The 144,179-nt window shown below is 42.9% G+C and overlaps 1 protein-coding gene across 1 annotated transcript; it reads right to left on the bottom strand.

The window, feature by feature from the left end:
• Positions 1–276: 276 nt before the first annotated feature.
• On the bottom strand, positions 277–87,331 carry fndc5b (fibronectin type III domain containing 5b). Its single transcript, XM_086192938.1, has 7 exons — positions 86,929–87,331; positions 81,151–81,269; positions 78,137–78,335; positions 14,006–14,095; positions 10,350–10,542; positions 8,148–8,504; positions 277–858 (listed from the first exon to the last, which is right to left on the bottom strand). Exons 1-5 carry the CDS (start codon positions 87,002–87,004, stop codon positions 10,403–10,405), a joined length of 624 nt encoding a protein of 207 aa, XP_086049064.1. The 5' UTR covers positions 87,005–87,331; the 3' UTR covers positions 277–858; positions 8,148–8,504; positions 10,350–10,402.
• Positions 87,332–144,179: the final 56,848 nt, after the last annotated feature.

Below are 144,179 nucleotides of genomic sequence, written 5' to 3' on the forward strand. Positions count from 1 at the left end.
AGTCTGTTTCTAATGGAGGAGGAACACCAGCCGTGTGTAGTCCATGCTCCACAAATACTGGAGGTCCAAGGGGGCTCACGCCGCAGGTCTACATCTAACAACAAGTTTTTTGATCCAAAAACAAAGACTAACACAGCACCACTACTACCTTCACACCCTGATGGAAGGCAAGTGCGCCAAATCTTTGGCGTGATCTGACTGGCGGTCAGTTTGTCCTGAAATGATAGATTTTCTTTCAGATCATCAAAGCGCCATTTGTTTCTCCTTCCTCTCTCCAATGCAGGAGAAAACACAATAAACAGCAACTCAAATAACTGGCGCATTGAAAATATTTATTTTTCTGTTAATACATAATTAGACATTTACATTTTCATAGAAATAGTATATATCTGTCCCATGGGTGTGAACATGCTAGCCCTCATCAACAGGTTTGATCCCAGGAACATCAGAACACAGACGGCATGATTACACATAAAACACTGACTCCATATTCATCTGAAGATCCATGCTTCTTGGTTATTTGCTCACAGAAAGTACAAATATATAAGTCATGGCCTTATTCTTGACTATGTGAAGGGTGGTTAAGTTCTTATTCACTCATCGGGACATCAGGAGTGCAGCAAACTAGCGGGAATGACCATCATGTTGTTGCCTTCCCATGATGCAAAGGGAATTTTTCGAGTTTTAAGGAGCTCATGGTGTTGTAAAGGGACGCACTGCTCTACCGGAATATGTGTTATACTGAGATGACTTTTTTTTTAATTAGTTTGACTACCAATGAGGGCTTAAACATTCACACAAACAGATGACGTCCGATTGTGAAAGCAGGTAACTTATTTCCAGAGTCCTGGAGGAGACCTGGAGAGGGCGAGAAAGGAAAGAAACAAGGTCTACTTTTGCTACATCTGAGGAGAGTTTTCATTTTCAATGCACTTCTGGACAGGTAAAATCAGAAATTCAAACAATGCAGAGCCTGTGGGAGAGATGAGTTGGTTGTTATTTTGAGATTGGCCTGAAAAATAAAGACATTCTGCTGGCTGGTGGGAATGGTTTTCAGATCGATGTGAAAACATTTGAAGACTTTGTTCTCGGGGACACATTAGTGGTAAGAACTCTGACTTTACAGCTCGGCTTGGGTTTATTAGCAAAAGGACAGAGGGTAAATAGATGAGGAATTGATAAGAGGTGACTCGAAATCCAAAATCTTTGTAGGTTCTTTCAAAAGATTTCTCAAGTGATTATTTTTCTCCTGTCCATGTCCCCCCTGAGGCTCCGTAGGTTGCCAAACTGACCTGGAGGTACACGGCACATGAAGGCTTTGAGGGGATCTTACATGAAAGTTGTTTTTCTATCATTGAACCCCCCCAAATATCAAATATCAACCAATCCAAATCTGCATTCTTTAAAAAAAAGAATACATTTCAGTCAATATTTCTTACTTCTTCTCTACACTCAGGAGGTCACATTCAAACGTGGAGGTTTGAGACGCTGCAGCAACCTCTCCTGTGTGCAATGATCTTCTCTCTCTCTTTCCCTCTGTGTCTGTCACTCCTGATTTTATTCGCTCTGATTGTCCGACTCATCTTCCCCCTCTCTCTCCTGATCCAAGGCTCCGTACTCACACATGCCTCATTGAATGTTCACCTTGAGCATCCGCTCGGTCGCCTCCTGCAGCCTCCGATAGACAGAGACTGAGCTGTCTGAGCCAGACCTGCCTTCTGCTGCCTCCCCAGTGTGTCGCTTTGGACTGCAGCCAGCCAGAGAACGGACTTGGCGCATGACTGAGTGTTTAAGTGTGTGTGTGTGTGTGTGTGTCTGGATTAGACTGATACAGCAACAGTACCACCTCCAGTTCAATAGTATTACAGTTACAAGCACACTTCTATCAGCCGCGATATCAGATTCATGCTCAGTGATCCCGATTATGTTCACCTCCAGGAAACTCATTTAGAAGTTAATTTTCTCTTCTCACATTAATAGAAGCACAAGATCAAATGTGTTTGTTTCTTTTGATCAAAGAGAAGGGAGGGAACATTTCGAGAGGACGGAAGAGCCTCGCTTAGCACACAGAGCACAGGGACGCGACCTCGGAGGCAAGCAAGCACATCGTCACGGTGGGCTGGTCCTCCACGCAGCAACTGTGGGAGGATGAAAATAGCAGCAGACTTTTTTGAGTAAAGGCTATAAATAATGTGGAAGATGAATGGAAGGCAGAATATATGAAGATAAGTCTTCATTTCATCAAAACAATTTTTTTTTAGAAACTCGCAAAAATGAATTAAAAAGATTAAATAAAATCAAAGAGTTTGGCGAACATATTCATATTTTCTGAAAGGCTTTCATCTGTTTTTGATCAAATGAATAAGATAAGTACCTTTTTTAAGTTTAAGTTGAGGGGCAAACAACAGGAATAGGAATGATAAAATGAAGTATCAATTCATCATTAAATACTTCAACTAGAATATGCATTGATCAAAAATGCACGCTAATCAGTACGTAACAAAACACATGAAATGATTTAGGAAAAAAATTTGAATCAATTACAGTTTTACAAATAAGTAACTTTGCAAAGTGAAATAAAAATACAGGTTCTCACCGGCTACATTTTTAGCGAAGAGTGACAAGGAAGAGAAATCATTCAAAGGTGGAAATCGTGTTATTTTTCTGTCTTTCCAACTGCTTTTTCAAATAGACATTCAAATTCCATCATTTCTTCAAAATGCATTGAACCGTGTGTAATTATCAACTGTTTCATGTTATATTTTGCAAATTCCTCATTTTAAAATGTTTATTGAGACATTAATATTTCATTTGTAAACTGGTAAATTAAGGAATGAATGAATAAGTGAGCGAGCAGCAATTTAGAATATTTGTTTATGTATAATAAATATATTTGTGAACATATTTATGATTACTCTTAATTGCACAATTAAAATGAAATCCTTTATCACTATTTCTGTGACATTTGTGGTCTTTAATAACATGCTAGACTAATGCAACAACATTTGAACCTCTGTGCTGGCTGCCGACATGTCGACAGGCCACGACTAGCAGCTCTGCAAAGTAGCAATCACTGCCTGCCAGCAGCTGTCAGTCAAACAGGATACTGACTCCCCCTCCAGGTGGTTGGGAAAAAATGGAGCACAAACATATTTTTTTTAAATACGTTGACATTATTTGTCACTGCAAAGACGTGTGAATAAATGTGATTCAGCCTTTGTCTCCACCGGGTCGTGGTATTGGACTAAATGGTCACGTGATGCCCCGAGCAGAAAGGTAAACGCTACAAGCTACGAGCTCGCCTGCTTAACCTACACATGTGCTTATAGTATCAAACAGTATATTTACACTTCAAACAGAACAGAAGAAAGATTTATGAACCGATTGCTTCATGAAGGTGACGCTGGAAAGGGTTATTTATTAAGTTAACATCACCATGTGTTCCCTTGGATTTTGTGTTATTGCTGAAAACAAATGAACGGTGAAATTGACATGCTTTGTTTAACAAGATCGTCTTCAGAAATATGGACCCTTTTTAGGATTTTGGAGGTGTAAATACAACTGCCAGAAGTACAAAGCTAATGTTGCTGAGAACGCTAGCCCACGGATGGACTCCAACATCACCACAATTAGCGTCACGCTTCTGTTTTCAGAACGATTTAACGTCCTCAGAAACCTGTATCATCTTATTTAGCCACAGATAAAAACCTAACCATGTCTCAAACTAGTGCTATGTTAACCACAGTCCTTATTTCAGGCATTGCACTCTCAAAATCCAGTCAGAAATCCCATTGACTTTGAGACTAGAGAACAGGATGTTCAGCAATGCTAATTCTTCCGCCCTGTGCACAGCTGGCACGAAGATCAGTCCTGATGTGATCTGATCACAAGTACACAGCTCCACTGAGCGCGCACACTTGGCTTTGTGATGCGTCTGCATGCATCTCCTGTATTTATTACGAGCAGCACACTGCGTTGCTCAAATCGCGCAGTGATGAAAAACGTTGATTGCTGTTGATCAGCACAAACTGCCATGTCAGTTACTGACAAGGTACTGCCTTGATTTGGATGATGTGTCTGGTTTATCATTTTTTGGAGAGACAGAGAATGAGAGAGAGATCAGGATTAAGAGAGGTCCACTTGCCCAACCGATGGATGATACTTTCCTTTAGGAAAAACACAACGATCCAAACTGGGTCTGTTCCTTCGCATGCTCCTGACAAACCACACCACCGAAGACGTTTGATGCAGCAGTACTAGCAAGTATTCTCTCTCTATGAGGTTTCCACGTGATACAAGACATCTTCATAATATGCCTCCATCCATGTGCTACTCAGTCTGCACTTCCTCTTAAAGGACATCAGCTGATGAGGCGTTCCTTCAGAGTGGGCCTGGATACAAACTGGGTTCTTTGAAAGTGGTTCAGTGATCGGATGTCAGGACGCACACGTCTGGTATTAGAGCTGACCGCTTGTGGGCAGATCTCTCAGGACAGATCTTAATTCCAGGTGTGCACAGGGCCTATGAAGAGCAGGTCAGAATGCTAATGTTAGCTTAAACTCTGATAGCATCCAATAGGGATTAGGGAAATACATCCATATGAATGTACAGGTTGTGCAGGTTAGTCAAAGAAACAGTCACAATGATAGCTGAGGCTTGGTGTCTTTGGGTCAGCTTTGTGTTAGCTGCACCTGCCAAGCGCTAGCACCTGCAGCTAGCGCTAGCACCTGCAGCTAGCGCTAGCACCTGCAGCTAGCGCTAGGGCAGACAACACACGTCACAGCTCCATGCTTAAGCTTGTGTTTTTGATTTTGGAACAGCTCCAACAGGCACTGCTCTGAGCACAGAAGAAACCTGCAGAAACCTACATATTTGTTGTTCAGAAGAGAGCTTTCAGTAGTCGTCAATGAAGGGTCCTTGTTTATCTAAAAGCACTTTCAAAGCTCAACCTTTGCATTTGTGTGCTTATGTAAAAGAAAAAGTGCTCCCTCTTCCACTCCTGTCTTATCTCTGCACGGAGTCTTTATCGCCTCTTTCACTATCCTCGTTTATTTCACCTGACTTGTTTACCAGGTAAAATGCCCATGCAGGCCAGTCTGAGACGAAAAGGTGATAAACGATCAGAGGAGTGAGGGGTGGGCAATGGGCTGGGGCCAAATGAAAGAGAGGAGAACTGATTCAAACAGCTAACGGGAGTCTGAGACTGGATATAATGAGAAACAGGGGAGAGGGAAGCTGGGGGGAGGATGGAGGATGGTTCTGGTGAAGAGGAGAAACGAGGATGGGTGGAGTGATATATGAGGAAGAGAACGGTACAACGGAGGGATGGAAAAAGAGGAAGAAGTCATAAATGGGTGGCTGGAGATAGGAGAGGAAAGAGAGGCTGATAAAGGAGAGAGTGGGTGAAAAATGGGTAGCAGTGTGAGGGCAGAAAAGAGGATTGAGATGAGAAAGTAATGACTGTCTCTCTGCACAGAGCCGCATTTAAATACACACGATAGTGTTTAAATCCTGCACGTGTGTGTGTGTGTGTGTTGCTGATTAGCAGTCCTCTCAAGCAGCAGGGCATTCAGACATTCACTCATTATCTCTAATATGGCTGCAACTCTGCTTCAGCTTCGTCTGACTTTTAAGTGAACTCAGCAGCAGTATCCAGGAGCTGTGATCCAATATATTTGAAATTATACAGATAACTCATCATAATTGAACAGGAAGTCCTGAAGAAGATAAAGAAGCTTCAGCTGGATGGCTCCTGCTCCTTCACATAAAATCAGCCGCGAAGCAATAAATTCATGCATCGATTCGTGCGTATTCTCTGATTTACTGATCAATTTGTTTTTGCTTTCAGCAATCTGGCTGTTATATTTCCTGAGTGTCAACAAACCCCGTACTTTAGGACGTGAGTTAGCATTAGCACGTCGGGGTCCCTCATCTCAAAGTCAGAGGGCTCTTTGGTTGAATAGCTGAAGTAATATCTGTGGTTTGCTCAAGTCAAGACCTTTCAACAGCATCAACTTCATCCATAAACACCTCACATCAATTTAAAAGTTATTCTGATGTTGTTTTAAGTTTACCATCGAAGTCTTTAGTGTAGTTTTTTTTTTTTAGCATTGCATTTCGAATAGTGACATTTAAAATGCAAAAAGTTGCGGTCATTGGTGAATATCATCTTGCAGAACAAAATGCTTCTCTTTGACTTTTGCTTGCTCCAGAGCTCTCCTGCATTCGTCCAAAATCCAATCTTAAAGTCTAGCTTTTGGACGACAGAACCCATGATGATGCCACATGATCCCTGCACTCTGTTGATAACGAGGAAACACATTGTAGCGGTTAAAGGGTCCTCCCGACTCTGATGCTGGTTGTCCTCATACTTAGTAGAGGGGTGAAGCATAGAATAGCAAAACTCCATCACATTTTGGGCAAGATCCGTTCAACATGGCAAAATTACATCTTTTTAAATTGGCTTTGGCCGAGGTTGCCTTTGCAGACGTATGTGCTCTCCCAGTACTCTTTAGTCGCTTGATATTTTAAGACTGAAAATAGTGAATCATTTCTTCAGAAAAAAGGAGAAAAGCAAAGTCCCAGGTACTGTAGTTCTGACACTGTTGCTCCAGCAGAGGTAAGTCATGCCTTTATTGGGGACCATAGAGCTGTAGGTTAATGGACTGCTCGAGGGAGCACATGGCAACAGGAAGATTTATCAGGATTTGCCCTAAATCCTGTTCAACCCTAAAAACTACGATGGCACCGACGGAACAATTCATATCCATGTGATAAGGTCCCTCAACATGATGACGAGGCTCACTCTTGAACCTCTATGGGAAATGAGCACACGAGGGGCTGAGTAAGCAGGTATGCAAATTAAAAGTGGTATTAGTCTTTTTAGGGTGTTTTGTTTTTGTTTTGTTTTCCGACAGGAAGCCATGGAACATCACCACCCTTGATTTTAGCTATCAAGTTCAATTCACCAGATTTAAAGGGCTTCTATTTCGGACCAACACATTCCAAAGCTGTGGGGCAGCGCAAAGCAAAAGTGTCAACACGTTAATTAACATTTTCTAAAAACATTATTTGACCCTCGTTATGAATTTGCACCGGTGGACTGCCAGACTACTTTTGAAAGTTGCAAAATGTATTCATATATTTATGTTCAAGCGTGTTCCTCAGTGCACCTGGAGCTCATTCTTGACAGCGTGCTTGACAAGACAAGAGTCTCATCTCCGCTCACGTCACACACAACAGTGCGAGCAAGCAACACTACATTGCGCTGGGAGCTGTTGTCAGCAATCCTTTTCTGCATTCACATCTACATTTAAAGCTTTTCTCCTTCTACCCTTTTACTGCCACCATCATCACATTTGCTGATAGAGAAAATGGTTTGCATGTCGAAACAGTGTCACAACCTTGCATCATCAGAGGGGGATTTCAGCTCGGCATCCCTGCTGGCCTTCAGCCAGAGCTCAGTGGAGGCCCAGCCAAACTTTACCCAGTGGTAGGAACGATGCCCTGCGTGCCTCCATCCGTATTCCCTGCACATCCCGCTGCAGAACGCAGACAGCATATGGTGCTGAATATGCAACGATGAACAATGAACCTCCATTTGAACTTATATCAGTCATTTTCTAGCCAAGCCACCCTTTCAAAAACAAAGTTAACTTCAGGATTTCAAACATGCAAGTTGCTTTCAAATTTAGATTGGGAGTGAGTCATCATTTTGATGAGAGTTTGCCTGGACAAACCTTGAACTTGAATCGTGAGCGTAATCTGTCTCATACCAGGAAAATAGGCTGTGCAGTAAAAACTGTTTCAGTTCAGAGAACCAAGAGGAGAGCAGACGCATCATTGAACTGAGGACAGGAGGAGTGTCAGAGACAGAGGACTCAACGTGACAGTGCTATCAGCAATGGGATCGTGAGGGCTCAGACATTCATGATGGGAGGAGCACCACATGACTCTGTGCTTATTGAGACATCGACTCAATCAACTCCCTCAAGACAGGGAGGGAGATGAACTATAACAAAGACAGAAAGGAAGAAATGACAGATGGAGAGGCAGAGAAAACGTTTTCTGGAGTGACCCGGACCTAAAGGACCAACTATTCTCGGAGCCAGTGCATACTGCTGCCAGCTCTGATCGGTGATACAAACCTGGAACACAAATCAAGCATATTTGATGATCCACTCCTGGGATTCCTCTGATGAAAAGTAACCAGAATGAATAAATCGAGCAGTTCTTGTCAGGAATAAAAGATGCTTCCACTGGTGCATTCGCCGGCAGCCATTTTCTTGTGTCTGCGTCAGCTGTCCACACAGAAAGGGCTACATCCAGTTTTGGTCACAACAAATGTGAATGCAGTTTTATTCTTCGCTGTTTCCAGCTTTTGATTCTGCGAGTAAGGTTGTGCGTCCTTATGTTTTTGAGGAGTTCTTCTTTGTCACGAGGAAAATTCCATACGTTCATCAGGATGACGGTTTCTGAGAATGGCTTTCTGTTGGTCTCAGGATCTGAAAGAGAAGACGTTACTGCACGTGAGAGACAGGACAGTTCATAGATAGTTGGGAGTGGGACCAACCGTTGAGTCACGTTCTTCTGTTTTCAGGTGATCTGTTTATGTATTTATTTCTATTTTTTACTTCAAAATGAATTTGTCTAGCTGCCAGTGATTGCTGTGCCAAATTAGAAATTTAATATTTATAATGTGTCGTAATTTGAGTAACAGAGGTAAGTGTTTCTCAGCAAAGTTTGTCAAATTGAGGGCAGTAAGGATGAGCTCAGCAAATGGATTTGATCGGCTGTAACAGTTGATATAAAGTTGACTTATTTTTAGGTTTTCACTAACTTGAAGCAATACCCAGGAAGAGTATTTATCCTTTCAAGTATTCACAAAAAGCCTTGAGCTCATTAAGATGGGTTTCCCTGCTGCTGCATCACTTCTTCGTGACTCCAGAATGCAGAAAGAGGCAGCCATGTATGTTTAGCTTTAAGCTAATAGTGACAAATGAGGGCGGCACGGTGGAGCAGTGGTCCTCACTGTGGCCCCCCAGCAAGAAGGTTCCAGGTTCGAGCCCCGGCTGGAGAACAGGGTCTTTCTAGGTGGAGTCTCCATGTTCTCCCTGTTCCTGCTGGGTTCTCTCTGGTACTCCAGCTTCCTCCACAGTCCAAAGACATCAAGAGGGACCAGGTTAATCCAGACTCTAAATTGACCGTAGGTGTGACTGGGAGAGCCAATGGTTGTCTGTCTCTATGTGTTGGCCCTGTCATGGACTGGTGACCTGTCCAGGGTGAACCCCGCCTCTCACCTGAAGGCTGCTGGGATAGGCTCCACCCCCACCACTCTTAACAGGATAAGCAGAAGAAAATCAATGGATGGATGGGCGGTGACTGATGAGCTAACAAAAGCTGTAGGAAAAACCCCAACAGCAAAACTGCCAAAAATGTTTGATTAAAAAACTCTCAAGTGCATCATCCAGTAGAATCAATGTCCCTTTTTTATCCACCAACACTTTAATTGCTTCAAGCAAAATACACATGGCTGGCTCTTCCTGTATTCTAGAGACTCAAAGGAGTCATCCAGGTTGAAAAAAACAAAAACAAAACATCTGTATGGGCTCAGGCCATAAATTTGTGGGTTCTTGGGGGAAAAAAACTGAGAGAGTGCTTCAAAAAACTAAAAATGTATTGTCCAACTCAGTTTTTTTAATGTTTGACTTGTTTAAAAACCAGAAGCTCTTTTGATGGCTACGTACATGCTAAATATTCTGAGGTCCAAGCTACACCTCTCAGAAACAGAACATCATCATCAGTATGCGCACTGTAGACACAGGTTCTCCCTCTACTACTTGTGAAGTGTACTCTGAATAATACACCATCAGTACGTCAAATAGTCATCGTTTGTGCCTCATCACGGACAAAAAGCAGAGTTAGACAGCAGGAACCTCTGCCTATTTCAAATTACACTGTGGGATTATTAGCAAAAATCTACTGGAAACGACTCCTTCATTCATTGTGGCATTTTAGAGGGCACAGTTTCGTGGAGACATTTTCACACTTTCTCAAACTGAATGGCATTGTTAGCGCTGTCTATTTACCATAAAAATCCAATGAAGTTCAGCATTGACAACACTCACTGTCAGTGAGGCCACGGTGCTATCAGTTCAAATCAGTTCAGTTTTGGAACGCCATTGAGCCTGTCAGTGCCATGTCTTCCCCGCTGACCAATCAAAATCAAGAAGGGGCGGGGCTTAGGCTATCAACATCTCCACACAGGGGGAGAATTTAAGTTATAGTAAAACAGGGCAAAGAAAATAAGTATGGAAGTACAAATAGTTTTTTGTGAGTTAGGATGGTACCTGTCCTGAGGTTCGAGGAGTTAGTTATTGCGGAAGGCGATGCAGGGCCGGTCTCAGACGTTGCTGCGCAGTAGCCCCCCCTGTGGGTGCTCAGGGGTGCTGCACTCTGAGGAGTTCTTGGCTTTGTCCTTGTTGTTGTTGGGCTCGTTGTCTTTGATGATGTCATACTGACGACAAAACAGGGCGATCACCCCTGGGAGACAAAAGGAGGTGTAGCGATTATTTGATAGAAGAATAACACCTGGTGCTAACAGGCTAATTCATTCACGTATGGAGTGGCTATCGCTATGGCTAGCACCCCCCATGTTCACCGCGAACCACATTCTTGCATGCACATTCATCTCATTATTTTGTGTACTTGTATGAAAGAGTGGTGTCAATCCCCTCAGTCCTCTCTTACGAGTGTTCTGTCGACAATTAGTAACATCAAAGTGTAAAATAACATAAAATTCTTCTTTTTTTAACATCTTACATTTCCATTTTTCAAAAACATCTTTGCACAGGTGAGTATGTGACGGGTGTGTCGGAGAAAAACACACTTTTAAAGTAGAGGGTAGCTCCCACACACGGTTTGTTGGTACAAAGTAATTGAGCGAGACAGTTTGCAGGAGCTTCCCTCTGCTTGCGTGGTCCATGTACGTCGACGGCATCAGACTGAGGCCTGCGAGGGGCCAACCGAGCCTGCAGCGGTCGTCCAGGACATTAAACGGCATCATGCAGAACACGAAAAAACAATAAACAAAAACTTTGCCGTTCACGTCGCTTACGACTTCTAGTGATTGCATTTCAAAAGTTGCAATTATTGGTAAGGATCACAAACTTTTGTTTTTTCCCCCCACAGTTTATTTTCTGTAACATCCCAAAAACCAATGCAAAAATCTCATTGGCTCTTGGCTGAGGGAACCAATGCCGACTTCCCGGTTGGACTGCAAATATATGTCATCCCTGAGGCAATTTATGAGCTAGTGTATAAGCAGAATAAGACTGTAACATCTCATAGCAAGGTTATTGTAATTATAATGAATTAATAGGTAATTACGCCACGACAAGATCTATTCTTACTTTGTGTTAACAACGCTTCATAAGAGTTAATGTTAGCGTCATAAACACATTTCTTGTTAGCTTATAGGACACAATATGGCATTGTTTAACCTTTATCATGCATTTATTAGCAAGTAACTGTGCAATTAATAAATGAGCCCTTTGCAGCAACCAGATGTAAAGCGAGAGCAATGCCTTATTAAAGTTATTAAGTCCTTCATTACACAGTTGGAACATTCAACTAAACAGGATATCGATGCAGGCTCAGGGGGATCGTAGAAAGCAGTAAGTGGAAAACGAGTGGGGATAATTTGGTCAACATCAGCACAGTTTAATTACTGGAAACTGGTGAATTTGCTGTCAGGCTTTGTTAAACCCTCCTGAAATCACATTGTGTTGACCTGAGTTCAGCCAGAAAGAGGTAATTAAATCAACCGAGCTGCTGTTATACTTTTTGTTTTTCACTTCCTGAATTAATTGTATCCACTGACTGATTACCTCCTAACACGCACGGCGTCATTCCAATGAATTATGCAGTACTTCTTCAGTTCTATCCAGCCTCTCATGTGTCATTAAACTTGTCTGAGTAGAACTGAAAAATTAAAAAAAAGAGACATACACATGCAGAAAGGCGGCGATAAGAACTACGATGTGTGTGAAGTCGGCCTTCAGTCACAAAGATTAAAAACGCGGCAGCAGAGATGTGGAGAGAAAGAGAATAATTCATGACGGTGGAGGAGAGTGTGGAGATTTAAAGCAGGAAGAATGTTGGCGTGAACAAGCTTCAGTTGCAGCGTTCTGCTTATGTCAGCCTCGGCTCATCTGATCACTGCAGCAATACTGACGGGGTAACATGAGATCTCTCTGTGATACCCCCCCAGCATGCCTCATAGGCCCAATTAAAGCTGAAAAACACAATCCACCTCCCTCACTAATTCTCCCACCAGCCTGCCCTCCTTATTTCTATTCTTGAAACTCCATCTTTTCCCCTCGCCGCTCCCTCTCAGACTCTCTTTGAACCTTTTTTTCCCCCCTCAGACTTGTCTTTTTGTGGATAATTGTTGAGGGAGATCAAGGTCGATTGCTGCTACTGTACATGTGATACCGAGTGGATGAGTCATATGAGTGTCTCAGGATGGTATATTTATTGTAATAATTACTGAGATCTGTGCGCATCTGTTTGGAGAAGCACAACAGCAGCAGCTCAGAGCCGAGCTGATGACTGGGAGGTTCAAATGTGCAGTCGGCTTGATGGTAGCAGATCCTTCTGTTGGCGGACAAAGAAGGGATGATCTCGAAATGATGGGGTTTATTGACATCAATATGTCGGAGGGACGCCTGATGATCTGACCGTAAAATGAATTCATTTCTAACTGATGCTAAACAGTGCGATGGATCCTCAAGTCGTGTGCTCCCCAGAGGAGCTGATTATCGGAATATCCTGTACAACATCAACTCCTTCTCTAGCTTCTATTGGCCGAGATCTCACAGAGAAATACTACACTACCCAAAATCCTCAAGCGCCAGATCAGCCACATCTCTGATTGGTGGATTATTGCTGTTACCGGGGAAGAGTTTACTGAACTAATTACTCCCAATGGTTTGCAATGGCTTAGTGGTTCAGTAGTTCCTGAGCGCTAAAGATAATTACGGAAACAATCTGGTACTTTAGCCCTTTCCTTTATTCCCCGTGATCTTTTTATAGCACGTCAGATCTTTTCTGGTCACGTTTCATCTGCATACTGGTTGGCTTGTTTGCTGGTATAAAAAAGGGCACATAAATAATGCTTAGATAAGGCTTAATTAACCATTAGTTAGTGTTAGCTAATGTGTCTAGTAATCATGTAGTAATGGGGGTTATGTTAAAGTAGAGATGGATGGAGAAACTGAGGCAGGGGTTGAGGGTTACCTTTGGGAAACACCTTGCTCATTTTACAATAAGGCTTTCAAAAACCATTAATTGATAGTCAATTAAGTTATTCTTAAGTAATACTTAATACACCTTTAGCAGGTGGGATAGGCTCCAGCCCCCCCCCCCCCCCCCCCCGGTGACCCTTAACAGGATAAGCAGAAGAAAATGGATGGATGGAAATGTGCCTTTATCATAGAGTGTCACCCAGTATTCTATCAGAACCTGAACACACAATTAAAAAAATGAAATATTCAATATACTGCTAATATTCACAGAGAAATGAATTATGAACTAATTTAGTGTACATTTCCAATCATTTCTAAGGAAAAGAAACCTTGGCTGAACCTCGGTGGAGGTCTGTACTCCTTCTTTTTATCTGGCTGCAAGGAACGCATTTCCTTGGGTATGGTGAATTTAAGAATAACCAGCTGCTATATTTGGTCCACTTTGAGGTAAAGAACTATTTATGTCACTTATGAATACATTAGCAAACATGATCTCTCACACTTCTGTTGTGAGAAACATGTGTAGCTGCTTTTTCTCAACAGCTCCAGAGACTGGGCGGGGTGGTTTGACGTGTCACCGGGGGAGACCAGAGAGACGTCACCTCTCCCAGGCCGTTTGTCTCCTAGTAGGACTGTTGGAGCTTCTGTGCTCTGCGATGCGATGTGATGAATGGGTGTCGCCGGGGAAGGAATGTTACCTGCCCACATGATGAGCACCACGACAATGATGATGAGTTCTCCAGCCCTCAGCTGGGCGTCCTGACCCACCTCCTCCATTGTCACTTTGTCTGGTGAGAGAACACAAACACAGTCAGCACGGACCTGCAGAGTAAATGTGCCATCACTCTGAAACTGCAGGGAGAGATAAAGGAATCAAAGAAGGGTGGCAGGAGAGCAGAGAGACACTCAGGTCAGTGTAAGTAAAGCGAAATGAGAGCAGAGGTCTTCAGAAATAGAGCCGGCTCACAATCACGGGTTTCTCTTGCTGACAAGTTTCTGGCAGCGACAGTACGACACCAATCAAAGGGTTAAAGGTTTGAATGGTCCTCCTCCTCCCTGGTGCAACCCTCACTGCCCAACCAACCAAGCCTCTTGTGATATCCTACAATAATGGAGGCAGAAATACAACCAACGCGTCTGAGGTCTTGACCACAGGTCGGCTGAAGGTTGAAGTTATAATACAGATTTTATTGTGTTACTTACTGCTGCAGATAATTGAATTGCCACATCCAATAACATCTCAGAGCAGTAAAATGGCCACTCCAATGTAGCCATATACAAAATGAAGAACTGACTGTTTAATAGGACACCATTTTTAACGATACTTGCAAAGGGCAGATTTGCCTTTTCACACAGTTTTAACCACAAAACTACAAACTACTGTAAAAAAAATGAACCACTGAAGCATCACAATCAGGCTGAATGCCTTTATTTTGTTGTATGATCAGTTTCCACTGTCTAGGCTGACTTGAATATGTGAGTCTAGGATGATGGTGCTTCGCTGGTCCGGCTTGCTCGCCGGTATCTTGTTGCCATGGTGATCCCTGAGCTGAACCGAAGGCCTGGGGCTCGACAGAGGAGAGTTTAAACTCTAATAAATCAGTGAGAGCCTATTATACATGCTTGTGTTGGGGAGCTGGATCGATAAGCCTGGATCAGGCATGCTTCTGCTTCAGCCCGCTCCTCTTCCCTGGCCCTGTAAAGCTTTTTTTCCCCCAAGATTATCAGTGATGTTCACAACTTCAGGACAAGACAAGCCAAATGGGTTCTGGGTTCGAGCCCCGGCTGGAGCACGGGGTCTTTCTGGGCGAGTCTCCATGTTCTCCCTGTTCCTGCTGGGTTCTCTCTGGTACTCCAGCTTCCTCCACTGTCCAAAGACATCAAGAGGGACCAGGTTAATCCAGACTCTAAATTGACCGTAGGCGTGGCTGGGAGAGCCAATGGTTGTCTGTCTCTATGTGTTGGCCCTGCCATGGACTGGTGACCTGTCCAGGGGGAAGGCTGCTGGGATAGCCTGCATGCTCAAACTGCATCTCAGTCCTCTTCATTCAGTTGTTTCATGAGGGCTTATGATTTATTCTTCCTCATGTTATCTTAAGTATTTCATGTCAATGTTGTATTCATCCCTCTATCGCTCCTTCTTGATTTGATCCTAGCTTGATTATTTGATCACGTCTGTAATTATACTGCATCTGCCAGGTAAGGTGAGAGTAACTCACGAAGCCCTGAGGGTTCTCTAACCTCTCCTGCACTCTTTGCTTCTTATTGCAGTCACGTCTATTATTTAATATTGTGGTGCTGAAGAAAAAAAAAAGATGGAAGTGGAGGGTTCACACGGTGAGTAACTGAAAAGTTACTCTTGACAAGTTTAAATAACAGTATTAATAATAATAATGAAGACGATAAAAGATAACGATATATTGTATTTGTTTGTATTTGATTATTTTACAAAAGACACTTTTCAACTCAGATGCATTTTACATGAAGAAAGAACTCAGTGTCTCTTAGTGATGCATGAATTGCATATAATTATAGCAAAATGATTAATGGTGGATGGGACACGGGTGGGTGACATCGTACATCCTTAATGAGGAAAACATTAATTATATCCTCTGAAATGTGGAGAAGCATATTTTTCATCAGGCGTGTGTGTGTGTGTGTGTGTGTGCCTGTGTGCCTGTGTGTGTGTGTGTGAGAGCCACAGCAGTAATGCTACATGTATGGAAGTCACCTGCTGAGAAACTCCAGAGAAGAAGAATGTTCATCTGTTACACACACATTCACACACTCAGAGAAATGGGATCAAAAAGAAGATATTCTTCATCAGAGCTTTCTAAAAATGTAATTCAGCACCTAAACGTTGGACTCTGTTTCCTCTGGACAGAACGCTTCATCATCTGTCCCGTCTACTTTTTGCTCTTAAATTCATCAAGAAGAACGTCTTCCTCTGTTGGAGCTCTGCTCCGCTTCCTAAGCGGGTGAGTTCTCCCGAAAGCCAAAGTGAAAAGGATCGTTATCATTATGTAGTCACCAACACACCGATGGAAGTTTTTAATTCACAAATCACTGCTGGAGTTTTACAGCAAAGAGGGTTGCAGGAAGCTCCTATACAACTGAAGGGAACACAGGTCAATTTTCCTTTGTTAAAGAAATACAAATTAAAAGCATGAACCGCGTTCATTCTGCTCATCTGGAGTCATCCAAGTGTGACGTTTTTACTGATGCCACGCTGACGACATGGCTGCATTAGACACGACTGGTTAGCAGTTCCAGCGCCACCAGCACTCACATAAACTCAAAACCGGTCATTTTCCACCACTCCCACAGCAGAGACAGGTGCTGGTGGACAATCACGGCGCCTACACAAGCTTGTCATGGCAGCCCGGAACGTTGGGGAATTCCTGCCACGAACTCAACCCATCTGCATTCAAGCAGCTGCACTCTAACATCCAACAACCGAACGTCTGCGTTGAGACTGAAAAACAGATGGGAACAAAAGATATAAAATTGTGACCACATTTTGTACTTTGCTTACTGTTTTCTGGTAGAAAGCACCTGAACAAACAAACCTCCAGAGGCATCTCCTGGTCCTGCAACGGGTGTGTAGCGTGCAGGTGCGTTCAGAGGCAGAGGGTTATGATGTCGTGCAAATAAGGATAATCATCTGAACAAAGTTTGGACCGAATCAAACAAAAGCACAGAGAAATTCCAAGAATCTGAGCTGATATTGTAAATTTGAATTGTTATGTCCCAAAAAAATACCGTAAAAGCTTAAAACATCCAGGTGCAGTGATGTGCACCAGAGGAAAGCATCACACCACCACACAGAAAAGCGAGTAAATATCTGGTATTTTCACTGGAAAAATGACAAATCCATCGACTAAAACAATCAATCGACTTGTCTCATGTACTCCTACCTGTGCTTCTCCAGGCAGCATCTCAGCTGCAGGAACTGACGTGAACTCATCGTGTCAAACACAGAGCTCACACTGAAAGAGAGTTTTGGAAGCCCCAGGTTACAGCCATTAATTAAATACTTGCTATTAGTCTTTGGTGCACATGACAGCTGCTTTAATTAAGTTACAGTAAAATGATTATCAGGCTACTAGACACTGTGGGACACGCTCCGACCCACTAGAGAGTGTGTGTGTGTGTGTGTGTGTGTGCGCAGTAATTATTACCTGTGATTGTAGAGTAAATATATTCTCTTCAGCCTGGACCGGCTCGTTCACAAAAATGCCTTCAAACCAAAAAAAAACCAAAACTTCTCAAAACTGCAAAATGTCTTTCAAACAACTTTTAGCTGTGGTTTCCACTTTTATTTCTTCCTTTCAGCGCAGCTCTGCGTACATCTTCTGTTTTTGAGCGAGAGAGATAAAAACAAATGCGGTTGGCTCTTGCCAGTCACGTGGTCATTAGAGCGGCAGAGTGCCTTTTCAAAATAAAAAATCACGCTCTATTTAATCTTTTTAATTTATTTAACTTAAATGAAATTACATAACATGTTTATTTATTACCTATTTACTCTATTTTATTAACTATTTGTGCATTTTGGACTATTTGTTGCCTGTATATGCAATAACATTTCATTGATTGAGGCTATGTTAACCTGGGTTACTACGAACTGTAGCTTCTGTGTCAAATATGGTCAAAAACATGCAGGAAAACCAAAACCTGCAGAGGCAATCGGCACTGAACAGTTTAAACATGACAAACTCAAGAAGCACACTGGCGGCTTGAGGCACAAAATGTGCGTAGACAGAAACATTAACAAAACTGAACTGCCACTTCCATCGGCCTTCTGCTGACAGGAAACTTCCATTCAGTAACCAAAAGAGACCAAAACCATCTTGAAACTCATGACCAGAGTCTCTCAGACATCGATTGTATTTGAGCGGCCTGCACAGGTGAATTGAGACCAGGAAGATGAAATCCCAATTCCCCTCTTTTCCCATGCAATTTTGCAGTGCTATGACCCTCAACCATCCACCTCCACCCACCTCCCCACACAAGAGTAATTAAATCCTAGGTTGAGGAATTTAAACACCTGCTACCATTAGCACACATGGAAATAAAGACTCAACTGACCGCACAGTCTTCTTAAGCTAGCACAGCTAACAATACTGTTGTTTACTTGCTAGCTAATAACTGAGCAGCTGATGTTTGCAATAACATTGAAGTAAACTAAGAATAGAGTCGATAGCTCAAATCCTATTACCAACAAAGGACCCACATCTTTAACACTCAATCACATAGCTACTCCTCATGACTTCTTTATCTGTCATTGCATTTTGTAGCAGGCTAATGCTGGTCCACACTGCCGCTCCCCCTGAAAGGTCCAGCTACTCTGAGACAAAAGGGAATTAGTGAGCTAAATAATTTGAATCACTTTTTGCTTATAGATATAATTAAGAGTCCCATCCAGTAATGATGATCTCTCTCCAGCATTTATGTTGACGGTAAATGAAAAAGCCTGACATGGTTAATTGACATGCATTGCACATTGCTCATTTGCATCAAAGTTACTTAATATTTATTGAAAACTAAATAGGCACAAAGCTGTACCCTCAAACGAACACTTGAAGTCTAAATTTCAGCTGCATGTGAAGAAATCAGCATAAAGTTCTTCTGCTGGCATTTAAAAGTGGACTCATACGACCAGGTTAAGAGGTGTTTGTCTCTTAGCTGCGAAGCCAACTGAAATCCATACAGGCCTTTGACAGGGGAGGGGCCAAGGACCACACAAAGAAAGATTCAGTGCCCTGACAAGAACTGCCAACTTTGTCAAAAAAAAGAATTACAAATCTGAGTTGATTTCTTCATCAGTATCTTAATTAGGCAATTAACTCTAGAGGACTAAAGTTATAATTAGTAACACCATCACTAATGAGGGATAGATTTGACCCAATACAGTATTCCTGATAAAATATGGTTTGCATTCAAATATATTAATGTCACATAAAACAAAAAAATGGGGGACCCTATAGAAAAATGACATAACAAGAACCATTTGGTGGAAAATCAGCTGCCGTTAGTGTTCTAGGGTTTAGTAGTTTTTGTCATCATGAGAGTTCATGCACCTTTTTTGCCTCGTGTATTCTGAACTAGCAAATCATGTGTTGTTTCCACGCCGTTCCATGTCACCACCTCAAGAAAATTATCAACCTGTGGGAAAAAAGAAATGCTGCCTAATTCATAACTTTGCAGGTCAACTGAATGTGTGGGACCTACATTTTCCGATTGCACTCCAAAAAATTAATTCCCAAATGGAAAATTATTTTTATCATGTTTTATTTAGTGCAGGGGTCAGCGCTGTCGTCTCACAGCAAGAAGGTTCCAGGTTCGAGCCCCGGCTGGAGCACGGGGTCTTTCTGGGTGAGTCTCCATGTTCTCCCTGTTCCTGCTGGGTTCTCTCTGGTACTCCAGCTTCCTCCACAGTCCAAAGACATCAAAAGGGACCAGGTTAATCCAGACTCTAAATTGACTGTAGGTGTGACTGGGAGAGCCAATGGTTGTCTGTCTCTATGTGTTGGCCCTGCCATGGACTGGTGACCTGTCCAGGGTGAACCCCGCCTCTCACCTGAAGGCTGCTGGGATAGGCTCCACCCCCCACCACTCTTAACAGGATAAACAGAAGAAAATGGATGGATGGATGGAAATTATAAATCATCACCCCATTAAAATAAAGGCCTAAGTCATGATTTCAAGTTTTTGGGAGAACACAAAACATGTACCCAAATGCAGGGCACCCTCCTGACATAGGCCATTGTCCACAGGGCATAAAGAGCGTGATCCTTTCAACGAAGGATTTAGGTGATTTTACCAGAGAGGCTTGGTGAATTGGATCCTCTAAATTATCATTTTTATGAATCAAACCTGGAACCTTCTTGCTGTGAGGCCACAGTGCTGACCACTGCGCCACCGTGCCGCCCTCAACTCGAGAAGAAGGTTTCAATTCTGACCCTCATGAGAACACAGCCTGCTAAGTCTAGTACAAGACATCACAGAAAGACAATGTGACTGTGATCCTGACAGGATAGCAGAAGACTTGACTGAATTTAGTCTTTGTGAAAGAATATATAAATAAAGAAAGAGTACATCTAGAAATGTGAGAGCAAGTTCAGACCAGACAGAGCAGAAAGAAACTGAAAGGAACTAAAAGACTATTCAGCACCAGCACAGAAGCTCCATCATGAACTCTTTTGCGGAGTATCTGGTCCGTTCCCAGCTTCAACATTACTACGGTACCAGTGATGACGTGATGGACATGATCTGGGAGCCATCAGCTGCCCCAGGCAACTACGGTGCCGAGGAACATCCATTCTGGAGACTGAACACTGCCCCAAGCGTTACTCTGGAAAACAATTATTTTGCCAAGCGGGGCTTACACTATGATGCCATGGAGGACTCAGTCTGCACACTAAACCCTGCTGCAAGAGTCAAGCTTGAAGACAATTATTTTGCCAAGCGGGGCTTACACTATGATGCCATGGAGGACTCAGTCTGCACACTAAACCCTGCTGCAAGAGTCAGGCTTGAAGACAATTATTTTGCCAAGCGGGGCTTACACTATGATGCCATGGAGGACTCAGTCTGCACACTAAACCCTGCTGCAAGAGTCAGGCTTGAAGACAACTATTTTGCCAAGCGGGGCTTACACTATGATGCCATGGAGGACTCAGTCTGCACACTAAACCCTGCTGCAAGAGTCAGGCTTGAAGACAACTATTTTGCCAAGCGGGGCTTACACTATGGTGAAGAGGAAGATGAAGTCTGGAAGCCAGCCCCTGCCCCAAGCGTTGCTCTGGAAAACAATTATTTTGCCAAGCGGGGCTCAAACTATGGTGCTGAGGAAAATCAAGTCTGGAAGCCAACCCCTGCCCCAAGCGTTGCTCTGGAAAACAATTATTTTTCCAGGCAGGGCTTAAACTACGGTGCTGAGGAAAATCAATACTGGAAGCCAACCCCTGCCCCAAGCGTTGCTCTGGAAAACAATTATTTTTCCAGGCAGGGCTTAAACTACGGTGCTGAGGAAAATCAATACTGGAAGCCAACCCCTGCCCCAAGCGTGACTCTGGAAAACAATAATTTTGCCAGACGGTGTTTGAACTACAGTGCTCGACACAATCCATACCAGAGACTAAACCCTGCCCCAACAGTCAGTCTTGAAAACAATTATTTTGCCAGGCGGTGCTTGAACTACAGTGCTGGAGAAAATCCATACCGGAGACTAAACCCTGCCCCAACAGTCAGGCTGGAAGATAATTATTTTGCCAGGCGGTTCTAAATCTATGATGCCGAAGAAGATCTAGTCTGAAGACCAACCCCTGCCCCAAGAATCAGGCTTGAAGACAATTATTTTGCCAGGCGGGGCTTAAACTATGATGCCATGGAGGACTCATTCTGGGGACTAAACCCTGCTGCAAGAGTCAGGCTTGAAGACAATTATTTTGCCAGGCAGGGCTTAAACCAAGGCGGTGCCGAGGAAGATCAAGTCTGGAAGCCAACCCCTGCCCCAATCGTTACTCTGCAACTGTGATTTATTTGAAATAAAAACTGTCTGCTGGATTTAAATTGACTGTGATTCTCTTTCTGCATGCAAGTTGAAAGTGATGCCAATAAAAAACACAAGTATTTATTCAAATAACAACTGATCATTGGATGCTAATTTTGCTATGAACAGGCAATGCAATGTTTTTGACAAAACTTTGGCTACAATTTATTGATGTGGTGGACACAATTGTTTCCAATCTCAAAAAGCAGCTATTGGCTGTCTGAATTGTAGCCAGACATCGCTAGATGACATCAGCAATGAATTTGCATAATAATGAATTACATACAATGGACTTTAAGTGGCTTATATACCTTTAGACCTACAAATGAACTTTTTCTGTTGGGGGTTTGGGGGGGTGGGGGTTGACCAGGGACACTCTAATGGACCCTGCTGCTCATTCATCTACTTTCTAAGGTTCAAATGGAGTCATAGTTCTGGGCTTCCTACTGCAGCAGCCGCCAGAAATTTCCACAAAAACTACGATGGCACCTTGGCCAATCACTGCTGGGATCGTGCCTGGACTGAGTTCCCTTGCAGTGACCAAGTGAATGACTCATAACGCCACTGTGTCCTCATGTGTAAACTCAGTTGCAGTACCTTTTCAATCCAATAGGAGGACCAGCCAATGGTAGCTAAGTAGGTTGTGCCCGTTTTGATGAGGGAGAGTGACTTCCACACAGAGCAGATTCTTTGGTCAGCATCTCAAATTGGTGTTGTCAAAAATATCGATTTATCGATATCAATTTTGAAAAGTAAAAACGGTACAAAATGACCTTTCAATAGTATCGATACTCTAGCTGCCTCCTTGGTTTACACATGCGCCACCGCCAACACACACACACACACACACATATACACAAACAGACGAGCAAGCGAGCCATCGTGCAGCAGCCCCTCCCCTCCTGCCTCGCTGGCTATATTTTTGTTTTCATGTCATCGCTCTATGTGTGTAAGCTGCCATGAGATGGTGTCTGCAGGACCTTCACAACCAGTTTTAATAAATAAACAATACAGCACAAGTGCTGTTTGGAGGTTCCTTTGATTTGAGTTGGATGAACAAGGAAAGCCAAAGGACAGCAGCAAGCCCATATGCAAGAGATGGAACAGAACTGTGCCGACAAAAGGAGTGAACACAACGAATGTAGCAAAGCTCCTCCAAGACAGACACCGGACCTGTATAGAGTTAGAGGTACAGAGGTTGGTAACAGTAGAACTTGAAGTACGTGTTGCCTGGAGTTATCACATCTGTCTGTGTTTACTTTGACGTGTTGTCTTGTTAGCGAGCGCTAGCTAAAGCTAATCGACGGTAAGTTACATATATTAAAACTTATTTGCATACTGTTACTGTGTAAAGAATAACTTTAAAAAGTTCTCTACCTTAAGAATAAAGTTCTTTATTTTTCCTTAAATGAAACACATTTTTGCACTAAATTCTGAGTGGTAGCTTAGTCTCGAAAATTGAATCGATTATCAATGCTTTTCAAAATATCTTATCAAAGTGTTAAATCCAGTATCGTGACAACACTAATCCCTAGTGCCGGAATTAAAATGTTTGTGTGTAAATAGTTGTTAGAAGATTAATAGTTGTAATTAGTTGTAAGCTGTTTGTGTAAATATTTGTAAATGGTATAAGTTAATAATTTGCTCATAATTGTAAATAGTGTGTAAGTACTTGTAAATGGGCGTAAATGTGATAATAGTTGCAAAAAAAATCCATTAAAGTAGTTTTAAAAAAATGTAAATAGGTTGTGTAAATATTTGGAAGTGTGTGTGTTAACACTTTGTTTTCTTAGAATTCTTTGTTTGCTTTTTTTCCTTCATGGGAGTCTATGGCTGCCCCTCCAACCCTTTGGAGGAAAGTTCTGATATATTGAACACACGTAACTGTATTCACACCGTTCATACCCTTAAATTTCCGTCAGTTTATCATTCTGTGCTTTAATAAAAAAAAATGCAATGCTTCTTACAAGCTTCAGTGGCCATTTCAATTGCAATGTGCTATTTCTGCATGACGTAAAGCTTCAATTGACAGGTTGTGGGTGCTGTAAAGTTTCAACGTTATAATTGCAGAAGTGATTCACAGTTTTGTACCTGGCCATTTTTTTATTCAACTTTTTCCCAGTTTGATTTTTTTTCACTTATTGTCAATCAAGCTTTCTGTAAATATTCCAGGGCTTGCATTCTTAAAGCTGATGGAAGGTTTACTCAAAATGGCAGTTTTTTTTCGGACAATGTTGAAGGTCTGACTCACATGACTATCTTTCACTACTTGTAATTTCGGTACATATTCCACACCGTCTCCTCACTAATTTAAGATGTTATCAAACAGTAAACCTTAAGTAAAACTCACGAAAGGAAGAAACACAAGTTTCTGTTACATTTAGTCACAAATTGTGCCAGTTTGGACTTGTACTGTTTCCGTCTTTCAGCAGATGGAACCGTCTACAACCATACCCACAGCCACATGGGATTGGCGGTGTCCACAACAGTCAAGCCCCACCCATTTTGCAACCATTACTTGATTCTGTCTACTTTTTTCCAACAATCTAACTGCTTCTGTTAAATATTAGACACAGTTGGACAACGTCAGTTTAATGATGAATATGTGCAGGTTAGTGGACAATAAATTATAGCCTGCACTTCCTTTATCTCATAGTTTACTCGAATACAATCGTGTCGTAGGACTGCAATCAAGTCATTGAAAAAAACGTTATTCATGTTTAAGGTGTATGTTACTGTCTCTGATGGGTTGCATGAAGTTTTGATTCATGATGAATCTAATGGTTAATGATTCTTGTCTTGTTTAATAATAAACGATACACCTGGTTACTGACGTCCTGAGTGGAAATGGCCAGTTTCACCTTAAGTGAACAATTCAGTCTCCAGGCATTGTTGTAGGATGCAAGATTAATTATTTTTGTGAATGAACATTTTTATTTCAGATATCCAAAGAGCAAGAAATGGTAGGACAAGAAATAATAGTAATAAAACAATGAATAACCTATATAACAATTACATTAATCATGATAATAATAATTACACTGAAAAACATGAAGCAAAGGCAACTGTGACACACTTAACTTGTTATAAATATTCAAAAAGTGTGGGAAAAATAAACATATTCAATCCCACCCTGCTCCCATAAATCAATTAGTTAATAATCCACCCATTTCATAGCTTAAACATACAAGCCTGCCCCCTTTAAACCACAAGTGTATGTATGTAAGAAACCTTTATATAAATATTTTCTCTTGCTATCCCGGGACCTGAGTTCATATCACCAACGTGGAAATGTGAGTGGTATGACAATAAAGATCCTTGAATCCTTGAATAACGATCCTTGAATAATATTGAAATTCAATGTTGGTTATTCCTGACGACTGTCTTTCATCACTGTTTACTCCAAGATATTCATTCATTCATTGTCTTCCGCTTATTCCTTTCTATTAAGGGTCACAGGGGGCTGGAGCCTATGGGCGAGAGGCGGGGTTCACCCTGGACAGGTCGCCAGTCCATCGCAGGGCCAACATACAGAGACGAACAACCATTCACACTCACATTCACACCTACAGTCAATTTAGAGTATCAGTCAGCCTAGTCCCCAAATTGATGTCTTTGGACTGTGGAGGAAGCTGGAGTACCAGAGAGAACCCACACAGGCACGGGGAGAACATGCAAACTCCACACAGAAAGATCCCGCGCCCGAGCCGGGACTCGAACCCGGAACCTTCTTGCTGTGAGGCCACAGTGCTGACCACTGCACCACCGTGCTGCCCTACCCCAAGATATTGTTTTTGTAAACTTTTTCCATTTCATCCACATTCATTCAAAATAATTCAAATAAGCCTGAAATTTTGTCTGTTTTCTAACCACACAGTGCAGTTTATGCTTATCATTGGGGACTCAAATCTACAAGACATTCTAGATGGATTCATGAAGATGCCAGAGGGAGGACTCCCCTTTGCACGTCTGTCCCTCCTGGGTGAGGGATCCTCCTCTGTTGCTCACCCTGAGGTTTCTCAGATTTTTCCCTGTTAAAGGTTTTCTATGGAGTTTTTCCTCAGTGGATGTGAGGGTCTGAGGACAGAGGATGTTGTTATGATGCCATGTGAAGCCCTTTGAGACAAACTGGTGGTGAAAACGGGCTCTACAAATAAAATCGCCTTGCCTTGCCTTGCCCTTTGGTGCGATGTCAGCACCAGGGGCCAGTGCAGCTGAGCTGAGGACTGAGGTCCTGAATGCTGCTGTACCCCGCTAATCAGAGGCAGTTCCTTCACGCTAAGATAAACCTTTATTCGTCCTACAGTGGGGAAATTGGCACTGTTACAGCAGCAGAAACAGAGAAGTAGCAGCAGAAAAAGTACAGAGGAATAAGCCAGCAACAGCTTAACTCATAGACTAAGGCAGGAACAGACTTCCACATGCTCCTGACTAGTGCCTGCCATCACTTGGGGACTGTACAGTAGGTCTGTGGTCCACAGGGCCACAACAAACCCACTTCCTCAACTCTCCATTTAATACAGAGGTACCCCCAAGTATGGATGAGTGAGGATAAATTTGAATAGTGGAGAAGTCATTTTGTTACTCAACTGGTACAACTTGTAAACTTCATGGTAAGTCTCCTTTTATATAGGATTACTAAATGGTTGTGTTATTTATTGCATTGTAAACACTTAATAAACTGCTAATTAAGAGTTGTAAATAAACTTTGACCTATTTTCCCCATACATCAAAGTGTGGCCACTAACTGGCAAAATGTAACTATGCTGTGCGACTATATTTTGAGGAGGTAAAGTATCAAGTTCAGAGAGTGATATTTAACCTAAATGTGTTAGTCCCCCATACTTTAATATCAGCGTCCCAACGTTGAGCTCTGACAACCTCGAGCTTTTTGTTCCTATTTATGCTTCAGTCAACAGGGAACTCAAATCTGCAACAGAATCAAAAACAATGTCACAGTTATCATACTTAAAATACATATGAAGGAATTTAAAAATAACAAAACGTATGAAGCTGAGAAATAATTTTAATGAGAATAAAACACACACATTATGATTGAGGCCAAAAAAAATAAGACTACACACAAAATGTGTTCAGACCAGACAAAGCAGAAAGCAACTGAAAGACTATTCAGCACCAGCAGAGACTTTTGAAGCTCCATCATGAACTCCTTTGTGGGGTTTCTGGTCCGATCCCAGCTTCAGAAGTACTACAGTGCAAGTGATGAAGTGATGGACATGATCTGGGAGCCATCCGCTCCCCCAAGCACCAGTACCCTCCCAGCAATCCCTTTGCCCAGCATAGCATTAACTACGGTGCCATGGAGAACTTGGTCTGGAGGCCAACTCCTGCCCCGAGCACCGATGTTTCTTTACTAGGGATCTGATGAGATCTCGTGCTATGAGACCTTACGAGATTAAACTCGGCGATATTTCTCGTCATGTTAAATATCTGTCTTGCGAGATTTGTGAACTCATATTTGTGACCCGTGGGAGTGGTAAAGCACCTTTGCTACGTCGAGCCTGCCAGAGCCTAAAGAAAGAGAAGGAGGAGCTGAAGCTGAGGAGAAGGAGGGAAGGATCGCTTCAACAATGACGTCCGAAAAGACCGGTCGTATTACCACTGAAGAAGCCCCCGACCAAAGTCTGTTGGTCAAGTCATACACTTTGACATTGTAGTTTTCTTCAAGTCTTGTCTCATCTCGTGAGCTGAGTGTATCGTCACATCCCTATTGTTACAAAATAATTATTTTGCGAGGCATGTCTTGAACTTTGGTGCCAGACAAGATCCGGTCTGAAGGCCAACCCCTGCCCCACGCACCAATAACGTTAGCCTTGAACACAATTATTTTGCCAAGCGTTGCTTGAACTGCGGTGCCAGGGAGAATAAGATCTGGGGGGCAACCCCTGCCCCGAGCACCAGTGTTGCTCTTGAAAATAACTACTTTGCCAAGCTTGGTAAGAAGTATTGTGGGTACTATGGTTCAAGTGATGACGATATTGACATGATCTGGGAGCCATCCCCTGCCCCGAGCACCAATTACGCTCCCAACAATCCCTTTGCCCGGCATAGCGGCAACTATTATTTTGCTTGGCGTGGCTTGACCTGCAGTGCCAGGCAGAATAAGATCTGGAGGCCAACCCCTGTCCCTGAATTCTCCTACTACTGGAGAGTTTGCCCCATCTTTTCAAGGACAGATCCTGAAGCTCTGTGCAGGAAACACAGAGCAAAGCTTTACAAGAAAGCTCATGCTGTTCCCTACATGAAAAATTGTGGCACTGATGTGAAGAAGGATCACAGCGTCCTCGGTGGGATACATCGTCGCACCATAAAAGGATGATCGGGTCCTCTACCTGAAGTCATGCGGCACCACAAGAAACCCTTTTGTCACCAATGCCAGGGAAGGTGGAGTCCTGAAGAGGCTGTATTGTGGCATCTTAAAGAAGAAATTTCTTGGAGCCTAAAAGCAAACATCATGCCGCCCATTATCAGAAGAACCACAGCACCAAGGAAACAATCATGGCAGTGATGACAGGGAGGATCAGGGTGTCCTCCTCACCACCACCACCTTTAAACCTTGAAATATACTTTAAAAAATTTTAGAGTGTAGAATGTTTTTTTAAACTATTTTTTCCCTTTAATTTACATGATTCATTACAACAAAAAGCTGTTAAAAATTTTGTCAGAACTCAAATGGTTTGGATTTTATAAAGCCTCTAAGTCCAGGACCCACTTTTCACCTTACAATGTAAACCAATAGGGAGGCTGTCTCCTCAGACACACATAGCCTCTAACAGATGCTTCTCACCTCTTCCTTCTCTGCTTCTCTGAGGCAGGAGGCTTGACGTGACGAGACAAAAAACAAGGACAACGACTACTGTGACAACGAAAGACGACAAATGATGACAATGACCCCACAAGGAACTAAGGAGACACACAGGTTAAATACAAGAAGGGAAACGAGACACAGGTGGTGCAATCACCCAGGTGAGACACATGAGGTAATCTCAGGAGGGAGGTCAGGAAGACAGGACATGACTACAAAATAAAACAGGAAACACGAGACAGGGATCGTGACAGTATTTCATTCTACTTTTGACCAACATCTGGGGATTTATGAGCCTTTTTATAACCAAAAACTCTCAAAAAACCCTCCTCTCCACTCTGGGTGCCAGAGAGCAGCGGGGGGAGGGCTCTTAAAGGCATAGCTCTCAGGTCTGGACTCAAACTTTGTGCCACACTGAGGCCTCTCTCTTCTAAACTGCAAATCCTACCGCTTCACAAAATACATCCTTGGATTTGGGACAACTCCTGCGACTCGGCCGCAGCCGGTGCAAGGAGGCTCAGGCCCAAACACAATACCAGCAGTCTACTTAAGCTAGCACAGCTAACAATACTGTTGTTTACTTGCTAGCTAATAACTGAGCAGCTGAAAACTAAATAGGCACAAAGCTGTACCCTCAAACGAACACTTGAAGTCTAAATTTCAGCTGCATGTGAAGAAATCAGCATAAAGTTCTTCTGCTGGCATTTAAAAGTGGACTCATACGACCAGGTTAAGAGGTGTTTGTCTCTTAGCTGCGAAGCCAACTGAAATCCATACAGGCCTTTGACAGGGGAGGGGCCAAGGACCACACAAAGAAAGATTCAGTGCCCTGACAAGAACTGCCAACTTTGTCAAAAAAAAGAATTACAAATCTGAGTTGATTTCTTCATCAGTATCTTAATTAGGCAATTAACTCTAGAGGACTAAAGTTATAATTAGTAACACCATCACTAATGAGGGATAGATTTGACCCAATACAGTATTCCTGATAAAATATGGTTTGCATTCAAATACATTAATGTCACATAAAACAAAAAAATGGGGGACCCTATAGAAAAATGACATAACAAGAACCATTTGGTGGAAAATCAGCTGCCGTTAGTGTTCTAGGGTTTAGTAGTTTTTGTCATCATGAGAGTTCATGCACCTTTTTTGCCTCGTGTATTCTGAACTAGCAAATCATGTGTTGTTTCCACGCCGTTCCATGTCACCACCTCAAGAAAATTATCAACCTGTGGGAAAAAAGAAATGCTGCCTAATTCATAACTTTGCAGGTCAACTGAATGTGTGGGACCTACATTTTCTGATTGCACTCCAAAAAATTAATTCCCAAATGGAAAATTATTTTTATCATGTTTTATTTAGTGCAGGGGTCAGCGCTGTCGTCTCACAGCAAGAAGGTTCCAGGTTCGAGCCCCGGCTGCAGCACGGGGTCTTTCTGGGTGAGTCTGAATGTTCTCCCTGTTCCTGCTGGGTTCTCTCTGGTACTCCAGCTTCCTCCACAGTTCAAAGACATCAAGAGGGGACCAGGTTAATCCAGACTCTAAATTGACTGTAGGTGTGACTGGGAGAGCCAATGGTTGTCTGTCTATATGTGTTGGCCCTGCCATGGACTGGTGACCTGTCCAGGGTGAACCCCGCCTCTCACCTGAAGGCTGCTGGGATAGGCTCCACCCCCCACCACTCTTAACAGGATAAACAGAAGAAAATGGATGGATGGATGGAAGTTATAAATCATCACCCCATTAAAATAAAGGCCTAAGTCATGATTTCAAGTTTTTGGGAGAACACAAAACATGTACCCAAATGCAGGGCACCCTCCTGACATAGGCCATTGTCCACAGGGCATAAAGAGCGTGATCCTTTCAACGAAGGATTTAGGTGATTTTACCAGAGAGGCTTGGTGAATTGGATCCTCTAAATTATCATTTTTATGAATCAAACCTGGAACCTTCTTGCTGTGAGGCCACAGTGCTGACCACTGCGCCACCGTGCCGCCCTCAACTCGAGAAGAAGGTTTCAACTCTGACCCTCATGAGAACACAGCCTGCTAAGTCTAGTACAAGACATCACAGAAAGACAATGTGACTGTGATCCTGACAGGATAGCAGAAGACTTGACTGAATTTAGTCTTTGTGAAAGAATATATAAATAAAGAAAGAGTACATCTAGAAATGTGAGAGCAAGTTCAGACCAGACAGAGCAGAAAGAAACTGAAAGGAACTAAAAGACTATTCAGCACCAGCACAGAAGCTCCATCATGAACTCTTTTGCGGAGTATCTGGTCCGTTCCCAGCTTCAACATTACTACGGTACCAGTGATGACGTGATGGACATGATCTGGGAGCCATCAGCTGCCCCAGGCAACTACGGTGCCGAGGAACATCCATTCTGGAGACTGAACACTGCCCCAAGCGTTACTCTGGAAAACAATTATTTTGCCAAGCGGGGCTTACACTATGATGCCATGGAGGACTCAGTCTGCACACTAAACCCTGCTGCAAGAGTCAAGCTTGAAGACAATTATTTTGCCAAGCGGGGCTTACACTATGATGCCATGGAGGACTCAGTCTGCACACTAAACCCTGCGGCAAGAGTCAAGCTTGAAGACAATTATTTTGCCAAGCGGGGCTTACACTATGATGCCATGGAGGACTCAGTCTGCACACTAAACCCTGCTGCAAGAGTCAGGCTTGAAGACAATTATTTTGCCAAGCGGGGCTTACACTATGATGCCATGGAGGACTCAGTCTGCACACTAAACCCTGCTGCAAGAGTCAGGCTTGAAGACAACTATTTTGCCAAGCGGGGCTTACACTATGGTGAAGAGGAAGATGAAGTCTGGAAGCCAGCCCCTGCCCCAAGCGTTGCTCTGGAAAACAATTATTTTGCCAAGCGGGGCTCAAACTATGGTGCTGAGGAAAATCAAGTCTGGAAGCCAACCCCTGCCCCAAGCGTTGCTCTGGAAAACAATATTTTTGCCAGACGGTGCTTGAACTACAGTGCTCGACACAATCCATACCAGAGACTAAACCCTGCCCCAACAGTCAGTCTTGAAAACAATAATTTTGCCAGACGGTGCTTGAACTACAGTGCTCGACACAATCCATACCAGAGACTAAACCCTGCCCCAACAGTCAGTCTTGAAAACAATTATTTTGCCAGGCGGTGCTTGAACTACAGTGCTGGAGAAAATCCATACCGGAGACTAAACCCTGCCCCAACAGTCAGGCTGGAAGATAATTATTTTGCCAGGCGGTTCTAAATCTATGATGCCGAAGAAGATCTAGTCTGAAGACCAACCCCTGCCCCAAGAATCAGGCTTGAAGACAATTATTTTGCCAGGCGGGGCTTAAACTATGATGCCATGGAGGACTCATTCTGGGGACTAAACCCTGCTGCAAGAGTCAGGCTTGAAGACAATTATTTTGCCAGGCGGGGCTTAAACCAAGGCGGTGCCGAGGAAGATCAAGTCTGGAAGCCAACCCCTGCCCCAATCGTTACTCTGCAACTGTGATTTATTTGAAATAAAAACTGTCTGCTGGATTTAAATTGACTGTGATTCTCTTTCTGCATGCAAGTTGAAAGTGATGCCAATAAAAAACACAAGTATTTATTCAAATAACAACTGATCATTGGATGCTAATTTTGCTATGAACAGGCAATGCAATGTTTTTGACAAAACTTTGGCTACAATTTATTGATGTGGTGGACACAATTGTTTCCAATCTCAAAAAGCAGCTATTGGCTGTCTGAATTGTAGCCAGACATCGCTAGATGACATCAGCAATGAATTTGCATAATAATGAATTACATACAATGGACTTTAAGTGGCTTATATACCTTTAGACCTACAAATGAACTTTTTCTGTTGGGGGTTTGGGGGGGTGGGGGTTGACCAGGGACACTCTAATGGACCCTGCTGCTCATTCATCTACTTTCTAAGGTTCAAATGGAGTCATAGTTCTGGGCTTCCTACTGCAGCAGCCGCCAGAAATTTCCACAAAAACTACGATGGCACCTTGGCCAATCACTGCTGGGATCGTGCCTGGAATGAGTTCCCTTGCAGTGACCAAGTGAATGACTCATAACGCCACTGTGTCCTCATGTGTAAACTCAGTTGCAGTACCTTTTCAATCCAATAGGAGGACCAGCCAATGGTAGCTAAGTAGGTTGTGCCCGTTTTGATGAGGGAGAGTGACTTCCACACAGAGCAGATTCTTTGGTCAGCATCTCAAATTGGTGTTGTCAAAAATATCGATTTATCGATATCAATTTTGAAAAGTAAAAACGGTACAAAATGACCTTTCAATAGTATCGATACTCTAGCTGCCTCCTTGGTTTACACATGCGCCACCGCCAACACACACACACACACACACATATACACAAACAGACGAGCAAGCGAGCCATCGTGCAGCAGCCCCTCCCCTCCTGCCTCGCTGGCTATATTTTTGTTTTCATGTCATCGCTCTATGTGTGTAAGCTGCCATGAGATGGTGTCTGCAGGACCTTCACAACCAGTTTTAATAAATAAACAATACAGCACAAGTGCTGTTTGGAGGTTCCTTTGATTTGAGTTGGATGAACAAGGAAAGCCAAAGGACAGCAGCAAGCCCATATGCAAGAGATGGAACAGAACTGTGCCGACAAAAGGAGTGAACACAACGAATGTAGCAAAGCTCCTCCAAGACAGACACCGGACCTGTATAGAGTTAGAGGTACAGAGGTTGGTAACAGTAGAACTTGAAGTACGTGTTGCCTGGAGTTATCACATCTGTCTGTGTTTACTTTGACGTGTTGTCTTGTTAGCGAGCGCTAGCTAAAGCTAATCGACGGTAAGTTACATATATTAAAACTTATTTGCATACTGTTACTGTGTAAAGAATAACTTTAAAAAGTTCTCTACCTTAAGAATAAAGTTCTTTATTTTTCCTTAAATGAAACACATTTTTGCACTAAATTCTGAGTGGTAGCTTAGTCTCGAAAATTGAATCGATTATCAATGCTTTTCAAAATATCTTATCAAAGTGTTAAATCCAGTATCGTGACAACACTAATCCCTAGTGCCGGAATTAAAATGTTTGTGTGTAAATAGTTGTTAGAAGATTAATAGTTGTAATTAGTTGTAAGTTGTTTGTGTAAATATTTGTAAATGGTATAAGTTAATAATTTGCTCATAATTGTAAATAGTGTGTAAGTACTTGTAAATGGGCGTAAATGTGATAATAGTTGCAAAAAAAATCCATTAAAGTAGTTTTAAAAAAACGTAAATAGGTTGTGTAAATATTTGGAAGTGTGTGTGTTAACACTTTGTTTTCTTAGAATTCTTTGTTTGCTTTTTTTCCTTCATGGGAGTCTATGGCTGCCCCTCCAACCCTTTGGAGGAAAGTTCTGATATATTGAACACATGTAACTGTATTCACACCGTTCATACCCTTAAATTTCCGTCAGTTTATCATTCTGTGCTTTAATAAAAAAAAATGCAATGCTTCTTACAAGCTTCAGTGGCCATTTCAATTGCAATGTGCTATTTCTGCATGACGTAAAGCTTCAATTGACAGGTTGTGGGTGCTGTAAAGTTTCAACGTTATAATTGCAGAAGTGACTCACAGTTTTGTACCTGGCCATTTTTTTATTCAACTTTTTCCCAGTTTGATTTTTTTTCGCTTATTGTCAATCAAGCTTTCTGTAAATATTCCAGGGCTTGCATTCTTAAAGCTGATGGAAGGTTTACTCAAAATGGCAGTTTTTTTTCGGACAATGTTGAAGGTCTGACTCACATGACTATCTTTCACTACTTGTAATTTCGGTACATATTCCACACCGTCTCCTCACTAATTTAAGATGTTATCAAACAGTAAACCTTAAGTAAAACTCACGAAAGGAAGAAACACAAGTTTCTGTTACATTTAGTCACAAATTGTGCCAGTTTGGACTTGTACTGTTTCCGTCTTTCAGCAGATGGAACCGTCTACAACCATACCCACAGCCACATGGGATTGGCGGTGTCCACAACAGTCAAGCCCCACCCATTTTGCAACCATTACTTGATTCTGTCTACTTTTTTCCAACAATCTAACTGCTTCTGTTAAATATTAGACACAGTTGGACAACGTCAGTTTAATGATGAATATGTGCAGGTTAGTGGACAATAAATTATAGCCTGCACTTCCTTTATCTCATAGTTTACTCGAATACAATCGTGTCGTAGGACTGCAATCAAGTCATTGAAAAAAACGTTATTCATGTTTAAGGTGTATGTTACTGTCTCTGATGGGTTGCATGAAGTTTTGATTCATGATGAATCTAATGGTTAATGATTCTTGTCTTGTTTAATAATAAACGATACACCTGGTTACTGACATCCTGAGTGGAAATGGCCAGTTTCACCTTAAGTGAACAATTCAGTCTCCAGGCATTGTTGTAGGATGCAAGATTAATTATTTTTGTGAATGAACATTTTTATTTCAGATATCCAAAGAGCAAGAAATGGTAGGACAAGAAATAATAGTAATAAAACAATGAATAACTTATATAACAAGTACATTAATCATGATAATAATAATTACACTGAAAAACATGAAGCAAAGGCAACTGTGACACACTTAACTTGTTATAAATATTCAAAAAGGAGTGGGAAAAATAAACATATTCAATCCCACCCTGCTCCCATAAATCAATTAGTTAATAATCCACCCATTTCATAGCTTAAACATACAAGCCTGCCCCCTTTAAACCACAAGTGTATGTATGTAAGAAACCTTTATATAAATATTTTCTCTTGCTATCCCGGGACCTGAGTTCATATCACCAACGTGGAAATGTGAGTGGTATGACAATAAAGATCCTTGAATCCTTGAATAACGATCCTTGAATAATATTGAAATTCAATGTTGGTTATTCCTGACGACTGTCTTTCATCACTATTTACTCCAAGATATTCATTCATTCATTGTCTTCCGCTTATTCCTTTCTATTAAGGGTCACAGGGGGCTGGAGCCTATGGGCGAGAGGCGGGGTTCACCCTGGACAGGTCGCCAGTCCATCGCAGGGCCAACATACAGAGACGAACAACCATTCACACTCACATTCACACCTACAGTCAATTTAGAGTATCAGTCAGCCTAGTCCCCAAATTGATGTCTTTGGACTGTGGAGGAAGCTGGAGTACCAGAGAGAACCCACACAGGCACGGGGAGAACATGCAAACTCCACACAGAAAGATCCCGCGCCCGAGCCGGGACTCGAACCCGGAACCTTCTTGCTGTGAGGCCACAGTGCTGACCACTGCACCACCGTGCTGCCCTACCCCAAGATATTGTTTTTGTAAACTTTTTCCATTTCATCCACATTCATTCAAAATAATTCAAATAAGCCTGAAATTTTGTCTGTTTTCTAACCACACAGTGCAGTTTATGCTTATCATTGGGGACTCAAATCTACAAGACATTCTAGATGGATTCATGAAGATGCCAGAGGGAGGACTCCCCTTTGCACGTCTGTCCCTCCTGGGTGAGGGATCCTCCTCTGTTGCTCACCCTGAGGTTTCTCAGATTTTTCCCTGTTAAAGGTTTTCTATGGAGTTTTTCCTCAGTGGATGTGAGGGTCTGAGGACAGAGGATGTTGTTATGATGCCATGTGAAGCCCTTTGAGACAAACTGGTGGTGAAAACGGGCTCTACAAATAAAATCGCCTTGCCTTGCCTTGCCCTTTGGTGCGATGTCAGCACCAGGGGCCAGTGCAGCTGAGCTGAGGACTGAGGTCCTGAATGCTGCTGTACCCCGCTAATCAGAGGCAGTTCCTTCACGCTAAGATAAACCTTTATTCGTCCTACAGTGGGGAAATTGGCACTGTTACAGCAGCAGAAACAGAGAAGTAGCAGCAGAAAAAGTACAGAGGAATAAGCCAGCAACAGCTTAACTCATAGACTAAGGCAGGAACAGACTTCCACATGCTCCTGACTAGTGCCTGCCATCACTTGGGGACTGTACAGTAGGTCTGTGGTCCACAGAGCCACAACAAACCCACTTCCTCAACTCTCCATTTAATACAGAGGTACCCCCAAGTATGGATGAGTGAGGATAAATTTGAATAGTGGAGAAGTCATTTTGTTACTCAACTGGTACAACTTGTAAACTTCATGGTAAGTCTCCTTTTATATAGGATTACTAAATGGTTGTGTTATTTATTGCATTGTAAACACTTAATAAACTGCTAATTAAGAGTTGTAAATAAACTTTGACCTATTTTCCCCATACATCAAAGTGTGGCCACTAACTGGCAAAATGTAACTATGCTGTGCGACTATATTTTGAGGAGGTAAAGTATCAAGTTCAGAGAGTGATATTTAACCTAAATGTGTTAGTCCCCCATACTTTAATATCAGCGTCCCAACGTTGAGCTCTGACAACCTCGAGCTTTTTGTTCCTATTTATGCTTCAGTCAACAGGGAACTCAAATCTGCAACAGAATCAAAAACAATGTCACAGTTATCATACTTAAAATACATATGAAGGAATTTAAAAATAACAAAACGTATGAAGCTGAGAAATAATTTTAATGAGAATAAAACACACACATTATGATTGAGGCCAAAAAAAATAAGACTACACACAAAATGTGTTCAGACCAGACAAAGCAGAAAGCAACTGAAAGACTATTCAGCACCAGCAGAGACTTTTGAAGCTCCATCATGAACTCCTTTGTGGGGTTTCTGGTCCGATCCCAGCTTCAGAAGTACTACAGTGCAAGTGATGAAGTGATGGACATGATCTGGGAGCCATCCGCTCCCCCAAGCACCAGTACCCTCCCAGCAATCCCTTTGCCCAGCATAGCATTAACTACGGTGCCATGGAGAACTTGGTCTGGAGGCCAACTCCTGCCCCGAGCACCGATGTTTCTTTACTAGGGATCTGATGAGATCTCGTGCTATGAGACCTTACGAGATTAAACTCGGCGATATTTCTCGTCATGTTAAATATCTGTCTTGCGAGATTTGTGAACTCATATTTGTGACCCGTGGGAGTGGTAAAGCACCTTTGCTACGTCGAGCCTGCCAGAGCCTAAAGAAAGAGAAGGAGGAGCTGAAGCTGAGGAGAAGGAGGGAAGGATCGCTTCAACAATGACGTCCGAAAAGACCGCCGAAAAGACCGGTCGTATTACCACTGAAGAAGCCCCCGACCAAAGTCTGTTGGTCAAGTCATACACTTTGACATTGTAGTTTTCTTCAAGTCTTGTCTCATCTCGTGAGCTGAGTGTATCGTCACATCCCTATTGTTACAAAATAATTATTTTGCCAGGCATGTCTTGAACTTCGGTGCCAGACAAGATCCGGTCTGAAGGCCAACCCCTGCCCCACGCACCAATAACGTTAGCCTTGAACACAATTATTTTGCCAAGCGTTGCTTGAACTGCGGTGCCAGGGAGAATAAGATCTGGGGGGCAACCCCTGCCCCGAGCACCAGTGTTGCTCTTGAAAATAACTACTTTGCCAAGCTTGGTAGGAAGTATTGTGGGTACTATGGTTCAAGTGATGACGATATTGACATGATCTGGGAGCCATCCCCTGCCCCGAGCACCAATTACGCTCCCAACAATCCCTTTGCCCGGCATAGCGGCAACTATTATTTTGCTCGGCGTGGCTTGACCTGCAGTGCCAGGCAGAATAAGATCTGGAGGCCAACCCCTGTCCCTGAATTCTCCTACTACTGGAGAGTTTGCCGCATCTTTTCAAGGACAGATCCTGAAGCTCTGTGCAGGAAACACAGAGCAAAGCTTTACAAGAAAGCTCATGCTGTTCCCTACATGAAAAATTGTGGCACTGATGTGAAGAAGGATCACAGCGTCCTCGGTGGGATACAACGTCGCACCATAAAAGGATGATCGGGTCCTCTACCTGAAGTCATGCGGCACCACAAGAAACCCTTTTGTCACCAATGCCAGGGAAGGTGGAGTCCTGAAGAGGCTGTATTGTGGCATCTTAAAGAAGAAATTTCTTGGAGCCTAAAAGCAAACATCATGCCGCCCATTATCAGAAGAACCACAGCACCAAGGAAACAATCATGGCAGTGATGACAGGGAGGATCAGGGTGTCCTCCTCACCACCACCACCTTTAAACCTTGAAATATACTTTAAAAAATTTTAGAGTGTAGAATGTTTTTTTAAACTATTTTTTCCCTTTAATTTACATGATTCATTACAACAAAAAGCTGTTAAAAATTTTGTCAGAACTCAAATGGTTTGGATTTTATAAAGCCTCTAAGTCCAGGACCCACTTTTCACCTTACAATGTAAACCAATAGGGAGGCTGTCTCCTCAGACACACATAGCCTCTAACAGATGCTTCTCACCTCTTCCTTCTCTGCTTCTCTGAGGCAGGAGGCTTGACGTGACGAGACAAAAAACAAGGACAACGACTACTGTGACAGTGAAAGACGACAAATGATGACAATGACCCCACAAGGAACTAAGGAGACACACAGGTTAAATACAAGAAGGGAAACGAGACACAGGTGGTGCAATCACCCAGGTGAGACACATGAGGTAATCTCAGGAGGGAGGTCAGGAAGACAGGACATGACTACAAAATAAAACAGGAAACACGAGACAGGGATCGTGACAGTATTTCATTCTACTTTTGACCAACATCTGGGGATTTATGAGCCTTTTTATAACCAAAAACTCTCAAAAAACCCTCCTCTCCACTCTGGGTGCCAGAGAGCAGCGGGGGGAGGGCTCTTAAAGGCATAGCTCTCAGGTCTGGACTCAAACTTTGTGCCACACTGAGGCCTCTCTCTTCTAAACTGCAAATCCTACCGCTTCACAAAATACATCCTTGGATTTGGGACAACTCCTGCGACTCGGCCGCAGCCGGTGCAAGGAGGCTCAGGCCCAAACACAATACCAGCAGTCTACTTAAGCTAGCACAGCTAACAATACTGTTGTTTACTTGCTAGCTAATAACCAAGCAGCTGAAAACTAAATAGGCACAAAGCTGTACCCTCAAACGAACACTTGAAGTCTAAATTTCAGCTGCATGTGAAGAAATCAGCATAAAGTTCTTCTGCTGGCATTTAAAAGTGGACTCATACGACCAGGTTAAGAGGTGTTTGTCTCTTAGCTGCGAAGCCAACTGAAATCCATACAGGCCTTTGACAGGGGAGGGGCCAAGGACCACACAAAGAAAGATTCAGTGCCCTGACAAGAACTGCCAACTTTGTCAAAAAAAAGAATTACAAATCTGAGTTGATTTCTTCATCAGTATCTTAATTAGGCAATTAACTCTAGAGGACTAAAGTTATAATTAGTAACACCATCACTAATGAGGGATAGATTTGACCCAATACAGTATTCCTGATAAAATATGGTTTGCATTCAAATACATTAATGTCACATAAAACAAAAAAATGGGGGACCCTATAGAAAAATGACATAACAAGAACCATTTGGTGGAAAATCAGCTGCCGTTAGTGTTCTAGGGTTTAGTAGTTTTTGTCATCATGAGAGTTCATGCACCTTTTTTGCCTCGTGTATTCTGAACTAGCAAATCATGTGTTGTTTCCACGCCGTTCCATGTCACCACCTCAAGAAAATTATCAACCTGTGGGAAAAAAGAAATGCTGCCTAATTCATAACTTTGCAGGTCAACTGAATGTGTGGGACCTACATTTTCTGATTGCACTCCAAAAAATTAATTCCCAAATGGAAAATTATTTTTATCATGTTTTATTTATTGCAGGGGTCAGCGCTGTCGTCTCACAGCAAGAAGGTTCCAGGTTCGAGCCCCGGCTGCAGCACGGGGTCTTTCTGGGTGAGTCTGAATGTTCTCCCTGTTCCTGCTGGGTTCTCTCTGGTACTCCAGCTTCCTCCACAGTTCAAAGACATCAAGAGGGGACCAGGTTAATCCAGACTCTAAATTGACTGTAGGTGTGACTGGGAGAGCCAATGGTTGTCTGTCTATATGTGTTGGCCCTGCCATGGCCTGGTGACCTGTCCAGGGTGAACCCCGCCTCTCACCTGAAGGCTGCTGGGATAGGCTCCACCCCCCACCACTCTTAACAGGATAAACAGAAGAAAATGGATGGATGGATGGAAGTTATAAATCATCACCCCATTAAAATAAAGGCCTAAGTCATGATTTCAAGTTTTTGGGAGAACACAAAACATGTACCCAAATGCAGGGCACCCTCCTGACATAGGCCATTGTCCACAGGGCATAAAGAGCGTGATCCTTTCAACGAAGGATTTAGGTGATTTTACCAGAGAGGCTTGGTGAATTGGATCCTCTAAATTATCATTTTTATGAATCAAACCTGGAACCTTCTTGCTGTGAGGCCACAGTGCTGACCACTGCGCCACCGTGCCGCCCTCAACTCGAGAAGAAGGTTTCAACTCTGACCCTCATGAGAACACAGCCTGCTAAGTCTAGTACAAGACATCACAGAAAGACAATGTGACTGTGATCCTGACAGGATAGCAGAAGACTTGACTGAATTTAGTCTTTGTGAAAGAATATATAAATAAAGAAAGAGTACATCTAGAAATGTGAGAGCAAGTTCAGACCAGACAGAGCAGAAAGAAACTGAAAGGAACTAAAAGACTATTCAGCACCAGCACAGAAGCTCCATCATGAACTCTTTTGCGGAGTATCTGGTCCGTTCCCAGCTTCAACATTACTACGGTACCAGTGATGACGTGATGGACATGATCTGGGAGCCATCAGCTGCCCCAGGCAACTACGGTGCCGAGGAACATCCATTCTGGAGACTGAACACTGCCCCAAGCGTTACTCTGGAAAACAATTATTTTGCCAAGCGGGGCTTACACTATGATGCCATGGAGGACTCAGTCTGCACACTAAACCCTGCTGCAAGAGTCAAGCTTGAAGACAATTATTTTGCCAAGCGGGGCTTACACTATGATGCCATGGAGGACTCAGTCTGCACACTAAACCCTGCTGCAAGAGTCAGGCTTGAAGACAATTATTTTGCCAAGCGGGGCTTACACTATGATGCCATGGAGGACTCAGTCTGCACACTAAACCCTGCTGCAAGAGTCAGGCTTGAAGACAATTATTTTGCCAAGCGGGGCTTACACTATGATGCCATGGAGGACTCAGTCTGCACACTAAACCCTGCTGCAAGAGTCAGGCTTGAAGACAACTATTTTGCCAAGCGGGGCTTACACTATGGTGAAGAGGAAGATGAAGTCTGGAAGCCAGCCCCTGCCCCAAGCGTTGCTCTGGAAAACAATTATTTTGCCAAGCGGGGCTCAAACTATGGTGCTGAGGAAAATCAAGTCTGGAAGCCAACCCCTGCCCCAAGCGTTGCTCTGGAAAACAATTATTTTTCCAGGCAGGGCTTAAACTACGGTGCTGAGGAAAATCAAGTCTGGAAGCCAACCCCTGCCCCAAGCGTGACTCTGGAAAACAATAATTTTGCCAGACGGTGCTTGAACTACAGTGCTCGACACAATCCATACCAGAGACTAAACCCTGCCCCAAAAGTCAGTCTTGAAAACAATAATTTTGCCAGACGGTGCTTGAACTACAGTGCTCGACACAATCCATACCAGAGACTAAACCCTGCCCCAACAGTCAGTCTTGAAAACAATTATTTTGCCAGGCGGTGCTTGAACTACAGTGCTGGAGAAAATCCATACCGGAGACTAAACCCTGCCCCAACAGTCAGGCTGGAAGATAATTATTTTGCCAGGCGGTTCTAAATCTATGATGCCGAAGAAGATCTAGTCTGAAGACCAACCCCTGCCCCAAGAATCAGGCTTGAAGACAATTATTTTGCCAGGCGGGGCTTAAACTGTGATGCCATGGAGGACTCATTCTGGGGACTAAACCCTGCTGCAAGAGTCAGGCTTGAAGACAATTATTTTGCCAGGCAGGGCTTAAACCAAGGCGGTGCCGAGGAAGATCAAGTCTGGAAGCCAACCCCTGCCCCAATCGTTACTCTGCAACTGTGATTTATTTGAAATAAAAACTGTCTGCTGGATTTAAATTGACTGTGATTCTCTTTCTGCATGCAAGTTGAAAGTGATGCCAATAAAAAACACAAGTATTTATTCAAATAACAACTGATCATTGGATGCTAATTTTGCTATGAACAGGCAATGCAATGTTTTTGACAAAACTTTGGCTACAATTTATTGATGTGGTGGACACAATTGTTTCCAAATCTCAAAAAGCAGCTATTGGCTGTCTGAATTGTAGCCAGACATCGCTAGATGACATCAGCAATGAATTTGCATAATAATGAATTACATACAATGGACTTTAAGTGGCTGATATACCTTTAGACCTACAAATGAACTTTTTCTGTTGGGGGTTTGGGGGGGTGGGGGTTGACCAGGGACACTCTAATGGACCCTGCTGCTCATTCATCTACTTTCTAAGGTTCAAATGGAGTCATAGTTCTGGGCTTCCTACTGCAGCAGCCGCCAGAAATTTCCACAAAAACTACGATGGCACCTTGGCCAATCACTGCTGGGATCGTGCCTGGACTGAGTTCCCTTGCAGTGACCAAGTGAATGACTCATAACGCCACTGTGTCCTCATGTGTAAACTCAGTTGCAGTACCTTTTCAATCCAATAGGAGGACCAGCCAATGGTAGCTAAGTAGGTTGTGCCCGTTTTGATGAGGGAGAGTGACTTCCACACAGAGCAGATTCTTTGGTCAGCATCTCAAATTGGTGTTGTCAAAAATATCGATTTATCGATATCAATTTTGAAAAGTAAAAACGGTACAAAATGACCTTTCAATAGTATCGATACTCTAGCTGCCTCCTTGGTTTACACATGCGCCACCGCCAACACACACACACACACACACACACACACACACACACACACACACAGACGAACAAGCGAGCCATCGTGCAGCAGCCCCTCCCCTCCTGCCTCGCTGGCTATATTTTTGTTTTCATGTCGTCGCTCTATGTGTGTGTAAGCTGCCATGAGATGGTGTCTGCAGGACCTTCACAACCAGTTTTAATAAATAAACAATACAGCACAAGTGCTGTTTGGAGGTTCCTTTGATTTGAGTTGGATGAACAAGGAAAGCCAAAGGACAGCAGCAAGCCCATATGCAAGAGATGGAACAGAACTGTGCCGACAAAAGGAGTGAACACAACGAATGTAGCAAAGCTCCTCCAAGACAGACACCGGACCTGTATAGAGTTAGAGGTACAGAGGTTGGTAACAGTAGAACTTGAAGTACGTGTTGCCTGGAGTTATCACATCTGTCTGTGTTTACTTTGACGTGTTGTCTTGTTAGCGAGCGCTAGCTAAAGCTAATCGACGGTAAGTTACATATATTAAAACTTATTTGCATACTGTTACTGTGTAAAGAATAACTTTAAAAAGTTCTCTACCTTAAGAATAAAGTTCTTTATTTTTCCTTAAATGAAACACATTTTTGCACTAAATTCTGAGTGGTAGCTTAGTCTCGAAAATTGAATCGATTATCAATGCTTTTCAAAATATCTTATCAAAGTGTTAAATCCAGTATCGTGACAACACTAATCCCTAGTGCCGGAATTAAAATGTTTGTGTGTAAATAGTTGTTAGAAGATTAATAGTTGTAATTAGTTGTAAGCTGTTTGTGTAAATATTTGTAAATGGTATAAGTTAATAATTTGCTCATAATTGTAAATAGTGTGTAAGTACTTGTAAATGGGCGTAAATGTGATAATAGTTGCAAAAAAAATCCATTAAAGTAGTTTTAAAAAAACGTAAATAGGTTGTGTAAATATTTGGAAGTGTGTGTGTTAACACTTTGTTTTCTTAGAATTCTTTGTTTGCTTTTTTTCCTTCATGGGAGTCTATGGCTGCCCCTCCAACCCTTTGGAGGAAAGTTCTGATATATTGAACACATGTAACTGTATTCACACCGTTCATACCCTTAAATTTCCGTCAGTTTATCATTCTGTGCTTTAATAAAAAAAAATGCAATGCTTCTTACAAGCTTCAGTGGCCATTTCAATTGCAATGTGCTATTTCTGCATGACGTAAAGCTTCAATTGACAGGTTGTGGGTGCTGTAAAGTTTCAACGTTATAATTGCAGAAGTGACTCACAGTTTTGTACCTGGCCATTTTTTTATTCAACTTTTTCCCAGTTTGATTTTTTTTCGCTTATTGTCAATCAAGCTTTCTGTAAATATTCCAGGGCTTGCATTCTTAAAGCTGATGGAAGGTTTACTCAAAATGGCAGTTTTTTTTCGGACAATGTTGAAGGTCTGACTCACATGACTATCTTTCACTACTTGTAATTTCGGTACATATTCCACACCGTCTCCTCACTAATTTAAGATGTTATCAAACAGTAAACCTTAAGTAAAACTCACGAAAGGAAGAAACACAAGTTTCTGTTACATTTAGTCACAAATTGTGCCAGTTTGGACTTGTACTGTTTCCGTCTTTCAGCAGATGGAACCGTCTACAACCATACCCACAGCCACATGGGATTGGCGGTGTCCACAACAGTCAAGCCCCACCCATTTTGCAACCATTACTTGATTCTGTCTACTTTTTTCCAACAATCTAACTGCTTCTGTTAAATATTAGACACAGTTGGACAACGTCAGTTTAATGATGAATATGTGCAGGTTAGTGGACAATAAATTATAGCCTGCACTTCCTTTATCTCATAGTTTACTCGAATACAATCGTGTCGTAGGACTGCAATCAAGTCATTGAAAAAAACGTTATTCATGTTTAAGGTGTATGTTACTGTCTCTGATGGGTTGCATGAAGTTTTGATTCATGATGAATCTAATGGTTAATGATTCTTGTCTTGTTTAATAATAAACGATACACCTGGTTACTGACATCCTGAGTGGAAATGGCCAGTTTCACCTTAAGTGAACAATTCAGTCTCCAGGCATTGTTGTAGGATGCAAGATTAATTATTTTTGTGAATGAACATTTTTATTTCAGATATCCAAAGAGCAAGAAATGGTAGGACAAGAAATAATAGTAATAAAACAATGAATAACCTATATAACAATTACATTAATCATGATAATAATAATTACACTGAAAAACATGAAGCAAAGGCAACTGTGACACACTTAACTTGTTATAAATATTCAAAAAGTGTGGGAAAAATAAACATATTCAATCCCACCCTGCTCCCATAAATCAATTAGTTAATAATCCACCCATTTCATAGCTTAAACATACAAGCCTGCCCCCTTTAAACCACAAGTGTATGTATGTAAGAAACCTTTATATAAATATTTTCTCTTGCTATCCCGGGACCTGAGTTCATATCACCAACGTGGAAATGTGAGTGGTATGACAATAAAGATCCTTGAATCCTTGAATAACGATCCTTGAATAATATTGAAATTCAATGTTGGTTATTCCTGACGACTGTCTTTCATCACTATTTACTCCAAGATATTCATTCATTCATTGTCTTCCGCTTATTCCTTTCTATTAAGGGTCACAGGGGGCTGGAGCCTATGGGCGAGAGGCGGGGTTCACCCTGGACAGGTCGCCAGTCCATCGCAGGGCCAACATACAGAGACGAACAACCATTCACACTCACATTCACACCTACAGTCAATTTAGAGTATCAGTCAGCCTAGTCCCCAAATTGATGTCTTTGGACTGTGGAGGAAGCTGGAGTACCAGAGAGAACCCACACAGGCACGGGGAGAACATGCAAACTCCACACAGAAAGATCCCGCGCCCGAGCCGGGACTCGAACCCGGAACCTTCTTGCTGTGAGGCCACAGTGCTGACCACTGCACCACCGTGCTGCCCTACCCCAAGATATTGTTTTTGTAAACTTTTTCCATTTCATCCACATTCATTCAAAATAATTCAAATAAGCCTGAAATTTTGTCTGTTTTCTAACCACACAGTGCAGTTTATGCTTATCATTGGGGACTCAAATCTACAAGACATTCTAGATGGATTCATGAAGATGCCAGAGGGAGGACTCCCCTTTGCACGTCTGTCCCTCCTGGGTGAGGGATCCTCCTCTGTTGCTCACCCTGAGGTTTCTCAGATTTTTCCCTGTTAAAGGTTTTCTATGGAGTTTTTCCTCAGTGGATGTGAGGGTCTGAGGACAGAGGATGTTGTTATGATGCCATGTGAAGCCCTTTGAGACAAACTGGTGGTGAAAACGGGCTCTACAAATAAAATCGCCTTGCCTTGCCTTGCCCTTTGGTGCGATGTCAGCACCAGGGGCCAGTGCAGCTGAGCTGAGGACTGAGGTCCTGAATGCTGCTGTACCCCGCTAATCAGAGGCAGTTCCTTCACGCTAAGATAAACCTTTATTCGTCCTACAGTGGGGAAATTGGCACTGTTACAGCAGCAGAAACAGAGAAGTAGCAGCAGAAAAAGTACAGAGGAATAAGCCAGCAACAGCTTAACTCATAGACTAAGGCAGGAACAGACTTCCACATGCTCCTGACTAGTGCCTGCCATCACTTGGGGACTGTACAGTAGGTCTGTGGTCCACAGGGCCACAACAAACCCACTTCCTCAACTCTCCATTTAATACAGAGGTACCCCCAAGTATGGATGAGTGAGGATAAATTTGAATAGTGGAGAAGTCATTTTGTTACTCAACTGGTACAACTTGTAAACTTCATGGTAAGTCTCCTTTTATATAGGATTACTAAATGGTTGTGTTATTTATTGCATTGTAAACACTTAATAAACTGCTAATTAAGAGTTGTAAATAAACTTTGACCTATTTTCCCCATACATCAAAGTGTGGCCACTAACTGGCAAAATGTAACTATGCTGTGCGACTATATTTTGAGGAGGTAAAGTATCAAGTTCAGAGAGTGATATTTAACCTAAATGTGTTAGTCCCCCATACTTTAATATCAGCGTCCCAACGTTGAGCTCTGACAACCTCGAGCTTTTTGTTCCTATTTATGCTTCAGTCAACAGGGAACTCAAATCTGCAACAGAATCAAAAACAATGTCACAGTTATCATACTTAAAATACATATGAAGGAATTTAAAAATAACAAAACGTATGAAGCTGAGAAATAATTTTAATGAGAATAAAACACACACATTATGATTGAGGCCAAAAAAAATAAGACTACACACAAAATGTGTTCAGACCAGACAAAGCAGAAAGCAACTGAAAGACTATTCAGCACCAGCAGAGACTTTTGAAGCTCCATCATGAACTCCTTTGTGGGGTTTCTGGTCCGATCCCAGCTTCAGAAGTACTACAGTGCAAGTGATGAAGTGATGGACATGATCTGGGAGCCATCCGCTCCCCCAAGCACCAGTACCCTCCCAGCAATCCCTTTGCCCAGCATAGCATTAACTACGGTGCCATGGAGAACTTGGTCTGGAGGCCAACTCCTGCCCCGAGCACCGATGTTTCTTTACTAGGGATCTGATGAGATCTCGTGCTATGAGACCTTACGAGATTAAACTCGGCGATATTTCTCGTCATGTTAAATATCTGTCTTGCGAGATTTGTGAACTCATATTTGTGACCCGTGGGAGTGGTAAAGCACCTTTGCTACGTCGAGCCTGCCAGAGCCTAAAGAAAGAGAAGGAGGAGCTGAAGCTGAGGAGAAGGAGGGAAGGATCGCTTCAACAATGACGTCCGAAAAGACCGCCGAAAAGACCGGTCGTATTACCACTGAAGAAGCCCCCGACCAAAGTCTGTTGGTCAAGTCATACACTTTGACATTGTAGTTTTCTTCAAGTCTTGTCTCATCTCGTGAGCTGAGTGTATCGTCACATCCCTATTGTTACAAAATAATTATTTTGCCAGGCATGTCTTGAACTTCGGTGCCAGACAAGATCCGGTCTGAAGGCCAACCCCTGCCCCACGCACCAATAACGTTAGCCTTGAACACAATTATTTTGCCAAGCGTTGCTTGAACTGCGGTGCCAGGGAGAATAAGATCTGGGGGGCAACCCCTGCCCCGAGCACCAGTGTTGCTCTTGAAAATAACTACTTTGCCAAGCTTGGTAGGAAGTATTGTGGGTACTATGGTTCAAGTGATGACGATATTGACATGATCTGGGAGCCATCCCCTGCCCCGAGCACCAATTACGCTCCCAACAATCCCTTTGCCCGGCATAGCGGCAACTATTATTTTGCTCGGCGTGGCTTGACCTGCAGTGCCAGGCAGAATAAGATCTGGAGGCCAACCCCTGTCCCTGAATTCTCCTACTACTGGAGAGTTTGCCGCATCTTTTCAAGGACAGATCCTGAAGCTCTGTGCAGGAAACACAGAGCAAAGCTTTACAAGAAAGCTCATGCTGTTCCCTACATGAAAAATTGTGGCACTGATGTGAAGAAGGATCACAGCGTCCTCGGTGGGATACAACGTCGCACCATAAAAGGATGATCGGGTCCTCTACCTGAAGTCATGCGGCACCACAAGAAACCCTTTTGTCACCAATGCCAGGGAAGGTGGAGTCCTGAAGAGGCTGTATTGTGGCATCTTAAAGAAGAAATTTCTTGGAGCCTAAAAGCAAACATCATGCCGCCCATTATCAGAAGAACCACAGCACCAAGGAAACAATCATGGCAGTGATGACAGGGAGGATCAGGGTGTCCTCCTCACCACCACCACCTTTAAACCTTGAAATATACTTTAAAAAATTTTAGAGTGTAGAATGTTTTTTTAAACTATTTTTTCCCTTTAATTTACATGATTCATTACAACAAAAAGCTGTTAAAAATTTTGTCAGAACTCAAATGGTTTGGATTTTATAAAGCCTCTAAGTCCAGGACCCACTTTTCACCTTACAATGTAAACCAATAGGGAGGCTGTCGCCTCAGACACACATAGCCTCTAACAGATGCTTCTCACCTCTTCCTTCTCTGCTTCTCTGAGGCAGGAGGCTTGACGTGACGAGACAAAAAACAAGGACAATGACTACTGTGACAGCGAAAGACGACAAATGATGACAATGACCCCACAAGGAACTAAGGAGACACACAGGTTAAATACAAGAAGGGAAACGAGACACAGGTGGTGCAATCACCCAGGTGAGACACATGAGGTAATCTCAGGAGGGAGGTCAGGAAGACAGGACATGACTACAAAATAAAACAGGAAACACGAGACAGGGATCGTGACAGTATTTCATTCTACTTTTGACCAACATCTGGGGATTTATGAGCCTTTTTATAACCAAAAACTCTCAAAAAACCCTCCTCTCCACTCTGGGTGCCAGAGAGCAGCGGGGGGAGGGCTCTTAAAGGCATAGCTCTCAGGTCTGGACTCAAACTTTGTGCCACACTGAGGCCTCTCTCTTCTAAACTGCAAATCCTACCGCTTCACAAAATACATCCTTGGATTTGGGACAACTCCTGCGACTCGGCCGCAGCCGGTGCAAGGAGGCTCAGGCCCAAACACAATACCAGCAGTCTACTTAAGCTAGCACAGCTAACAATACTGTTGTTTACTTGCTAGCTAATAACCGAGCAGCTGAAAACTAAATAGGCACAAAGCTGTACCCTCAAACGAACACTTGAAGTCTAAATTTCAGCTGCATGTGAAGAAATCAGCATAAAGTTCTTCTGCTGGCATTTAAAAGTGGACTCATACGACCAGGTTAAGAGGTGTTTGTCTCTTAGCTGCGAAGCCAACTGAAATCCATACAGGCCTTTGACAGGGGAGGGGCCAAGGACCACACAAAGAAAGATTCAGTGCCCTGACAAGAACTGCCAACTTTGTCAAAAAAAAGAATTACAAATCTGAGTTGATTTCTTCATCAGTATCTTAATTAGGCAATTAACTCTAGAGGACTAAAGTTATAATTAGTAACACCATCACTAATGAGGGATAGATTTGACCCAATACAGTATTCCTGATAAAATATGGTTTGCATTCAAATACATTAATGTCACATAAAACAAAAAAATGGGGGACCCTATAGAAAAATGACATAACAAGAACCATTTGGTGGAAAATCAGCTGCCGTTAGTGTTCTAGGGTTTAGTAGTTTTTGTCATCATGAGAGTTCATGCACCTTTTTTGCCTCGTGTATTCTGAACTAGCAAATCATGTGTTGTTTCCACGCCGTTCCATGTCACCACCTCAAGAAAATTATCAACCTGTGGGAAAAAAGAAATGCTGCCTAATTCATAACTTTGCAGGTCAACTGAATGTGTGGGACCTACATTTTCTGATTGCACTCCAAAAAATTAATTCCCAAATGGAAAATTATTTTTATCATGTTTTATTTATTGCAGGGGTCAGCGCTGTCGTCTCACAGCAAGAAGGTTCCAGGTTCGAGCCCCGGCTGCAGCACGGGGTCTTTCTGGGTGAGTCTGAATGTTCTCCCTGTTCCTGCTGGGTTCTCTCTGGTACTCCAGCTTCCTCCACAGTTCAAAGACATCAAGAGGGGACCAGGTTAATCCAGACTCTAAATTGACCGTAGGTGTGACTGGGAGAGCCAATGGTTGTCTGTCTATATGTGTTGGCCCTGCCATGGCCTGGTGACCTGTCAAGGGTGAACCCCGCCTCTCACCTGAAGGCTGCTGGGATAGGCTCCACCCCCCACCACTCTTAACAGGATAAACAGAAGAAAATGGATGGATGGATGGAAGTTATAAATCATCACCCCATTAAAATAAAGGCCTAAGTCATGATTTCAAGTTTTTGGGAGAACACAAAACATGTACCCAAATGCAGGGCACCCTCCTGACATAGGCCATTGTCCACAGGGCATAAAGAGCGTGATCCTTTCAACGAAGGATTTAGGTGATTTTACCAGAGAGGCTTGGTGAATTGGATCCTCTAAATTATCATTTTTATGAATCAAACCTGGAACCTTCTTGCTGTGAGGCCACAGTGCTGACCACTGCGCCACCGTGCCGCCCTCAACTCGAGAAGAAGGTTTCAACTCTGACCCTCATGAGAACACAGCCTGCTAAGTCTAGTACAAGACATCACAGAAAGACAATGTGACTGTGATCCTGACAGGATAGCAGAAGACTTGACTGAATTTAGTCTTTGTGAAAGAATATATAAATAAAGAAAGAGTACATCTAGAAATGTGAGAGCAAGTTCAGACCAGACAGAGCAGAAAGAAACTGAAAGGAACTAAAAGACTATTCAGCACCAGCACAGAAGCTCCATCATGAACTCTTTTGCGGAGTATCTGGTCCGTTCCCAGCTTCAACATTACTACGGTACCAGTGATGACGTGATGGACATGATCTGGGAGCCATCAGCTGCCCCAGGCAACTACGGTGCCGAGGAACATCCATTCTGGAGACTGAACACTGCCCCAAGCGTTACTCTGGAAAACAATTATTTTGCCAAGCGGGGCTTACACTATGATGCCATGGAGGACTCAGTCTGCACACTAAACCCTGCTGCAAGAGTCAAGCTTGAAGACAATTATTTTGCCAAGCGGGGCTTACACTATGATGCCATGGAGGACTCAGTCTGCACACTAAACCCTGCTGCAAGAGTCAGGCTTGAAGACAATTATTTTGCCAAGCGGGGCTTACACTATGATGCCATGGAGGACTCAGTCTGCACACTAAACCCTGCTGCAAGAGTCAGGCTTGAAGACAATTATTTTGCCAAGCGGGGCTTACACTATGATGCCATGGAGGACTCAGTCTGCACACTAAACCCTGCTGCAAGAGTCAGGCTTGAAGACAACTATTTTGCCAAGCGGGGCTTACACTATGGTGAAGAGGAAGATGAAGTCTGGAAGCCAGCCCCTGCCCCAAGCGTTGCTCTGGAAAACAATTATTTTGCCAAGCGGGGCTCAAACTATGGTGCTGAGGAAAATCAAGTCTGGAAGCCAACCCCTGCCCCAAGCGTTGCTCTGGAAAACAATTATTTTTCCAGGCAGGGCTTAAACTACGGTGCTGAGGAAAATCAAGTCTGGAAGCCAACCCCTGCCCCAAGCGTGACTCTGGAAAACAATAATTTTGCCAGACGGTGCTTGAACTACAGTGCTCGACACAATCCATACCAGAGACTAAACCCTGCCCCAAAAGTCAGTCTTGAAAACAATAATTTTGCCAGACGGTGCTTGAACTACAGTGCTCGACACAATCCATACCAGAGACTAAACCCTGCCCCAACAGTCAGTCTTGAAAACAATTATTTTGCCAGGCGGTGCTTGAACTACAGTGCTGGAGAAAATCCATACCGGAGACTAAACCCTGCCCCAACAGTCAGGCTGGAAGATAATTATTTTGCCAGGCGGTTCTAAATCTATGATGCCGAAGAAGATCTAGTCTGAAGACCAACCCCTGCCCCAAGAATCAGGCTTGAAGACAATTATTTTGCCAGGCGGGGCTTAAACTGTGATGCCATGGAGGACTCATTCTGGGGACTAAACCCTGCTGCAAGAGTCAGGCTTGAAGACAATTATTTTGCCAGGCAGGGCTTAAACCAAGGCGGTGCCGAGGAAGATCAAGTCTGGAAGCCAACCCCTGCCCCAATCGTTACTCTGCAACTGTGATTTATTTGAAATAAAAACTGTCTGCTGGATTTAAATTGACTGTGATTCTCTTTCTGCATGCAAGTTGAAAGTGATGCCAATAAAAAACACAAGTATTTATTCAAATAACAACTGATCATTGGATGCTAATTTTGCTATGAACAGGCAATGCAATGTTTTTGACAAAACTTTGGCTACAATTTATTGATGTGGTGGACACAATTGTTTCCAAATCTCAAAAAGCAGCTATTGGCTGTCTGAATTGTAGCCAGACATCGCTAGATGACATCAGCAATGAATTTGCATAATAATGAATTACATACAATGGACTTTAAGTGGCTGATATACCTTTAGACCTACAAATGAACTTTTTCTGTTGGGGGTTTGGGGGGGTGGGGGTTGACCAGGGACACTCTAATGGACCCTGCTGCTCATTCATCTACTTTCTAAGGTTCAAATGGAGTCATAGTTCTGGGCTTCCTACTGCAGCAGCCGCCAGAAATTTCCACAAAAACTACGATGGCACCTTGGCCAATCACTGCTGGGATCGTGCCTGGACTGAGTTCCCTTGCAGTGACCAAGTGAATGACTCATAACGCCACTGTGTCCTCATGTGTAAACTCAGTTGCAGTACCTTTTCAATCCAATAGGAGGACCAGCCAATGGTAGCTAAGTAGGTTGTGCCCGTTTTGATGAGGGAGAGTGACTTCCACACAGAGCAGATTCTTTGGTCAGCATCTCAAATTGGTGTTGTCAAAAATATCGATTTATCGATATCAATTTTGAAAAGTAAAAACGGTACAAAATGACCTTTCAATAGTATCGATACTCTAGCTGCCTCCTTGGTTTACACATGCGCCACCGCCAACACACACACACACACACACACACACACACACACACACACACACACACACACACACACACACACACACACAGACGAACAAGCGAGCCATCGTGCAGCAGCCCCTCCCCTCCTGCCTCGCTGGCTATATTTTTGTTTTCATGTCGTCGCTCTATGTGTGTGTAAGCTGCCATGAGATGGTGTCTGCAGGACCTTCACAACCAGTTTTAATAAATAAACAATACAGCACAAGTGCTGTTTGGAGGTTCCTTTGATTTGAGTTGGATGAACAAGGAAAGCCAAAGGACAGCAGCAAGCCCATATGCAAGAGATGGAACAGAACTGTGCCGACAAAAGGAGTGAACACAACGAATGTAGCAAAGCTCCTCCAAGACAGACACCGGACCTGTATAGAGTTAGAGGTACAGAGGTTGGTAACAGTAGAACTTGAAGTACGTGTTGCCTGGAGTTATCACATCTGTCTGTGTTTACTTTGACGTGTTGTCTTGTTAGCGAGCGCTAGCTAAAGCTAATCGACGGTAAGTTACATATATTAAAACTTATTTGCATACTGTTACTGTGTAAAGAATAACTTTAAAAAGTTCTCTACCTTAAGAATAAAGTTCTTTATTTTTCCTTAAATGAAACACATTTTTGCACTAAATTCTGAGTGGTAGCTTAGTCTCGAAAATTGAATCGATTATCAATGCTTTTCAAAATATCTTATCAAAGTGTTAAATCCAGTATCGTGACAACACTAATCCCTAGTGCCGGAATTAAAATGTTTGTGTGTAAATAGTTGTTAGAAGATTAATAGTTGTAATTAGTTGTAAGCTGTTTGTGTAAATATTTGTAAATGGTATAAGTTAATAATTTGCTCATAATTGTAAATAGTGTGTAAGTACTTGTAAATGGGCGTAAATGTGATAATAGTTGCAAAAAAAATCCATTAAAGTAGTTTTAAAAAAACGTAAATAGGTTGTGTAAATATTTGGAAGTGTGTGTGTTAACACTTTGTTTTCTTAGAATTCTTTGTTTGCTTTTTTTCCTTCATGGGAGTCTATGGCTGCCCCTCCAACCCTTTGGAGGAAAGTTCTGATATATTGAACACATGTAACTGTATTCACACCGTTCATACCCTTAAATTTCCGTCAGTTTATCATTCTGTGCTTTAATAAAAAAAAATGCAATGCTTCTTACAAGCTTCAGTGGCCATTTCAATTGCAATGTGCTATTTCTGCATGACGTAAAGCTTCAATTGACAGGTTGTGGGTGCTGTAAAGTTTCAACGTTATAATTGCAGAAGTGATTCACAGTTTTGTACCTGGCCATTTTTTTATTCAACTTTTTCCCAGTTTGATTTTTTTTCACTTATTGTCAATCAAGCTTTCTGTAAATATTCCAGGGCTTGCATTCTTAAAGCTGATGGAAGGTTTACTCAAAATGGCAGTTTTTTTTCGGACAATGTTGAAGGTCTGACTCACATGACTATCTTTCACTACTTGTAATTTCGGTACATATTCCACACCGTCTCCTCACTAATTTAAGATGTTATCAAACAGTAAACCTTAAGTAAAACTCACGAAAGGAAGAAACACAAGTTTCTGTTACATTTAGTCACAAATTGTGCCAGTTTGGACTTGTACTGTTTCCGTCTTTCAGCAGATGGAACCGTCTACAACCATACCCACAGCCACATGGGATTGGCGGTGTCCACAACAGTCAAGCCCCACCCATTTTGCAACCATTACTTGATTCTGTCTACTTTTTTCCAACAATCTAACTGCTTCTGTTAAATATTAGACACAGTTGGACAACGTCAGTTTAATGATGAATATGTGCAGGTTAGTGGACAATAAATTATAGCCTGCACTTCCTTTATCTCATAGTTTACTCGAATACAATCGTGTCGTAGGACTGCAATCAAGTCATTGAAAAAAACGTTATTCATGTTTAAGGTGTATGTTACTGTCTCTGATGGGTTGCATGAAGTTTTGATTCATGATGAATCTAATGGTTAATGATTCTTGTCTTGTTTAATAATAAACGATACACCTGGTTACTGACATCCTGAGTGGAAATGGCCAGTTTCACCTTAAGTGAACAATTCAGTCTCCAGGCATTGTTGTAGGATGCAAGATTAATTATTTTTGTGAATGAACATTTTTATTTCAGATATCCAAAGAGCAAGAAATGGTAGGACAAGAAATAATAGTAATAAAACAATGAATAACCTATATAACAATTACATTAATCATGATAATAATAATTACACTGAAAAACATGAAGCAAAGGCAACTGTGACACACTTAACTTGTTATAAATATTCAAAAAGTGTGGGAAAAATAAACATATTCAATCCCACCCTGCTCCCATAAATCAATTAGTTAATAATCCACCCATTTCATAGCTTAAACATACAAGCCTGCCCCCTTTAAACCACAAGTGTATATATGTAAGAAACCTTTATATAAATATTTTCTCTTGCTATCCCGGGACCTGAGTTCATATCACCAACGTGGAAATGTGAGTGGTATGACAATAAAGATCCTTGAATCCTTGAATAACGATCCTTGAATAATATTGAAATTCAATGTTGGTTATTCCTGACGACTGTCTTTCATCACTATTTACTCCAAGATATTCATTCATTCATTGTCTTCCGCTTATTCCTTTCTATTAAGGGTCACAGGGGGCTGGAGCCTATGGGCGAGAGGCGGGGTTCACCCTGGACAGGTCGCCAGTCCATCGCAGGGCCAACATACAGAGACGAACAACCATTCACACTCACATTCACACCTACAGTCAATTTAGAGTATCAGTCAGCCTAGTCCCCAAATTGATGTCTTTGGACTGTGGAGGAAGCTGGAGTACCAGAGAGAACCCACACAGGCACGGGGAGAACATGCAAACTCCACACAGAAAGATCCCGCGCCCGAGCCGGGACTCGAACCCGGAACCTTCTTGCTGTGAGGCCACAGTGCTGACCACTGCACCACCGTGCTGCCCTACCCCAAGATATTGTTTTTGTAAACTTTTTCCATTTCATCCACATTCATTCAAAATAATTCAAATAAGCCTGAAATTTTGTCTGTTTTCTAACCACACAGTGCAGTTTATGCTTATCATTGGGGACTCAAATCTACAAGACATTCTAGATGGATTCATGAAGATGCCAGAGGGAGGACTCCCCTTTGCACGTCTGTCCCTCCTGGGTGAGGGATCCTCCTCTGTTGCTCACCCTGAGGTTTCTCAGATTTTTCCCTGTTAAAGGTTTTCTATGGAGTTTTTCCTCAGTGGATGTGAGGGTCTGAGGACAGAGGATGTTGTTATGATGCCATGTGAAGCCCTTTGAGACAAACTGGTGGTGAAAACGGGCTCTACAAATAAAATCGCCTTGCCTTGCCTTGCCCTTTGGTGCGATGTCAGCACCAGGGGCCAGTGCAGCAGAGCTGAGGACTGAGGTCCTGAATGCTACTGTACCCCGCTAATCAGAGGCAGTTCCTTCAAGCTAAGATAAACCTTTATTCGTCCTACAGTGGGGAAATTGGCACTGTTACAGCAGCAGAAACAGAGAAGTAGCAGCAGAAAAAGTACAGAGGAATAAGCCAGCAACAGCTTAACTCATAGACTAAGGCAGGAACAGACTTCCACATGCTCCTGACTAGTGCCTGCCATCACTTGGGGACTGTACAGTAGGTCTGTGGTCCACAGGGCCACAACAAACCCACTTCCTCAACTCTCCATTTAATACAGAGGTACCTCCAAGTATGGACGAGTGAGGATAAATTTGAATAGTGGAGAAGTCATTTTGTTACTCAACTGGTACAACTTGTAAACTTCATGGTAAGTCTCCTTTTATATAGGATTACTAAATGGTTGTGTTATTTATTGCATTGTAAACACTTAATAAACTGCTAATTAAGAGTTGTAAATAAACTTTGACCTATTTTCCCCATACATCAAAGTGTGGCCACTAACTGGCAAAATGTAACTATGCTGTGCGACTATATTTTGAGGAGGTAAAGTATCAAGTTCAGAGAGTGATATTTAACCTAAATGTGTTAGTCCCCCATACTTTAATATCAGCGTCCCAACGTTGAGCTCTGACAACCTCGAGCTTTTTGTTCCTATTTATGCTTCAGTCAACAGGGAACTCAAATCTGCAACAGAATCAAAAACAATGTCACAGTTATCATACTTAAAATACATATGAAGGAATTTAAAAATAACAAAACGTATGAAGCTGAGAAATAATTTTAATGAGAATAAAACACACACATTATGATTGAGGCCAAAAAAAATAAGACTACACACAAAATGTGTTCAGACCAGACAAAGCAGAAAGCAACTGAAAGACTATTCAGCACCAGCAGAGACTTTTGAAGCTCCATCATGAACTCCTTTGTGGGGTTTCTGGTCCGATCCCAGCCTCAGAAGTACTACAGTGCAAGTGATGAAGTGATGGACATGATCTGGGAGCCATCCGCTCCCCCAAGCACCAGTACCCTCCCAGCAATCCCTTTGCCCAGCATAGCATTAACTACGGTGCCATGGAGAACTTGGTCTGGAGGCCAACTCCTGCCCCGAGCACCGATGTTTCTTTACTAGGGATCTGATGAGATCTCGTGCTATGAGACCTTACGAGATTAAACTCGGCGATATTTCTCGTCATGTTAAATATCTGTCTTGCGAGATTTGTGAACTCATATTTGTGACCCGTGGGAGTGGTAAAGCACCTTTGCTACGTCGAGCCTGCCAGAGCCTAAAGAAAGAGAAGGAGGAGCTGAAGCTGAGGAGAAGGAGGGAAGGATCGCTTCAACAATGACGTCCGAAAAGACCGGTCGTATTACCATTGAAGAAGCCCCCGACCAAAGTCTGTTGGTCAAGTCATACACTTTGACATTGTAGTTTTCTTCAAGTCTTGTCTCATCTCGTGAGCTGAGTGTATCGTCACATCCCGATTGTTACAAAATAATTATTTTGCGAGGCATGTCTTGAACTTTGGTGCCAGACAAGATCCGGTCTGAAGGCCAACCCCTGCCCCGAGCACCAGTGTTGCTCTTGAAAATAACTACTTTGCCAAGCTTGGTAAGAAGTATTGTGGGTACTATGGTTCAAGTGATGACGTTATTGACATGATCTGGGAGCCATCCCCTGCCCCGAGCACCAATTACGCTCCCAACAATCCCTTTGCCCGGCATAGCGGCAACTATTATTTTGCTCGGCGTGGCTTGACCTGCAGTGCCAGGCAGAATAAGATCTGGAGGCCAACCCCTGTCCCTGAATTCTCCTACTACTGGAGAGTTTGCCGCATCTTTTCAAGGACAGATCCTGAAGCTCTGTGCAGGAAACACAGAGCAAAGCTTTACAAGAAAGCTCATGCTGTTCCCTACATGAAAAATTGTGGCACTGATGTGAAGAAGGATCACAGCGTCCTCGGTGGGATACATCGTCGCACCATAAAAGGATGATCGGGTCCTCTACCTGAAGTCATGCGGCACCACAAGAAACCCTTTTGTCACCAATGCCAGGGAAGGTGGAGTCCTGAAGAGGCTGTATTGTGGCATCTTAAAGAAGAAATTTCTTGGAGCCTAAAAGCAAACATCATGCCGCCCATTATCAGAAGAACCACAGCACCAAGGAAACAATCATGGCAGTGATGACAGGGAGGATCAGGGTGTCCTCCTCACCACCACCACCTTTAAACCTTGAAATATACTTTAAAAAATTTTAGAGTGTAGAATGTTTTTTTAAACTATTTTTTCCCTTTAATTTACATGATTCATTACAACAAAAAGCTGTTAAAAATTTTGTCAGAACTCAAATGGTTTGGATTTTATAAAGCCTCTAAGTCCAGGACCCACTTTTCACCTTACAATGTAAACCAATAGGGAGGCTGTCTCCTCAGACACACATAGCCTCTAACAGATGCTTCTCACCTCTTCCTTCTCTGCTTCTCTGAGGCAGGAGGCTTGACGTGACGAGACAAAAAACAAGGACAACGACTACTGTGACAGCGAAAGACGACAAATGATGACAATGACCCCACAAGGAACTAAGGAGACACACAGGTTAAATACAAGAAGGGAAACGAGACACAGGTGGTGCAATCACCCAGGTGAGACACATGAGGTAATCTCAGGAGGGAGGTCAGGAAGACAGGACATGACTACAAAATAAAACAGGAAACACGAGACAGGGATCGTGACAGTATTTCATTCTACTTTTGACCAACATCTGGGGATTTATGAGCCTTTTTATAACCAAAAACTCTCAAAAAACCCTCCTCTCCACTCTGGGTGCCAGAGAGCAGCGGGGGGAGGGCTCTTAAAGGCATAGCTCTCAGGTCTGGACTCAAACTTTGTGCCACACTGAGGCCTCTCTCTTCTAAACTGCAAATCCTACCGCTTCACAAAATACATCCTTGGATTTGGGACAACTCCTGCGACTCGGCCGCAGCCGGTGCAAGGAGGCTCAGGCCCAAACACAATACCAGCAGTCTACTTAAGCTAGCACAGCTAACAATACTGTTGTTTACTTGCTAGCTAATAACTGAGCAGCTGAAAACTAAATAGGCACAAAGCTGTACCCTCAAACGAACACTTGAAGTCTAAATTTCAGCCGCATGTGAAGAAATCAGCATAAAGTTCTTCTGCTGGCATTTAAAAGTGGACTCATACGACCAGGTTCAGAGGTGTTTGTCTCTTAGCTGCGAAGCCAACTGAAATCCATACAGGCCTTTGACAGGGGAGGGGCCAAGGACCACACAAAGAAAGATTCAGTGCCCTGACAAGAACTGCCAACTTTGTCAAAAAAAAGAATTACAAATCTGAGTTGATTTCTTCATCAGTATCTTAATTAGGCAATTAACTCTAGAGGACTAAAGTTATAATTAGTAACACCATCACTAATGAGGGATAGATTTGACCCAATACAGTATTCCTGATAAAATATGGTTTGCATTCAAATACATTAATGTCACATAAAACAAAAAAATGGGGGACCCTATAGAAAAATGACATAACAAGAACCATTTGGTGGAAAATCAGCTGCCGTTAGTGTTCTAGGGTTTAGTAGTTTTTGTCATCATGAGAGTTCATGCACCTTTTTTGCCTCGTGTATTCTGAACTAGCAAATCATGTGTTGTTTCCACGCCGTTCCATGTCACCACCTCAAGAAAATTATCAACCTGTGGGAAAAAAGAAATGCTGCCTAATTCATAACTTTGCAGGTCAACTGAATGTGTGGGACCTACATTTTCTGATTGCACTCCAAAAAATTAATTCCCAAATGGAAAATTATTTTTATCATGTTTTATTTATTGCAGGGGTCAGCGCTGTCGTCTCACAGCAAGAAGGTTCCAGGTTCGAGCCCCGGCTGCAGCACGGGGTCTTTCTGGGTGAGTCTGAATGTTCTCCCTGTTCCTGCTGGGTTCTCTCTGGTACTCCAGCTTCCTCCACAGTTCAAAGACATCAAGAGGGGACCAGGTTAATCCAGACTCTAAATTGACTGTAGGTGTGACTGGGAGAGCCAATGGTTGTCTGTCTATATGTGTTGGCCCTGCCATGGCCTGGTGACCTGTCAAGGGTGAACCCCGCCTCTCACCTGAAGGCTGCTGGGATAGGCTCCACCCCCCACCACTCTTAACAGGATAAACAGAAGAAAATGGATGGATGGATGGAAGTTATAAATCATCACCCCATTAAAATAAAGGCCTAAGTCATGATTTCAAGTTTTTGGGAGAACACAAAACATGTACCCAAATGCAGGGCACCCTCCTGACATAGGCCATTGTCCACAGGGCATAAAGAGCGTGATCCTTTCAACGAAGGATTTAGGTGATTTTACCAGAGAGGCTTGGTGAATTGGATCCTCTAAATTATCATTTTTATGAATCAAACCTGGAACCTTCTTGCTGTGAGGCCACAGTGCTGACCACTGCGCCACCGTGCCGCCCTCAACTCGAGAAGAAGGTTTCAACTCTGACCCTCATGAGAACACAGCCTGCTAAGTCTAGTACAAGACATCACAGAAAGACAATGTGACTGTGATCCTGACAGGATAGCAGAAGACTTGACTGAATTTAGTCTTTGTGAAAGAATATATAAATAAAGAAAGAGTACATCTAGAAATGTGAGAGCAAGTTCAGACCAGACAGAGCAGAAAGAAACTGAAAGGAACTAAAAGACTATTCAGCACCAGCACAGAAGCTCCATCATGAACTCTTTTGCGGAGTATCTGGTCCGTTCCCAGCTTCAACATTACTACGGTACCAGTGATGACGTGATGGACATGATCTGGGAGCCATCAGCTGCCCCAGGCAACTACGGTGCCGAGGAACATCCATTCTGGAGACTGAACACTGCCCCAAGCGTTACTCTGGAAAACAATTATTTTGCCAAGCGGGGCTTACACTATGATGCCATGGAGGACTCAGTCTGCACACTAAACCCTGCTGCAAGAGTCAAGCTTGAAGACAATTATTTTGCCAAGCGGGGCTTACACTATGATGCCATGGAGGACTCAGTCTGCACACTAAACCCTGCTGCAAGAGTCAGGCTTGAAGACAATTATTTTGCCAAGCGGGGCTTACACTATGATGCCATGGAGGACTCAGTCTGCACACTAAACCCTGCTGCAAGAGTCAGGCTTGAAGACAATTATTTTGCCAAGCGGGGCTTACACTATGATGCCATGGAGGACTCAGTCTGCACACTAAACCCTGCTGCAAGAGTCAGGCTTGAAGACAACTATTTTGCCAAGCGGGGCTTACACTATGGTGAAGAGGAAGATGAAGTCTGGAAGCCAGCCCCTGCCCCAAGCGTTGCTCTGGAAAACAATTATTTTGCCAAGCGGGGCTCAAACTATGGTGCTGAGGAAAATCAAGTCTGGAAGCCAACCCCTGCCCCAAGCGTTGCTCTGGAAAACAATTATTTTTCCAGGCAGGGCTTAAACTACGGTGCTGAGGAAAATCAAGTCTGGAAGCCAACCCCTGCCCCAAGCGTGACTCTGGAAAACAATAATTTTGCCAGACGGTGCTTGAACTACAGTGCTCGACACAATCCATACCAGAGACTAAACCCTGCCCCAAAAGTCAGTCTTGAAAACAATAATTTTGCCAGACGGTGCTTGAACTACAGTGCTCGACACAATCCATACCAGAGACTAAACCCTGCCCCAACAGTCAGTCTTGAAAACAATTATTTTGCCAGGCGGTGCTTGAACTACAGTGCTGGAGAAAATCCATACCGGAGACTAAACCCTGCCCCAACAGTCAGGCTGGAAGATAATTATTTTGCCAGGCGGTTCTAAATCTATGATGCCGAAGAAGATCTAGTCTGAAGACCAACCCCTGCCCCAAGAATCAGGCTTGAAGACAATTATTTTGCCAGGCGGGGCTTAAACTGTGATGCCATGGAGGACTCATTCTGGGGACTAAACCCTGCTGCAAGAGTCAGGCTTGAAGACAATTATTTTGCCAGGCAGGGCTTAAACCAAGGCGGTGCCGAGGAAGATCAAGTCTGGAAGCCAACCCCTGCCCCAATCGTTACTCTGCAACTGTGATTTATTTGAAATAAAAACTGTCTGCTGGATTTAAATTGACTGTGATTCTCTTTCTGCATGCAAGTTGAAAGTGATGCCAATAAAAAACACAAGTATTTATTCAAATAACAACTGATCATTGGATGCTAATTTTGCTATGAACAGGCAATGCAATGTTTTTGACAAAACTTTGGCTACAATTTATTGATGTGGTGGACACAATTGTTTCCAAATCTCAAAAAGCAGCTATTGGCTGTCTGAATTGTAGCCAGACATCGCTAGATGACATCAGCAATGAATTTGCATAATAATGAATTACATACAATGGACTTTAAGTGGCTGATATACCTTTAGACCTACAAATGAACTTTTTCTGTTGGGGGTTTGGGGGGGTGGGGGTTGACCAGGGACACTCTAATGGACCCTGCTGCTCATTCATCTACTTTCTAAGGTTCAAATGGAGTCATAGTTCTGGGCTTCCTACTGCAGCAGCCGCCAGAAATTTCCACAAAAACTACGATGGCACCTTGGCCAATCACTGCTGGGATCGTGCCTGGAATGAGTTCCCTTGCAGTGACCAAGTGAATGACTCATAACGCCACTGTGTCCTCATGTGTAAACTCAGTTGCAGTACCTTTTCAATCCAATAGGAGGACCAGCCAATGGTAGCTAAGTAGGTTGTGCCCGTTTTGATGAGGGAGAGTGACTTCCACACAGAGCAGATTCTTTGGTCAGCATCTCAAATTGGTGTTGTCAAAAATATCGATTTATCGATATCAATTTTGAAAAGTAAAAACGGTACAAAATGACCTTTCAATAGTATCGATACTCTAGCTGCCTCCTTGGTTTACACATGCGCCACCGCCAACACACACACACACACACACACACACACACACACACACACACACAGACGAACAAGCGAGCCATCGTGCAGCAGCCCCTCCCCTCCTGCCTCGCTGGCTATATTTTTGTTTTCATGTCATCGCTCTATGTGTGTAAGCTGCCATGAGATGGTGTCTGCAGGACCTTCACAACCAGTTTTAATAAATAAACAATACAGCACAAGTGCTGTTTGGAGGTTCCTTTGATTTGAGTTGGATGAACAAGGAAAGCCAACGGACAGCAGCAAGCCCATATGCAAGAGATGGAACAGAACTGTGCCGACAAAAGGAGTGAACACAACGAATGTAGCAAAGCTCCTCCAAGACAGACACCGGACCTGTATAGAGTTAGAGGTACAGAGGTTGGTAACAGTAGAACTTGAAGTACGTGTTGCCTGGAGTTATCACATCTGTCTGTGTTTACTTTGACGTGTTGTCTTGTTAGCGAGCGCTAGCTAAAGCTAATCGACGGTAAGTTACATATATTAAAACTTATTTGCATACTGTTACTGTGTAAAGAATAACTTTAAAAAGTTCTCTACCTTAAGAATAAAGTTCTTTATTTTTCCTAAAATGAAAAACATTTTTGCACCAAATTCTGAGTGGTAGCTTAGTCTCGAAAATTGAATCGATTATCAATGCTTTTCAAAATATCTTATCAAAGTGTTAAATCCAGTATCGTGACAACACTAATCCCTAGTGCCGGAATTAAAATGTTTGTGTGTAAATAGTTGTTAGAAGATTAATAGTTGTAATTAGTTGTAAGTTGTTTGTGTGAATATTTGTAAATGTATAAGTTAATAATTTGCTCATAATTGTAAATAGTGTGTAAGTACTTGTAAATGGGCGTAAATGTGTTAATAGTTGCAAAAAAAAATCCATTAAAGTAGTTTTAAAAAAATGTAAATAGGTTGTGTAAATATTTGGAAGTGTGTGTGTTAACACTTTGTTTTCTTAGAATTCTTTGTTTGCTTTTTTTCCTTCATGGGAGTCTATGGCTGCCCCTCCAACCCTTTGGAGGAAAGTTCTGATATATTGAACACATGTAACTGTATTCACACCGTTCATACCCTTAAATTTCCGTCAGTTTATCATTCTGTGCTTTAATAAAAAAAAATGCAATGTTTCTTACAAACTTCAGTGGCCATTTCAATTGCAATGTGCTATTTCTGCATGACGTAAAGCTTCAATTGACAGGTTGTGGGTGCTGTAAAGTTTCAACGTTATAATTGCAGAAGTGACTCACAGTTTTGTACCTGGCCATTTTTTTATTCAACTTTTTCCCAGTTTGATTTTTTTTCACTTATTGTCAATCAAGCTTTCTGTAAATATTCCAGGGCTTGTATTCTTAAAGCTGATGGAAGGTTTACTCAAAATGGCAGTTTTTTTTCGGACAATGTTGAAGGTCTGACTCACATGACTATTTTTCACTACTTGTAATTTCGGTACATATTCCACACCGTCTCCTCACTAATTTAAGATGTTATCAAACAGTAAACCTTAAGTAAAACTCACGAAAGGAAGAAACACAAGTTTCTGTTACATTTAGTCACAAATTGTGCCAGTTTGGACTTGTACTGTTTCCGTCTTTCAGCAGATGGAACCGTCTACAACCATACCCACAGCCACATGGGATTGGCGGTGTCCACAACAGTCAAGCCCCACCCATTTTGCAACCATTACTTGATTCTGTCTACTTTTTTCCAACAATCTAACTGCTTCTGTTAAATATTAGACACAGTTGGACAACGTCAGTTTAATGATGAATATGTGCAGGTTAGTGGACAATAAATTATAGCCTGCACTTCCTTTATCTCATAGTTTACTCGAATACAATCGTGTCGTAGGACTGCAATCAAGTCATTGAAAAAAACGTTATTCATGTTTAAGGTGTATGTTACTGTCTCTGATGGGTTGCATGAAGTTTTGATTCATGATGAATCTAATGGTTAATGATTCTTGTCTTGTTTAATAATAAACGATACACCTGGTTACTGACATCCTGAGTGGAAATGGCCAGTTTCACCTTAAGTGAACAATTCAGTCTCCAGGCATTGTTGTAGGATGCAAGATTAATTATTTTTGTGAATGAACATTTTTATTTCAGATATCCAAAGAGCAAGAAATGGTAGGACAAGAAATAATAGTAATAAAACAATGAATAACCTATATAACAATTACATTAATCATGATAATAATAATTACACTGAAAAACATGAAGCAAAGGCAACTGTGACACACTTAACTTGTTATAAATATTCAAAAAGTGTGGGAAAAATAAACATATTCAATCCCACCCTGCTCCCATAAATCAATTAGTTAATAATCCACCCATTTCATAGCTTAAACATACAAGCCTGCCCCCTTTAAACCACAAGTGTATATATGTAAGAAACCTTTATATAAATATTTTCTCTTGCTATCCCGGGACCTGAGTTCATATCACCAACGTGGAAATGTGAGTGGTATGACAATAAAGATCCTTGAATCCTTGAATAACGATCCTTGAATAATATTGAAATTCAATGTTGGTTATTCCTGACGACTGTCTTTCATCACTATTTACTCCAAGATATTCATTCATTCATTGTCTTCCGCTTATTCCTTTCTATTAAGGGTCACAGGGGGCTGGAGCCTATGGGCGAGAGGCGGGGTTCACCCTGGACAGGTCGCCAGTCCATCGCAGGGCCAACATACAGAGACGAACAACCATTCACACTCACATTCACACCTACAGTCAATTTAGAGTATCAGTCAGCCTAGTCCCCAAATTGATGTCTTTGGACTGTGGAGGAAGCTGGAGTACCAGAGAGAACCCACACAGGCACGGGGAGAACATGCAAACTCCACACAGAAAGATCCCGCGCCCGAGCCGGGACTCGAACCCGGAACCTTCTTGCTGTGAGGCCACAGTGCTGACCACTGCACCACCGTGCTGCCCTACCCCAAGATATTGTTTTTGTAAACTTTTTCCATTTCATCCACATTCATTCAAAATAATTCAAATAAGCCTGAAATTTTGTCTGTTTTCTAACCACACAGTGCAGTTTATGCTTATCATTGGGGACTCAAATCTACAAGACATTCTAGATGGATTCATGAAGATGCCAGAGGGAGGACTCCCCTTTGCACGTCTGTCCCTCCTGGGTGAGGGATCCTCCTCTGTTGCTCACCCTGAGGTTTCTCAGATTTTTCCCTGTTAAAGGTTTTCTATGGAGTTTTTCCTCAGTGGATGTGAGGGTCTGACCATGTGAAGCCCTTTGAGACAAACTGGTGGTGAAAACAGGCTCTACAAATAAAATCGCCTTGCCTTGCCTTGCCCTTTGGTGCGATGTCAGCACCAGGGGCCAGTGCAGCTGAGCTGAGGACTGAGGTCCTGAATGCTGCTGTACCCCGCTAATCAGAGGCAGTTCCTTCACGCTAAGATAAACCTTTATTCGTCCTACAGTGGGGAAATTGGCACTGTTACAGCAGCAGAAACAGAGAAGTAGCAGCAGAAAAAGTACAGAGGAATAAGCCAGCAACAGCTTAACTCATAGACTAAGGCAGGAACAGACTTCCACATGCTCCTGACTAGTGCCTGCCATCACTTGGGGACTGTACAGTAGGTCTGTGGTCCACAGGGCCACAACAAACCCACTTCCTCAACTCTCCATTTAATACAGAGGTACCCCCAAGTATGGATGAGTGAGGATAAATTTGAATAGTGGAGAAGTCATTTTGTTACTCAACTGGTACAACTTGTAAACTTCATGGTAAGTCTCCTTTTATATAGGATTACTAAATGGTTGTGTTATTTATTGCATTGTAAACACTTAATAAACTGCTAATTAAGAGTTGTAAATAAACTTTGACCTATTTTCCCCATACATCAAAGTGTGGCCACTAACTGGCAAAATGTAACTATGCTGTGCGACTATATTTTGAGGAGGTAAAGTATCAAGTTCAGAGAGTGATATTTAACCTAAATGTGTTAGTCCCCCATACTTTAATATCAGCGTCCCAACGTTGAGCTCTGACAACCTCGAGCTTTTTGTTCCTATTTATGCTTCAGTCAACAGGGAACTCAAATCTGCAACAGAATCAAAAACAATGTCACAGTTATCATACTTAAAATACATATGAAGGAATTTAAAAATAACAAAACGTATGAAGCTGAGAAATAATTTTAATGAGAATAAAACACACACATTATGATTGAGGCCAAAAAAAATAAGACTACACACAAAATGTGTTCAGACCAGACAAAGCAGAAAGCAACTGAAAGACTATTCAGCACCAGCAGAGACTTTTGAAGCTCCATCATGAACTCCTTTGTGGGGTTTCTGGTCCGATCCCAGCTTCAGAAGTACTACAGTGCAAGTGATGAAGTGATGGACATGATCTGGGAGCCATCCGCTCCCCCAAGCACCAGTACCCTCCCAGCAATCCCTTTGCCCAGCATAGCATTAACTACGGTGCCATGGAGAACTTGGTCTGGAGGCCAACTCCTGCCCCGAGCACCGATGTTTCTTTACTAGGGATCTGATGAGATCTCGTGCTATGAGACCTTACGAGATTAAACTCGGCGATATTTCTCGTCATGTTAAATATCTGTCTTGCGAGATTTGTGAACTCATATTTGTGACCCGTGGGAGTGGTAAAGCACCTTTGCTACGTCGAGCCTGCCAGAGCCTAAAGAAAGAGAAGGAGGAGCTGAAGCTGAGGAGAAGGAGGGAAGGATCGCTTCAACAATGACGTCCGAAAAGACCGGTCGTATTACCATTGAAGAAGCCCCCGACCAAAGTCTGTTGGTCAAGTCATACACTTTGACATTGTAGTTTTCTTCAAGTCTTGTCTCATCTCGTGAGCTGAGTGTATCGTCACATCCCTATTGTTACAAAATAATTATTTTGCGAGGCATGTCTTGAACTTTGGTGCCAGACAAGATCCGGTCTGAAGGCCAACCCCTGCCCCACGCACCAATAACGTTAGCCTTGAACACAATTATTTTGCCAAGCGTTGCTTGAACTGCGGTGCCAGGGAGAATAAGATCTGGGGGGCAACCCCTGCCCCGAGCACCAGTGTTGCTCTTGAAAATAACTACTTTGCCAAGCTTGGTAGGAAGTATTGTGGGTACTATGGTTCAAGTGATGACGTTATTGACATGATCTGGGAGCCATCCCCTGCCCCGAGCACCAATTACGCTCCCAACAATCCCTTTGCCCGGCATAGCGGCAACTATTATTTTGCTCGGCGTGGCTTGACCTGCAGTGCCAGGCAGAATAAGATCTGGAGGCCAACCCCTGTCCCTGAATTCTCCTACTACTGGAGAGTTTGCCGCATCTTTTCAAGGACAGATCCTGAAGCTCTGTGCAGGAAACACAGAGCAAAGCTTTACAAGAAAGCTCATGCTGTTCCCTACATGAAAAATTGTGGCACTGATGTGAAGAAGGATCACAGCGTCCTCGGTGGGATACATCGTCGCACCATAAAAGGATGATCGGGTCCTCTACCTGAAGTCATGCGGCACCACAAGAAACCCTTTTGTCACCAATGCCAGGGAAGGTGGAGTCCTGAAGAGGCTGTATTGTGGCATCTTAAAGAAGAAATTTCTTGGAGCCTAAAAGCAAACATCATGCCGCCCATTATCAGAAGAACCACAGCACCAAGGAAACAATCATGGCAGTGATGACAGGGAGGATCAGGGTGTCCTCCTCACCACCACCACCTTTAAACCTTGAAATATACTTTAAAAAATTTTAGAGTGTAGAATGTTTTTTTAAACTATTTTTTCCCTTTAATTTACATGATTCATTACAACAAAAAGCTGTTAAAAATTTTGTCAGAACTCAAATGGTTTGGATTTTATAAAGCCTCTAAGTCCAGGACCCACTTTTCACCTTACAATGTAAACCAATAGGGAGGCTGTCTCCTCAGACACACATAGCCTCTAACAGATGCTTCTCACCTCTTCCTTCTCTGCTTCTCTGAGGCAGGAGGCTTGACGTGACGAGACAAAAAACAAGGACAATGACTACTGTGACAGCGAAAGACAACAAATGATGACAATGACCCCACAAGGAACTAAGGAGACACACAGGTTAAATACAAGAAGGGAAACGAGACACAGGTGGTGCAATCACCCAGGTGAGACACATGAGGTAATTACAGGAGGGAGGTCAGGAAGACAGGACATGACTACAAAATAAAACAGGAAACACGAGACAGGGATCGTGACAGTATTTCATTCTACTTTTGACCAACATCTGGGGATTTATGAGCCTTTTTATAACCAAAAACTCTCAAAAAACCCTCCTCTCCACTCTGGGTGCCAGAGAGCAGTGGGGGGAGGGCTCTTAAAGGCATAGCTCTCAGGTCTGGACTCAAACTTTGTGCCACACTGAGGCCTCTCTCTTCTAAACTGCAAATCCTACCGCTTCACAAAATACATCCTTGGATTTGGGACAACTCCTGCGACTCGGCCGCAGCCGGTGCAAGGAGGCTCAGGCCCAAACACAATACCAGCAGTCTACTTAAGCTAGCACAGCTAACAATACTGTTGTTTACTTGCTAGCTAATAACTGAGCAGCTGATGTTTGCAATAACATTGAAGTAAACTAAGAATAGAGTCGATAGCTCAAATCCTATTACCAACAAAGGACCCACATCTTTAACACTCAATCACATAGCTACTCCTAATGACTTCTTTATCTGTCATTGCATTTTGTAGCAGGCTAATGCTGGTCCACACTGCCGCTCCCCCTGACAGGTCCAGCTACTCTGAGACAAAAGGGACTTAGTGAGCTAAATAATTTGAATCATTTTTTGCTTATAGATATAATTAAGAGTCCCATCCAGTAATGATGATCTCTCTCCAGCATTTATGTTGACGGTAAATGAAAAAGCCTGACATGGTTAATTGGCATGCATTGCACATTGCTCATTTGCATCAAAGTTACTTAATATTTATTGAAAACTAAATAGGCACAAAGCTGTACCCTCAAACCAACACTTGAAGTCTAAATTTCAGCTGCATGTGAAGAAATCAGCATAAAGTTCTTCTGCTGGCATTTAAAAGTGGACTCATACGACCAGGTTAAGAGGTGTTTGTCTCTTAGCTGTGAAGCCAACTGAAATCCATACAGGCCTTTGACAGGGGAGGGGCCCAGGACCACACAAAGAAAGATTCAGTGCCCTGACAAGAACTGCCAACTTTGTCAAAAAAAAGAATTACAAATCTGAGTTGATTTCTTCATCAATATCTTAATTAGGCAATTAACTCTAGAGGACTAAAGTTATAATTAGTAACACCATCACTAATGAGGGATAGATTTGACCCAATACAGTATTCTTGATAAAATATGGTTTGCATTCAAATATATTAATGTCACATAAAACAAAAAAATGGGGGACCCTACAGAAAAATGACATAACAAGAATCATTTGGTGGAAAATCAGCTGCCGTTAGTGTTCTAGGGTTTAGTAGTTTTTGTCATCATGAGAGTTCATGCACCTTTTTTGCCTCGTGTATTCTGAACTAGCAAATCATGTGTTGTTTCCACGCCGTTCCATGTCACCACCTCAAGAAAATTATCAACCTGTGGGAAAAAAGAAATGCTGCCTAATTCATAACTTTGCAGGTCAACTGAATGTGTGGGACCTACATTTTCCGATTGCACTCCAAAAAATTAATTCCCAAATGGAAAATTATTTTTATCATGTTTTATTTAGTGCAGGGGTCAGCGCTGTCGTCTCACAGCAAGAAGGTTCCAGGTTCGAGCCCCGGCTGGAGCACGGGGTCTTTCTGGGTGAGTCTGAATGTTCTCCCTGTTCCTGCTGGGTTCTCTCTGGTACTCCAGCTTCCTCCACAGTCCAAAGACATCAAGAGGGACCATGTTAATCCAGACTCTAAATTGACCGTAGGTGTGACTGGGAGAGCCAATGGTTGTCTGTCTCTATGTGTTGGCCCTGCCATGGACTGGTGACCTGTCCAGGGTGAACCCCGCCTCTCACCTGAAGGCTGCTGGGATAGGCTCCACCCCCCACCACTCTTAACAGGATAAGCAGAAGAAAATGGATGGATGGATGGAAATTATAAATCATCACCCCATTAAAATAAAGGCCTAAGTCATGATTTCAAGTTTTTGGGAGAACACAAAACATGTACCCAAATGCAGGGCACCCTCCTGACATAGGCCATTGTCCACAGGGCATAAAGAGCGTGATCCTTTCAACGAAGGATTTAGGTGATTTTACCAGAGAGGCTTGGTGAATTGGATCCTCTAAATTATAATTTTTATGAATCAAACCTGGAACCTTCTTGCTGTGAGGCCACAGTGCTGACCACTGCGCCACCGTGCCGCCCTCAACTCGAGAAGAAGGTTTCAATTCTGACCCTCATGAGAACACAGCCTGCTAAGTCTAGTACAAGACATCACAGAAAGACAATGTGACTGTGATCCTGACAGGATAGCAGAAGACTTGACTGAATTTAGTCTTTGTGAAAGAATATATAAATAAAGAAAGAGTACATCTAGAAATGTGAGAGCAAGTTCAGACCAGACAGAGCAGAAAGAAACTGAAAGGAACTAAAAGACTATTCAGCACCAGCACAGAAGCTCCATCATGAACTCTTTTGCGGAGTATCTGGTCCGTTCCCAGCTTCAACATTACTACGGTACCAGTGATGACATGATGGACATGATCTGGGAGCCATCAGCTGCCCCAGGCAACTACGGTGCCGAGGAACATCCATTCTGGAGACTGAACACTGCCCCAATTGTTACTCTGGAAAACAATTATTTTGCCAAGCGGGGCTTACACTATGATGCCATGGAGGACTCAGTCTGCACACTAAACCCTGCTGCAAGAGTCAAGCTTGAAGACAATTATTTTGCCAAGCGGGGCTTACACTATGATGCCATGGAGGACTCAGTCTGCACACTAAACCCTGCGGCAAGAGTCAGGCTTGAAGACAACTATTTTGCCAAGCGGGGCTTACACTATGATGCAATGGAGGACTCAGTCCGGACACTAAACCCTGCTGCAAGAGTCAGGCTTGAAGACAATTATTTTGCCAAGCGGGGCTTAAACTATGGTGAAGAGGAAGATCAAGTCTGGCAGCCAACCCCTGCCCCAAGCGTTACTCTGGTGAACAATTATTTTGCCAGGCGGGGCTTAAACCAAGGCGGTGGTGAGGAAGATCAAGTCTGGAAGCCAACCCCTGCCCCAAGCGTTGCTCTGGAGAACAATTATTTTTCCAGGCAGAGCTTAAACTACGGTGCTGAGGAAAATCAAGTCTGGAAGCCAACCCCTGCCCCAAGTGTTGCTCTGGAAAACAATTATTTTGCCAGGCGGGGCTTAAACCAAGGCGGTGGTGAGGAAGCTCAAGTCTGGAAGCCAACCCCTGCCCCAAGAGTCAGGCTTGAAAACAAAAATTTTGCCAGGCGGTGCTTGAACTACAGTGCTCGACACAATCGATACCGGAGACTAAACCCTGCCCCAAGAGTCAGGCTTGAAAACAATAATTTTGCCAGGCGGGGCTTGAACTACAGTGCTCGACACAATCCATACCAGAGACTAAACCCTGTCCCAAGAGTCAGACTTGAAAACAATTACTTTGCCAGGCGGGGCTTGAACTACAGTGCTGGAGAAAATCCATACCGGAGATTAAACCCTGTCCCAACAGTCAGGCTGGAAGATAATTATTTTGCCAGGCGGTGCTTGAACTACAGTGCTGGAGAAAATCCATACCGGAGACTAAACCCTGCCCCAACAGTCAGGCTGGAAGATAATTATTTTGCCAGGCGGTTCTAAATCTATGATGCCGAAGAAGATCTAGTCTGAAGACCAACCCCTGCCCCAGGAATCAGGCTTGAAGACAATTATTTTGCCAGGCGGGGCTTAAACCAAGGAGGTGGTGAGGAAGATCAAGTCTGGAAGCCAGCCCCTGCCCCAAGCGTTACTCTGGAAAACAATTATTTTGCCAGGCAGGGCTTAAACTACGATGCCGAGGAAGATAAAGTCTGGAGAATAAACCCTGCCCCAAGAGTCAGGCTTGAAGATAATTATTTTGCCAGGCGGGGCTTAAACTATGATGCCATGGAGGACTCAGTCTGGAGCCCAACCCCTGCCCCAATGGTCAGTCCTGAAGACAATTATTTCGCCCGTCGTGGTGTGAACTACGGTGCCAGGATGAATAAGGCCTGGAGGCCAACCCCTGTATTCTCCTACTACCGCAGAGTTTGCCGTATTTTTTCAAAGACCGCTCCTGAAGCTCTGTGCAGGAAACACAGAGCAAAGATTTACAAGAAAGCTCATGCTGTTCCCTACACAAAAGATTGTGGCACTGATGTGACAAGCGACCACAGCGGCCCCTGTGGGATCCATCGTCGCACCAATCGGTAGCAGGATGATTGGGTCCTCTACCTGAAGTCATGCGGCACCACAAGAAACCCTTTTGTCACCAATGCCAGGGAAGGTGGAGTCCTGAAGAGGCTGTATTGTGGCATCTTAAAGAAGAAATTTCTTCGAGCCTAAAAGCAAACATCATGCCGCCCATTATCAGAAGAACCACAGCTCCAAGGAAACAATCATGGCAGTGATGACAGGGAGGATCAGGGTGTCCTCCTCACCACCACCACCTTTAAACCTTGAAATAAACTTTAAAAAGCTTAAGAGTGTCGAATGTTTTTTAAGCCATTTTTTCCTTTAATTTTCATTTGTGCAACTGTGATTTATTTGAAATAAAAACTGCCTGCTGGATTTAAATTGACTGTGATTCTCTTTCTGCATGCAAGTTGAAAGTTATGCCAATAAAAAAACACAAGTATTTATTCTAATAACAACTGTTCATTGGATGCTAATGGGGAGAACTGCGGCTGTCTTGGTTGAACTGGGAATCTTTCACGTGTGTGTGCCTGTATGTGTGCCTGCATGCGTGAGTATGTTTGTGTGTGTGTGTGTGGAGCAGCTGGCTGGTGCAGCAGCTCTGTCAGAGATGAATTGAAGGTTGGAACACTTGTGACAGTAAGAAGGCTCAGTAATATTTTACTGCCTTTAAAGATTGATTTCAAAAACTGGGGATTTTGCACCCTCCTACATAATGTAATTACCAATATAAAAACATTACACATCAACACTCACCGCCCCAAATCTCACTACATTATGAAAATATAACCGTGTTTGGGACCTCTGGAGTATTTTTGCTGTCTTTTCAAATGAGCTGCTGCAGATACAGAGTAAGGTAAGCAGACAACAACCAAAACAGAGCCTCGCGACTGTATGTGTGTGTGTGTGCGTGTGTGTGTGTGTGTGTGCGTGTGTGTGTGTGAGTGTGTGTGTGCACTGCAGATACTGAATGGTGTCAGGCTGATTACTAGCCATTTAGCCATTTAGAAGGGGAGGGGAGCAGTAATGGCTGAGAGATTTAATCAGGGCAGCTAATGAATGCTTCCATGAACACACACACACAAGCTTACACACTATTTGCACAAGTGGAAGTTCCATCAACGTCACGGCAAACAAAATGAGTCTGCCCCCTCAACATGAAGACAAACTGTCCTGCTAAATGCCTACATCATGACACCAAACATGGCAAAATACAGCAAAACTAATAATTCTAGTTCTTGAAACTATGGTTTTTGACCAAAAATGGTTAACACAGGGAGAGAACTTGAAACCTTTGCTTGGACCGACGACAAGGTGGAAATCTTGGAGCATAAAGCAGTCAGGGCAGTGCAATTAGCCTGGTAATCACTGCAAAGAAGATAACACTTCAGCTGAAGTGATAGAAAAGGAGTAGACACTTAAAGAGGAAGAAACACTAAAGGATCGTACATGAGTTCATCCAACGTGGACGTAGCAGAAGTTTGTTGTTCCACGACTGTAGTGTGTCGACATCCTAAAGTTTGTTCATGATTCCTTTGGAACAACAACTCATACAAACTGCTGCTGGCAAAGACAACAAGGTCAGCAATGCCCTGGAATTCCTCATCCATGCTAAATTAACCTCTGATAATCGATGTTGGCATTGATAGTTTTCTAGGAAAGAGTCAGGTCCTCATAGGTCTGCAGTTTCACATCTCCTCCGTCTACACAGCAACACAACCCTGCAGTACGCAAACTCGCAACACAACCCTGCAGTACGCAAACTCAGACAGAGTGTGTTTTCCAGTGTCGAACTTCAGAATGGCGAGGAAGTGAGGAAGTAGCTTGCTGGACACATGTCGTTTCAGTTATGGGTTTTGAAATGAAAGCTTATTAGCGTGGATGTAGCAGACCTGAACTGCATTCACACAACATAAAACACTATTTTCCATAAATGGAGCTCCCACCCTGAAGCTGTGGTCAGTAAATAAACATAAAATAAAGATTTCAATCTACAAGGCAGTGTTAACGGCAGTTTAGAGCGTTGCGTTGTTGATCCGGGGATTTGGCGTCTCCCTGGCATCCTGCTAGCTTTCGTAGTGCTGGCTGATTTTACTGGATGTGGTGCCGGCATCCTGTAATGGGGGTGTGGTTTCACATATTTCCACAAGATGGTGTTGCGTGAGATGTGTGAGCGATGAATGACTGACAGGTTTTAACATTCTCACTCATCACACCTCCAGTACCAAAGGCAAAAGTGGAAATCAGTGTCTGGATCGACTCTAAGCGATCTCATTTTATGAAGAAGCTTTTTACTCTGCTTAAGCTAGCATTATGCTATGAGCAAACTACAACACTAACATGTGACATGACATCACCATTAGTAATTTTGCTGTAGGAATGATGTTTAATGAGCAAGACAACCTCTTTATTCTCATTTAGCAACCGACATTTCTCAGACAGACACACGGTGTGCAGTCCATGAGTTTGTTATTTCCTGGCACATTTCATAACACAGAAAAAGACATAACGATAACTTCAGCTTGTATTTTATCTCCTCGCTGCGTGCAGAAGCCACGGATGCTACGAGAGCTGATGGCTCATTGTGGACATTCCAGACTCTGGTTGGTTGCCATCCTGTGTATTCTGCATATTTCTCATCTGTCCTTGACTCCCATTAGTTGCCTCAAATGCATCTCTCCAATTAGTTTCATTCACTTGAGTCACCATTGTTTATTTCACGTGCCTACAAGAATGAGCAAACATGTTGGCTAGTGTCTATCCATGTGTAAGCGGCTTACATATTGCTGAAATCAAGAACCAACTGCGCAGAAAGGCTTAAATGACTTGTTAAAATGGACACCGTATACAGTATATTTCACACTTGAACACCTCATAGATGTTTCTTGAAAATACGCTCTCTTATCACCTTGCTGCTGATGAGCTTTTAGTATTTGCTGGGTTCCTGTGAAGCAGCTGCTCTTGGTGCTTTAACTGGGTCGGATATGATAAAATTGGAAGTACTGCATGCGGCTCCAGATAACAGCAGCCTCTGCATTTGAGAATGGGAGCAAGGCATCGTATGGGAGCCGGGGGAGTTCTCCCAGAGATGACAATTTCTGTGTTTTATGTGTAAAAAATGTCAACTACACTTCTTCTTCGTCCTGATGGAGCATGAAAACACAAAGTGAACATAAGTACTCCATTTTCCTGTAGTTCGTGGTTTGAAACAAGCACATGGATGTAAATGTAAACATTTTTTTCAGTGCACAGATTTTTCTGTTGCCACACATTAAAAGTTGTAATACTTTCTTATGTAATCACTGTAAATTAGGTCATTTATTCTTGTTTTAATAGGTAAATTATAAAAAAAAAAAAAAAAAAAACCCTTACCAGGACTCTTGGAGGCCAGCTTCTCTGATTCTTTGGGTGTTCTGAAGAGGACTGGCTCACTGGGCGGGCTGCTGCCTCCCATGCTGATGCTCTGGACGTGAATGATGTACTCTGTGTCCTCATCCAGATCCCACAATGCACAGGAGCGTGTGGTGGTGTTCACCTCCTGGATGAACCTCAGCATGCGCACATCCTTCTTCTGTAAGTGTGTATGAAAACCAAGAGCAGAAGAAAATAAATGATAGCCATGTATGGTGATACAGACCTCTGGGGGAAATTCTTTGGTCTCAGCAGAGTAGAAAAAGTTCGGGTTGAAAGTGACTGTATTTTTGTGGGGGTGAAGTAGGGCCAGTACAGTCCGATACTACCGCCAAAAGATTCAGAGGTGGTAAATAGTACTGCTAAGAGGGGAAAGGACCTGCCTGTCAAAACCCCAATTCAAAACAAGTCAAGCAAACATGTCTGCAAACGTTACGTCATCTCAAACAACACGTGATCTGCTTCTGAACCGCCCACGCTGCGTTTTGATCCGTCCTGGACGGAGCTCAGCTGCCTTTCATGACTTAAAGTTGCTGCTAGCTGACGTAAGCTTGGGCTAACTCGCTGCTGCTGACTGATGTCCACTCTTGTGGGGTTTTAGCAAGCAGGCGTTTGCTGCAAAATCTCCCAAGTAAAACATGAAGTGGAAAAAGTTGCGATGTTTCATGCTTTTCTGTTTTATTCCAGCAACACAGACAGCAGCTCAGACGAGCCGTGTGACGATCAGGGGCTCCTCTGGAACTCAGCGGCGCGCTACTGCTCACACGCAGCTTGCTGTACTTCCTGAGCGGTGCCAGTGAAAGGGTGTGTTTGATTAACTGTTCTGGTATGTTCCATGTGCAATAAGTCAGCAGAGGACAATTATTCAAATGTTCAAAACTATTTTTGAAAGTTCAAACAAAGACACTTATTAACGGTTACGGTGTTAAAATAAATTATGCTGTTATAAATCAAAAACAAAACTAGTTATGGGTGTTTTGAAAATTTTACTTCAAGCGTTAAAACAAATCTTTTGCTGTACCCAGCATCAAGCGTTTTTAATCATTTTCTACTCCATACAGATATTAAAACACTGACACATTTTTTTCAAGGACGCATTAAGCTGGGGTGAGTTGAATAATATAAAGCGATGAAGGCTGTGATAGTAGCATTGGCTAGAATTTAAATCTACTTTCATCCCTGCCAGATCCTAAATGTTGTTCCAGAAAATGATGAATGCTTTGGGTTGGAAACAAATAAATACTTGGAACTTCCCAGAAATTACAGGACAAAATTTCAAAATCATATATCACTTCAACCCAAAGTGATACTTCACCCAAAAAGTAAATTTTGCCTTTCAAGTATCCATAAATGGGTGTCTTGAGTTCACAGACACTCCCCCCCTGCATCACTTCTTTGTCGCAGCAGACTGCAGAGGGAGTCACGTGTGTTAGCTAACTGATGGATAACAATAGCTAAACTTTACAAAAATATCACTTAAACTCAAGTGCATCATCACATATCATCAACGTCAGTGGTTATTCGTGATAGTTGAACCGACGTTTGCGCTCGTTCAGGCTCGTCCACACGGAACTGGCGCAGAACTGGAAGTGTCACACTGGGTTTCGATAAAGACCACATGATGCACTTGAGAGTTTGAAAACTGACCTTTCTGGACAGCTCTTTGTTTTGTTAGCCACCTGCCACCATTAGCTTCAAGCTAATTATATATGGCTGGCTCCTTTTGTACACTGGAGTCACTCACAAGGAATGCAAGAGGGAACAGTTTTTGAGAAACCTATTTATGAGTACTTGAAAGGCAGAATAAACTATTTGGGTGTCCCCTCAAGGGGATGTACAAGAGTTTTCATGTGAGCAAAAACTCCCTCGCAGCATTAATTCTCAAATGCAGATTTATTACGGCAAACTCAACATTTTCAGTCACTTGTGAAAATCCCTACTGGTAAAGGCTGATATGGTACATATGCATACATGTCTCTTTTAGGTCATAGTAGAGAAAAAGCTTAAAGAAAGCCTCCTTAGGGTTTTCCTGCAATGTAATTATGCCTGAAAAAGGCCATCCACGCTCTGCTGGAGATGTCGCATCCAGCCAGGACTGCTCGGATCAATTGCCGAGAATAAATCAAGAATAAACCCTCTTATTGGAACTTTTAGTTGCTGGGCATGTGGGCAGAGAAATAAATGACAGCATATGGACAAATTATATGTTAAAAAAAAATCTGAGAGCGCATTTGCAACCAGGAGTTTGCTGGAGTGGAGTGTTTCTTGGGGCTGGGCCTCACTGGTTACCACAACTTTATTATTATTATTATTATTATTATTATTATTATTATTATTATTATTATTATATATTTTCATTTGCTATCCTTCAGTTGCTCTACCTCAACTCCCAGGGATTTCTAGCTTTTACCAGGCTTTTGTTTTGTTTTGTTTTGTTTTGCTAAAATGTCAGCTAATGGTGAGTTTCTGCTAGCCGTACTGGCTCAGTAGCCTCCAGCCTCCATGTGAAGTCCATCGAAGTTGGACTGAATCCAGCCTCCAAACCCAACACAGGCCAGTTTGATGAGAGGGAGTCCACTAAGGTGTCCTGTACATCTACCTGTCAACTGTGCAGCTGTGAGCTATTGGCTGATGGAGCATCAGGGTGCCCATCGACATGGATGCAGGGCTCTGTACTGTTCCAACCGCAACTATGGGGAGAATTTTAAACATCTAATCATTAATGGTCACTGGTAGCTCCCAATCGAGCAGAGTCGCACATTCAGCGTTGACTTTATGGGCTATTTCTTCTTATCTTGGGTTACTAGCAGACTGCAACAATATGGGCTGGAACAGGAACCTCCCTAAATGGTTGTTTTTGATAGGAAAAATACCAAATCCAGAGGCAGCTTCGGTTTCACCTGGACTTTAAGCCAGCATGTCCCCGGATTTCTGTCTGCACACTTTAAAAAAGGACACACAATAAACTGAGGTACCTGCTGGGTGATGGCAAATCCAATGACGGGGTCTCCCTCTAGGATTTCCCACGTGACCAAGGCGGAGTTGACCTCAATTTCTCTGATGGTCACGTTGAGCGGAGCTGACAGCATGGTGTCTGATACACAAATGACAGCCAGCGGAAACAAATCAGAAGAGACAGGTCATGAATATTCAGTCTTTACACCTTGTAGTACATATAGTAGATGCTGTGTGTAGCCCCCCCCCCCCCCCCCCATCCATCACCCTCTCACTCGTTGAAGTTCTCTCCCACGCCGCCTCCAAATTAATCTTCCTCCTTTCACTGATACCAAGCCTAATTAACCACACTCGGGTCTCTGGGCATTTCCTTTGAAAAGGCTCTGTCTTTCTTTTTCTTATTTGTGTTGGTGGAGTTTCTCTCTCTCTCTCTCTCTCTCTCTCTCTCTCTCTCTCTCTCTCTCTCTCTCTCACACACACACGCAGCCTTGACCATCTACATCTTCTCTCTTCCTACTTTCTCACTCCAATCCACAGCTCATTAAGGCCTAACCCATGAGGGTGGGTTCTGAGACAGCAACTCGAAGGGATGTATTTTTTTGGGGTGTCTCAAGAACAAATGATTTCAGTGTAAATAACTGAAGTGTATCAGCTGTTGGTCAGAGGCCTCAGCAACTGTTCCTACCAGCAACATCCAGTCTGCTCCATACTTCCATAGCTTTAGAGGACTCAGTAAAGAGAGCAGAAACCAGGTTTTTGAGACTTCGATGGAGTGCAAAGGATGAGATAAAGGATTCCGTATGTTGGCGTCACCACAATAAATTAATAATGTGCAAAATTTACACCCCTGGTGTGTTGTGTTTTCATCATGTTTGTGATCCAGGGTGGGACACCGGTGAGAGCAAACCAAGTCAAGTCATTTGGGTGTATTTCTTAAAATTAAAAACCACATCAAAATTAGGAAAGAAATAATTGAGATGATGCAGACTGCCATGAGGTTCAATGCTGCCCACCTTACCTAAAAACTTGAAGTATTTCCACTCCCACTACTACTACTACGAATAATAATGATATTCATCATCAGACCTGTCCAGGGTGTGAACCCCACCTCTCACTAAGCAACCCCCCCCCCCCCCACGCTCGCAACCCTTAATGGATAAGCAGTATAGAAAATGGATGAATAGATAATCACCATCATCATTTAAAAGATTATATAAACGACTGTTTATGGTGTTTTCTTTTTTTATTAGGTAACAGTGCTCTTTAAGTAAACAGAATCCCAAACACGAATATTTTTTTCCCCTGGATTCAGGACATCACACAAATGAAGACAGGAACAGGCCAAAGGGATTTTAACGCTGCCACTGAATGCTAGCGCTGTCAGACGAACAGATGTTTCCAGTTGTCAGGATTTCACATGTCGTACTGCGTCCACACCTGCTCACACGAGAGGGACACAACATAGGGAGCTAAACAGCGTCCTTTTTTTCCGATCCATATATTGCCCAACTCTGCCTCTGATCAGCCAGTTCTTGGTGCGTGAGGTGTGAGGCCAATGCGTTGGACTCTCATCACCTCCAGTTCCCCACCAGTGAGGGCAGGAACCTGTTCAGGCGGTAAAGAGGGAAGGAAAAGCTACACTACAGCCCTCAACCTCTCCGTGTTGTTGGTGATACGAACGTTGATCTCACGCACACATGGCTACTACAAGCCACTGCAAGGAATCTGGCAATCACCACAATTGATACGATGTCTGAAAATACAGTTGTCTTTAACTTCAGGTCGTCCTGAGAGAAAGACCAACTATTGACTAGTTGGGTGTAAAAGGAGCGTAGCGGAGGAAAAAATAAAACGTATCGGACCTTGATTTGGTATTAAAACACAACAAACAGAAACAGACAGACAGACAGACAGACAGACAGACACACACACACACACACACACACACATGGCAGTGTTGTGTGTCTTTTAAAACAAGCTCAAGGTCTGCTATGATCAGAAAGGGCTGATCCCATGAGTGTGACTTGCTAGAGCAACGTCAGGCCTTGACATGCTGGAAGGCAACATATGCCTGCTCATGTACACACACACACACACAAACACACACACACACACACACACACACACACACACACACACACACACACACACACACACAAATAGGTGCATTAATTCCATTCAGAGCTATTTGCTACCCCAAATTAGCATATTTTGCTTGAGGTGGGATGTCTGCTGCAGCCGGGACAGGGGTAACCTTCATGTTACCACCAACAATCCTAAGTTTCGTACACATGGGAAGCAACACCTGCGAGTGCCCAGGTCATCTTCAGTGGCAGATATAATAGGGATCAGGTCTCTCAGTCCCAAGAGATTTACCACCTGCGTCACTGGTAGGTCAGTCCTCATGACCAGTTCGGTGACGAGCCAGTTCCCTTGGAATATGATGTCATCATTCCTGGATGATTGTGTGACATACCAAACAAATTAATAGGCAGCATCCCTGCTGAATGGCGAGTTTGAATTGAAAGACGACTGAAAAACTGATTCCACAACTGCAGGCAGCATAGAGGTCTTATTTTTGCTGTCGTGACACCAAGCACGATTATTTCCCTGATGACTTCTCCATTGTTGCAGCAGGACAATGGAACACGAGCAGGACGCCAGACTGGTTTTAAAGTGTACACACGCTGGAGTCATTTGATTCCCAGGCTTATTATCTAGGCATGGTAGTCTGCCTCTGACAAGTACGCCTTCAGTCAGACTACTGTGTTTACATGTACTCTAAAAGTCTAGTTTTAGTTGAACTCTTCTCTTAGTGCAAATGTACTGACTCTGTGTCGCAAGAGTTTATTTTAAAATGCCATCCCTGTAAATGAATTAATACTGGAACTGACTATTAAACGTCTGGTAGTCTGACAATCCCGCAGCGGTGCAGCTGGAAGACTGACGTTAATATTGATTGCCACGCTCTTCCTGTACTACGGATTTACATTCCTCATGTCTGCTCTGAGGAGAACGGCGTGTTCTTCCTGAAGCTTCTCCAGGTTGGTGAGTAGTCACCTGCCTCAGCGACCCCCCTCACAGCCAGACTACATTCACCTGTGACCGCCCCCGTTCATCCATGATTGCGTGGTTTGGTCAAGCCAGCTAACAAGCATACCCCGGATAGGATGAGCTTGCACGGTGATACAGGTCCCTGCTGATGTTACTCTGTCTGTCTGTGTTTACTTACCAGATTACCAGCTTAAACTCCTGTGTGTCACTCTTATTATTACAAATCAGGTTGTCACATTGTCTCACACCTCCCAATACTGAGCCCCCCTCGACTTGTTTGGAAGGTCAAATAATAAGATCAGAGGCAGAACAATGTGCTCTCTCTTTCTGTGGGCTTCCCTCCTGCCTGTTCAATACTAACCCAATCACCACTATACAACAGACAGAACTGAATGGTCATCATGCTGCTGGGGGGGGGCAACCCTGTTTTCAGCCCCCCCCGGACGCTTTGAGTGTGTGTGCTGATGTGGTTCACTGTAGGTGTTGTGTGTTGAAGTATGCACGTGTTGCTTTGCTACAACTCCCTGTCTGATCTTTTAGCTGTCACACAAACACACATGAATACGCGCGCACGCGCGCGCACACACACACACACACACGCACACACACACACACACACACACTGCATTCACATCCATTCTTATGCTGTTTGCTGCCAAAGAAACTAAAATCACTCATCAGTGTATTCATCTTGAGCGTCAGGAAGCCAAATATCACATCTCTGGAGGTTGAGATAAATCTCCCAGGATCTTATCAACACAATGTGGGCTTTCAAACCACTATCTCACATTCCTCTGCTCACCATGGGGACAGAACGCAACCGAGATCTTACACCAGAGATGAGTCTAAAATATAAGCTGCTGCTGCTGCTGCTGCTGCTGCTGCAGGTTACAAACACACAGAATCATCAAAGATACATGAGGCGTGTGGCGATCAGAGCTGTGCCGTGCGTACTCTTCATAAAACACACCGATGTTGAAGGTGCAGGCACGGACACACACCCATTCAGTCTGCTGTTGTGTTTTAAACTCTTATTTGCGTGGCGCTTGCGACGAGCACTACTCCACCAACCACGCATCGTATCATCATGAGCAGTCGTATCAATAATCTAATTAGTCAAGTTTCAATTCATTAGTTGGCTAAGAAATCATCTCCTCTTGTAGAATTCTGGGAAAACCAGTATACAGAGTTGCAACTTTCCCTGTGGAATTCAGAGGAATATCTTGGTTCATTTATACTAACTGCGTTTACCTGGTCATGCACACGTAGATATGAATATTTTATATTGTTTGAAGCATATGTGCAGGCAAACGTTTCTACGACGCCTTTAAAAAGACATTTCTGCCTCAGCTACGTGCAAGTAGAACCTAAATAGAGACTTTCATTGAACAACAAAAGCCATGAAGCTTTATTATTGTAATTTGGCAAAATAAATAAATAAAACAAGTAAATAACAACAAGAAAGGTTTAAAAAAAAAGAAAGAAAAATCCACAAATTCCTGATCTTGACCTGCCATGGAAAATTCCTGGAAAGTAGTTTTTTTTTTTTAATTTACTGATAACTTTCCACCCTTTGTGACCCTGTTAACAATTAATCTCATTATCATTATTGTATTATTATTATTTGGCATTGGGCACTTGTCTTTCAAAAATAATGGTGTATGCAATTCATACTATATTATAGCCAGGGGTTATTCCATACACCTTACTAAAGCCACAACAGCGACAACGACAACAGCAGCAACAACAACAGCACCAGCAACCCTGGTGATCAGCAACTTCCTTTGGGACTTCTCGTTTTGATCTCATTCTTTCTGCTAAATATCAGATTTGCTTTCACTTCACATTCTGACTTTAAACAAGAGGATCAAACTGCCAACAAGGAAATTAGTGGACGACCTGCTCGCCTTGAGACATGAATTATTGAAACGGAAATATTTTACATTTTAGCCGCATTAATTTTGCATTTTAATGTCAAGATGGGAAGCGCAGTTGAATATATGATAGGGTAGCTTGAGTTCAGATTTCTCAATTAAATATTAAAACTTAATATAGAGAACACTCCTGTTAAGAGTAGTAGTTGTCCTGGTAGGGCACATTTATAATTTTAATCTATCTTGGAAATATTAGCAGAATCTGCAATGACAGTTTGGAGGTTGGGTTTAGATTTAAGGTTAGAATCAAGCTTAGTTTAGGTTAAGCTTGGCTATTGACTTGAGGAATGCATGATGCGAGTGGATGTTGAGATTTAAATGTATTTTTAATCGAAAGTCAACATGTGAATACTGTCTGTCTGCTGGACACAGAAAAAGCGACAGATCAACACATTTTTCTTTGATTCCATATTGATTCAGTCCAGACTGAGTCTGTTTTAAAGATGATGAGGATCTCAAACCCCTCACCTGTTGTTCCCGAGGTGCTTTCATACCAAAACGTCTGAGTATAACGGACCTACAGAAAAAACTTGGTCTGAAACGTGTCACTGGGCTTGTGCTGAGCTCAGCAGCACTGGGCAAACATTGCTCACTATGGCCATGAATGGGTTAAGCCCAGTAATAGTACCAGACTAACTTATATAAGCCATGTCTTAACTGAGAAAGACTGTGTCTAAAGCTGACGCACTAACACAGGTGAAGAGTGGTTCATGTCAGGTGTGATGCTCCACACACACATCGCACGGCTCCGGTCCAAGCATATTTCACATGAATTACCGTGATCCCTCATCAACCTGTGGTCCAACTCACCGGCATTAACGGAGGACACCGAGAGGAAGCCCAGCAGGATCAGCAGCACCGCCGCAGACGAGCCCGGTCGAACCATCCTGCTGCTTCTGAGGACGCGGCTTCACATTCTGCCAGGCCCATTTAGAACATCCCCTTTAACGGGAGGGAGAGACCATCCCGGTCGACTTGTTGTGCCGTAGACGAGGCTCACCTGAACTTGGCCGCAACGGCAGCAGCAGCAGCAGCGTCAACAACAGCCAGGGAAGAGGGGAGGGTGTGAGGATGTAGGGAGGGAGGGAGGAGGACCAGTGGGCGATTCACTGGTCCCTGTTTCGGAACTGGTGGAGCCCCGATAACGGCCCTCAGCCCGGTGATGGCGCGGTTGGTGGTGACGGACCGGCGGCGCGAGGATTCTGTGCCACGCGGCGCGGTGAGCGAAGCGTAAAAGCAGCGCGCAAGTGCTGCAGCGAGCCACGTGCCGCGTCTCTCTCTCTCTTTCTCTCTCTCTCTCTCTCTCTCTCTCTCTCTCTCTCTTACACACACACATAAAACACACTCACGCACACACACACACACACACACACACACACACACGCGCGCACACACACACACACATAATGATCTTTAAGACTGTTGGTCAAGTGTTTTTGTCAGAGGACAATGAAGCTTAGTATCAGAAATAGTGATGTGACGTCAGATATAATCATCTACTGGAAATCACAGGTTTTGAGACAGTGATGAGAACTCAGTTGTCACAAACATGTCTGGTAACATAAAAAAGGAGAAGAAGAAGAAGAAGGGAGCAGTGTCAAATCAGTCTGTCTGTCGCTTCCATGATGTCAGTCCAGTCACCAGCAGGAGCATGTCAGCAGCAGGGCTGGAGCCTGGAGGGCTGAAACTGACAGTCATGGTGAGCCAAGAGTCCAACACAAACACACATGGTGCCATTAGTAGTGCTGCCAGGCGATTAACAAAATAATCCAATTAATTACAGGATTTGTAATTAATTAATCTAATTAAATGCATTTTTAATTTCACATCTGCTTAAGGTCCCCAAATAAAGAATTGGAATTCTAGGACATTGCAAAATTGTAGTGCATGACTAATCAAATGAATACACCGAGAAGAGAAGATCTGAATGGTAACTGGACTCAGAGCACTTTTCTACCTTAGCAGCACTCCAAGCTCTTTACAGTTTCATCTCATTCACTCACACACACACACACTGATGGTGGAGGCTGCCATGCAAGGCACCAACCTACTCATCAGGAGCAATTATGGGTTCAGTATCTTGCTCAAGGACACTTGGACATGGTCACCAGGGTTGAGGATCGAACCAGGGACCCTTCGGTTGCTAGACAGCCACTCTACCCCTGAGCCATGCCGCCGAAATGAAATCCACATTTTTATTGGTGATTAATAAAAACCAAGTCAAGGCATCTTAAGACGGAGCCTCAAACAGGCGCTTTGACCAGCAACCTCCAAGTCCTTCAATGGGCCAAGTTTAAAATGTTAGTGTCTGGGTAAAATTCACATTGGATTGCCACTCAAGTGTGCTATAATTAATCTTGCATTAATTTTTATGAAGCGTTAATTTGCGGTGTAATTAATTAACCCAATTAATGCATAAAAGAGAAAGCCCTGATAATTAGAATGCAAATTAGAACCAAGATCCAAAGTTCCCTTCATTATTTTTGCCTTTTCATAATTGAATAGCGTCCGAACACACCCATGTTTCAGCGTCATTTACATGCGCTTCAGTTCGTTCTTCAAACAATCAGAACCTTAGAACACAAATGTGGTGTGACATGAGACGTCAGAGCTGAGGTCAGCACCCACTGATCAGCCGATGAAGGGTCATTTTGTGAAAAACAAATGATAGGTGATCCTACTTACTTAAAGAGAATTTTTACCCCACAAAGAAATTGTTTTTAAATGTTTTTGTTCACGTGTTTTATTATTAGGCCCCTTTTTTTACTGTGTGTGTGTGTGTGTGTGTGTGTGTGTGCGTGCGTGCGTGCGTGCGTGTCCTAAATTAAGTCCAGTCAGCTGTCTGGAACACACTGCAGGTCTCTTCAATGTTCTCATGATAATGTCATAATTTAAGTTCATCAGGAGAAGCGGCTCTGCAGAAGCGCTTTCACAAAGTCTCTGGAGCTTTCAGGACTCACGGAAAGAGATGCAAACTGAGGGTGTGAGGTTTGGATGAAAGGGTCATTTAGCAGAGAACCCGGCGTCATTAACATCAGCGCTGATAGAGCACACGCACCAGGGGCTGCGTGGAAGAGGCATCACCACCACCAACAGCAGCCACTTCTGGGTGAGTCATTTATGAGTGTTGCTGCACCAAATATACAAGTCAGATAATCATTAGAAGCCCAGTCAAGGATACAGAAACTGCATCGACAAGACCAGCTCATTATCTGTACACCAGTATTCATGTGTGTGTGTCTCTCTCCCTCTCTATCTATAGCTCTCGCTCATACACACACACACACACACACACACACACACATACACACACACACACCTACCTACCTTTAAAACATCCTCCCCCTGGATTACGTGGGCGATAGTGTCTGATCAGAATTGTATTTTGCCACTAAAAGGCGTCCTGAAGAACGTGTTTTTCTGGCATCACTTCTCTATTCATTAAGAGCCAGCCACACATCGCCGATTCGACCTGAAAACAAACTCCTGTTTCAGTGCTGTGGTGTCAGCGACTGTGGTCGGTTCTCTCAGTTGATCAGGGATGGCCATTCTCACCGTCACCATTACTGACACTTATGAACGACTATTAACCAGCAATGTAATTGAGTTTCTACCCGCCTGAAAATATCAGTTTTTGTTGTTCTTTTCAATATTTAGGGCTTTATTTTTATGTGCAAAAGTGTCTACAACCAACAAGAGAAGATGAGAATTCACGCACAGTCACAGCCTTGGACGCCTGCTGCTGTGGACAGATGAACGTTAAAGGCCCATTTCTTCCTACCTGGACAGGTTGGGCCAGTCCTACCTGAGCTGATGTCCTGCTCTATACTCAGAAACAGCGTCATGTCGACATGCTGTCTGCTAGCAGGCTGTTAAATCATGGCAGAGAAAACCTGCCCCACCTTGTTACCCATGTGCAGTGGCAGCGCCTTGCTAACGCGTCTGATCAGTGTTAGCATCTGATGATGGGACATTGTCTCTTATGCGGGCGTTTAGCTTTTTTCTAACTTGAGTTTGGATTAACAATTTAATCATGCAGGTTCTTTCCATTTTCCAGATGTTATCAGACCACATGGTTCAAACTCTGAAAGTTGACACAAGTCATTTTGATGGGTTTTTGTGTGATGCTCAAAAAATCTTGTCCACTGTTTTCTAGCCTAAGGTTATTTCTGAGGCGTGATGTTCCAGCTACCTCGGGTTACCCTGCTAAACTCAGTGGCTCGGTAGCCTCAGGGCTGTCCGGGTCCTTCCTTCCCTCCTCTTGTCTGTGTGGGTGGAGGCGGAATTTCATTGTTTCTGTGGGCAACACGACTTATTCTTCTGATTGTCTGGCTCTTCAAGACTTTTCAAATGTCAAATCCTGCAAAAGTGATGCGGCCAACAACTGCACATGAAACAGATGAAGCATGTGATAGTCCAGATAGGGTTTGAGCAGAGACTGGGACAGCCCGGTAAGGTGAATTGGCTTGGGTGGATGGACGGACAGTGTCTTGGATGATTAGACATCGTGGTGTTGGTGCTCCAACATGATGGCCCTTCCCCTGGCATTTAACCCTCATATTAGTCATGACTTCATACCTGCTCCAAATAGAAAATGTAAGCGCGATGTGGTTATTAAAAAGAAGACAGAATGAAAAACAAACGTCTGTTGATACAGTGTCTACAGAACATTCTATCTAAAGCTTATTACAGGTAAAAGAGGTCCCCCTGCAACGTGTAAAGATGAAGCTGGCTGCTCCCACACATCCAGGGACCCTGCTGGCCATAGATTAAACAGATCGATAGATGATTAACATTCCTGAGGGAGCTCTTTCATTACAATGAGGAGCGATGAAGAGAGGGAGGTAAGAGGTGTCACTCTCTTTCTTCTTTGCTCTTCACAGTCTTTCACTGAAGGTTAGAAGAACTGTTTTAGTCAAAGCCAGTGATATCTCTTTGCTCGGCCGCTGACAGTTTTATCACTCAATTTAGGTTCAGATGTGCCAAACCTCCTCCGGTGACCTCTCCTTTCAGCACTTCCAGCATGCAAATATGACTTTGCCCTTTCACTTAGTGTTGCTCTCACCTGCTATTTTCCAGGGTCGTGATGCTAAGAGGTTTTTATGTCGTGGAAAACCTCCGTCACGGGTTCAGGTCTTGGGTGAACTGACTGCAGATATTACGTGGTGGATGGGAGAGGATGGGAAGAACACTGAAACTTTCTGCCGTTGGACATTTTAGGTCATACCTAACCAGTCCATATTTTGAGCAGAATCGATAAGGCTGATAGCAGATGTCAGCATTATCTGAATAAAAAATTGGACCAATGCTGAAATATAAAATACTGTTAATATCTGCAGATCCTGATGACATGCTGGTATTATCATCTCTATTCATAAGAGGGGAGGAGCACCACCATCACTAAGTTACCTTATCAAAACTCTATTCTTGTGGTGGAATCAAGGGTGAGTTAAAGAAACGTAAGGTGAACTCAAGTGTAACATTCTAAAAGTACAGCATCACTATTTGTGTAATCTTTACAGCCCAGTGCTGCCATGGGTTGTTTTAAAACTGCAGGTTGGGTTTAAACGGCCACAAGCGGGTCCGAAAAATACCACCCTAGTTGTGTGTTACCAATTTTGCTTGGATTAAAATTATTGATGTCGTTTCAGTTGACCTCTGAGTAAAGAAACGCATCAGTGACGTTAACCTGCTGTGAAATTACAAAACAGCGGAACACCGGCTCTTTCTTACAAGCAAAAATGTCAGTCTAGCTTGGTTGCTATGGCTACATTGCAAACCAAAAGAAACTCATTAACAGTTAAAGTCGAAATATTCTTTAGTTACATAAATTGACATGACGTTGTAGTCATACCAGGGTTCATACCAGTAAAAAAAACAAACACAAAAACAAATACACTGAAGAAAAAAACTAATACCCCTCATAAAGGATTCTAAAACTGACAGCTGTTGAACGCCAGCGCGAGCGTCTTGCAATGAGGACGGCGCACCTACCAGATTTATGTGTGACAGCCTGATACTGGTAAAAGATGAGGCCATGTTCAATAACTGTGGTCGTCCTCTTCTCAAAATGAGGTGGATAAACCGCATCTGCGATGTGATGTTGGCGTCTAACAGTGCTAATCCTGCAGTGAGACACAGTGGTCTCACTCTTCCTGAATTTCAAAATTGCTGAGGTTTATGCCGTTAAAAAAAAGAAAAAAGAACGTTCGAGTGCCTGCTCAAATACGATGCAGTAATCAGAAACTGGGATACTGGTATTCATCGTGTGTACTGGGATATTGATATTCAGGTGTCACATCCTGAATGTGACCAAAACTGGGATAAAAGATTCATTCAAAATATCACAGCATTTTAAAGAATTTGTATTAAAAAACTGTCACTGTTAACTAGTACTCATATTTAACTTGTACTTGTCTCTGTTTTATGTATGACTGAATCTGTGACTCATCATCAGTCTGTGGACATATACGCGTATAAGAACACTTTTAGAGTAAATATTTGACTGGATCTGGATAATCTGGACCCTTGACAATGTAATAAATCCATTTGTTCTTTTTTTCTGGGAGCTCGACGGTCCGCGAGATTATTCAGCCTCATCGGTCGGTAGCATGATTCGCATAATTGTTTGTTTAATTAGTGATTATCTGATAAATACTGTAGCGGTTGCATCATGACATGCTTTACAAAGATTTGTTCACAAGAATCAGAGCTTTCAAAGGATGTGCAGTATCAGTAGCTGTTTGAGAATAGAAGGTTCGTAAATGTTGGTATAATCCCGACGGTGGGATTAGTGAGGATAACTCAGCAGCTTTCTGTCAGCAGTGATTCTTGCATTCTTCTGGCTCTGGATTACCCTGTTACATAAACTTCATTCATTCTAGTCACAACTGGATACTCCCATTGTTGCTTCACGCTCATATTACCAACCTTATTACTGGTACATGGATAACTGTTCTCATGTTGACCTTGCATGTATCTTCTCCTAGCCTTCAGGTGAGAGGTGGGGATGGGTCACCAGTCCATGGCAGGGCCAACACATAGAGACAGACAACCATTGGCTCTCCCAGTCACACCTACGGTCAATTTAGAGTCTGGATTAACCTGGTCCCTCTTGATGTCTTTGGACTGTGGGAGGAAGCCCAAAGAAAGATCCTGTTGTCCGGCCGGGACTCAAACCCAGAAACTCATTCATTCAGCTTCATTGCAGGAAGTGGGAAGCACACAACAGTTTTTTTGTATTTACTGACAATTTAACAGTTCAGTTTCATGTAAATAGCGATCATCAGCCACAGCAACGTGCACGAATCATTGTGCAGCCTGCTGCCCTTCAGCCATGCACAGCAAAAAAAGTGTGTGTGTGTGTGTGTGTGTGTGTGTGTGTGTGTGTGTGTGTGTGTGTGCGTGCACGCGTGCGTGTTGGGGGGGTATTTGACTCTGCCTTTAAAATGGAATTGCACAGTCAAGGAGAAAATGGCCACATATTCATGAACACGGGATATCTGATGATGTCAGCAGCTCTTGGGTGCTGCGCTCGGTGGGATGTTAGATTTTATGAGGATGTGCATATGTGTGTGTGTATGTATGTGTGTGTGTGCGTATATGTGTGTGACATTGTAGAAGTGTCTTTATGAACAAGTTCAATTCAGCATCACAGGGACTTCAGTGTGGAAATTCTGCTCTCTAAATTAAAGCCTTCAGTAAAATATCTTCTTGTTGGACGAGGGAATTTATGCCAACTCAAGAAAACATTATTTTGTGGAATTCAGGAAACAATTTGGTAAGCAGCTGTGCAGTATTGTGAAGCATCAACAAAGAGAGGTGGGAAGATGGAGCGGCTTATTTTCTTAAGTGGTCCCGATGGAAGTGTTGGCATCAGGTCGAGAGACTGTCCTCTTCATGAGGAGGGACAGGAGGTGAAGAAAGACTGAAATACCAGGTGAGCGAGAGATGCAGACCATATGTGTAGGAAAGAGAGAGAAAGAGAGAGAGAGAAAGAGAGAGAGAGAGAGGAGGTAAACAGTCACGATTGTGATGTCAGCATCTCTTCTCAGCATCCACCTCCGTCTTCCGACAAGGACATGCTTAGGCTCCTGGTGCCGAGGGTGCAAACCTCTGTTACCTATCTGACTGATACATTTATTTACGTAAATAGATATTTATTTTGGGCAGCACGGTGGAGCAGTGGTCCTCACTGTGGCCCCCCAGCAAGAAGGTTGTGGGTGGAGCCCCGGCTGGAGCACGGGGTCTTTCTGTGTGAGTCTCCATGTTCTCCCTGTTCCTGCTGGGTTCTCTCTGGTACTCCAGCTTCCTCCACAGTCCAAAGACATCAAGAGGGACCAGGTTAATCCAGACTCTAAATTGACCGTAGGCGTGGCTGGGAGAGCCAATGGTTGTCTGTCTCTATGTGTTGGCCCTGCCATGGACTGGTGACCCGTCCAGGGGGAAGGCTGCTGGGACAGGCTCCACCCCCTCCCCCGCTACCCTTATGGATGGATGGATGGATATTTATTTCTTGCTAAATTGGACCAACCCATTTAAACTCATATTTGGTCCTGAAGCTCTTCCAGATTTTGCTGTGAATGTCTTTTAGTGTATGGAGAAACACTTCTGAAATCATCTGCTCCCATTCAAGGAGCATTGGGATCTGCTGTCACAAATCAAACTGTCGTAAATGAATCTCATTTGGCTGTGGAATCCCTTGCATTTACGATCCCCTCAGCAAGCATTTTATATTCTCACAAAAATCAATCTTCAATGCATCAAATCCCTGTCACTGTTGCAGTGCTACACATGTGGCTGTGTAGAGAGTTTGGATGTTGGATGGTGGTGTCTGTTCTGTAAATTCCACAGACAAAAATCCAAAAGTGTATCATTAATTCGCCCCAGCAGAAGCTGCTAAAGTCCAGGATCTGTAAGCTCATACAGTTTGTGTGGTATTTCTGTGTTGAAAACAAACCAAAGATGTTGTATGACTCACACTCTACACCGTAAATGTTTGGCCTCACCAACTATTCTCATTCAAGTTGCTCGTCTGGTTGGAAAATAACGTGGCAGCACTTACCAACGCTTCAGCATCATGGTAAGTGCTGCCAGCTCTTGTGAGAGTTTGTTTGAAGATCTCAGATTGTTCTGATAACTTGTAGCTTCTGGAAAAAAATGTTGAATGCTGAAATGCTTTGAGGCAAAAGAATCACGTCATAATCTGTGCTCAGGTTCCCTTCTCCAGTTACAGTAGAACCCAGAGGTGTGGACTTGAATCTGAGACTGGGACTCAAGCTGCACGCACGAGTGACTTTAGATGTCAGTTGGACTCATCCTCAGAGCACTTTTGCATTCGCGTTAACATGACATAACATGAATATGACTGGAAATATTACTTTTTCAAGCATGTAAACTTTGCAAATGTGTTTTCAACCAATCATTTCAACAGGTGGGGTTAGCATCATTAGCTAGCTTGCTACAGCTGATTTCTGCAACCATTTCATCTCAGCCTATGAGTTGAGGTGGCTAACAGCCTTCTGGCTAATACATCTACCTCCTCTGCCTCTCTCTCCAATGTGGAGTTTGCTTGTACACAACGGGGTCCGTTCGATTTGTCCCGAACCTGTAGGTTCCACTGTTCCACAACCTGCAGGAAGATGCTGAGAATGAATTTCAAGAAATCTGGTGGAGATGTCACAGCACAAGGGTGAACCCACTCCAGTATGGTCTGGAGCCATTTAACATGATTAAAAAAAAACAACCTGAATTTTGCAGCTTGGACAGGCTAGCAGCGGTGGGCTAGCTAAAGAGATCAGGCTCAGCGTAAGGTTCATTAAACACAGTTAACAAGTCACATTGACAAATTTCATATTTTTTCCGCATCTCCAACAAATACTGAGCATCATCGGCCTCGTTTATGCTCAGTCTTATGTGGAATATGGAAGCGTGCGAGAAGAGCTGAGGGGATGGTGAGGAAGATGCAGAGAGAAGATGGAGGGAGAGACGAACAGGAGGATTTGATGAATAACTGCGGTACTGATGCTGACAGCACACTTGAGTACCAGACACTGTGTGTGCGTGCGTGCCTGTGTGTGTGTGTCTGTGTGTGTCATTGCTGCCGTGTGTCACGCATACATCGTGTATCTATCAATGCCACTGGGCTGTTCACAAGATTTTTTTTCAAATTCTGAATCATTTTATCAATAAACAGATTAAACTGATGACTATAAGAAAAGTGATGGCAGCCCGCATTGATTCCGCACCCCTAAATATGTACGCCCTGAATTTGTTTACCTTATGTATTTTCTCACAACACAGACACACACACACACACACACACACACACACACACACACACACACACACACACACACACACACACACACACACACTGCTTTCTCTTTTGGCTCCAGGCTTTCACACTATTGCCAGGATGCTCTCATTAGGGGAAATGGGGACACATTTACCATCGCTGCTGAACCGAGCAGGACAAGTACCTCGTTCTACTTTTTGTCTTTTTTGGATTTAGCCCTCGCATCCAGTAAACCTCCAAACACACTCATCATCATCTGATTCCTTCTAATACTCCTCCCCCTAATGATCCTACTGTTGTCCAACTGTGCCACTAGAGGGGGAAGTGTATTGATGTCTTTTAAAATCACATTAAGGTGCAGTTAGTATGATTTTATGACACAGGAATGCAGTCAGTTATTAGACCTGCAGGGGTTGTGTATTATTGCGAGCAAACATGCAATTTTTCCAAGCTACATTAAAGAAGTAATGCTGGTCAAATGCTTTGTGCCATACAGGTGATCAGCAGACTGTTGTTGTGCACCAGCACTTTTTGCATGTGCGCACATCAAGAGGAGGCGAAGCAAGGAAGTTGGCCATGGAATCGGTTCCCACTGGCCTGTATCAGTTTTTCAGCTCGAAGTCTATACATGTGGCTTGGCTAGCATTAATGCTGGCTGAGTCAGACAGGATACTGGAAGCACAGACGCAGATTTGACAGGTGGGCCCTGGTCTTCAGTTGTAGTGCTGAGAGGCATAAGTGAACTAAGCAGCTGCTTGGGGCCCCCTGACCACCAGGGGGCCCCCAATCAAGTGTTTTTTAGGGCCTGAGCCAGAAGGCACTTCTGGCGAAGACCCTATTATGTTTTTGTTTTTGTTGTTGCTTGTTTTGTTGTTTGTTTTGTTTTAAACATCAGGTGACAACATATTCTAATGAATGAATGAACAATTTTTACTCCTGGACAAACCAGAATCCTGAGGCTGATCTATCTGAACCAGAGGAACCAGAGTGCACAGAGGGGGAAGTTCAGCTTTTGGAGGATGAGCAGGCTAGATGGATGTATATTTCACAGTCCAGCACCACCATTCACTGTGCTAAGCTAACTAGCATTCTAATAGCCTCTGAGGGTCTCAGCTGCCTCATGCACTCACAGAGGAAGTCTCTAGTTTTATCTGTGGCTCAAGGAAGGATGGAAAGTAAGTTTATTTTCCCTCAAGGGTGTGTGTGTGTGTGTGTGTGTGTGTGTGTGTGTGTGTGCTGGTTGTTTCCTTAATCACCTTCTGATTCTAAACAATTTGTTTGTACTGTATAGGTGCTGTTATTGTGTACACATTTGTTTTCAGTGGTCTCCCACTGAGGCTTAAATCCACAGCTGGAGCATCTAGAGATGATGACCAGGGGAAGGTGACAGTAGAGGAAAGTGGCTGTAACTGATGAAAGAGGGGACACATCTCAGAGGACAATGACCAGAGGACCTTGAGCGGCAGCGTGACAGTGAGTGTACCTGCTCAACCTGAACTGGCATCAGTCCCTCAGAAACCCACCTGGGGGCATCGCTATCCCCAAGTGAAACAAAGCAGAGTCAGCCATATTGGATTTTTAATAGCGGATCAAAGCAGAAGAGCAATAGCTGACACAAGTGTACACAGATGGAGGTTGTCCAGTCGTAGAGGTCAGTGGTTACATAATAATCCCCTTCTTTCTGCTCCTGTACACATCATTTCTATATTTGGCTGCAAGGCATCTAAAAGGTAACAGCGCTGGGACTTCTGCTGGAACCATTACTTATTCAAAACAGTGACTTTGCTGAGCTCTGTGTGTGTGTGTGTGTGTGTGTGTGTGTGTGTGTGTGTGTGTGTGTGTGTGCACGCGCACCTTGATCAAACTGCCACTGTCACATGTCACCTACAAGACACTCACACTCACTCACCCGGGGAAACTTTTCCCTCTGTCCTCACATTCTGTTACTCTGTACTCCATCAGGTTTTCTTACGGCTGAATTTCAGTTATACAATATTTAGCCAGCAGGTGGCGATGTCAAAGAGGGCTCTATTGGGTCGTGTAACAAAACATAGTGTGGCCTTTCCTGATTTGTGTGAAAAATATCCAAAAATAGAAAAAGAGGTTGAGATTAAAGTTGAAATGTAGAGATGAAATTTCAAACAAAATTTTAGAATTGAGTCCAATTATCTGGTTCATTAAAACAGGGGTTCTGAATCTTTTCAGCTCAGTTGCTTGATGACGAGACTTCAGACCTCCACTGTCCCTGGAGGTGGTTGAACCGTGTCTGATCGAAATTGCCCCATTTAAATTGACTGGTACCAATTAGAAACAATTATGGCCTTTTTAAAAAAATAATTTTTAAATGTAGTTTTTATTTCAAGAAATCATGTAGCGATTCCCAAGCACCAACCGCTGCACTAGGACAAGTGACCAGCACTGCCTGCAGGAGTAAGTAGCCTTCATCTTTGGAGTGTGTATTTTTGGCTGATAAACGCTGTGGGTTGAAGGCTTGTATTGTTAACATCAAACTTCAGTATAAAGGAAGATGTTTAAGTGACACTATTGATCTGATGCAACTGTCAGTTTAGATGAACAGTAAAAAAAAAAAAGTTCCAGCAATCATTGTGTCTTGTTTGTTAGTTTTCTTGCCTGGTCCTAATTCTCTTCGATAAAAGATATTATATATTATTTAGAATCTGTTCATACCTCCAGGTCTGTCTTCTTTTAGGGTGTATGTGAGCGTTTGTGTGTGTGAGTGACTGTCTGACCATCATCAGGATGATGCAAAGACTACAAAAACTTAGTGCAAGGTGAAGCCTGGGGCCAAGGTAGAGCCCAGTGAGTTCTGCGGAAGATGTCAGGGGGGTTGTTGTTGTTGGCGAGGGCCCTCCTATCAGCAGGATTACGCAACATCCACTGGCCTGATATTCACGAAACCTACTGGAGAAGTGGAACAAGGGCCAAGGGAAAACCCATTACATTCTGGGGTAGATCCAAATGGTTTCATTAACTTCTCTGCCCTTGTAGTTTACTCAAATAAATGCATCGCAAAAGATTTAAAGTGCCCCAATACAATTTCTAGTCTCTCGTGCCAAAACGCTTAAGAATCACTTATGTAATCTTTAACAGTGAATTCTGAGATATACGATTTAAATGATGCTTAATGTAAAATCTTAATCTACTGAGTAAATGAAGCAGGATAAGAAGATCACTCTACTGCAGAGAAGGACTTCAGGGGTCTGCACCACAAAGCAAGTTCAGTTCACTGGACGAGGGGTCCCCACGGAGAAACAAACTACAATCCTTCACCAAGATGTGGAACGTTAATCCAGAATAAATAGACGCAAGAATGGAAAGTAGAGAGTTTTTGTTCCTCTTTGTCTAAGCAGTCCTGACAGACCTTTACAATGTTGGCTCCTCACTCACACTCTCACATTGATGATGGAAGCTGCAAAGCAAGCACCAACCTAGTCATCAGGAGCACTCAGGGCTCCAGTACTTTTGTCAGAACCCTTCCACAGCGCGAGAGTTCAGGGAAGGAGGAGGCGGGTATCAAACTTGTGACCCTTCAGTTGCACTCATTTTAATGAGAATGAGTCCTAAAACCTAAAAATAAGTTAGCAGTGTTCAGTTCCCTTGTCTCAGTGTCAATTGCTCTTCTGTTACATGCCTGAAATGATGTCTGTGGTTCGCTCGAGATTTAAAAGTTTTGGTCTCCAGCCTAAAAAACACCAGTTGATACTTACTTCAGATGTTGTCAGAGGTATTGAATGCCATCGTGCTGAAAACATAAGAGGCACAGAGCTCGTTGTGGTGATATTGAGGTGATGCATCTGTGGCATGGTTCCTTCATAGCATAACATTAGCTTTGTAATGCTAATTATTGATTTTATGCTTCAAATATCCTAGGATTGGTGTTCATTTGTGAAGATTATCTAGCTAAACCAAACATGTCAGTCTACAATGACTGACTAAGGTTAGGCAGCAATGGTGATGCTATCATCCAGCTTGGCCTACAACAAAGGAGTCATCCCCACAGCACTTGATACTGGCTAAAAGTAGCCAAGTTGCTGCAGCGAGAGTCAGGAAGGAGAGCAAAAATAATAAAAAGCTGACTGTGTGAGTGCCTGAATGAACGGCCTTTTCAATAAAGCACAAGTAGATCTGATAAGAATCACCTTTGATTTTCTTGTAATGAATGAATGGCCTAGGCTGTACGGTGGTGCAGTGGTCAGCACTGTGGCCTCACAGCAAGAAGGTTCCGGGTTCGAGTCCCGGCTCCATCAGGGGATCTTTCTGTGTGAGTCTCCATGTTCTCCCTGTTCCTGCGTGGGTTCTCTCTGGTACTCAGGCTTCCTCCACAGTCCAAAGACATCAAGAGAGGACGAGGCTGATTGATACTGTAAATTGACTGTAGGTGTGACTGTGAGTGTGAATGGTTGTTCGTCTCTCTATGTTGGACCTGTGATGGACTGGTGACCTGTCCAGGGTGAACCCCGCCTCTTGCCCGTAGATGCTGGGATAGGCTCCACCCCCCATGACCCTTACTAGTAAGGAATAAGCTGAAGATGACGATGGATGGATGGAATGAATGGCCTAGATTATGGTGTATAAATCAATATCAGCATCATTCTTTCAGCTGCAGCTGTGTCTTTACACATTTAAGTGGCAGTTGAAGACTGAAGTGAGAGACTCTGGGACTACGGGAGCTTCCACTGTGAGTCACCTTTCCGGCTGCGCATGTTCCACTAACTTGCAAATGTAGATAATTCCCTCCACGGAAAATCAGCATTGTTCATGGAGGTGCTTATCAGGGAAGACCACCAGGGGTTTATCTGTCTCCCACAACCCTGGAACTCCAAAGGGACCCTCCTACTGATTGATCGTATACAGAAAACCCCTGGTTGACCCTGAAGTGACCTCACTAACTCTCTAATCCTGCATCATATTACAAGCCACCGATCGCTATCAAGGTAAAAGTTGTGTCTGTGTCTGGCTTTAATATAATTAATCACAAATATCAGTAATCCCTCTGCAGATCACCAACTGCGTCACACAGGCAATCAAACAGAAAAGTTTTTAATCAAATGAGTATACAGATGCTGTTACTGATATGCAAATATGGACCTTTACAATTTAAAAACAGTGCTAGAGTGTAATTACTGGTAAGAAGTCATGGTGCTAGTGTTTGTTTTTGTGCTCATCATCCCTGTTTGAAATTCAATCCCTGCAGAATTAAACGATAGCTCCCATCCAGACGCTGTAATATGCTTTCAAGATCTATTTGAGCTTTTCATTTGGTTCATTTTCCACAGTTGTAAAAGAGTAAAAAAGACATATTCATTCCTGGTTGAAATCTCCTCGCTGTAACTCAGATGCGCCCACTTTGTCAGACAGCCAGCGTGTAAAAGGTGACAGCGGAGCAGATCGTAAGCTCCGTCAAAAGGAATTCACAGTTTGACTTTTACCAAATGATGACAGAGTGGCTCTTGAGGCGTCGAAGCTGAGCCGAGTGACGGCTGCAAATGGCACTCATCAGATAGGATTGTGTGAAGGGAGATGAAATGCGGCGTAATTGCAGTGCAGCTAGTGCTCGGTAATAAAGCCAGCAGCACCTGAATGTGTGCTGAATCACTGAAGTGAACTGTATCACACAGATAAGGCTTCATTGGTGTTCACTCCCGTCTTCAACACAATCGGATGGCAAATTTGCTGGGTGGAGGGACGGCGCCATTATTTCAGAAGTGGGGGGGGGGGGGGGGGCAGACTGAAGAAACCCACTCAACAGCTGGGAGCCCAGGAAGAGTTCATTCAAACGCTGAGACAAGATTGATCTTTTCTTTTTCCATTCATTTTAGAACAAGGCCTCGTGGACAGGATGGACCAGTTATTGGCCTGGACGACGATCTGATATTCAGCAGTTTCATGTTCATCACAATTTCTACTCTTTTTAAAATCAAATTCAATTCAACCTAAAACCATCCATCGTCATCTTCCGCTTATTCCTTACTAGTAAGGGTCGTGGGGGGGCTGGAGCCTATCCCAGCGTCTACGGGCGAGAGGCGGGGTTCACCCTGGACAGGTCGCCAGTCCATCGCAGGGCCAACATACAGAGACGAACAACCATTCACTCTCACATTCATGCCTACGGTCAATTTAGAGAATCCAATCCAATTCAATGAAAACATTTAAAATATTGGAAAAACCTTCATCAGTCATTATCACAGACTTCATCATCATCTGTCGTCAGCACAGACACAAAAATACATTTAAAAGCAGTGCAGAAATATAAAACTAGTGAAGGGGAGACCATTCGTGTGTTTTTGGGGTGTCTGGCGAGCCAGTCAGCCCAGTCTCAGTGCCGTGACCTGTCCCTGATTGTCCTCTTTGACTCAAGGTCAAACTGAAGATTTTGGTGGGCGCTGTAACAGAGACACAGCACAGCTCCTCTAGTGTTTCACTGTCACAGTGCATCAGCGTACATTTGATGCATGTAGGAATGACAACTCGAATATGGATTGATAACTAGTGATTAACACAAGAGTAAAAAGTGTGACAACCAAGCCCACTCTCCCCACCAAGCCCTCTACATTGTGGCTAGTATTGCTCGTTGTGGTTAATGATGAATTAATTTGACATCATTCAGCTAAAATTAGCAAAAGGGGCTCAACAGAACTTAACTTGATGCCTCATTTGAAGATTTGACGTGACATCCAGTTAAATCATTAATTCAAGATAAGAAGAGAGTTACAGGGCACAATGTTTGTGTGGGACATGTTTGCAAAAAAAGCTTTCTGGCAGACATTCAAATTTGAAAATATCTTTTAGACAGAAAGCCTCCTTCTCTTTGAAAACCCAGAAGAAGTCAGGGGACAAAATACAGACAGAAACCAAACCTTACCAGACAGTAAATGAATGGAGAGCTTTCACCCAGGAGGGCCTCTAATTCTGCAGTGCACTTCAACTGCAACTGTTAACTTCAATTTTTCCTGCAGTGCACTTCAACTGCAACTGTTAACCTCAATTTTTCCTGCAGTGCACTTCAACTGCAACTGTTAACCTCAATTTTTCCTGCAGTGCACTTCAACTGCAACTGTGAACCTCTATTTTTCTACTTGACTTATTTTCTGATTGTCATGCCTTCATGCCAGCACCCACGTGGGCTGGAGTTGTTCTGATTTTATGTTTTCAAGGTGTCATTCTCGCCATCCCGTGCTCGTGAACACGATTTCTTCAAATTTGCCACGAACATCCGGTAGGACTCCAGGATGAACAGAAAGGTTTGGGGGTTCATGGGACCGGTGCACATCATTGAGGCATTCAACTGTACGGTGATTACAGTTTACATGTATTTTCATGTATTGACTGTCACTATTTGATCAGGTTTACACAGCAAATCTTGGTTTTGGAGACATCAACGGTTTACCTTTCACATTGACAGCCAAAACTGCTTTATATCACCTCAAAAACATAAATAGAATTAAATCTTTTACCACCCAAAAGCAGCAAGAGATGCTCACCCATGCGTTTATGTCCATCAGATTGGACTATTGTAATGGTCTGCGAACAGGCCTTCCTAAAAAAAAGCATCAAGCAGCTACAACTGATCCACGATGCTGCTGCTAGGGTTCTAACTCGTACCAAAAGAACAGAACACATCACACCAGTTTTGAAGACTTCCAGTGAGCCAGAGAATAGACTTCAGAGCATTACTGTTAGTCTACAAATCACTAAAGGGGTTAGCTCCCGATTACCTATGTGACATGTTTAGTACATAGAAACCTTGTAGAAATCGTAGATTTGTGAAGTCAAGACAACTGGTGCTTAGCAGAGTGACAGGTAAACATGGAGAAGCTGCATTTAGTTACTGTGCAGCAAATCATTGAAAACTTTCCTCCTCTCATGTGCCCATTCATAGTCTGCACTGTCTTTCTCTCTTTTCTTTTCTCTTCATTTCATTTGATTTTACACTAATGTCTTTCTTTTTCCTTCTTGTATTTTAATCTATTAATGTAAAGCACATTGAATTGCCCTTTGTATGATTTGCGCTATACAAATAAATTTGCCTTGCCTTCTCACTGTGGAACTCAAAGACTCATTTTAAATTCCAATGAATTAGAAAAACAAGTTCTGGCTTGTTAATAATGACTGAGTGGGATGTGTCCCCTACCTCCGCCGGGCCCTCGGCCCAGCCCACATCAGCTTCACTCTGATATTTGTTGTTGATATTTATCACACACTTGTATGAGCCTTGAAATGTGAATCAAGTCCAAATGTGATTAGAAATGCCTCCCGGTAGTTACTGTACGTGCTCTCTGTCGCTGGTCGTCATCGCTTGGTTCTACCACGGAGCCTCCTGGGCTGGAAGGGATTTGGCAGCACAGTATTCCCGCCATTTCTCTGGTTGACACTAATGGCTGCCAACTGACTTTTTGGCAAAGTTACCTTCCCATTTGCACCTTATTAACTCAGTTCACTAATGACTGTGTGTACTGAGCCAACATTCAATTAAAGTCATAATCAGCCTCAACAGTAATGACTGAAAACAACAATAGCAAGGTCTGAATGACAATTAAACACTGTCATTAAACATACATTACACACCACAAATGAAACAGACAGAGGGGGCTGATGAAAAGATTCATCTAATGGTGACTGAGCTGGTGTCAACCGGAATCCATTACTAGTTCCATTAAAGGCTTTCTATTGGATTGCCAAGTGAGGACAAAAAACAGATCAATTAGTTCCAGTACTTTCCTTCCTCAGCTTAGATATCTGTGTGTCACTGCAGGTTAGAGCTGAACGCTTTTCTGCACTAGCCAGCAGGACTAGTGAGATGCAAGTGGGACTAGTCCACTGTGCTACCTTCAAACCATGATGATGTACGTTCATCCTACAGTAGCTTGCACATCCATCCATCCATCCATTTTCAATACCACTTATCCATTAAGGGTCGCAGGGGGTGGAGCCTATCCCAGAAGACATTGGGCGAGAAGCGGGGTTCACGCTGGATGGGTTGCCAATCCATCGCAGGGCCAACAGGAGCAACTAGGGGTTCAGTGACTTACTAAAGGACACTTCAACAGTGTCACCAGGGGAAGAGAAGATTGACGAAGACGGCCACTCTAGCTGTGAGCCACACCGCCTCATTAGCTTACACATGCAAGAGTTAAGTTTGAAACTTGTACAGTTGAGACACTTGATGAGGAAGGCTATACATGTGGAACTAGGGGTCTAAATTACCAGAATACAAAGAGGTTTGGTTCCTTATGTGTTCACTTTAACATTTACACTATTGTATTTGTATGTGTACAGTCGCGGGGGTGGGGGGGAGCCTATCCCAGCAGCCTTCAGGTGAGAGGCGGGGTTCACCCTGGACAGGTCACCAGTCCATGGCAGGGCCAACACATAGAGACAGACAACCATTGGCTCTCCCAGCCACGCCTACGGTCAATTTAGAGTCTGGATTAACCTGGTCCCTCTTGATGTCTTTGGACTGTGGAGGAAGCTGGAGTACCAGAGAGAACCCAGCAGGAACAGGGAGAACATGGAGACTCACCCAGAAAGACCCTGTGCTTCAGCTGGGGCTTGAACCCGGAACCTTCTTGCTGTGAGGTGGCAGTGCTGACCACTGCTCCACCGTGCCGCAGTCCCGATATGTGTGTGCTAATCACGCATGTGGATTACGTGAGATTTGTGAAGGAGACCACACAAGTGTGGGAAATTGCATGATTCAAGATGGCCGTGCCCATGGAATTCTTTAGAAAATCTGTGAAAGTAAAGTTAGCTTGAAAAGTAGTTCAGGTTAGCATCAAGATCAAACCCTGCATTGCTACAGTAATGAAACCTTTCTTTAGAATATGTAACTCTCAAGTTTAATAGCTGACTTTGTCTTAACTTTCTTTCCAAATTGAAGGACACTCCTCGTGATATTATCAACCCGTCTTCCCCAAAATATGTGATTATCCTTTCAATGATGCGACGTTCTGGACGTTACACCTCAGCTCAACTGAGCCAGAACCACTCTCACTGAATTTATCAAGCATAATGAGGAAGCTCTTTCATTACCTTGGGTGGAGTGGCTGAGCCCGGGGCCTCTCGACACGCTTGCAGGTGTAACGTTGTGTTGTGTAACAGCCTAATAACCCTAAATGTTCCAGTGGACAAAATAGAGCAAAAGTAGAAAAACTGACGTGACGATTAAGTAATTAACAGGCAATCCTCAATAAATTTAGAACCATAACACACATTGATTGGTTCTTACAGTTTACAGCATGAGTATAGATAACCTTTGGCAAAATGGAGAGGCAGAAAATCTCTCAATGCAACATGCAGCAACTTTATAAACAGAGATTGCAGAAACAGACTTCGGACAAGAGAATGCACTAACACAACTTCTCAGGGGAAAATATATTTTCTCTGTACCTCCCATAGAGGTTCTAGGAAGGGTGTAGCTAAAGAGCTCAAATATTCAGCCAACAAGATGGTCTCATCATGCTGAAGCTCATATTTGTCAGTCATTATCTCATGGTCGCACATATACGCACGCATGAATGCACTTCTATTTTAAGAGGACCTTCACTGGTAGAATGCCAGTCTGTGTCCCCTTACCCTAAACTTAACCATAACAACGAAATGACTAACCCTTACCTTAATGTCATACCAACCCTTAAACCAAGTCCCGACCTTGAAAAAGCCCTTAAAAGTTGTGAAAACTAAACAAAATGTCCCCACAAGACAAAACTGACCCCACAATGTCAGTTTTTTTTGTCAAGGGTTGGTTCACACGTGAATGGAAAGACATGCACACACACACACACACACACACACACACACACACACACACACACACACACACACAGTTTGACGTTTTTGTTTCTGTCTTTTTGTTTCCAGCTCTTCCTTCAGTTGAAGCTGCAGCTGACAGCAGTGGAGGAGACAAACTGTGATTTAGTAGCAGTGTAAACTAGGAAGCCAAGGCCTGCAGCTCTGCTTTATCAGCACTCCTCCATCTTACTGTAGGGGACACAAGAACGCATTTAGGGTGTTGCCAGAGATGGACTTAGCCCGACACGGTTGAATTACGATCACACCGCTACTCCTATTTCTCTCAGTTTGTCTGCCTTGCATATGTGCTGGCGCCTGAAGGTGCGGCAGCAGGTGGAGATGAGCGGTGAGTTAACGGCAGCCATTATGAACGGTCTGTGACTGCAGCGGCACCTGCGTTTGTGCATTATCATAAAACAGAGTCGCATGTACACGGTGACAGTGCTGCTAATGAGAAACATAAGCTTGAGCCTTTCCCCAAGAGTTTCTGGAGTTTAACAGAAGAAATTATAATTACCATGGAATCTAATTTTGTCACAAAGAGATCATCGCTGGGGTGTGCGTATATTCCTCCATGGCAATGTGTTAGTGTGATGCCTCATATTGTGGTCCAGATGGCACCGGGGTCACCATGGAGACGGTAGTCATAATCAGGACCTGGTGGATGCTTTGGTTTTTTTTGGGCTCGGGATGTTTACAGAGAGGGGGAATGTTGGGGCTCTGTTAGCAGGCCAGCTCCAAGACAAACCGTCATGTGATATATGTTGATGCGAGATTCTGCCGCACCTCATTCATGCACGAAGTTCACATCACCCAATCAAGCTTCTGTCAAGAGGGAACCCTTGCATGAGTTTGAAAATTCTGTATGTGTTAGAAAGCTTTGGACTGAACAGACTTGGGGTGTGTTCTAGTTTAGGTGCACTATCAGAGCATTGAAGACATTTAGTGACCTTTAGTGATGTAGTATGAGAGCATCCTCATTCACTGGTTGGACTTTGCTCTGTGTTATGTTAACAGGATCTGAGGCAGGTCTCTCAGAGTGTTCAGACATGAAATTGCTACTTGCAAAGTAGGAGACCTGTGTGCGCCTACTGCAGGATACGGAGCAGCTAGTGCTTCCTGAGGGGCGCAGCAAGCTCTCATCATAACCTACAGGTGGTTATGATGAGAGCCAGGAACAGGGAATGATGAGACAGCACAGCCTTGATGAAGTGAATTTATCACATTGAGAAGGCTGGCAGAGGAGAGGTCACAACAGCCGCTGATACAAGCCAGTAAAACTTAGACCAACTCCTGAATGCTGATGCTGCTGTAAACATCTGGACTTGGAACACTCAGAGAGTTCATTAAGATTTCAGTTTGCTCTGTATGCGTCAAAGAAGAGCCGAGCATACAAACCCGCAAGAAGCATTGTTTGATTGACAGGTGAGATCTCGGCGCCCTTTATCTCTCTTTCCAGGTGTCACAACTAATTACAAACAGCAGGAATTGTTGTGTTGGCTGAACTGTCTGCACAATGTCAGGAAGGACATTCCTGCTGTGGGCCTGATCACATCCACCGTACTGTAAAACTACAATGTGACTGCTTTCAGTTCACTCAAATCATTCCGCACATTCCTACATTCTTAATGTGTATTCCTTGTTTAATGTCAAAAAAGAAATTTAAATGATCCTGCTTGTGCATTAAGTACAAACAAGTAGTTGTTTTTCCCCTTCTGCACCACTTCTTTGTCTCTCCTGAAAGCAGACAGAGCCAGCCGTGCAATTAGCATGGAGCTAATGACTGATGGCGAACAACAGCGAAACTGTCCAAAGTGTTGGTTTCTCCTTCAGTCTTAAAAGAATAAGGAGGGAGGGGAAAGCCTCTTTGTGAGCTCCAGACACCTGTTTGTGAGAAGTTGAAAGGCAAAATACTCTTTTTGGGTGAAATATCACTATAAACTTTTACCACATGTTAATCAGTTCCATCTGTAATTAATGTTACAGATCTTATGATCCGAGTTCTGTTTGACCTTATTAGAAACATCCTGTGTTGGTCAGGGGTTTTCTATAATAAAAGCAGAATTATCACCGAGTGGTTCGATTTAATTTAAATCTCGTTTTGCTCTTGTCAGTTTGCTGAGGGTTGAGGTTAGCCTGTGGTAGACACTGATACACATGTTTGAATGCAGTGACAACCCTCATAAAACACACACACACACACACACACACACACACACACATGAATTGTACTACCGGCCGTGTTGAGTGTGTCTCTGTTCAGATGTGCATGCAGATAAACAGGTATGCCACCAACACTCAAAATGTACCAGAACAGATTTTTATACAATGTATTCCTATGCTAGCTGTGATAACGACCAACCTGTGTGTAGCTGCTCAACGACGAGCTTATGCTAACCTACTCTCATTAAAATTAACTTGAAGTTGTTACTAGCTGAGTAGGTGCTTGTTTCACTGGTTCCTCCCGCGTTTAGCTGAAATGAACTTCAGTGTTCAGGAGTGTGAGCCATTCTGGCATGAATCAAGTAACATTCGGGATTTGCTTCGAGTGTTTCATTCAAGTCTGTGTTCGATAAGTTTCTACATTTCTGGGTCAAATTCGATAAGACGTTTTCTTTGGTGTAACTGTGGAGTCCATCTGAATTCAGTTCAATCTTCTGTTGCACTCTCTGTTCTGTAAGTGTTACTCCTAAATGCAGCCACGTTCCAGCATGTTTCACCAGTCAGTCTGGCCGAGTGTGTGCCCCGGGGAGAAAGTGGCATTAATGCTAATAAATCTGAAGGTTTGAAGGTTTATTAAAGGCCAAAACAATGCATCGCAAGACACATTACCAAGCCACTTCCAGGAGTGCATACTAAACATATTTCTTTGCCATGTTGCGTTGTGACAAATATTGCACTGAGTCAGAAAGTTTCTTCCTGGCATAACTCCCTTCAGTTTGAACCTTACACATAATTACAGCTTGAGCTTCTTTTTTTTCACAGTGCTCCTCCTGTGGTGGACCATCAAATCTCCCACCAGGAACCCAGCTTGTTAGAGAGAAACAGAACTTCAACCCTCAGTCAAGGGTGTCTGGTAAAAGCACAGGTTGTACTACCTTCAGCTTCATCTATATTTAAATCTTATCCTTCACTAAAAGAAAGACCTTGAGTGGAAACCAACATTCGTTTATCTGCATAATAACTCCTGTTTATATACTCCAAAAAAACACTACAACCTTTCTCATAGGATATATATTGGATTATGTTTCCATCAGAAGCACAATTTCACTTTTGATTTAACCGATTGAGTTTGGATTATTGTTTACATGGTAGAATGTAGTTTACGGATAATGAATACAGTTAATGGATGCAGTACAGTTATGGCAGAACAACTGCACAACGACTGATACAAATCTGTTAAATTTGCTAATATATAGTCTCATTTCAAAAATAATAAAAGCTAGGATGAGCTTGTATCTAGCATTCAAAGACACTTTACAAAGCAACAAATAACAACAAATATCTAAACTCCTGCTGTTGCTGCAACCACGGTTTGCAATCTCGAGAAAATATCCCTCCCATTAAGAAAAAAAACAACAAAATAAGATGGAATACCTTGCTTTTTCTCCCTCCGCCCACTGGCCTGGATCCAGTAGGAGCTGAGAGTCTGTAACACATCCTGGCAGAGGAATGAACATCACAATATTTTACATATTCTTCTCCACTGTTAGAGCATAACAGACAACCCAATATAACATTGAGATGTCTTGATTTCTTGGGATTTTCAAGTTTTCCCTCTTTTTGTGGATGGAGATGTCAAATGTTGCAGGAAAGCTGCATCTTCTGTCATGGTCTTCTTTCAGACTTTGTGTGATATTGCAGAGAACATGTAGAACCCCACAGGTTAGCAGCATTTGGGTTACAGGCACAGGATTTAGAGGATTTCTCTTCACGTGGTAAGATTCTTCACGCTTTTTCGAATGCTGAATAATTCCATGAAACTGGAAACAGGTGCGGCTTCCCACCTTTATGATGTTGAGGTCATGTGACACCTTGGGGTGGAAAAACTCATATGGAAAAAATAGCCTTTTTTATATTCTTTGTTACATTGATGAGGTCATTCCCCATATTAGATGACCAAAAGCTTTTCGCTTTGGTTCACGTTTGAATTTCGATACTGTTTTGTTTTTGTACTCTGAGCATCCTTGTTTTTTTTGCACCCATATGTACATTAGATATTTTTGCAATATATTAATTGGCTGTTTATTGCATCCAGTGGTTTGGTTGTTCCCCAGAAAGTTTGAAAAAAGAAAAGAAAAGCAGCATGTTTTCTGCAGCATTCCTGCTCTAAAGTCTGATGCAGGTCATTTGATCTCACGCTGAAAGTTAAACACTGGCGAGTGTTGAGCTCTGGAATTGATGCTGGCTGATGTATTGAGAAAATAGTGCCTCCCTTTCTCTCGACACTCCACCAACTTGCTGTAGTTCAGTTCACTGCAGCACATGATGTCATCATGTTAGTGCTGTTGTCTTGTTAGGGCGGCTTGTGCAGCTCTGGTCAGACGAATAAGCTCACAGCAGTGAGGATGAGGAGGAAATCCTCCTCGGGCTTTTTCTGCGGGAATAACTGCACCTACGTTGCCTCTTGTCGTCTGCTCCCAGGTCCACTGAGGAGTATGCAGAACACTCGAAGACACTTGGTAAAAGACCTTACACGCTGAATATACGGCACCCATAACCACAAAAACAACATAGAAAATGATCCCATTCAAGATCTTGACTTGATTCCTTGTTGCCCTGAGCTGCATGTATTAATGAAGTTCTTGTTATCGTTATATTTATATCTCCAATTTGACGAAAAGAAAATCATAATCCATACATCATTCTGTGTTTTGTGTCTTTAGGTGCTTTTATTGCATCAACAAATATCTTCTCAACACCATTTTCTGACCGTGAGATAGCTGAAAAGCGTTTCTGGCAATTCTTGTTGATTTACCAGCAAATTTTCCCCCTGCTTTTACTTTTCAGGACTGATCTTATAAAACATTCATGTTTCAAATTTGTTTCTTTAGGATAGATTTAGGGGGAAAACAAAATCTCTGCCTGGTGAAAATCTACTGGGATGGATATAAAATTAGCTCATTTTACATTTGATAAATTTTCCGTAGGTATATGCCACACCCATTCAGGAGGTCTTATTCTTGATTTGTTGGAGGTGTAGTCTGGGAACCCTGTCAAACTACTTGGAGCTGTAGTAATCTGTGCTATATTATGCCAAAAAAGAAGATAAAATGTATAAATGAAGACATTTGTGGGTTTTAGACATTTGGGGTTTTAACATCAGTGGTAGTCCAGGATATGAACCTCCAACTGTCACATTGATGGTCTGGCATTGGAACAGAGCGGTGGAGTAACAAGACATAATTCACGAGTGTCCCTGGACCTGTGAAATCTTTCACTGGTCTGATTTATGTCTCGCCATGGCAGCAGCTCTTGACGTGTCAGCTCCTCACTTCGGTCCAGACTGAAATATCTCTGGAATCACTTCCTTGGTTTTCTCTAGATTTTAAAGACATTCATGTTCTGCAGAGGTTGTGTCATCTAGTGACAATTATAGACATAGATGCAAAATCATATATATATATATATATATATATATATATATATATATATATATATATATATATGTATATATACATTGGATTTTGCATTATTCCTGAATAATGAACTTTGCCCCAGCAAGCTAATCTTAACATTTGTAAAATAGGTACTGTAAATATGAAGACACCGTTAAGAGGAGGGAACCAGACTTCAAACCTTGTTGTTTGTCGTTTCCAAGAAAAATCCACACGAACACCCTCCTCTTGTAGCATCCTGACTTCAGAACCTGACACCTGACCCGATAGCACGCTAACATGCTACACTCAGCTGGACAACATGGAAAATGTTAGTATCAGCATCCACCCTGTGAGAACATTAGTGAGCTTGCAGTAATAGGAAGTTTTGTTGCTTTCAGTCAAATGTCTAGTACTGCAATAATAATATTTTCTAAATAGGTGGTATCAGAAATTCTGAACGTCAGAACGTTTCTTTTCACACAAGTAAGAGAAGACATGAGGTGCTTGGCCTTCTCTCTCAGGGTCGTTTCAACTAGTGTGTGAGTACTGAAAAGCTGGATGTTAACTTTACAACCATTACTAATACATTACTACAATGTCACATTTTGGATTTGTACATTTTCATATTAAGCTTTTGATACAACACCATAAATCAAGAGGTTCTTTTCTAGTGAAAATAGAGTTTTGACTTGTTGTTTTCTACAGAATAACAACATGATGTGATGAAGATGAACCAGCCTCCTCTACGTTGTGTTCCTGTATTTTCAATCACCTGCTCTGAGCAATGTGTTACTATGGAATGTATCACACGGACTGGGCAGACTCTGATATGAGTACTTGTACTCAGGCAGATGGCGGAGTGGTATGTGTGTGTGTTTTTGTGACCTTTCACTCCTGTGTGATCTCAGCCATCCGTCCTGAGTTGAAGCTGACAGCTTCCAGTTATGGATGGTCTCAGTCTGATGGCTGAAGGGCATTGAACAGATGGACAGGGACGTCTCCATGGAGAGGCGGGCATCTGACTCAGGCTCGGGGATCAACTGACCTGGAGCGCCCTCTAGTGACGGCATTATCTGTCGCTCCAGAATGTTGAATGAACAACCCTCGTGCACACATAAACTTGAAATTCGACTGTTTTTTACTCCATATTCTATATTTATTTGTTCTAAAGTGTTTATACCCTCCACAATTATGCAATGATCCACCTTCTCAATTTTGAATAAAAACCTACATTCCTCATTTTTTCCCAACTACATTATTGTCCTCTCAATAATAGTAGTTCCAATAATAAACGTTGTTTGTTTCGCAGACCTCATCAAAGAACTGCGGCTCAACATGCTTGACAAGAAGGAGAAAAAGAGCATGAATATGATCTAAGAAGAACACGTTAAAAACTATTACAAAAGCCACTAATCTTGATTCTGCAGAGGCTCCTTTGTAACTGAATGTGTCTGCTGGATTACTGAGTATACGGCCAGATAAAGAAGATATGGATTATCCTGGATGATGAGTTTGTTAACTTATTTTTTTTGGACAGTTTTGCTGTAAATTAGCATCAGTCTCCGTTAGCTTCAAGCTAATTTATACATGGCTAACACTTTCTACTCTCTGGAGTCACCAAGAAGTGACGCAGGAGGGCAACATTGACACCTACTTGTGTGGACAGGTGAACTGTGGGAAACCCAGCAGGTGGAATGGAGCGGGCGTGTACTTTGGACCAACTGCTCCCATGTTGGTATAAAAAACTACTGTTTTTAAGAACATTGTTGGTCCTCCACGCTGCAAAGCAGTGATCCAGTGTGTGTCATGATGTGTGAGCTGTCAGATTTTAAGATGAACTATTTGGAGGGTAGTATTTTGATGATCAATGATTTTTTTTTTAGGGTGTTTGCCTTTGCACAAAATAATAGTAATACATTTTATTTAAAGGGGCCTTTCTTGGCAGTCAAGGTCGCTGTACAGAGCACGTTTAAAAAAAAACACATCTAAAAACATCGAAACAAACATAAAGGATAAAAAAATACTTTATTACATCATTAAGACATTAAATTTATATGTATTTGTGTCATTTCTGTGACACCAGATGGCAGTGTCCCCCTCAGAAACCAAGCTCACGCCCAAGCCTCCTCATCCTCCTCCTCCTCCCTCCTCCAGCTCAGTGGATCTGGCGCGACAGTCACATCTCCTCGCCATGCCAGTCACGCCCCACACAGATATCAGCCTGCCTCTCAAGCACGCACGCACGCACACACACACACACACTTCTCATAAGCATTGTGCATCCAGTACACACACATGCACTGTCTATATCGTACACCTCATAGCCTCAGCTGCATTTTAAGTCCCAGCTTCATCCCTAAGTAGCAGCGCTGGTCCCTGGTGTCTGCTCTCAGTAAAGCCCCCTATGGCATCACAATGTTTCCATGGTTAGGCTTTGGCCCACTCAAATCTATTTATATCTATGATTACAGTCATCAGCGAGTGAACGGCTTGACGGCAGCAATACAGAACTCAGGTGCAGAATAGAATGATTCATTGCATTTGATCAGCCAATGAAACCAAAAATTAGAGCTGGTGGTAAAATCACATGCAAGAATTCAAATTGGATTCCAATGCGGGGAATGTGAAGTTTGTATTTTTCGGAGTCTAAAAATATTCATCAACTGGAAATAAATCTGCCACGTTCACCCCAGTTAATGAAAGTGATCAGAGCACCATGGTGAAACGTCGTGACAGGCACAGTAACTGCTCCCTGTGGCCAGACTTAAGAGCTACACTGTACCCTGCACGTTTGTGTGTGTATGTGTGTGTGTGTGTGTGTGTGTGTGTGATTGTGTGGAGTCTGCATTCTGAAAACCGTATGCTCCCACTTCACCAAAAGGAAACAGGGGTGTGTAGTAGGATATGAGCATTCAAACCAGAGGCAAACTACAATCGGTCATAGCTGTGGTTTTACTGCAGAGTCAATAAGTACCCCACCACACCAAAGACAACAAGGGCTTGCTTCTTTATTGACTAAAATGCACACGCACGTGCACACACACACACACACAGACTTATACTCTAACAAAAAATACACACACACATATTAAAGCTCCATCTCCCTACGTGTGGGAGACAGAGAGACCATCACCATGGAAACAAACGTCATGCAGCCGAGTCTCCCACCATCCACCACCATATGAATTCACCCCCATGTCTCTCTCTCTCTCTGTACACATCTATGTATTGATGTCATGCTTCCATAAGAGGATCCCCTGTTTCTATGTATATGTGTGTGTGCGTGTGTGTGTAAGTGATTTATCCAAACATTACAATTACAGACCAGTAAATCACCCTTTTCTATCTGCTCTCTCATTGAAGCAACTTATTCGACATGTCCGATCAATATCGTGTTCGATCGACGATCATTTGCTAAATTCCTGGGTTTGAAAACGTACATTCTGGTTTCATGACCATACGTCAGATCGCCTCATCACTTGAGCTGTGCAGTTAAACCAGTACACCAAGCCCTCCACAAGATGCACCAGGGGCACACGTGCATACAGGGTGTTGTAACTTCAAGACCTGAGGAAAAATCCACTGCAATTCAGGTTGTAAGGATTTCTGGAAAATGTTGTCAGGCTTTCCAAATAAAATGAAAAAATTAAACAAAGCCAGAAGTCCCCCCCCCCCCCCATTTATTCAATGTTTCTATCCACTAAGCAGAAATAAGTGTTTTCAGAAAACCACAAACTGCAACCTTGACTGACATTACAACTTCATCTGCTGTAGTGGAGGAATTGTTGATTTTTACATCATTCTCCTCATTTCCTTAAAAAAATAAGATGTGTGTCGGTATCAAAGAAAAGATTTTTCTTAAGTCTGTACAATCTGATGTGTAGGCAGAGCTTCTGTGCACCACATTTATTTGAAATGGTGTTCTGACACACAATTATCCTTCATCAAATACTGCAACTTTTTTTTTTTTTAATTGCAGGAGGCCAGATTGCAAATGTATTTCAATTTTGATTAATTGCACACCCCTAACAAAAAACAGGTTTTATAAGGTTATTTATAAAACCAGTGTTCTTTGGTATTTTTAGGTCTGAATGGGTTGAACAGGTCTTAAACTCAGGGAGCGTATCTTGACGGCAGAGTGGCAGGTCGTAACCTTCCCATCTCCCTTACTGAGGATATTGGACCCCTAATTGTTCCTGATGAAAGCGGCCTCCAACGTCTGTGTGTGTGTGTGTGTGTGCATGCGCGTGTGTGTTATTCATCATATGTTCTGATTTTTTTTTGCCTGGAAAGTCAGACCTTGAAACTCTTCCACTTGCAGCAGCTCCTCACCTCCTCTCCTCTCGCTGAGAGAACCAGCCTTTTTCTGAAACCACTCGGGTTCAGGTGTGCTGATCCTCTATCAGCTCAGAGACCTCAGCAGCCAGCGCTAAGAGAGCGATGGCCTTCCCTCTTCAGACCAGTTTCAAAGCGGACAGCAGTCATCAGGATGCAGCTTCCAGCAGCACAGGGATGTTGTTGCTACATGTGAAATGTAGATAATAAATTGACGAGGCAGCGATAAGCTTGATGGGTAGGAACTCCGTCAGTCAGGGTTTGTTTGTAAAGGACATGTGAAAAAGCTGCACAATAGCTTTAAAATAATCCAAGAGTTTGGAGCATTGGGTTTTATAGAAGTACAACTGACCTTTGTGTCATTCTGTGATGCACAATGACAATAATGACTGAGTGACGTCACACCAAACCCCTGAATGTCTGCAACAAGTCACCCACCCCACACGTGTAAAGTGATTTGACTGGCTTGTTACAGTCTTTTACAGAGCAACAAAGACACAGGTACGATCAAACACTTACACTCCCATGTCTAGAGCGCAAAAATTCATTAGAACGGCCTCCTTGTCCCCTTTGACTATTCTTTTCCTGCTCTGGCAATACAGAAGGTCTGCTGTGACAACCGCTCCACCAGTAAGTAGCTAAAATGAATCCAGCCATCACTAATTTGCATTGACAAGATATTTTTCTCACTGTCACATGCTTCACAAATGTTGTCCGTGTTAAAGTTGGAGTGGTTACAGGCAACGGGATAGTTGCACCGTGTTTGGTTGTTTTGGGATCAACAGCCTGATGTTTCCTAGAGTATTCATCTCCTGCACTGTAACATAGGAATTTTAAGTGTGACCTAGGCCTCTACAGGGGTTCTTCCATTTCTATCTCTTCCATTGTCCTTTAGTTAAAGACGCAGCGTCACTGAGAGCAGGGTCTCTTTTCAAGGCCGACGTGTTACGTAAAGCAGTCGTGAGTGGAACAGCAAAACAGTGGATGAAGCACCATCCATCTGGTAGAAGCAGCTTCAATCCAGTTCGTCCAACATTTCGACCTGCTTCAAATGTCCTGACCTTTATATTTGTGACCTAAGAGCAGAAATCATGGGACAGTTTTGAGGATTGGCCATTCCCATTCAGCCTGGGTCTGTTCCATGTTCCTGCCTGTTAAAAGGAAGGTTTTCATCTCTGCTGTCTCAAGATGTGCTTGTTGGTGGAGATTTGTTCGGTGTAAATTAACCGAAAGTGCGTTTCTTGACCGGCCCTACCAGTAAAGCACCAAATCACAACAAAGTTCTCTCAAGTTCTTGCCACTCAGTTACTCACAATCAGATGTTTTCCTTTTGAAGCTCTGCATCACTTCTTTGTGCTTCCAGCACCATACAGACAGTGACAGCCATGTATATTTAGCTTGAAGCTTATGGTGACTGCTTGCCAAGAACAAGTGCAGCAGCAGAACAACAGCAAACCTTCCACATTTATCCAGGACAGCAAACCACACGTGAGCTAAAATAATCTTGAAAACTTAGCTGTCAGTCAAAGTAAAATAAATATACGTGGCTGGCTCTTTCTGCATCCTGGAGTCCCAAAGAAGAAGTGCAGGAGGGAAGAATGTTTTTGTGAGTACTTGAAGTGATAACATACATAGAAAAGTTGTCTATGGAAAGCTGCTCCAGGTCCAGCTCTTTGCTGAGTGTTTATTTAGCAAATTTAATGGTAAATGGACTCAATTTTATACCGCGCTTTTCTACCTTAGCAGCACTCAAAGCTCTTTACAGTGTCGTCTCATTCACCCGTTCACTCACTCACTGATGGTGGAGGCTGCCATGCAAGGCACCAACCTACTCATCAGGAGCAACTACGGGTTCAGTATCTTGCTCAAGGACACTTGGACATGGTCACCAGGGTTGAGGATCGAACCAGCGACCCTTTGGTTGCTAGACGGCCACTCTACCCCTGAGCCATGCCGCCCACAGATAATCTGAAAACATCAAAGTTTTAAAAAAATGTACTGTCCTTTCACAATATACTGTATATCCTTTACACTCCCCCCCTATCATATCGCGGAATGGTTTGGTCTTATAAACTGTAAATTCCCCCACAACCCTTTCACCAAATCAAAGTGTCAATACGTCGACTCATCATGCTGGCCAAGACGTCGTCAAAAGGACCAAGGGGGGACATTGTCGTTCCTACTTTTAACACCTCTTTTCGGCTCTCAACACGTGGCCCGTGTCAGTACTAGGATCCAGGAAACGATACTTGCTCCACAGAGCATGCATTAAACTTCATGTAAAATCTCTCTCTCTCTCTCATTTGAATAACACAGGCAAAGGAAATGAACCACCTCACACTGAAAGACTACACTGAGATTTTGATCTGAGCGAGCAACGTTTTTCACCTGTAGCTTCCTCAGGTTCACTCGGGGAACACGTGAAGCCATGAATGCACACAGGGGAGGTAATTACTCATCAGTCATACGACCCATTTCCAACTGTTGTGTATTCATCACACCTGTGAGCACTCATGTCTTTTCACTTAGTGAATTTAAGGAAGTCTATAATTATGAGTTAGTTCATTTTCTTCGCTTGCTACTTAAAAGTTCCTGCTACCTACCAGCTCCTGAAACACACTGGCTTTGCACAGTTGACTAGAACAATCCAGCTGTGCTGTCTTGCTTGTCTGTATTGCCCGTCGGAGCAGGCGGCAGGGGAACGGAGAGTTGAAATATTTCACCCCGGCTAAGGCACCACGCACGCCGGCTCTGCTTTGCAGGGAGTCCAGTAACCCTCCAGATCCATATCCACATGGAGACATCTATTTCTGTCTCTGCCATTGTAAGCGTCATTTCTGAATGAACTAATGCTTCACAGCAGCCTCCACCATCAGTGTGTGTGTGTATGTGTGCGTCTGTGTGAATGAGATGACATTGTAAAGTGCTTGGATAGAAACAGCACTGTACAGTCCATTTACCATCATAATCATTATTGTAACATGATAAAACTGTAATAATATGATAATACTGAAGTATTACTTTGCTATGCTGTTCTACACAGGAGACTTGAAAATACTCTTGACTACAAATCTTCTTATCTTGCATTATTTCCTTTCGAAATCGTCATTGCCAGGCTGCATAAAGCTTTGAAAAAGCCTTTAGAATAGGAGTGAACGGGGAACGTTAACCAGTGGATTTACTCCATGAGTGTCCAGGCTGGAGTCTGCTCATGATACATGACATGACGTGTACCATCAAGCAATATTTCAAAATTTATAGTGGAATTGCATCATCAGTTGCAAAGAGGCTCTTAATGTTAAATCAACGAGGCACTAATATCTTCAGGTGTTCTGGTGACTCCACCTGGTCTCCATCCTTCTCCTCAACTCCTCTGACAGGTTCATTTTAATGCTCTCCTCCAAACTCCCTGATCCATCATAGTTCATGTTAAAGGCCATCGCAGCCCTCTGGCAACACTCTTTCATCCGCGTTTTCCCCTCCTCTCGCTCGCTTGTTCCCTCCCTTGCTTTCATCTCACCTCCACCCCTCCAACCCAAACCGCCAGAGGTTAGAGTGGAACAGGAGGGGGTAGGAAGTAGAGGTGGCGTGGAGAAGGGAGTTGATTTTTGAGAGGAAGTAGTTTCACAAATGAACCATGAGGAAACACAAATGATTCATAGATGGACAGCAACAAGAGGACTTGTTTTTAAAAGATAATCTCAGAGATACAATATTTCTAACCCTAACCCAATGTTTTTCACAATTTCCTTGTCCGAAATTGATAAATGTCTAATGACTGACTTTTTTTTCCTATATTTGATGAAGTCTGACCAGAACTAATACTGTTGAGCATCTCAGAGGTCAAATCACAAGTTTACCAAGAAGTGATTTAAACTGAGCTTGGGAATACAAATCTGTGGGCAGGGAGAATGATTTTGGGACAGGAAGGATTCTGGCTCATGTTTGTAGTCCAACTAGTTTGGACCAATCAAGTTTAAGCAAGCTTGATTGCAGGAAAAGTTTAAACCCATTAGCTCAATTGCCAACAGTAACTTTAGCTTCTCGCTTTATCTGCATGTAACTGTAGCTGAAGTCACTCAATTGCGTCTCACAAAACTGGTCATCCACTGGCTACACGACACACGAAATTTGGCTGTGCACCTGTAGCTCTTAGGAGCATTTTATCATCTTTCAGCTCATATTGTTGCTGGTTGCTGATTGTTTTTGGCCTGCAGCTACCGTCGGGGGTTGGTAAAGATCAAAACTGTTCAATGAAGAGGGAATTTGGGTTTCATCAGAACTACAAATGAAGAAGAAACCACTTGCTAACTCATTAATCATCAGCATTAGCCTGTATGAGGGTGTTCTGATCTGTAGGGCAAACCAGTCAATTGCTTGGGGTTTGAGCTGGATTCTGGCTCCCAAAGAAGAGATGATAACCTATCGTCCACCGCAGCAATGGATGAGAACCTCCTTAAATTCTATTACAGGAGACAGCAAGTTTTTTTAAGGCGTTTGTTGTTGATTTTATATTTGACGGGGATGGTGCTCCAGAAACAGCTGTAAACTAATTCTCTGTAGTCGCTCGGTGAAAGTCCACAGAGGCACACAAATCTTAGCAATAAATCACAAACACTGCACCACAATGCAATAAAAGTACACACAATATAAAGATACTGATGGCTAGTCAGTGTGGTTCTTAGAAGTGTCACTGCGCACAACGTGTTAATGCTCCTTGGGTGATGTAAAGTGAAGGTAAGATTGAAGGTTGTGATGTCAGTATTTGTCAAACAACACTGTCAATTCAGAGATTTATTATCAGGTACAGTGTTGATTATTGACTTTATTCCAAGATCAATAAAATGACATTTGCCTGAGCTCTAAAAAAGTCAGCATAAGAACAAAAAAAGTGAAAGATCCGGTTTGATCCAACAGACAGGTTACACTGGGGATTCATCGCCTGACAGTTTTTCAAAGGATGAAGGGACAAAGTCGTATTCTGTGTTTGTCTGCTACTGTACAAACGCCAGCAGCCCCTCCTTTCATAGTCACATGACCTCTTCGGACACTGGGGCAGCCATTTGTGTGCATGCGTGCGTGTGTGTATGTATTGGAAGGGACAGAGGTGCGATGGGGGATCCAAGTATCTGACCGTGTGAAACGTGATGCAACGTGCAATGAGAGTTTGAGGACAATCTGGGTCACAAAAAGAGTGAATGTGCAGCTGTGTGTGTGTGTGTGTGTGTGTGTGTGTGTGTGCGTGCGTGCGTGCGCACCATCTGTCCTGACAAGATTACTGGAGTCAGACAAGAAGACTGACTGGACCAGATTAGAGTATGAATATAGGGCAGGAGAAAATGGAGAGGGAGTAAAGAAATAGAGAGAAAGATAAAACAAGTACAGCACACAGAGAACAGGAAAAAAGACAAAGTGAGTAAAAAAAAAATGAATGAAGGACGGCGGGACAGATGACATAGTATTTTGATCGAAGGTGAGGTGGAAGTATAGTTGTAATGAGAGAGAAGAGAGTTCAAGTAATGAATTGCATTAAATGTCCCAATAGCAGCTGCGTTCATCCATCATAGCCATTAATCTTGGATGTCCATACATACGTACGTGTCACTATGCTCATACATATGCAGGTACAATATTGACGGCACTCAGACGACTGACTGAAAGATGATTGCATCGCCATGGCAACTGAGTCCTACTTTCTCTTCTACGTCGCTATGAATGGCGGCTGGTTTGATGAGACTCGGTCGCAGCGACCGAGTCTCTAAGCTCCCTCCTTTGTACAAAAACACAGACCGGCTTTCTCATCTTACATACAAAAATTCCCTTACAAATAAATGCATTAAATTAGATGCTCCGCCCCCACATTGATGCTATTTGGGTGTATGTGTGTGTACGTGTGTGTGCATGTGTGTGCGCTTGACTCATTAATTATTCATGTAAACATGATTTATTTGTAATTCCTGTGTTTCCTCTTTAAACTTTCATCCCATTATAAATCACTCCCACTTATTAATGTCATTCACACACTCTCATTTAGCCATAAAAACATATATAATAGCTGGCATTCATCCACTCTTCCCTCCCCAGTCTAGTGACAGCCTGGCGAAGAGTTCCCCCAAGCTGTTACCTTGGCAACCCTGAAGAACGTTCCCTGGTGGCCATGACAACCAGTGATGCACATCCGGTATGGTTGGCGGATTTTTATTTAGATGCTTAGCAGGGGTCCGGAGCATGTGTGTTGGCATTTGTGTGTTTATTGATTCATTGGTATTAGTGTGTGAGAATAAATGTGGCCGCATGCAGCAGCGCTTGTACAGTGTGTTTGGTTTGGGTGCACAGCTTGTTTGTGTAGTGGGGGGGGGGGGGGGGGGGGTATTTGATTTCTTTAAATTGCAGACTAGAATACATCTGCGTCATGAACATATGGTGGAATCATGAGGCATCTTTGTTTTCTGTAAAACCCACCAAGCAGTACAGTAATATGACATCATTACCAAGCTTCACATTTTAGATTAAAGATTTTGCCTTAATAATCGCTCCTGCATTTCTTCAGGTAGGTCTATCTATTTTGAAGGAAGAAAGGAAGAAAGAAAGAAGGAGAAGATCCCAAGTCACCGCGTTTCATGGTTTTGCTTCTGAAGGTCTGAAAACTAGCCAATGGTTCTTCAGAGAGACATCTACAAATGCTGAAGCCTGGAACCCACCAGGTCCGTCCGTGACACGTAACACGGCTGGAGTGACGGCTGTTACAGTAATCACTGTTATCAATTGGAGCAGCAACACTGAGCACTGCTGTTGTGTGAGACACGTGCAAAGCATCTCCATTTTTCCGTGGAAGGTCTCTATTTATCTTCTCACTGCGTGTTGACGCTGTCCTCCAGACATTCAAAATGACAGAGTCTCCGCACATGCAGCTCCAGAACGTATGGAGCAGGGCAGCAGTTTGGCCACATATAAAACACACGGGCGAAGGCATGGGTCACTATTAGGAAGATTCACATGTAAGAGAATAAAAGTGTGTGTAGCACTTGCTCTCTTCTACCTATGTTAGAGCAAGGCCCTGGGTTCTTTAAACTTAACAAATACCCTTTTTACCTCAACAAATAAATATGTTTCTGAATGACCTTGTAATAAACCTTTTGAACTAGGAGTAAACACACTGTACTCAAATATTTAAAATATAAAATATTTATATTGAACGGATTTTAGAAAAATAATAAAATAAATGAAAAGCAATAAACCAGCAATAAACCACATTCACATGGGGCCCCTTATTAATATAAAGGAAACCTAAGCCGGCAAAAGAAATAATGAAAGTTCAGGCCTGACTCCATGTGGTGATCTCCGATCCTCGGCTCCTTTCGAACAAGTCCAGTCCGTCTTCGGTCCTCAACTCCTTCCAACTCGTCCCGGTCGTCTTCGGTCCTCCACTCCTAACCTCTCAGCAGATAACAGCGTGCAGCAAGCTGTTCACCAGTGTGCGTGCTCCTGCACTTGACTTCTCTTGCCGCCCAAGAGAATCTCCAAAAAGGCGGCTCACACGCGTAGCCAGGTAGGCCTCTCTGTGCTAGTAAGGCTACCAGCTAGCCGGTGCGCTCCGTGTGTCAGTCCGACGACACAGTTTAAACCACACGAATAAACAACAAACAAACCGACGTCGGATGGACTGTCGGACAGTGTTCTTCTCCTTCGTGCAGTCTTCACAATTAAAATAAAAACTTACAACAATTCGCTTCGCCTGTTGCTGCTGACTTTTTTTTGTCTTTTTCTCTCATCTCTCTCTTCTTCGTTCTTCTTCTTTTTCGCTTCCCTATCTCAGCTCCTGTCACTCCCCCTGCTGGACATTCTAGTAAATTACACCTGAATCACCCAACATAACTGCACAATAACTATCTACATACACAACATGTTTAACACACCTATGAAATGAAACTCACAGTGTAGAAAATAAAACATGGATTATTTGTACCCATAAACAAAACACAAAACATTTATCACTGTTCTTTTCTGTAATGAACATATTCTCAGTGGGTTACATATGTTTTTTCAATTCTTTGACCACAGGTGTGTTGTTTTCTGTCCTCACAGCATGACGACGTGGTCCTCCAGGCATCTCCATGACAGAAAATCCATAGCTCTGCTTACATTTGCCTGGCAGTTTAAAAACTGGCGTTATCAAACACAGACTGAGCAGTGTCTCAGCAGTAAGAAGGATCTCTGCCTCGGCAATCAACTGGAAGCCACGTGATCTCCGTGGTGGAAGTTTGTTGTCTTTGGCCTGTTGTTTTCATGAATGCTCATTGTATTTTGCAATTGTGTAAATAAAGTTGTGCTGCTATGGAGGTCAAGTGACTTCCTTTCAGTTGCAGATGCAGCAGTTGAGAGGTCTGAGGTTTTGCAATCATGAGTTTTACTGCACTGAATATGGTAAAAGGACTCAATTTTATATACAGTAGCGCTTTTCTACCTTAGCGGCACTCAAAGCGCTTTACAGTGTCGTCTCATTCATCCGTTCACACACACACTCACACACTGATGGTGGAGGCTACCATGCAAGGCACCAACCTACTCATCAGGAGCAATTATGGATTCAGTATTCTTCTCAAGGACACTTGGACATGGTCACCGGGGTCGAGGGTCGAACCAGGGACCCTTCGGTTGCTAGACGGCCACACCAGAGCCATGCCGCCCGGCAGGGGTGAATATGTAAGAGTATGATACGTAATCTTGCGACAGGGAGCTGCTGTTTATCTTGATCTGCGTGACTGACCAGGTCATACAAACTGTTCCTATCATGACGGGAAGCAACAGCACTGAAATAGGAATCCCACCAATTGGCATGATGCTGAACCAAAGGGTTGCTCAAGTCTGTCTCGGTGGAGTCTGGCTGCTCTTATTTACATGAAGGAACAAAGAAAGGAAAGTTGCAATCCGATGAAATCTTAATCCCACATTCTGTGGTGGTGAATGCACTCTCACGAAACATTTGGATGATTTCTCACTAAATGGTGGGTTATAAGACCACCATATGATATCAATGCCATTCACTTCCATTCTTAAAACAATTAACTTTAACAAAATTTAAAGTATAAGAAGGAGAAATCTGAAAAATTTACCAATAATATTGTTAAACAGTCTGTTTTTCAAAGTGTTTTCAATGCTTGAAAGTATGAAAGAGTTGAAAGATTTCATAAAAATATGTTTAAGAAAGTAATAAAGTTTTGGTACTCTGGTACTCTGGTACTCCAGCTTCCTCCACAGTCCAAAGACATCAAGAGAGGACGAGGCTGATTGATACTCTAAATTGACTGTAGGTGTGACTGTGAGTGTGAATGGTTGTCTGTCTCTATGTGTTGGCCCTGCCATGGACTGGTGACCCGTCCAGGGTGAACCCAGCCTCTCACCCGAAGGCTGCTGGGATAGGCTCCAGCCCCGTGACCCTCAACAGGATAAGTGGAATAGAAAATGGATGGATGGAAGGATCTCATACAGTAAATGTGACTGCGTGCTGCGACTGATATATTCACACTACGATCCTTTAAGTCACACTAAATCCCTGGCTTGAAATCAAACACACACACACACACACACGGTAGCTGGAAGATAATGTTCTATAATTGGTAGTGAAGCGTAGGATCTCATCTTGTCCTGGATTTATGTTGTGAATTGACCATCATAGAGCACTGAAACACCCGTCTCCTGATGCCAAGTCTGATGGGTTTGGCATCTCAAACTGCCCCCCCCCATGTGGTTGACCTCATATTTTAACAACCACCACCTATGATGAACCTGGCATTTCGATTGGCATTGCTTCCATGGTTACGCCACATAATTTCAAGATTATGTGCCAACATCACACATTGCAGTGTTAGAGGGGCATTATCTGGTCATGTGTATTCTGAGACCCCTGAACACACACGCACACACACACACACACACACACACACACACACACACACACACACACACACACACACACAGATGTATCCCAAACATTAGATTCCTGTAGCAACACAGTGCCTCGTTCAGGTACATATTTCAGCCTGCCATGCTGGTCCCTTTCATGGGACATGTGCTCTGCTGGCTGGCTTCCTGACCTGCTGACACCATGCAGACATGCATGACAGTATCATAATGTTCTGATACAGCTCACTGAGACGCCAGGAGGACACAAGAGAACCTGAAAGTGTGACTATGACCGCCATGCCAAAATCATAAACTACAGCATTTCACTCCCACCTCACTCAGTTGTATAGAAAAGTGTTTGATATGGTGACACACACGAGGCTAAGAGCACTTGAAATGTGTCACAATGTGCCTGATAATGGCTTCAAAATGACCCTGTCAATAATATGTGGAAATCCATACGGTCCATTAGTGGTGTACATGAAGTGAGCAACAGTAAATACAGCTCAGTGGTTCAAACACAGCAGAGTGACGCCTATACTATCATCTATAGGAGGAGAGAGTGTTTGAGTAAGCAAAATGCTTCAGGCTTGATGGATAGGAAGCGACAGAGAGAAAGTTGACCTTTTCAGCAACACCTGAATGGGTGTGTGCATGTGTGTGAAGACCACACGTCGCGTCCACAGGGCTTGTCAGTGTGCATATTGCTTAACGACGAGCTGTAGACAGTGTTAGCTATAAGGAAAGGTGAGGGTTTGTAAATTCTGCTAATTGATGTTTCTTTATGTCTCTTTCATTCACACACACACACACACACATCCGCACAGAGTTCTCCTACAAGCCCCGCTGTGTGAGATGTTGAGAGTCCCCGACAGCAATATAAATAATCTAAAAGCACAGCGTACTGCCATGTACATTTTCACCCAAACTTCATTTAAGCGACCTCGCATCAACTATCACAGTTGACTACATGGACACATGCATCAGGGTTCACACCTCCAATCTATCTATCTATCTATCTACAGTATCTATCTATCTATCTATCTGTTCTCTAATGACTTGTGAAGTCAGTCATGGAAAATTATGATTTAGAAGGAGTGCCTTCATATGAAGAAAATAAATGTACAACAAGCTTTAAAAGCTCTGATGAAGGGGCATATGGGTAAGCGTCATGTCAGTAGCTCACGGCCGAGCTCTGGGTCAGAGTTACAGCTTTTACTAGTGTTACCAGTGTCAGTGAATGCAACATATTCAGACTGAAAGCAGGAGACCACTGCCCACAATCACCAAGGTGTTTTCAAACTGATCGTAAGTAAATCCAAATGTAGAATATCATGAAAAAGGGCCAAATTTCTTTCAAGTTCTCGAGTTACGAGTCTTGAACTCACAAAAGCCTTTTTCTCTTCGTGCATGAGCTCTTGGTGACATAAAGGGCGTGTTTCCACTGGCTCACTCACGGGTCGGGTCGGTTTGGCCCCGTTTCCACTGGCCCCAACACAGTGCTAACCGTTACCATTTTGCCAACCCTGTTCTGCTGGGGTTCCAAGCGAGCCGAGCGGAGGCTAAAATGTGACGTAAACACATAGCCGGGCACTGACTTACCTGCTTACGTTGTCTACTGTGTATCATCTTCGCCTGGTCATCGCTTGGTAAAGTCTTTTATACTTTTCTTGGGATCACGCTGCCTCCATGTCCTCCATCGTTGTTGTTGTGCTGCACACAAATTACACCAGGGAACTCTCGGCTGGTGAGTCCACCCACGCTGACATGGTACCCAGTGCGAGTGGAAACGCACCCGTACCGACCCGACCCCAGCCAAAGCCAGCCTGTAGAAAGTGTCCAAACTGTTCTACAAATGTAGATTTGTATGTAGGGAAAGCAGCATGACTGCAGTGTGGCAGCAGAGCCTTCAGCTTTTACGGTCAACACACAGTCGGGAACAGAGTTGCACACAGTACCTTGGAAGCCCAATACAAGTCAAGGAGTTACACAAAGACCTAAAGTATGAAAATGTCCTGCAGGGTGCAGTTATAGAGTGAATAAAATATGTTATAGCCTGAGCGAGACAGACGACTAAAATACCTTGTGTGGACAGACTTCAGAAATGAGCTATGAACACAAGTTGCATCTGAATTCAGTTTAATTTTGTGGCTTAAGATCCCAATCATCAATATAATCCCAAAGACATATCTTCCAGTCCTTTCAGGGAAATTTCTAAAAGACAACTTTTAGAAAATGGCATCATGAACACGTTGCAACTCTGTTTAACACCTCATGGACTGAAATGTTCTGAATCCATCAAAGTACCATCCAGGATCAAGATGGTGAAGTAAATCTAATGTAATGCAGGAGGTGTGTGCGCGCGCACACGCACACCCTGCTGGCTCACCTGGAAGAGAGTGCTCTATCAAGGCTGAGTAATTACTGCTGCAGTGTGGTTATCAACCTCTGGCTGCATGTCATCCCCCCCAGACACCTTCGGTCCTGAAACGGTGTTGAGGTATGTTTCTGTCCGTTTGGTGGGTGTGTCTGAGTTCTCTCCCTGTCAGCAGCAATGTGTGTCGAAGCTGCAGTACTAAAAAGGAAGAAAAGGAAGTTCAACGAAGGTCCTCCACAAAAGCAGGCATATAAATGATTATAGTCACATGACACGCTTACGATTAAGAACAATGTGATCCAGAGATGAATGTATATCTTTTGTCATAGAATTTACCACGATGGAGAAACACTTCTATAAACATTTCTACAACTCAAACATGGAGGTGCGAGTCAAGACCAGTTCTGTACTAACAGTTGTACACTTAAAAGTGCAATGATGGTCATTAAAAAGCCAGAAGTGCAGCGTTGATGAACTGAAAGGATCCAACGTGAATGTAAGGATACACATTTCAATTGTATATAATATCTCAACAGCAGTGATCAGTAATAGTGATGGGCCTAATACGTAAAGTGATGGGCTGATAGATTGTGAAGGTTAGAATCGCAGGCTGTAATCCGTCACTTGTCGTTCTCAAATGCCGGATGGTTATAATTGAGCTCTGCAGACTCCAAATCATGCGTCGCTCGATTTGGATGTTGTCTGTGAGGGCAGCGGCAGTCACATCCAGGATATCATGCAGTATGACACCACCAACCAACTTCCTCATGGCCTTCTCAGCCGCATAGCTGCAGCGCTTGCAACAGGGTGCCAAAGCCCCGAGGCTGAATGCAGCCCTGTTTTCACTAAAATGCAAATCCTAAAAATAACCATAAAAGATTTATTCAGGACAGTATCACCGATGATATGTGAAACGACCACGACCTCTTAGCGTACCTGCAGAATGAAGTTGTCTGAACTACAAAACCTCTTTCGCCACCCAGAGCGTCATGTAGTTGTACCGGTGATTCTGTTGACCACGGATGAAGGATCAAAGCCGTCTCTTTTGGTCTTGTTTCCATGGCGCTTACGTAATAACAATAATTTAACAATCATCATGCCACCACGTTATGTGTTGTTAAGAGTTACAGTTTGGTTGTCTCCATGGACAATAATGTGTTTGTCTTTTATTAAAAAAAAACCTGACATTATCTCATAAGAAAAAAGAAAAGAAAAAGACGTCACAGCTGAGATGCTATTGATGAACTGTTTGATTAACAGATGGGGACTTGTGTGCGTGTTGTTTCAGTTGGTTTATTCTGATACTTTCAAGGAACACGCCAACATTTTAGGGAATTTGGCATCTGTCCATCCTCCCCAGAGCTGGACCAGACCACAGAGAGCCTTCTCATCTGTGTGTGCATGAGCTTAGCACAATGAATGGTACTGGGTGGGTGGGTTAGCATGGCTCTGTCACAAGTCATCAATCACACATTTCTCCAAATTGGTCTTTACCTGGATTAACCAAACAATAATAAATTGGAAATCATTGTGATGTCAGAGTCAGACCCAGAGAGGGAACGACTGTGCTCTCTGGGCGCAGTGACTTTACGCAGCATCCTCAGTCTTTAGCCGGCTTCACGAAGGACGATGAAGATTCCCTGCGGACAAACTAAGATCCTGAACCCGATCTACTTGAACCAGAATATGCAAATTTTGAAAGCAGACAGTCATGATGGAGCTGAACCTGAACCTGAACACAGGAACACATGTCTAACGTACGCCAAACTAAAACTGCACAAGTGTGAACTTCAAGATATATCATCTGATCCTGAATAGTAAAATCTCCTCAAGATTATTCGGATTTGCACCAAATTTGAGTTTCATCAATGGGGACATCCATTATTTGCTGACGGCTTTTGCTTGAAATACAGAACGCACTGCGAGTGTCCTTGACCTCAGTGATTCGATCCAAATGGTTTCCTCTTTTCAGCCACTCAGTGAAGGTATGAGGAGAGATGTGAGAAGAGTGTGTGTGGCCTTCTCTCAGCCACAAGGACTGTTGTCTGAGCTGTTTAATTATGGCCCTCTAATTGTATTTCTGCTGCGTAAAAAGAAAGGATGAGAGGACAATATGCAAAGAGACACCAGTGGGAGGGAATAAAGATGGAAAAAAAGAAAGAGGGAAGTGAGGGTTGATAGACAAAGGAAGGATAACAAATTTACAGAAGAGAGAAGAAAGGGGAGAAGAGAGAACAGAGAAATGGAGTAGCTCTCCGCTTGAGCAAGTGATGCCTCGTTGCCATGGAAGCAACGTCTCTCTGGTCTCTGTGGGAACGGCTGAATCCTGTTGCAGCTCGACTTTGCCCCTGGGCGAGAGAGAGAGAGAGAGAGAGAGAGAGAAGGGGGAAAGGGAGAAGAAAAACAGTAACAGAGCGGCGAGTTTTGCCTGGGGCATTTGGGCTGACCTGGAAAATGTTGGGCGTGTGCTCATTCTCTCGCTTTCATTCTTTCTCTCGTATTCCTTCCTTTTATCTGGTCTTTCCACCTTTCATTCAGACTTTCCCGAGATTTAAAAAAACAAAACGGTGGACAGCTCAAAGCAGAGCTGCGATCCTGAGGATGGATACATCAAATAATGTGTGAAATACGCAGATGTGGGAAAGCAGCGTGTGTGAGCAATGACTCTAGAACCATTTGCTGAGCTGGAAAAAACAAATTATTAAGACGGCAGTTTAGAATCATTCAGGTTGTAGCATTTTATTCCAGGCAAGCGGGTCAAACAAGGCAAGGGCCAAAAAAGACACTGAAGCAAATTTAAACTGAAAGTTTCCAATCCACAAGACATTCAAGATAAATAATGTAAGATAAATAATAAATAATCAAAGAACCGGTTATTCAAAAGGGGCAGTGAAGGGCTATAAATACACTGAGAACTCATCGCCAGCAAGACACAGGTGAGTAGACCAAAAGACAGGAAGTATCACAGACAACGGACATACCAGGAAGTGCTAATGAAAGGAAACAGGGAGTAACAAAGAAATCCGGACAGAAACATGCCCAGTTAGCTCGTGCTGCTCCCACGAGCGTCTTCAGCCAACACGCTCTCGCTGCAGTTGAAGGAAGAGTCGCAAACTCTGATACAAACATCTCGAATGCATTTTAACTGGAAGTAAATTTTGTACCAGTCACAAAACGGAGAAATGGAGGCAGGTGGACCCGAGCAGGCAGAAATCAGGCGCTTGTGATTTATTCGTCCAAACCAGACATACCATATTGGGCTTGTATGCTCGTGTGATCCTTTGCTGTCACACTAATCTTGACCTTTGACCCTTTACCAACAAAAATTAGTTTCAGGTCATCCTTGAGTTCCAGTGGAGTTTCATGATACATTTTGAGAAATTCCTGAGGTACTGGGTTCATGTTAGGTTCAAGTGACATTTGAGGCACCAAAATGTTGATTCCCACTCGAGCAGATGCACATGCTTAATGTAAAGAAATCCAGAGTGATTCAGAGACACTGGGGGGAACAGACGACGTGTTTGCTGGGGCTGGGGCGTAATACACGAAATCTAAACATTCAAAATAAAGAGACTAAAGGAAACTTGGAAAAAAAAACAGCTGAGTCCATGAAAATGACATGAGTCCACAAATAACAAAAAAAGGACCAACTGAAAATGGTTTCAATTCAGACGAGACCATAGCGGTCCCTGGTTCAACACTGCTACACAACATGCGGTGCTTATTGCTGTTAAAACTCTGGGAGGTCTACATCAGAGTGCAGGGTCAGGTGGTGGATGGATGCAACAAATACCAGATGGGCACCAGGAGATGCTGGAACAAAACCAGACCTTAACTGTGCTGATGCATCGTAAATCACAAACTAATCAGAAAAATAATGACAAAAAGAACTTTCTGTCTCAACTACAAAACAAAAATAAGCACTGCCCACGGTGTCCAATTGTTGAACCGGGGATTTTGTGTGTCCAGCACAACATTCTAGCTTTCTCCATCTTCCTGTTTCTATTTTCTATTTTCTATTTTTCACAGGAGCCGATTGAGGCAGATGGCCGCCCACATAAAGGCAGTTTGTATGCTGGCGTGGAACTGTCAGTCTCTGTGAATCAATTTAAAGAGTGTGTCTCTAGACCTGCTCTATTTGTGTGATATAATTAACACATCAACAACAAAAGGAGAGAAAGTGTCCATGTACACCAATCAATAGATTACTGCGTATATATATATATATATATATAGATAGATAGATAGATAGATAGATAGATAGATAGATAGATAGATAGATAGATAGATAGATAGATAGATAGATAGATTCTATATTGTGACCTTTACATGAACTCTGCACACTTTGTTGTGTCAGAACAAAAAGGATTAAAATGTGATTTAGGCTTTAAAAAATGATTAATTGTTTTCGGGAAACTTTCACTTCATGTTCTTACATACGTCATATCCCATACACTCCTTTAAAACCTCCTTTCACTGATGAAACACACTGACACACACTGATGTAAACCTCTCAGCCCAGCCTGCTTGTTTGTGTGTTTTATTTGTCCGTTTGTTTGTGACCTGGCTCCGGCCCATTCCCGGAGCATAAGTAGCCCTATTAGTGGGCCAACTAGCCAAGGAAACAGATGATCCCCTCTGACAGAGCTGCTATTGTTACACTCAGCAGCAAACAATGCGGCCCTTTCTGTAGGCCACAGTGGTCGATTCACCCCTGCTTTCAGCTGCTGGTCACCACTCTATAAGCTGCAGCCACGGGGAACGGGAAGGCGCTCACCAGCTAGATTGTACATGCAGGATTTGTTTCTTGATTTATGATGGTGCTATGACATTGTTATTATTGTCGAAAGGCTCTTATATTTTAAATGTCACAGCAGTTTTCTTACTTTAAACTCAGAAATCACTCTGAGTCTCAAGCATAAGCTTGAGTAAACTGTCCTACTGCACCCGTGACAGGATAGTAATGAATGATAGGAATCAAACCATGAGATGGGGGAGAAAATAACATCTGACATTTACAGATTATGAGTATTTTTAATTTTTCAAGGTCACAAACAGAGCTGGATCCTCCAAACTGAAATCAGCGTTTAACGGCTGGATTCATTATCAGTGTATGAAACTAGACTTGCAGAACAAAGACTAACATGAGTGAAAATCGGAGTTCCCGGGATCTTTGCTTCAATAAAAGCAAGAAAAGGAAGAACCAAATTTAACCACGATGAACAAAGAAAGCACTGATTGTGGTGAGTTATCTTGACCTCAAATTACAGAGACCCCAGACATTTTTGAAAAATGTTCTGCTCGGGGTAAAAGAAACAATTGCCTTGTTGAAGTCCTTCACACGTCTTTCATTGAAGAGGCAGGATGATTGTATGAATAAGCAAATGCTGATTTCATACATTTAACGGCTTTATTTCTTGCAGCAGAAGTGGACGCTCCAGACTGAGTCTGACTAGCAGAGGCGTGACACTGTTTACGGCTTAATCACGTGAGATTTGATTTCAAATCTGCAGACCCTCACCAACATGAATGGATGATGTCATTTTCGTTAGCCAACCAGTGAGGACCCCCAGGGACGCTTGGACGTGGAAAACGTGAATTTGGCCTTAATGCACTCTGACTGACCTGATCACATGTGGACAACTCAGAGTTCAGCTGCGGAGACTCAGGACGCTGTGAGATCAGACGACGACATTCACAAGTGGTCGTCCTTTGACACAAATTTGTTCCACTGGAGGATCCATCCACTTATGTCATGACTAGACGTACAGATAAGTGTGTAAGAAGCAGCATGTTGTTGTGATGATGTTCATTTCTCTTAGTTTGTATTGTTGGGATGAGTTTGCTGTAGCGAACGTCTCTCTTTGTCTGCTAGGGGTCTGTAGAACTCACGCAGCAGCTCATTCCTTTTAAAAAGAAAATAAGATCAACCAGCCAAAAAAAATTCTTGAACAGACACAAAAATCAGTTGTTCGTCAACGCAATTAACAGTAAAAAAAATTGACAGGATATGGATACAATGTTTTATTTTGGTACGATTCAAGCAGCATATCAGCTTTGCTTTCCATATAAGATGATATAATATAAGATAAGATCAACTTTATTCATTCTGTACTCAGTAAAGTCTGTTATTACAGCAGCATGGGGGTAAAAAGACAGAAACTAGTGCAAGGAAAGTTAAAAATATTCATTTACAAAGAGTACAAACAGGATAAGAATATACCCAACTCTTAGTTTGGTATTGCACTTATATGGGTGACAGTATAGATGAAGTAATGCACAACAAAGCTCAGTGCTACAATAAAAAGAATGATAGAATTCATCATTCATCATTTTCAGTGAACGGCGTTGTGCTGACTAACATAGGTGGTGTTAACTGTCAGACATTTTCTTGTTGGAAAGCCTGACAGCCGATGGGAGGAAGGCTCTGCGGACATACCAACATACACACTGTTTCAGATAAATACATTTACTGATTAACATTAAGCAAAGGGATATAAAGTTCAGGGGCTTTTTTCATATGGTGCAGGGAAAAGAGAGGTCACAAACCCAAGAGTGATTTCACATCTTGAGCCGTTCTCTTGTGCACTAGTGCCTGTTTGAAAAAAGGCCGCTAATGCTAGCTTCCCGCCTGTAAATGAACACAGGAGCTGACAGCAGCTGGACCGGCTTTTATTGTTTTTTTGTTCATTGAATTCTCCCAAAAATTAAATGTTGTAAAGAGAGCAGATGTCTTGGAGAATGATGCTGCCCTCAACACTTCCCAGAGGCTTCAACCTCAGACCACTAATGCCACTGATACATCCAGCACCATTAATCTTAGTGACGTATATTTTGTTACATTAAAAAAAATAAAATGTGAAAACACTCCAAATACAAATCAATAAAACAGTGGTTTTGTGTGTGTGAGTGTGTGTGCACTGGGCAGCATTGTGTGTGTGTGTTTGCCTGATGCCATAGGGTGTCTGTGTGTGTGTGTGTGTGTGTGTGTGTGTGTGTGTGTGTGTGTGTGTGTGTGTGTGTGTGTGTGTGTGCATAGGGCAGCATTGTGTGTGTGTGTGTGCGTGTGTGTGTGTGTGTGCATAGGGCAGCATTGTGTGTGTGTGTGTGTGTGTGTGTGTGTGAGTGCATAGGGCAGCATTGTGTGTGTGTGTTTGTGTGTGATCACCCGGTCAGAATGTCACTCAGCACAGACACATATCAAAGCAAATGTTTATCCAGTGTCTTACACCTGTGGAAGATTAAGCTCTCGAGGCTGGTCTTAATTCCCAGTAATCTGAGACTATTCCAACTCATGTGACGTCAGGATTAATACCGCGCTGATAAATAGCACTAGCCAGCTAATAGATTACCACTCCTCTCATGTTGGATCAAATTCAACAACCAACAAACAGATAATCTTTTATCCTGTTTCCATGAGTCAGCTCATTTCTTGCTTACTGAGTCCAACTGATCCGAGACCAGTTAACTTGTTATTAAATAGCAGATATCCAGCCGTCAGTCTCAGATTGACTGCCATCACACATGCTCTTTTAAAACAGCATAGATGAACTGATTAACAATTGTCATGTGTGATTACTTCTCAGGGAGGCCATCATCAATGCAGATTTAATAATACAGAACCTATTTGCAGTGATTTTACATTATCCACAGCTAGTTCTCACGAGCGCTCTGCAAACACCGCAGCAGAAAGCCGCTGTATGTTTTCTAAAGCCAAAGTGTAAGAAAAGATGTGAAAAGAATGGTACAAACATTTGTCTTTGCTTGCATGAACAATGCAGCAGTTACACTCTGACCAGCTGCAGCTCGTCCGTCCGTTGAGGCTCTCGTGAGTCCATTTACTTCCAACTTTCGTGAAGTTCCTCTCTGTTTCTTTTTAGTGCAGTATTTTCCTTGAATATGCTTCAACATTATAACTTTCTTTGCGCAGAGTTTGGAAAGAGAGTGATCAGTGTTCTCACAAAAGAAGCTAACAGGCTATGAGTGAGCTAAACAACAGGTGAAATAGAGCTTTCTGAGGTGTTCCACATTCAACATGTCCAGGTGTCAAAAAGGTTTCTACCCCCCTGTGGGTACATAATCCATGTATTATACAAAATAATTCTCATCAGAGGTGCATATGAGAACATATTTTTTTAAAAGGCATCCGACCAAGTAGAATTCTTAAGATTGACACAATATTCTGAATTATTAAACTGGCTCAGGAGTGTTTACCAATATGGAGCATTGGGTCGCAACATGGACGCGCGACTGTGGTTGTCAGAATTTGACTGGAGGGTTTAGGCAGCAGGTACATACGCACAATTATTCACAGCCCTTTGATTATCTGCCACAATGCAAGGAGGTGATGGTGGCCTTGTGTACAATCTGCATGAAAGCATGAATTAAGGTGGCAGTGAGGGGAAATCCACGTTACATCACTGCATTTTTCACTGCTTTTAACCCTCCACAAACCATTCAACTTGACAAAAATGTCATCTCAATGCCAAGAGAGCTTTACGACAATTTCCAGAAGTAAGAGCAACGTTCACTTGTTTTTTTTCAGTCCTTGCAGGAACCGGAGGCGAATGTGTGCTGCATCTGTCTGGGTAGGGCAGCCTCACCGGCTCATTAAGCACTAACAGTCTTCTCTTCACACTATATTATGACAAATTTTCAATAGTGAAGTATAATTAAAGGCTGTGGTTGAAACACTGCCACAACAACATCAAACAAAAGAAGAGGGAGTAGCGTGCGCTCAGATTTCATTTGAATATCCTTCTAATTATTAGTAAAACACCACTCAGGTTTATTATCGTTATTATTATATTACCTTTTCTTTCTAACCTTAAAGCGCATCCCAAATAGTACTGAATGTGTATGTGAAACCCTTTCAGGGTGAAAGGAGGAGAAAAGACATAAACATAAAAAGCTCGCTTTGGAAAACAGCAGCAATCTGTAATTTCTACTTGACATCAACCCCCTCGGGTCCACGAAGCATCAGGCGGTGGGGGGTCTGTAGTATTTTCGTAACAATCATCAAATCCACAAAAAGACCAAGCCACCAACTCTTTCTCTACCTCCTCCTGATGACAATGTAAAAATCACATAAACAGTTTTTAAGGCTAAAATGTTAATTTCCTAAAGCAGCTGGGCTCCGTCTTGTTGCCCAAACAGGAGTAAACGCTACATTTGTTTGGGGGTTATTTTCAGCAGGGATTTGGTGCTTCAGTGAATATTTATGGCCGCAGGACCATGAATGTGGAATTGACTCAAATAAATTACAGTGGCCTTGCTTGTGATCATTTTTGACATCAGCGGAGCAAAAACAGCAGCACAGACCAAAGATTCTCTATCATCTCGGTTTATGATAGAAATCAATAAACATTGATTCACTGATGCCTGTTTGAAGAAATCGAATATCAGTCGTTGCTCCTCCTCCAAAGTATAATTAACTGGGTTTTGTGTGTGTATGTGAGTGTGTATGTGTGTGTGGGTGCGTGTGTTGCTCCGTGTCATCCATGCTTGAGCCAGAAAACTCTACAAAGGCAATGAAGTGTGTGACTTCATTGCACTTATAACCAGAGCAGTAGACGCTTCATCATTTTAACTCTGCCATCTCTTCGTTATTCTACTGTCACCCTGTTTCTATAAACACACACACACACAAACACACACACACACGCACGCACGCACACACACAAGCACACACACACAGACCATTTCAGCTTCCATTTTCAGTGCTGGAATCTGAATGTTTAATCATTCCCAGCCCTTTGCTGGGAAGACACATGAATTTTTCACCGTGTGGATAAAAGAGGGAGATGGGTAAAAGCAGGCCAAGCCTCACAGCCATGACACGGGCCATATAGAAAATGACACACAATGACAGAAAACTCAGTGTTATTGCTTTGATTTTGCTCCACTGATATTTCAGAATTTCTTCTTTGTGGACAAAAACATTCAGCCATGTTGTTCTGTGTGACTTTGCCAGGAGCCATGAACTCTATCAGATGTGCAGCTGAGATGTTGTCAGACACTGATTGTAAGAATCTGAGCTTGTCAAAGGCAAAAAGCAGCACTTTTAGAGGCGAGGCTATTGCCCCTTCTGATTGGGATGTAGCTGTTTCACACTTGCCTGTCAGAGCTTTCCCACAATCATTTTGGTCCCTATTTCAACCAAAACACCTGGCATAAAAATAAAAAAAACTATGAATAAATAACGCTTTCATGGGGATGAATCTTTAAAAATCCCTTTATTTGTGAGAGGGTTTGTGTGAGGGTTCTGATTGAATTACAGAGTACGAGTTATTATTAAATTTATCAGTGCCAAAATTCAGTCCCCGAGAGCACATCTGGGAGCAAAATTAGATAGCGTGAGATCATGTGACATCAAGCCTCCAATGTGGTCAAGCACAACGCACACTCAGGGCAAGAGCGAGCAAGTGTGGTTGCATGTTTCAAAACCATTCTCTCTTGAGTCTCTACAATATTTGTGAAGCAAAATTAGATCTGTTTGCCAGGTCAACAAATGCAACCAAACCAAAGTGAAGAGCTGATAAGTGTCTCATGCAGTTTTTCAACAGCTGCAGCTACGTTAGCAGGATGTGTGGAACCAGTACGTGGCAAGTTGAATCCTGCATACACGCACTAGCACGAGCCATCGTCAGGACTAGCTTACATCCGGACATGAATTAGCCAGCTGATGGAGAGAACAGGGTTTTGTCACTTTTTTCTGCAGCATTTTTAATAGCATGAATCAACACTGAGCCACTGACTGCAGGCTGCTCAACAGGAACAACAAAAAAGTAAATTATACTGGTACTGGAGGCAGTGTCTGTTCAAACATAAATTAGCCCTGGTGATGTTTTCGTCATGTAACCGTGACACATGACGTTTACATGTGCGTCTTGGTTCCTTTTACACATTTAGACACGCGTGCAAGTCATGTTACATATGTACACATGCATTCTGTGCGTGCCCACATAAATTACATCTGCAGTGACATTTCAAAACAAACACCATCACCCCCCCTCCACACACACACCCACACACATATACACACACGCACACACACAGAAAACATCTTTGTCTCATGACAACACTCATTGATATTCAGTTCTTCTCCCCGTGACCATGTCAGATGTATAGCTCCCTAAACCCTTCCTGCCCTAAACCTAAACCCAATCTTAACCTAAATGTGGAAATCAAGTCTTAACCCTCAAACTTTGTACAAACACACACACACACACACACACATACACACACACACACAAAACGATAGAAACTATACACATGATGTATTGTTTTAAGGGATATAACAGGCCATATTGATCGAGTCTGCAGTGAGATATTAGTTGAGAATAAATGGACAATGCATCTTCAACATGCACACACACACACTCGCACAGGCACACATACAGAGCTTATCCGACCTTTGTACCACAGCAACAGCAGATATTCTTCCTCTATGACACCACTCCTCCTCTCCTTCCTTCAGTCTATTTCCACTTTATATCCTTCTATGTCCTTTACCCTTCTGTGATGCATTACTGTGATCAAATTCAGATCACACACACATAACAACAACAACAACAACCAAACTACAGCAAACTAATATAAAGCAGCAAAATGGTCTTAGCATCAAGTAAATTTTGTCAACTATTGTACCTCTTAATTACTCTTCAGCAGGTCAGACACCAAGCAGGAGAACTGTCCATCCATCCACCCATCCATCCATCCATCCATTTTCTACCTCCTATACTGTTAGGGTGGTGAGGGTGGAGCCTATCCCAGCAGCCTTCACCCTGGACAGGTCACCAGTCCATGGCAGGGCCAACACATAGAGACAGACAACCATTGGCTCTCCCAGTCACACCTACAGTCAATTTAGAGTCTGGATTAACCTGGTCCCTCTTGATGTCTTTGGACTGTGGAGGAAGCTGGAGTACCAGAGAGAACCCAGCAGGAACAGGGAGAACATGGAGACTCACCCAGAAAGACCCCGTGCTCCAGCCAGGGCTCCACCCACAACCTTCTTGCTGTGAGGTGACAGTGAGGACCACTGCACCACCGGGCCGCCCCAGGAGACTTGTATGGGCAGTGATATACAACAACTATTCTTTATCCTCACACTGAAACGTTGTAAAGGAAAATAAAAGAACATTATTTTTATGATTTGGTTTAAGCAACATGTAACGAGCCTTGTTCCAATAAAGCCTGTTTCATTTGAATGGTCTCATCTGTTTAAACTTGTGATGTATCATTGTTGATAATATACATGGTTGCTATGGAAACTCATCGTAATGTCTGGCTCTGCTAAGGTTTGTTTTTGTCTTCATTCTTTCCTCATGTTTTTTTGTCACATCCTTTTATTTTGGTTCGCACCTGCTGTCTCGTTTCAGATCCTCCACTTCCTGTCCCTGTGTGTGATTACCTGGCCCGGCCCTCAGGTGTTGCAGCTGTGTCTCATTGTCTTTGTCGCACCTTCCCTTCCCTCTGCCCAGTTTCTCTTGTGTCAGCATTCCAGCCTTGTTTATCCTGAACTTTTCTGATAACGACCTGATAATTCCTGTTTTTTGCCTGCTGATTCTGTCCTGCCACCAGATTATCTGTGTACCAACCCTGGATTAAACCCTGAGATTTTATATCTTTTTGTCTCTTCATCCAAGTCCTTGTGCATCCCACCTGTGAGCTACACAGAGGTTAAATGTATTTCGCACATTGAGCCGATAGTTGAAATTTTGTCTGGGGCCATGCTTTCACCTCCTGCCAGAACACGTGAGCATCGGTAAATGCAAGCGTAGACACAATCTTGTGTCGAGGAGAACTCCACATTATACCACACGCTAATGTAATGCATTAAATTTACATGGTGTTACCACATAAACAATGGGAAGCTGCGACGGGCAGTGGTTACTTTTGTTAGAGCAAATCTTTATCAGGGGGAGGGTATGGTTGGTTGACGGCAACAAACACCAGAGGTGCAGCGGGACATGTTTTTGACTCCCATTTACAGCACGGTGTCTCACAATGATGTATTTCTGTGCCTAAACCGAACTAGACCTTGACTGTTTGTAGTCATGGCAACTGTTAGCAGCTGTCACACTTTAAGATAGTGTTGAAAATCTTGGACAGTAGAATTTTGACAGCAGTTGTTTGGTGAAGCAGTGCTACCTGCAACATATTCGATTAACTTTTCAATGCCAATATCAGCTTGTACAACGGAAGTCATTTATTCAACTATGACTACCATTGTATACGCACACATTTCAGCTCTCAAAGCTGAGATTTGTTAGATGCAGCTGCTCAAGTAGAAGCAGCACAATTCCTGCAATGCATCATAGGATGAGACAGAAAATGCTTTCACTTACTGTAATTCTTCCTCCTCTATTTGTTGCTTATCACCCATTCAGCTTTTAGCCCTGATACAGCAACAAAGACTCATACACACTGTCTTTATTTCCTGTTAACATCCACAAAGACAGACAGGCTTTTGCAATTCATTTGCTCCCTCCATCGCTTCCTCTCTAACCTTTAGCCTGCCTTGCTGTCTCTCTCTCAGCACTAATCTCAGTGGGAAGCCCTGGAATTAACCGCCAGTTTCAATCAAGTCCCGCCAGATTCACCCTCTTGTGTGACCAGTGACCTGCATATCACACACCCACACAGAGACACACACACACATACACACAGCAATTCTACCGACACTTAGTCGGGGATCAAGAGATGGACATCCCAATGTCTCACACTCCTTCAGCAACTAACAAAGAAAAAAATTGAATTTTAATCCGGTGTGTATGTGTTTAGACGTGTCGCTCAACTTGTGTACATGCTTGCATGTAAGTATGTGTGTGTGTGTGTGTGTGTGTGTGTGTGTGTGTGTGTGTGTGTTTGACACAGCACTATCTTCCCCATTTTGTGGAGATCAATTAAAAGATAGGAATGCTCAGACTCAATCTTTGCAACTGCCTGAGCAATGTATATATATTGCGCTGATAAAACACACACACAGACACACAGTTGAAGGGAGGTGTACATTTATTCAATGTGATGCATCCAACTATTGGATCTGTTTAAAGTTTAAATCTTTTTTTTTTTTTTGTACTGGTGGTCAAGCCCTGATGAAGTAGTAGCTGCAGGTCTAGAGAAAGGACAAGAACAAGCCAAGCAAAAGAGATCTGCAGAAGGCGTCAACTAAAACAAACAGGCAAAATTGAAATTACAGGACACAGAATCCATCCTGTTCACAGCAAATCGCTAAAGAAATGCGGGCAACATCGACCAAAATGAAATCATTTTCAAACAAAAGTCAGCACCTCGTGCTCTCAAACTAGTACTTGGCAGTGGCAGTGTATTTCAGATATTATCAGCTTGTCTTTACCATTTTGGTGGTGATAGCAACAGCATCATAAATGCTCATTTGTGTAATCGATCGTTTGAAATGTCTTCACCTTCTTCACTTAATTGCCGAAGTCGTTCTTGACAACATTGTTTTGGCCCAAATCAACTCCTCATGATGTTTTGTCTCCAGTTTTTTTTGTGTTTTCTTAAAAACTTGAGGGAAAAAAGACTTAGGCAATTATTTTAAGAAGGCGACGATATTAAACAACAACATTGCTCTGCTGCCTCACATTTCCTCTGATACAAAGAGGTATTCATTCTAATTATTTTTACACACTTTAAAAAAACAACAACAACAACAAAAAAAAACCTTCTATGTAGTTTTCTGTCATTTCATTTGCCTGGAGGACACAAGAGT

Source organism: Aulostomus chinensis, chromosome 22 (genome assembly GCF_037954235.1).
Source record: "Aulostomus chinensis isolate RoL2024-O1b breed Wild chromosome 22, RoL_Achi_v1.0, whole genome shotgun sequence".
NCBI lineage: Eukaryota > Metazoa > Chordata > Actinopteri > Syngnathiformes > Aulostomidae > Aulostomus > Aulostomus chinensis.

Bases quoted from the DNA above. Each gene is read 5' to 3' on its own strand.
- fndc5b (XM_086192938.1), bottom strand. From the start codon at position 87,004: ATGGTTCGACCGGGCTCGTCTGCGGCGGTGCTGCTGATCCTGCTGGGC. The intron at 14,096-78,136 runs GTAAGGGTTTTT...TTCTCTCACCAG, and splicing joins GCTGGCCTCCAAGAGTCCTG to ACAAAGTGACAATGGAGGAG. The intron at 10,543-14,005 runs GTAACATTCCTT...TTTGTCTCCCAG, and splicing joins GGTGCTCATCATGTGGGCAG to GGGTGATCGCCCTGTTTTGT.